The following is a 144,179-nucleotide window of genomic DNA, read 5'->3' as shown; positions in this document are numbered from 1 at the left end:
AAAGGGGAAAGTTAGCACATATCCCATCAAGGGTATGTCCTGCTTGGTGTGTGGGTTGTGTTACCCTTTGTTGTAGATCAAAGATTTCCAAAGTCTGATAGAAGTTAAGCGCCTGAGCATCTAGTTTAGATTCCAATTGTAAATTGAAATCTCCGAGTAGTGTGAAATAAGGGTAAAGGAGAAGGAGTTGGCCTAAGGAGTCGCCCAGTGAATCTAAGAACTTAATTGCACTGCCTGGTGGGCGGTAAATTAGACCTCCTGAAAAGGAGGTAGTGTCATTTAACTTAATGGAAAAACCAAGCCCTTCTATTCCTTTCAAAGGTTCTAAATTGAAGGTGTGGCATTTAATATGGTTTCTCAACACCATAGCTACTCCTCCTCCTCTCCCCTTCAGTCTATCCTGCCTAAAAATGGAATAGCCGTCTGGTAGGGCTGTGGCTAAGTCTGGATTACTACTATTGGTTAGCCATGTTTCAGTTATAAAGAGGCAGTCTAAGTCCAGTTCAAGAATAAGGTCATTCATATCTTGACTGTGGCCACACATAGAGCGGGCGTTAATCAAACCGCCTTTAAAGTTTAATGTATCAACAACAGCGGTAATGGGGGAGACTGTAGTTTCAATTGGGGTCCAGGGGGAAGTCCATTTACAGTGTTTACAGGAAAAAGGTCCCTTAATCCTAATCATATCCAAACTACACGGACATTGGTTTACCGTATTAAAATTGCGAAGGTCGCTTGCCTGATACAATAGGATGGAATGTGAGTGTCCAGGGTGTCCTGCGCCTGTCGCATCCTTGGCGCGGACAGGCGCACACGGGCTTTCCTTCGGCGCGCCGTCGTCGCGCCCGCTGCGCCCGCCCGCTGCGCGGACGGGAAGTGTTGTCCTTCATATCGTGGTGGAGGAGGGTGGGAGGCATCGCAATACTGGAGCGCTGGCCTTCTTTCTCCCCAAGATGGCGGCCGTCCCTGAGTCCAGTCGCATCAGCTGTCAATCGCTGTGCGAGGACCGGGGTTCGAGTTAGTGCGAGGGCGAGGGTGAGTGAGGGCTAAAAGGAAGTTTTATTCTTCCAACACAATACACTATATAAAATAAATAATTTTGGACGTTTCTAAAAAGTGTCAGCCTAACCCCCGGCTTTCCGCCTCAGGGGATAATTGAAATGCACAAAGATTTGTTGCGCGCGGCTTAGAGGGCCAATTATATACCTGGGAGGGCGGGAGGCGTCGCAAGACTGGAGCGCTGCCCTTCTTTCTCCCCAAGATGGTGGCCGTCCCTGAGTCCAGTCGCATCAGCTGTCAATCGCTGTGCAAGGACCAGGGTTCGAGTTAGTGCGAGGGTGAGTGAGGGCTAAAAGGAAGTTTTATTCTTCCAACACGATACACAATATAAAATAAACAATTTTGGACGTTTCTAAAGAGTGTCAGCCTAACCCCCGGCTTTCCGCCTCAGGGGATAATTGAAATGCACAAAGATTTGTTAGATGTTAGATCCGAGTAGCGATTCTCCTATTAAACTCAAAGAAGTTATTCAGACTGTTTCTGTATCCTCTGATAGTTTGCTGGAAGTGAAAATCAAAGAGAAGTTTCCTCATGTGTTCAAGAATGTGTTGGGTTGTCTCAAACGATTTAAACTTAAAATACCTTTGCGGCCAGGTTCTCAGCCATTTTCTTGCAAGGCGAGAAATGTTCCATTAGCTGTGAGGGAAGAAATGAGAAAGGAGTTGTTCAAGTTGCAAGAGGGTGGTATCATTGAGGAGGTAACGGCAACAGATTGGGTTTCTCCAGTTGTAGCCGCCCGGAAATCAGATGGCTCACTTCGGCTATGTGTGGACTTGAGACAACTGAAGAAGTGTGTTATTGTGGGTAGATTCCCTTTACCAAATATCTCAGAATTACTCACATTGTTGGATGGTGCTAAGGTGTTTAGCACCATCGATTTGACCTCGGCTTACCATCAGGTTGAATTGAATGAGGCTTCCAGGGACTTCACTTCATTCATCACCCCGTTTGGTTCTTTCAGGTTTGTTCGTATGCCTTTTGGGCTTGTCTCGGCTGCTGCTGTTTTTCAGCGCACGATGGAAAAGGTTTTGAAGGGTTGTAAAGGATGCTGTGTGTATCAAGAAGACATTTTGATTTTTGAAAAAAATCTAGTTGAGCATGAGAAGTTTCTTTTTGATGTCCTTGGTAAATTGGGTGAAGCCAATCTCACTATTAAGTCTGAGTAATGTAAGTTTGGTACGTCATCAATCCATTATCTGGGACATACAATTTTGCAGGGTGGTATTTCTCCAAAGTCCAGTCTTATTGATGCTATTACTCAAATGCCACCTCCTTCTTGCAAGGATGAGTTGGCAAAATTTTTTGGTATGGTTGAGTACTACAATAAATTTGTTGAGGGTTTTGCAATTTTAACGGCCAATATGAGGAGTTTGTTAAAGAAAGGCTGTGAGTTTAGGTGGAGTTTTGAGTGTGATGAGGAGTTTAATCTTATTAAGGATAAATTAAAATCTCCACCGGTCTTGACAAGTTTTGATTCTTGTAAGACTTTGGTCGTTACTACAGATGCAAGTCTAAAGGGTCTAGGTGCAGTTCTACAACAAGAAGGTAAAGAGGGAATGTCCACTGTCATGTTTGCATCACGTGGTTTGAGAGATCCTGAGTCCAGATACTCTGTTATTGAACGTGAAGCTCTGGCAGTGTTTAGGGCTGTCAGAAAATGCAAAAAATGTTTGTGGGGCACCAAGTTCATAGTGAAGACAGATCATAAGCCTTTGTGTGAGGTTTATTCGAAAAGAGGAATTGATCTTATCTCAAGCAGAATTACTGTAGCGGTGTGGCAGGGACAGAGGCTAAGAAGGACTGGTGGACCATTGACGACAGTAACATCGCCTCAGGACCCTTGGGAAACAGAGTCCGACGCGTGGTGGAGTCAGGTACAAGCGCCCAGTGAAGACTGTGCCTTTAAGGAACCCGAGGCTGACGACGAAGGCACTTCCCCATATGACGCACTGCCAAGCCAGCGGATTGGAAGACGGATACCCGCCCTCGACTGGAGGCGGACACAAAAGACCGGAAGAAAACAGGAAGATGTGTCTCGACACCTGGAGGGAGTACGGAGGTCGGAGAGAGACTGCCGAAGACGCGGAAGAACCGTACAAGGACGTCGCGCAGGAGCAGAGACCGAGAGTTGCTGTGCCTGGAGGCCAACGTTCTCAAGCACCACCCAGCCACACCCACGGAGGAGTGTGGCTCACCCAGGTGCGTGACCGGGTATCGGGTTGGCTGGGTCGGCGTTAGCCTTGTAAATAGCCGTGTATAGTCATCACCCGTTCTTTCCATCCCTTCCTCTTCCACACCCCCTGCCCTGTCCTCAACCCTCACCCTTTTTCCCCCACAACTCGTGCACAGCCTGAGATAGAGCACAAAGGTCACCGGTGTCCGCACTTCCCGAAGGGCTTTCCCCTGGGTATGCTGCATACCAAACAGAGTGCTAACAGCCATTCTTTGTCTCCCGCATGTGGCGTTGGGACCCGGCCCGAGACTGAAGTCGAGAAGCCCTCGAGGAGGAAGGAAGACAACGGACAAGCCCCCGCCAATTCCGTGCACTAGCAGACACGTTGGATCCTGCAACTTTAGCACGAGAAAGACAATCTCAGAGAAAGAAAAATACCTTTATTAAAATAAAACCATATCTACCCAGCCCGGTTGTCGTAGTCCCTCCTTCTGATCCTCCACAATTACTAAATGGGTCATTGCTCTACAAGAATATGATTTTGAGCTTAGATATATACCTGGTGCTGATAATAGTGTAGCAGACACACTTTCTAGATTAGTGAAGGTTGGGCATGAAGAGGTGCAGTTAGATGAATGGGATAATCCTGAGATGCATGTCTGTTTTATTGATGAAGAAATTGTGAGCAGAGAGAAGTGGAGAGATCTGTTATCCTCAGATTCTATTCTTGTTGATGTGATTTCTTTATTACACAAAGGTTGGGAGAGCAAAAAAGGTTGTTCCGATGAAGCTTCAAAGTTTTGGGGTGTTAGGGACGAGTTGGCATTTTGTGATGGATTTTTATTGCGTGGTACTAAATTGGTGCCTCCCTCTGAGGTTCGAAGGAAGTTAATTGATTTTGCTCAGGAGTCACATTCAGGCATATCAAAAACAAAGGAAAGGTTACATGCTTGTTATTAGTGGCCAGGAATGGATATTGCCATTGAGAGAGTTGTCAGGGAGTGTCTGGTGTGTACTGATAGTGGTAAATCTAAGATTGTGAGAGTCCAGCCTATGCTGGCGAGGGATCTTCCCAAAAAACTGTGGAGTGAGATTGCTTTTGATATTGTTGGTCCTGTCTATCATAATGGTCAACAGATGTTTATCATGGTTCTGTTGGACATATATTCGAGATGGCCTGAAATCTACTTCTCACAGAGTATTGAAACTTCTCAAGTCATAAAGTTTTTAGATATGCTTATAGCCAGGGAAGGACTTCCGGATTCCATTCTCATGGATAATGGTGTTCAATTGGTTTTACAGCAGATGAAATGTTACTTGAGGAATAGGGGCATTCTTCATAAGAAATGCTCATTATATCATCCAGAAACGAACGGAAGGATTGAGAGATTTAACAAAGTATTGAAGGAGACCATATCTTGGGCCAAGTCCTCTGGTCTTAATTGGAAAGAAGAGGTGTTGAAGAAAGTGGAGTTATAGAGGGTGACTCCGCACTCATCAACTGGTAAATCACCATTTTTTCTGTTTAAAGGGAGGATTCCAAGTACACTTGTTGAACCATCATGGGTGAGGGATGTTGGTGAGTCTGTTAGCAAGTCCTTGCCTAAAGAACCTGATTGGCGTTTTAAAGAAAAGTATTTGTGTCAAAAAAGAAAGGAAAAGTTTGATCTTAGGAAAGCTACTAAGAATACTGGGGTTAGTGCTGGAGATTTTGTAGTAATTAAACTTCGGGGTTCGAAGGTTAAATTTTCCAGTCCTATAAAAGTCATTAAAGTGTTTAAAAATGCTGTCAGAACTTAAGATCATAGGGTGTGGAACCTCAATAGGATCTCTGTGGTTCCAAACCCTGAGACAGGTATTTCTGGTGCTCAAGATATTCCTAAAGAGTGTAATGACTCCATTCCAGATGCGTTACGTGCATCCTCTAGGAATGTAAGAAGACCAGCATATTTGAATGATTATGTTTCTTAAAAATAGTTTTTTTTTGGGGGGGGGAGATGTGTGATATTCTGTATATTATTTATATGTGTTAGTGTTTTCCTTTAAGCTCAGTGACATCATTCATGTGTGGCTGCAAGCTATTCTGTTGCCATGGTGCAGGAATGTTAGGATTCAATTGGGACAGAGCAGTTGTTTGGTTTGGATGTGGTATTGGATGGGTTCATCTTCATTTGCAATAAACTTGAAAATAACCTTCAACTTCAAACCTGCCTTCCTCCTAATTTCCATTTGGAGGATTTCACAGCTTTTTTATATTATAATATCTCATGTATAAATTGGGTAGCCTCTCACACTATCCAACTTAATTTAACACACTTTAATTGCATGTTTCCATATTCTGTCAGCTGATAGAATCGTTTAAAAAATTTCCTATAAATTGATATACTATCAGTTTCATGAGTTTCAATTTCCTTCAATTTAAAACACAAGGTATCAAAACAGAAATTATAATTTCAATAACGGTTCCTAATTGAAAGTGCCAATCTAATGAAGCTAAGCATAGCACTGCAAATAGCAGCAGTGTGTAATGATCTTAGATGCTCATAACCTTCTTTAAAGTTACAAGGTCGGATTTCCTTTAAAATGGGTTTAATACATCAGTTTCTTGGCGTTTTATAAAGAGTGCAGAAAAGTACAAAGTGCAGAGTGCATTGTTGAGCTTCATTATCACATGGGCATGGGGGTAGCCTCTCACACCAACCCCCTTGCTTCGGGAAAGCAACTAAAAAGTGCAGTGCATTTAATCGAAATCTCGTTAGATAAAAACGCCATTGCATATGTAATGTATAGGATAAGTAAAATTGGTGCTGTAATTTTGCTCCCTGATATAGTTGTTGTTCTACATTTCTTGACAATCCCAAGATGTTACGGTATGCATTCTTAATTACCATCTTTGTGTCTGAATTAATAGAATCTGGGTTATCATAAAAGTTTCCAAGGTCAATTTCATAAAGAGTTTCCCTTACATAAGACAACCATGGAATCTGCATAGCGTGATCCAACTTTACACAATCTTTTAGGATTTCTTTTGAAAGCTGCAAATCCTCAGAGGACCAGATTTTTCCCCATAGGAGTAATGGGGACACATGGATAGTATCACTCACGAATTCTATACCCAACTCAGTGTGACAAAAAATATTTGGAGAACTAGTTGGAACAGATAAAAGACATTTTAAAAACTTGTTCTCCATAACTTGGAGTTGAGCACATTTATGGTATCCCCATACCCCTGCTCCATAAGTCGCAACGAGCAAACATTTTGATTTGTACAATGTTTTTAATTTGGCAATTGGTTTTTGTCCTAATTTGTTTGTAAAACGAAAAAGGGCCTCTATTGATCTCATGGTCTTTTGTACTCGTGAAATTATTAGTGGGTCCCAAATCAGGCTTTTGTTGAAGAGATTTCCCAAGTAATTAAAATTCGGGACCTTTTCAATAGTCAAATTATCTACAACAAACCTATGAGTTTTGGTCCCTCTTGGACCACAGACCATTGCGAAGGATTTTGTAAAATTGACCTTAAGGTCTAGATCCTGCATAAACTCATTAAAAGCATTCAAACATACTTGCATACTGTTTGCAGTTAAAGTCATTAACACAGTATCGTCAGGATATGACAATAAAGGTACTTGTTTGCCATTTATTTTAGGGAAGTCTGAACATTTTCCCAATAAAAACATTTCTAAACCATTTGTATAAACTAAAAACAAGAAGGGGGCCAAAATACAGCCCTGACGGACACCTTCAGTTGATGGAATAGGCCTTGTCTTTTCACCCCCCGGGCCATATCTGATGGCCACCGAAGTAGCAGCATGTAATCTGTGCAACAGGGTGACCAAGGGTTCCCCAAACCCCAGGGCCTCCATTAGCAACCACAATTTCTCCCTACACACAGTGTCAAAGGCACTGGACAAGTCCATGAAGGCCAAGTGTATGGGAACACCCCTGGCCTTCATGTACTTGCCCATGATCAGGGGCAAGTTGAGACATTGCTCCATTGTCCCTCTGCCTATTCTAAACCCGTACTGTGAATCTACAATAAGGCCAGAAGAATCCGCCCAAGTCTCCAAACTGGCCAATATTACTCTCCCCATTAACTTACAGGAAGCATCTATTAAAGAAGTTGGCCTGTAACAGCAAGGGTCACTTTTGTCACCTTTTTTAAAAATTGGTACGACTACTGCCTTTTCCACTATGAAGGGATGCGCTCGACCACAATTGCCTTAAAAACATTAAGGAGCAATGGTGCCCATACATCAAAGTTATTTTTAAAAAGATCCAGTGGTACAGCATCGGGACCTGGTGCTTTTAGGGGGATACCTTTTCTTAGTGTCTCTTCAACTTCATCCAAAGAAAGTGAGAGGCTAAGTTGTCGTGCTGTTTCAAGATTAAAATCCCTTTCATCCTCACCTTTATTTGCCAAAGATGCATCCTCTGGGTTAAAAATTCTAGCGTAATGGGTTTCCCAAGTATCCCCGGTTATATGGGCAATCATGCTTCTTTTTTCATTACTAAGGAACGGGCGGTTTATTACCTCCCAAAACAATCAGTTTCAGTTTCAATTTCTTTTATTCGATTTGACGATTTGCAAATCATAAAAAGTACATTTGATACAAATAGAAAAAACAATAAAAAACACGAAATGATTAAATCACTATACAGAAAAAAAATTTAGAACAGTAGAAAGGTTTTTACAGATTTAGAAAGAAATTCATTTAGCTGGAAAGGTTACGACGTGTTGATACTACTGCTTTGAGGAAAGTTGCTATATGTTTGGCTTCATAAGGGGATTTCGGGGATTGTAAAAAATAGAGTGCTGGATAAGAATGTCTGAGTCCACTGGATCGGAGTATAGGGATAATCCATGTTTTCCTTGCTAGTTTGTAATATTTGCAGAAGAGGACGACATGAATCGTTGATTGTAGAGCAACTCCATCACAGGGGCATCTCGGCAAGTTGTGAGACCAGTTCTTCACTTCTGGGAATGAAACCAGACGAAAAAAAAGATCAAAACGTAGTCTAGTAAGTAAGAACCTTTCATGATTCGATAAAAAATATGTCAAATAGGGCTGGATAGCTTTTCCTGACTGTACTGAACAGATTTTTCCATTTTTCATTTTAGTAATCTCTGCCTGATTTCGGAGTTCTCTCAAATGGTCCATACATTTTTGCTTTAGTTGTTTCTTTGAGATGTCTTCGACTGAGGGTGGTTCGTGAAAATAGTGCTCGCAGTCCATGTCTTTGAAGAAGTTATGTATATAGTTAAGCCACGGGATTTTCCGCCAATTTGTTAGGCCAAGGCAGTCCATAATGAGGGAGCGAGTTAAATGACTTTCGGTATTACACCATATTCGTTGCCACAGTAAGATGGGCTGGCATCGAATGGTGTCGATGATATAATCCATGCCGAGCTCCCGGTGCGAGGCTAATATCGGGGAACTTTGGGGAAGGGCTAAAATGTATTTGATGAAAGCGTTTTCGGTAACCTGAAGTTGGTCAATACGTCCATAGCCCCAGATTCCAGCTCCGTAGGTAGCCACACTGTGACATTTTGCATAGTATATGGCTAACAGTTCGGAAGGGGCAGGTTTACCTAATTTCCTTGAAAAGGAAATTAGTGCAGATGTTGCACGTCGGAAATGTAAGTTTCTGGCTTCCACTGCCTTATGCCAGTTCATTGCGTCATCTATCAGGATGCCCAGATATGGATACACCGGTGTTCTTTCGAGACTGTTATTGTCAATCAATATGGGCTTGGAAGTTTTTGTTCTGGGGCCAATGTTCATTGTGAACGTTTTTTTGATATTGACTTTAAGGCCGAGTGAGTCCATGAATGTTACATATTTATTGAGCTGCCGTTGTAGTTGATTTAGGGTCCGAGCTAGGATTACAGAGTCGTCGGCATACAAAAGGGTAGGAATCGGGCGATGGTTTATCTGAGGCAGGTCCTGGCTCCCTTCCAGCATCTCCTGTTCAAGCCCGTTTGTGTAGAGGTTGAACAGGAAGGGGGCCAGTACACAACCCTGCCTGACTCCTTTCGTTATTTGGAAAGATCGTGACAGTTCACCACTGGTGCCAAATCGTACTCGACCTTCTGCGTTGCTGTAAAGTTCCCTTAGAAATGTTAATATCGGGGGGTCCACTCCTAGGGCTGCTAGTATTTGCCAAAGCTTTGCAAGCTGGACACAGTCAAAAGCCGCGCTTAGATCTACGTAGACGAGGAAGATGTTGCCTCCTTTTGCGCGAGCATATTTTCCTACCAGGAGAACGAGGTTAAGTGCCTGTTCCACGGTCCCGAGCCCCTTCTGGAAACCGTATTGCAGGTCAGTTATGATGTTATTCTCCCGGGCCCAGGATTGTAATCGGTCCAGGAGTAATCGACCTGCAATCTTACCCGTGGAGTCCAGAAGGGAGATCGGCCTATAGCAAGCAGGGTCGTTGCGGTCACCTTTTTTAAAGATGGGTAGTAGTATTGAGGTTGACCATGAATGAAACAGACCAGATGATACTACTGCTGACATAACCCGTATGATTATTTTTGACCAGTAGTCGACATCGTGCAAGAACAGGTCCATTGGAACCCCGTCGGGGCCAGGGGCTTTGCCAGCTTTTGAGGCCTTGATTGCCTTTATGATTTCATTAAGAGTGAACCTTAAATTAATCGGGTAGATATTATTCTTTGCCGGTACGAGGTCTTGTAGCTGGTTGTTTGGCGCAGCATCTGTTGGTGTTCCAAAAATTTTTGTGAAGTGGGAGACCCAATCCTCCTCGGTTATTGCCACGTCAAGGTGGTCAGGGTCACTGCTATTAGCCAGGAAGGGTGACCTTACTATCTGCCAAAATGCGGTGCTGTCTTTCCTGTAAGCACTGTCGTGTAGACGCTGCCACAGTTCTTGCTTGATCTGCTTTTTACGGTTTTTCCGGGTCAGATTATATGTTTTCCTCAGCTGCGAGATATTTTGGGGGTCTCTCGGTCGCTTGCATAGAGCTTCTTTGAGGGATGTAAGTGCCTTCCGGCAAGCAGTGTCAAACCATCTCGTGATGGGGAGCCTGGGCCTGTTTTTTGAATTTACAAACAGCTCGTCCTTTATTGCTTCCTGAATGTTGTGGAAGGAAGTGACAATTATTTCTGGTGGAGTCTCCAGAGTCATGCATTTAGCTAACCAGTGGTGAGTTTTTTCAAGAATCCTCTGGGACATCTCTTCCGGATCGATCTTTGCCCATTTGATTGAGTATCCGTTCATTTTGTTCATGGACATCGATTGTTGATCGAGGGAGCTAAGTTTTACAGGGAATACTCCTGGTTGTTCCAAGTGAATTACCACACTGAGTGGATAATGGTCGCTTATTGGGTTTGACCCAACTACGTATTTAGATAGTTGACCTTTATAAGAGTTTGAACCTATGATGTAATCAATAGTTGAAGAGCAACCTCGCCCATGGAAGGTTGGTAGATACTCCTGCTGCGGGTTGACTAATTCATTGGCAAAGTCGAGGTCTAAAGTGAAGAGGATTTCGTTTAACTTGCTACCACATGCCGTATGCACAAAGTGAGGTGTGGGATTCCCAAGTTCGTTTTGAAGCCCGCAGTTGCCGCTTTTGTGCTTTGGGCACAGTATGAGATTGAAATCGCCACCCCAGATGAAATAGATTTGAGATGTGTTGTTATCTTTTTGGAATGATGTTAAAAATACAGTAATTTCGTCTAGATACGAACAGCATTCCAGAGTTCCTGAGTTATTGTAGTAATTTATCAGTATATATTGGTTTCCTTTAGGTACCGCTGACTGCGTGAATAGTATGATTTGGAAGATGGGTGACTCCTTCAATAGTTTCACTCTAAGAGGGAGGGTGTTGGCTATAAAGGTCGTAAGGCCCCCCTTTGGTCTGCCCATGTTTCCAGGTACTGCTTGGGTGAAAAAGGTTTTATAACCCACTAAATGTAGTTGGGTTGTGCACCAGGTTTCTTGCAGACACAGAATTTGGTGACATTTTGCTGTGTCAAGCCACATAGAAGATGTTATTTTTGTGGTTAGGCCTGCGACGTTCCAGTATGCGATGGAGAAACTCGGGTTTGTGGGTTCCGTCAGAGTATGGGGTAGATTTATCAGGTTGTTAGGGGGCTCTGCTACTAATGGTTGTTGTGGATTAACCCGAGGGAATTCAGCTGGAACTTTTGGGGCTACAACTAGCTGGTTGCACGTTCCTGCTATCGTGTCAGCTTCAGGAAGGGAAGTGATGGGGGTAGCTTTTTCTGAGGTGTTAAAAAACACATTAGATGAATCGTGGATCGTGTGAGTAACTTTTTTGGAAATGCTGAAATGAGTAGTGGGAAGTACTTGAAATGAGTTTCCGTATTTATCAAGAGGGGACTCTGGGAGTACTGAATGCTGCATAGGGTTAACTGGATGCGGTGTAATAGCAAGTTCTGGGAATCCTAGTTCATTCCTGAGTGGTCAATCGACCATCTCTAGGCAATCGAAGCGATTTTGCGTAGAGAGGCCCTGCCATCCTTCAAAGGTATGATAGGGTCTTTCTTGCCAGTAATGCCTCGGCCGTTGTCTTGGCCTTTCTCTCGGGCCGTTCCTGCCAGGGGGGTCATAGGTATATTCCTGCTGGTTCCATGGCTCTTGGTTCCATGGCTCCTGGTTCCATGATTCTTTGGGGAACTGGTGCCATGACCAGGGTGCAGTATTACGGTGATGTTTTACAGGGGGATAGAAGAAGGAAAGATGGCACGCGTCAATCCCCCCTTTTTTTTCGAGCAAGGGCCACGCACAGATATAGTCCACTGTGGAGGGGTCTCTGCATGTCACTATGATGCAGTCTCCGCGGACTGATTTTGTTGTTTTGCCTATCCAGGCTACCCTGCGAGCTGTAGTAATTCCTCCTGATAGATGGGATTCAAGAGGTCTGTTAATACCTAACCACTGCATTACCTTGTTTTTAAGTGACCATGCAGTTTCGGATGTATCATCGGTTAACTCAGGTACACCCGTAAGGACTATCGTGTATGGAGTGGCTTCCGGGGGCAAATGAGCAGGCCGTCTGGCCGTTAGTGGTTTTTTAGCGGTGTTTTTGGGAGACAGCTGGGGGACCACTGATTTAGGTGGGAGGAATGCGGGCTTTCTTTCCAGAGAGGCTCTACTGGTGTCAATATTTATCGCTGAGCCAGGGGTATCTACTGTATCTGAAACCGGGTTTTCCATGCGTTGATTGGATACAGCCGGGGTTTTGTCCTGGTGTAATTGAGGCGTTATGGGTGGTGGCTTGAACTGAGTAATTTTTTGTTTGTGATTTGCGTGGACTGGGATAGTTGGATTAGGGTGTTGAGCTACTTTCTGTGGTTGTGCTTGTAGTTGTTTTTTGAGTGGTTGCGAGGGGTTCCGCTGACCCTTTATTTCTATACGCGTGTTAGTATCGAGAAGGGTGGCAGAGATTATGGTTAGCTGGGCTTCTAAGTTCCTGACACTAAGTTGAATGGGCTTAAGATGTTGAAATAACAGATCTTTTATTGTGGTGAGAACTTGGGAGGTGACTTTACATGTTCGGCATTGATTATCAGAGGCTTCATTTGATAGTGCCATGTGGGGTAGATTAGTCGCAGAGGGGAGTGTTATGCTTTGCGGCATTGTGGGATTTAGGTGGGTAATCACATGTTCTGAACACAAAGCCATGGTTACTGCTTTTTCGGCGGTTGTTAAGTTTCGCTTAGGAATTGCTCCTTCCCTTTCGCCTTGTTGGAGCAGATTAGCGTGTGTCTGGACGTCCTCCTGAGTTTGACGAATCGCCAAGTCGGGGGTGGCTTCCAGGTCGTCGGACATTAATGAGAGGTCAGACTCAGTCTGGGTTACAGAGAGATTAACTATCGCTGGTACTGTGTTTGTATCAGGTGCTGACAGGGTCACGGGGAGGGAACAGTTTTGCGAGGTAAGATGGATGGGAGAAGTGGCGTTTGCTATGGCGCCTAGAGAGGAACGCTTTGCATTCGCGTTCATGAGATCTAGTGAGACTCTCTTTTCCATCAGGGCGATACTCTGGTTTATTGCCTCGTGGGTCCGTGAGATAAAAAGGTCAATAGGACCTGTTATTTGCGCTACCTCCTGTGCATTTTTAGATTTAGTCTTTGTGGTGCTCCTGGTTTTAGGTCGCATGGTGATTGTCTAGCTGCGGGTTCTATAGTGAAGGGGAGGTGGCCCGGTCCGGTCTCTACCGGGCACTAACGGGCAACAACGGGCCTGCCCTTGGCCCGGGCTTTGCCCGGACTTCGCCCCGCGCGCGTCCCGCGATGCGCGTATAAGGCCTTGCTTAAGTGTCTACGAGGAGAGATGGGGCGGGGCACTGGGAGGGGGCGCGGCTCACGCGGGAAGAGGGAACAGCTGTTGTTGCTGGCGCTGTCCCTCGCAGTCCCGGGGCCGCGCCTCTCACCTCCTCTGCGGCCTCGCTTCTCCTCCCTCTCTGGCACACAGGAACGATGAAAGCTACTACTGTAGCAAGGTCTGGTCGGGATGTGGCAAACGCTAGGTAAACCTCAAATGCGAGCGGCACCCAAAACAATCTACTGTCCCTCAAATCAGAGGCTTTCTCAAAGTCGTCCCAAGCTTGCTTTTTTAGTTCCAATTTTCATTTATCAATCGCATCCTTATAAATTCTTCTTGCCTTTTTTACCATTTCCTTATCCCGAGGGACCTGGTAAAGTGTTTTCTTCAATAATGTTTGTGCCGTGGAGCATTCAACATCAAACCATTTATGCTCCCTAGTATCACCCTTCCCAGCTGGTTTAAGAAGGTATGTGACCACACTCCCGCATAGCGCCTCGAAATTCTGGACTATCAGTTCAGGCTTGCAGGTACTTGTTAGACAGGTATCTATTTGCAAAGAATTAACCCTGAAGATTGTTTGCTCCAGCTTTTTGGGATCAACCCTGTCCCATTTTACTCTAAGGCCTTGATTTTGACTGTATTTCATTGGTTGTTCAGAAGACTGCTTCTTATCTGCATCAGCATCAGCATCAGAAATCAGCATTAAAACAAGGGGATTATGATCGCTAGCAGGATTTGCAACTATTGTAAAATAATCAATAAGGTGAATATACCTACTAGAGACCAATACAAAATTGAATACACTCATTTTACCCCCAGTCCCTTGGAAGGTTGGTATCGGCACCAATGCGGTGCTAGTCTCCATATCTAACATGCAAAGGTCTCTTATCACAATAATGTTATTCAAAGCATCTCCCTGTGTGGTATGCTTAAAATTTCCCAGGGGTTGCTCATTTGTATCAAGTAAACCACAAACCTTGGTCCCACTTTGATGGCATAGGGAGCAATTAAAATCCCCTAGCCACATAATACACAGGAGTGAAAAATGTTCAGATACTTTAGCTATTTCGACCTGTAGGCTGTCAATAACAGATGTAATATGAGTGTCAAAGATGTTATAATACCAGTCAATTAGAAGCAAGGGAACTGGGAATACATTTGTGATCAGGATCAGTTGATACCATGGGGAAACCACTAGTTTGTGTGTTTTCAATGAATTATATTTTACCGATATAGAAGTCATTAGGCCACCTTTAGCCCTCCCTGCCAGAGAAGGTTCAGCATGAGCAGTAAATGATTGGTATCCATCCAGATTTTGGTCATTTCTGCTCCAAGTTTCTTGGAGACAGATGATGTCACAAGTTTTTATATATTCCATCCAAGCCTCATCCCGCAGTCTGCATGAGATTCCCGCTACATTCCACGAGATTAGGCGGAAGGCACACCTATCCAATTGTTTAATTGTTATTTCTGGATGTTTACTTTCTCCTCCCATACTAATCCCTTCCCCCATTTGGTTAGCATCTTCTATTTCCTGTTTATCATCAAGGTCCACAGTCAATGCCTGCGTGTTATTGGACAACTGTAGAACTTCATCTTCCCCCACAGGATCAATAGATAATAGGCATTCCTTTATGTCCTCGTTAATTAGTAAGGGTACACTCATGTCTTTAACATCTTGTCGCATTGGGGCCCCTACTTGAAGTCAATCAACCTCAGATAAAGAGCTCAGAGGGCCAAAGCGATTTACATGATACCATGGTGGGCACTCTGGTTGCTGTTTTGCTTTATTTTGACATTCTGCTAGATTGGATTGCCATGTAGGGGGGTGATAATAGAATACCAACGGTAAAATCATAACTTTTGATTTCTCCATAATTTCAACGGACATCCGGTCAAATATGGGTCTCACTAGCCCTAGACTCCTAAAGGTTAGAACTATGCAGTCCCCCTCGGATGATTTCTTACTTGGTCCAACCCCATCAGACCCTTAGTGCCATAATAAGTTCAGGGAACAAAACATTGCTAGCTATTTCTTGGCATTAATAAGGTGCAATGATATATTTCTGAGGGACGGACAGTCTTCACCCTCCCCTGATGGTAGTGGGCATACGTTTGCCAAAACAACGGTATAAGGTGTTGCCTGAGGTGGTAAATTTAAGATGGAATCTGATGTATCCGCATGCAACTGACGTGGGGTACCTTCAATGGCTGTAATTTTTCCCCGACTACCTTCGTTTTGGGTATTTCCTGCCCCCGGTGGTTTGCTCTTATTCGTAAGGATCCCTAGCTCCTTCGTACCTTGCCCTGAACAATCTAATGAGACAGTCCCCCCCACTTCTATTCTTACCTAATTGTTTATTTAACCCAGACCTCGGTTCAACCTGTGGAGTATTAATATTACATTTTTGAGTTTCTATACAAGATTACCGGGTTTCGATGTTAACTAATTTTGTCAAAATGGGTTCTAAATGGGCATTCATCAGTACTTCCATCTTAGTCCAAAAGTGTTCCTCCATACTCTGCTGCATAATGGGTGTAAGCTGTGTAGATGTTATATTCGTTGAAGGGGAATCATGGTTCTCAGTAATTAAATCTGATAGTGAGTCAATGTTTTCTTGTGTGCCTTTCTTAGCCCGAGGTTTAGGTATATATTGTTTGCGAGGCTTCTTTATTATCTGACCCTTTCTTTTTTTCCCCTGGGCAACAGGGCTACTTCCATTTGTCTGTATAGTTTTTTGTCCCCTTGTTATAACAGTTGCTTTATTCCTTATTAGCGGGGATGCTGGTATCTCTTGAAAATTAGGAGACCCTGGTAACAATAAGAGGGACTCATTAAGTTCTGAACCACCTTCCTCCTGACCCTCCTGTGAGTTTATGCTGATGGTACTAGGTGTAACATGAAGTTGCGAGTCTAATGACAGCCTGCGTTCTGTCAACTTAATTTCATTTATAATTGCTGATGTAGCTTTTACTAGGAAGGCATCCAAGGTGCCTACTACCCCTTTCCCTTTAACTTCCTTTGGTTTGTTCATTTTCACCTAAGTTTGTATAACACAAGATACTATCTAGGTAATTCAGCAATAATAAGGAACGCCTGCATAAGAAATGACATACACAGTGGTCATCCAAGAAACAGTGGTACCCACCCAACCCTGTCTTAGCAAAATATAAATTTCAGTCCACTACAGATAATCAGCAGCAAAGTCTTACTTCGATTTGATAGTCTAATGTTAATAGTGTGGCCCGGCCCGCCCTCTTCTGGCCCCTAATGGCCACAGATAGCCTGCCCTTTGCCCGGGCTTAGCCCGGCGACGCCCACGCACGTCCCGCCGCGCGGGGGCTCTCCTACAATCTTAGCCTCCGGGCCTGGAATGGGCGGGAGCAGCTTCCTGTTGCTGAGACTCCTGGAACGTGTAGTCCCCCCCTAACTGCGGCCGCGCTGAGATGTCAGGAGGCCTGCGGTGGCAGGGGGAGACCGGCAGCAGTAGCAGGGATCGTAGAAGCTGAAGGTAAGTTTTGCCCCCAGAACCGGAGAGACATCCAATCAACTACCTGTTGTTTCACAAACAGCCTCTGCAGTCTACGCTTTGCCGTTTTTTTTTGTCTGCATGTGTACTATAAAACCGGCTTGTGTATCTTACTTTTTACAGGTAACCCTGCAATCACTGCACCCCCTGCATTACCGAAGCAGCTTCATTTCCAAGGCCCGGAAGAGTGGTTGAGTAATTTAGTCCATGTAATAGGATAAGCACTGAGTTTACCTTCGTTTAGTCTGAAGACCCAGCTCGTCAGTTTACTTTTACAGCCAGTCTCTGCATTGAAGGAGCATTTGTCTACTCGGAGGACCCAGTTCATCAGCTTGCTCAAGGGGATTTCAGCCACACTTCGAGGCAAAAGAAACGTTTCTTTCCGTTTTTCTTAGCAGCAGCGCTCGGCGTTCAGCATACATATCGCCATTACACTCCAGCCCAGACTCAGCCAAGCAGCTTCCTGCACCATCTTAATCATCTCAAACTAAACCCAAAAAAAACTGAAATCATCCTTTTCACTCCTAAAAACAACTCCCTCCCCATTCACCTCTGGATCAAGGATATTGCAGCACTCAACAGCCCCCACTCCCCCTCGAATACTGTCAAATCCCTAGGCATCAGCATTGACCATAACATGAATCTCATCCCACACATCAAAAATGCTGCCAAGGGTGACCTCTTTACCCTCCACCACCTCAAAAAACTCAAACCTTTCATACCAGCAGACTACTTTAAAACCGTTGTCCAATCGCTTGTCCTTTCCCGTATTGACTATGGTAACGCCACACTCGCTGGCACCCCTAAAGCCCACCTAGCACCGCTCAAATCTGTCCTCAACCTTGGCGCCAGACTTATCTCCGATTGTAAAAAATTCGACCACATCTCTCTGGTCCTAAAAAACCTCAATTGGCTCCCAATAGAAGGTAGATCCACCTACAAGATTGCATGTATCACGCACAAAGCCCTTCACCTAAGCACCCCCTCCTACCTGGCTGCGAAACTGCAAAAAGCTTGATGCTCCAGGTCCCTGAGGAGCACCAACTCCTTTGTCCTAATCCCTCCCAGACTCAAGCACAAAAAAAACAATCTCGTGCTTTTTCTGGGAATGCCCCCACGATCTGGAACTCTCTCCCCAAAGATTTTCGATGCAACCCCTCCTACCCTCTCTTCAAAGAAAGACTGAAAATACTACTTCACAACAAATATTGGGGAACCTAACCTCACTGATGTCTGACTCTCTACACTCCTTGCTCCCTGATTCTCGCCTCCTCCTCAACCCCTTCCCCGCCTCTCATTCTGCCTCTCCTCTTTTCTTCACTCCCTTCTCCCTCTGAACTTCAGTACCCCCACCCCCTATTGATCTGCATCGCCCCTAAACACCCAGCACATTCTATGACCCTATTTTATGTAACTCATGTGTTAATGCACATTGTTTTACTTTATTGTAATTGTTTGCCTATCTTGTAAAATGCTCTGATACCCCCGGGTCCAGTAGCGCTATATAAAACCTTGGAAATAAATAAATAAATAAATAAATAAATAAATAAATAAATAGTTGATGCTTGAACTTGTGCAGTAATTCCTGAGACCAGTAAGAGAGGTTGAATGGACCTGGCCAACCATGCTCTGGGGGTAATCGGGAGGAATGTAATTAGGATGGCTGAGGCAGGGGGGCGGTAGCAGTGTGCAGTTGCCTCTGCCTGGGGCCTTGCCGGAGGAACTGAAGACTCTTTCATAGTGGGGTACGGCGTTAGGACTCAATGGGGTTGTGGATCGAATCCTCTCAGCACTCGGGCTCCCCCCTTAGTTTCGCTCTCTGAGTGAATCTCTGGTAGATACCAGAGGGACTGTTAGTGGATAGTTTGGATGGGTACGAGCTGTTTAGGGCCTGTTCTGGGGAGGGGTTGTTGAGAGAGTTTGAGGGATGTTTTTGGAATTGTTAGAGCTAACGGTGTGCCAATGAAGGGAGTGCAGTTGCGGATGAGAGATAGTCAACACAATGGGGACATCACCTGAGTTAAAATGCATTGCGTGGAATGTGAGGGGGATGCATACGATGTTGAGACGCCACAGGGTTCAAACCTATTTGGTGCATAGGGGAGTGCAGATTGCTTTCCTCCAAGAAAACCATGTTGACCGAGCTGAAGGCCAGGCATTACAGTGCAGGTGGAGAGGGCAGCTTTTTTATACGACATACTCAGCTTTTGGTAGGGGTGTGCTAATATGGGTTAGGGCGGGGGTTCCCTTTTAGCCAATACAGTGCCTAGTGGATCCAGAGGGGAAGTTTGTGGCTGTCATGGGGCGATTGGATGGTAAAGATGTGACGTTATGCAGGGTGTATGCCCCTAATGTGGAACAGGCGACCTATTTTGCTAGACTTTCAGGGAAATTGGTGCCCTACTTGACTGGTTCAGTGATAATGGGGGTGATTTCAACTCTATCGCATATATTGAGATGGATAGGTCTCGCCCGCCACTGTGCGAAGCGCCTACACACAGGCTCTGGAAACTCCGACGAGATTGGCACGATGAGTGGGGGTTGATAGACATATGGCTTGCGCAACATTTAGGGGAGCAGGATTATTCTTACTTCTTTGCTCTGCATGACTTGCATGTACGGTTGGACGCCATATTGTGCACCCCGGGCGTTCATGCGATGGTCAGACACAGCAAATACCTAGCGAGGACGATCTCGGATCATAATCCATTGTTGCTGGCGTTGCACTGGATGCGGGGGAGACCTGCAATTCCTACCTGACGACACCTTGGAGGACCCGGTATTCCGTGCGTAGGTGCAGGAAGGTATAGAGGACTACTTCCTCGAGAATGAGGGTACAGCTTCGACCTTGGCACTGGAGTGGGATGCTTTTAAGGTGATAGTGTGGGGCTTATGTTTAACCAAAATGGTTGGCGTGCAGAGGGCGCTGTTGCAGGATATAGAAGAGGAGGAACTGCGGCTGTGTCAGGCGGAGCAAGCCTGCCCAGAGATCCCTGGGGCACAGGCCAAGGTCTTGGCCGCGAGAGAGAGAGTAGCAACAAAAGTGGAGAGGTTGCGCTGCTTTGACCATAAAGCGTATTTTATTGAAGACGCATGCAGAGGCGGATAAGGCGGGAACACTACTGGCCTGGCTGGCCGGCCCAAGGGGTTCGCCTATCCTGGCCTTGGCCTCACCCACGGGAACACCGGAGTATACCCAGCAGGGGATTAATGGGTTATTCCTGCCATACTACGCAGATCTATACAAGAGTAAACTACAAAACATTGGAGATGGGCTGGAGGACTTCTTAGCTGAGGTACAGCTGCCGCGCCTTGAGGAGGACCAGGCGCACACATTAGGACGGGAGATCGCAGTAGGGGAAATACGTAGTGCAATAAAACATATGGCGCACAAGAAAACCCGAGGCACTCACGGGCTACCGATAGAAGTTTACTCAACGTTCGTTGATATTTTGGCCCCCAAACTGCTGGCAGTTTATCAAGAAGCCCGGGACTTGGGGAGAATGCCTGCCTCCACTCGGGAGGCCATCATTATCCCGCTGTTGAAATTGGGAAAAGACCCCTTGACTGGGTCGGCCTACCGCCCGTTATCAATGCTAACATCTGATTATAAAATATTAAGTAGGATTCTAGCAACCCGGCTCCTTCCCTACATGGAGCAGTTGGTCCATAGTGACAAGGCGGGCTTTATCCCGAAACGCAATACGGCGACTAATGTGAGACGCCTTCTCCGCATCCTGGGGGAAGATCATAGCAAGACCACCACAGCAGCGGTTCTCTCAGTAGACATTGAAAAGGCATTTGACAGCCTGGAGTGGCCATATTTGTTCTGGGTTTTTCGACAGCTCGGTCTTGGGGAATCCTTTGTGGGGTGGACAGAGAACATTTATCGCTCAGCGACGGCTCCTATACGGACAGGAGTGACGATCTCCCCATCTTGTCTCATAGGACGGGGAACATGACAGGTATGCCCGCTCTCTCCATTGCTGTTTGCTTTAGCCATTGAGCCTTTGGCTGCCCATGCCAGACTGGGGAGGCACTACCCTGGGTTAAACGTTCGTGGGGACACTCAGTTTACCTCCTTATATGCTGACGATTTACTAATATTTTTGGCAAACACGGATATAGCTTTGGAGTGTACGAGGCGGTTGCTCTATGCGTTTGGCGTGCTATCGGGGTGAAGTGAGTGAAGACTTGCTTGTTCCCGGTGGCTCCATCAGGGGTGAGCCCTTCCCAGGTGGTGGGCATTCGCTGTGAGCCCCGGTGTTTGCCTTATCTTGGCACTCACATATATCATAGCCCTGAGGATTTGCTGGAGGGTAACGTGGGTCGGGCCATACCAGGGCTTAGGAGCAGTTTTGTGTTTTGGAGTTTTGGTGGCGCTTCTGAAGATGGTGGCTCTCCCTCGATTATTGTATTATTTCTGGACACTGCCAATCTGGGTGCCGGGCTCCATATTAGATAGCTCCGCTCCATGGCCGAGGCATTTCTATGGGGGTCTAGCAGACGGCAGATGACGATGACTACAATGATGCGCCCGAGAGCCGACGGTGGTATGGCAGTGCCGGATTTTGAGTGGTACAATTTAGCGGCGCAGCTGCAGTGGCTCACTCAGGCGGTGGCTCTGGAGTTCCGGGGCCCGGACGGACCTGAGGGATGATGAGTCCCACGCTATATCTTGTCCTTTATAGTACTTCAGCAGAGGCTGCGCCTTGAGTTGCTCACTAGTGAAGTGCGGCCACTGAGATTGTGCTGGAACCGGAGCCAGCGCAAAGCTGGGATCGCTCGCCCGTATGCCCCGGAGACCCTGCTGGGTATGTGTACCACCCTCCCGCACTGGACTGCATTGGTCGAATGGGAAGTGACCTCTGACCCTCTGGGCTGGTCACCCTACGCACCGCGCTCACTCCTCCGTGTGTGAGTCCAGGCTGCCCCCGTTCCCACCGAGTGCCGCCGCTGCCCGCAGCTGTGCTCCTGGTCCCCGACCGCTGCTGCTGTTTCTGCCCTATTTGCGCTGCCTTGTATTGTACTTTTTTCCCTGTGTTAATTTTGCTCCGCTTTAGTTTGCGGTTTTGTATTTGTATTTTTGTCATTGTATTTTTACCCTGTGTTAATTTTGTTCTGCTTTAGTTCGCTGTATTGTCCCCTGTTGCCCCTTGTTGTGCCCAGCCCCTGCCGCGTTTCCCGGCACCTCCCCACTCCCCGCCGCTGCCCCCCTGCGGCGCCGCCCCCTTCCCTCCGTCACCCTTCCCATTCGCCGCCCCGCTCCCCCCTCCCAGCTGCTCCTCCCTCCCACTGGACCATATAGGACAAAGTACGCACGGTGGTGAGCAGTGACCTCTGACCCTCTGGGCCGGTCACCCCACGCACCGCGCTCACTCCTCCGTGTGTGAGTCCAGGCTGCCCCCGTTCCCGTCGAGTGCCGCCGCTGCCCGCAGCTGTGCTCCTGCTCCCCGACCGCTGCTGCTGTTTCTGCCCTGTTTGCGCTGCCTTGTATTGTACTTTTTTCCCTGTGTTAATTTTGCTCCGCTTTAGTTTGCGGTTTTGTATTTGTATTTTTGTCATTGTATTTCTACCCTGTGTTAATATTCTTCTGCTTTAGTTCGCTGTATTGTCCCCTGTTGCCCCTTGTTGTGCCCAGCCCCTGCCGCGTTTCCCGCCACCTCCCCGCTCCCCGCCGCTACCCCCCTGCGGCCCCACCTCCTTCCCTCTGTCACCCTTTCCATTCGCCACCCCGCTCCCGCCTCCCAGCTGCTCCTCCCTCGCTCCGCCCCCCCCCCCACTCTCCACATATGGCAGAGTGTCAAACGTGCAGCGGGCGCGCCGATTGTGCGCCAAAGGTGAGCCCGTCTGCGCCCGTCCGCGCCTGGCCTGGGCCCAGCGCCAGAACCCCTGGCCCCCGAAGATGCCAGGCCACCCGCCAGACCTACGACGCCGCCACCCTCAACGCACTCAACACCGGCCGAACCCCCGGCTGCTACCGAGCCACCCCGAGACGCACCCACGGACCCATCAGCTGCCACTCCTGCAAGTTCTCCTTTGTGCGGACCTGCACTGCACTCACACCCGCCGAGCCGAGAACCAGCAGCAATCACCTGAAGTGCATCCTGCTCAACACCCGCTCCGTCCACAGACACGCCGTGGAGCTCTGGAACCTGCTCGACACAACATCACCAGACGTCGCCTTCCTCACGGAAACCTGGATGAACGCCTCCTCAGCGCCCGACATCGCCATCGCCATACCGGACGGATACAAGATCACCCGGAGGGACCGTGTCAATCAGGTCGGAGGAGGCATCGCCATCATCGACAGGAACACCATCCGCATCACGACCAGCTCCGACACCACCGTCACAGCCGCCGAACACCTGCACTTCCAGATCCACACCGACCCCAAGACCACCCTCAGAGGCACCCTCATCTACAGACCCCCGGGACCACGCACACAATTCAGCGAGGACATCGCCGACTTCATCAGCTCGCACGCCCTCCCCTCCGCTGACTACATCCTCCTCGGGGACCTCAACTTCCACCTGGAGAACAACAACGACCGCAACACCACCACCCTGCTAGACAACCTCGCCAACCTCGGACACAAGCAGCTGGTGACCACCCCCACCCACTACGCCGGCCACGCGCTTGACCCCGTCTTTACCTCCAGCAAGGACATCTCCTTCAGCCACGCCACCGGACTGCACTGGACGGACCATAGCTGCGTCCACTTCACCTTCAGAAAGAACACGATCCACCACCACCAGCAACAGGTTGCACGCAGATGCTGGAACAAGATCACCGGCGACCAGCTCGCCGCATCCCTGAGCCAGGACCCTCCTGCCAGCTCAGTGAACCCCAATCAGGCCGCCAACAACCTCACGACGTGGATCAGCAACTGCGCAGACGACCTCACCCCACTGAGGACCCCGCCCAACAGACCCGGCAGTAAGAAAGCACCTTGGTTCACCGACGAACTCAAGAGATCCAAGAAGAACTGCCGAGCCCTCGAGAGAGCCTGGCGCAGAGACCCGACACCAGACAACATGACCACCCTCAAGTTCGCCACTCGAAAACACCACCAACTGATACACACCACCAAGAAAACAGCTTTCGAGGAACGACTGGACAACAACGCCCACAACAGCAAGGAACTCTTCAACATCGTCAAAGAGCTCTCCAACCCCAGCGCCGGAAACAACGACATCACCCCATCGCAAGACCTCTGCAACTCCCTCGCCCTGTACTTCCACAACAAGGTCGCAGACATACACAACAGCTTCAGCACACAGCCAACGCACCCCACGACCACACCAGCGACCCCCACCACCCCCCTCCGCGCCTGGACCCCGATCAACACCGAAGAAACCATAGGCACGATGAACTCCATCCACTCCGGATCCCCATCCGACCCCTGCCCCCACCACATCTTCAACAAGGCCGACTCCGTCATCGCTCCCCTTCTACGGGACATCATCAACGCCTCCTTCAGCACCGCAACCTTCCCGGAGAGCTGGTAGCATGCCGAACTCAGCGCCCTCCTGAAGAAACCTTCAGCGGACCCCACCGATCTCAAAAACTACCGCCCCATCTCGCTCCTCCCGTTTCCTGCCAAAGTCATCGAGAAGACCGTCAACAAGCAGCTGGCCGCCTTCCTCGAGACAAATGGATCCCTCGACCCCTCGCAGTCCGGCTTCCGGGCCAACCACAGTACCGAGACCGCCCTCATCACAGCCACGGACGACATCCGAGCCCTGCTCGACAACGGAGAAACAGCGCCCCTCATCCTCCTGGACCTCTCCGCGGCATTCGACACTGTCTGCCACCGCACCCTAGTGCAGCGCCTCAGCAACGTCGGAATCCAAGGGAAGGCACTGGAGTGGATCATCTCCTTCCTCGCCGGAAGGACACAGAGGGTCCGCCTCCCACCGTTCAGATCAGAGGCCACCGAAGTCATCTGCGGCGTTCCTCAAGGTTCCTCGCTCAGCCCCACCCTCTTCAACGTCTACATGAGCCCCCTTGCGGCCATCGCATGCCAACACAACCTCAACATCATCTCCTACGCCGACGACACCCAGCTGATCCTCTACCTCACCAACGACCCCGCCACCGCCAGAGCCAACCTACACGAAGGGATGAAAGACGTAGCCGAGTGGATGAAGAACAGCCGCCTGAAACTGAACTCAGACAAGACGGAAGTCCTCATCCTGGGATCATCGCCCTCCGCCTGGGACGACTTCTGGTGGCCCCCTGCCCTGGGCACCGCACCCAAACCAACGGACCACGCACGCAACCTGGGCTTCATCCTGGACTCCTCCCTCTCGATGACCAGACAAGTCAACGCCGTCTCGTCCTCGTGCTTCAACATCCTACGCATGCTCCGGAAGATCTTCCGGTGGATCCCCACCGAAACCAGGAAGACGGTCACCCAGGCCCTCGTCACCAGCCGACTGGACTACGGCAACTCCCTCTACGCCGGAACCACCGCAAAACTCCAGAAAAGACTCCAGCGGATCCAGAATGCCTCAGCACGACTCATCCTGGACATCACCAGACACAGCCACATCTCCGGACACCTGAGAGACCTGCACTGGCTCCCCGTCAACAAGAGAATCACGTTCCGACTCCTCGCCCACGCACACAAAGCTCTACACAACCAAGGCCCAAGATACCTCAACGACCGCCTCAACTTCTACGCTCCCACCCGCCAGCTTCGATCGACCAGCCACGCCCTTGCCGCCGTCCCCCGCATCCGAAGAGCCACTACGGGAGGAAGATCCTTCTCCTACCTGGCCGCCAAGTCGTGGAACTCCCTCCCCACCCACCTCCGCCTGACCCAAGACCACCTCGCCTTCAGGAAGCAACTCAAGACCTGGCTGTTCGAGCAGTAGCGGACCCCACCCTCCCCAAGCGCCTTGAGACCCTCCGGGTGAGTAGCGTGCTATACAAATGCATTGATTGATTGATTGATTGATTGAAGTGCTGGGAATCCAGGTGTTGGGAGATCTTTATGAAGATGGAGTCCTATTGCCATTTCAGGCTCTACAGGATAGATATGGTCTTCCGCCGTGGGATTACTTGCTGCATTCAGCACTAGTCTTGGCAATGCAATGTTACTGGAAGGCGGGATTTCGGGGAACCACACATATCAATGGCATGCCTGTACGTGGTAATGGCCGCGGGAATCTTCAAGGCCATTACGTGCCTATATAGGCGTATGCTGACTGAGGGGCTAGAGCCGTTGCGCGAACTGCAGGGGAAATGGGAGGTGGACTTAGGCAGGGAGATCCCCGAGAAGACATGGGCCCAGCTGGTTAAGAGAGCTTGGAAGGGCACGAGGAACGCCAGATTCCAATTGGTGCAGCTTCCCCTTGAGAGTGCTTCATAGCTCCATTGTTGATGAACAATTGGAGCCTACCAGTGAGGCTCTAAAGGACACTGGGTGACTTGTGCCCCTCTGGTCGGTTGTATTTTTGTGGCTACAATTCCTAAGGTTACTTTCTATGTACCCATTTGGCCGTGCAGTCATGAAGGAGGAACAGCCCCTGGTGGCCCCTCCATTACAGCAGAATAGTCCTGTGTGGTCTAGTTGGTCTACTGGGAGTATGGTAGTAGTGGTAGTGGTCCTTCTCATAGTAACGATAACACTATTTGGGGTGGTGTGGCATTTAGAAGGACAACATCCATATGCACACGTTGATAGGGACTACCCCAGCTCCACCTGAGCATTTGTTCATTACACTGGCCCCGCATAAAGAGAGACATAGACAGACCTATATCGAGAACACTTTCCTGCAGATGCTTCATCAGGTACACAGTACCTCTAATGCCACGAATTGTTGGGTGTGTGGGTTACTACCCTTCGTTATAGGCAAGAATGATTTGCTGGTGTCATTCCCCCTGTCACATTTAGGTAGCTGTGAGACCTGGTTCCAGTTGCTTTCTATGGTGTACAGGCACTATCATGCTGATGCTATGAATATGGTACAGTCTGATTATGAAGCAGTGTTGAAATATATAGTGGTACACCAAGGGTATACACCTGGGGGGAAGGGGGGGTGCATGGCAAGGGTACCCTGCATTCAGAAGCTTGTATGAATATTTTCGAAGCTAATGAGAATGTCACTTGGTTACAAAATGAAATGCTGGATTTCCAAGTGTTTAATGTCGCAGAATACTTTAAATGCTTCCAGGAACAAAATATCACTGAAGACAAAGCCATGCCCATCCCTGTGATCAATGAAACAGCGAGCTTCTGTGTGGAAGGTTCAGGGAACATAGCAAACACAATTATATGATGGACGGAGTGCTGAACATTGCAAACACTCACCCCAGTCATAGATCTGGGTTGAATCCATCATCGTTCTTTAGCTCACTTTCCCACCCGAGTTTAGGCACATTAGTCTTGACCCTGTGCCTCATGGGAACAGTCCAGACCGAACTGCCAAGCCATGTCTTCCCTGGACCGGAAACAAGCATCCTGGGATCGGTTTTGGGCTAACAGCCCTCATCAGCCAGGCTAGCTTGAATCCAGTGGCAAAGTGAGCAAGGGACCCACGTCTGGACATACCCTGCCAACTTAGGGAGAACAAAGCATTCTTTGCAGTGCTTTGCACCAGGAGGCATACAAAACGGGGGTCAAAGCTCCCGCACCGCGGGTCACGCGCGGCGTGCCGGGGCAAAGCCGGGGCCAAGGACGGGCCCGTCCGCGCCCGTCGAAGCCTGGAGGAGGCTGGGCCACCCCTCATAGACTCAAGATTTTGAAGCGAACAAGGTGAGCCTAAGCACCCTATTTACATTTTTATTTTCCTCTTGACCTAAGACATCCCTGTGCTCTGAGCCATGAGTAAACATATCAGGGGTGTTTGCCCCGCTACATGATCTGCGACGAGCATAGACAGTATGCTGGAGAAGGCTGTCAGTATAGTCGCAAACGAAATTGAACTTACTGAAAGGCGACTTTTATTGGGTTTGGTGCCTTCACAACATGTTTATTAATTGGAGAATCTGCAGAAGAGTCTACTGGCCATGTCTCGGAATCCAATTCGTTGCCCATACTCATTCACACCCAAACGTCAAATAGCTCTGATAATCATAATGAGCAACAAATATCTGGATCTGCGAATGGAATTGAGAGCGGGAGTGTCCTAACAACTAAGACTGTGACTGTGAATGGGGCAAAAAGGAAAAGGAAAGTAAATAACCCGATCGCCCCGAAAAGGAAACAACCATCCCGCACAACTAAGCCTAGTAAAATTGTATTTTATTTTTATTTATTTAAGACGTTTTATATAGCGCTGTCAAGACCCAAAGGTATCAGAGCGCTTTACAGTAGGAGCATAGCATATAATCAACAGATACACGACATGTGAGTGATATAACAATCAACGAGTGACCGAGTATAGAGCGGCGTTATTGTAATGTAAAGCTTCTTTGGCTTCAAGATTCTTAGGGGTCGCATAGCTCTGTGGTTGCCGTCTGTCCCGTGTTATCCACAACCTAGGGAACAGTTGAGGAACAGGGATTTGAGTTGACTTTTGAATTCCACAAAGGAAGGTATGGTTCTGATGTGCGGGAGGATGGAATTCCAAATTTTGGGGGCGTTTCTAGTTTTCGGTGGGATAAGTAGGAGGGAGTTAAGCTTCTCAGATTCCTGGATTGGCCTGCTTTTTTGAGTTTTTTTGCCAGGTATTCGGGTTTGCCTGTATGGAGGGCTTTGTGGGTTAGGCAGGCAGTTCTGAAGTCACTACACATTTCTACTGGAAGCCATTTGAGTTCTTTGAGTGCAGGGGAGATATGATCTGATTTTTTGATGCCCGTGATCATTCTGTCTGCTGCATGTAATGTTGTTTTGATCGGCGCCAGGTGCGATTTAGGAATTCCTGTTAGGACGGCGTTTCCATAGTCCAGTCTTGACAGTACCAGAGATTGTGTGGCCAGTTTGAGATCCTTGGTTGGAATGTAGGGTTTGATTTTGTTCAGAAGTCTAAGGTTAAGGAATGCACTTTTGTCCGAGTTCTTAATGTGTTTCATCATGTTCAGTTTTGGGTCTAAGGTGATGCCTAGAGATTTGACAGAGTCTGCTAGAGTAAGATTCCCTTTGAGCGCATCGTTAGCCTTTAACCATTCGGTGATTTGTGGGTTATCCTCCTTGTTCGAGATGAGGAGTTTCTCGGTCTTGTCTGGATTTAGTTTCAGGTGGTTGGTTGTCAGCCAGTCTTGAACATCTTTCAGGATATCATTTAGTCTTTGGATGTCTTTGAGAGAGGTGCTTTCCAGAAAGATCTGCGTATCGTCCGCGTAGAGGTGGAAGCGGATGTTGGCTTTTATGAGTAGTTTGGAGAGCGGTTCCATGTAGATGTTAAAGAGTTGTGGAGAGAACACCGATCCTTGGGGGACGCCCTTGTTGACTTGCTGGGTTTCGGAGGTGAAGTTCTTGATTTTGATTTTTTGCGTGCGATTGTGTATAAAGGAGGAAAACCATTTGAGAACTACCTCGCCGAGACCAGCTCTTTCTTGAAGAGCCCTGATGAGGAGTTTGTGGTCCACCGTATCAAATGCTGCCAAGAGGTCAAGGAGAATGAGGAGGCAGCATTTGTCAGAGTCTAGTGATCCATGGATAACATCCATGATGTTCAGAATCACGGTTTCTGTGCTGTAACCTTTTCTGAAGCCAGACTGGTGGGGTTCCAATAGGTTGATGTTGTCCCGGTGCTGTGTTAGTTGATGAAGTACACATCGTTCGAGTGTTTTTGAGAGCAAGGGGAGGTTTGATAGAGGTCTGAAATTGTTCAGATCTGTCGGATCTAGACTGGGTTTTTTCAGCAGGGGGGTGACTTGCCCCATTTTAAGGCAATCAGGAACCACTCCATTTTTTAAGGAGCTATTTATGATTTTGCCCCATAGCGGTGCAAAAGCGTGTTTCATGTTATTGATTATTAGGGGAGGAATGGGGTCTGAGACATGTGCTGATGGTTTGGAGGAGGAGATCAGCGAGATTATCTCCGTTTCCTGAACAGGGCGAAAGCTAAGCCAGGGGAGAGAGCATGAGGTACAGCCATGATGCTCTTCATGGGGTGTGATTTGTTGATGTCTAATGATAGTTCGATTTTTGCGATCTTGTCATTGAAGAAGTGGGCGAAGTTGTCACAGAGTTCTTTGGACGCCTGTACAGATGAGGACACTGGCTTGGAGGTTTGTTGTCTAATGATGCTGTAGAGCTCCCTCGGTCTATTTTTGGTACTGTCCCGTGCCTCGCGGAAGAAGCTGGTTTCTTGTTTTTGATGTGGTTGTTGTACTTCCTACGGGCTGATTTCAGTTGATCGCAAAGGATGGCGGTCAGGTTGTTTCTCCACTTTCTTTCTTTGGCTCCTAGGTTTCTCCTTTCTGAGTTGAGGTCAGAGTTGAACCATGTTCCGGATAGAATGGCTCTGCTCCTTTTGAGCTTTAGTGGAGCTAATTTGTCGAGTACGGACACTAGCTCAGAATTGTACCAGTCAGTAAGGTCATTGGTGGAGAGGTGGACCTTGTTGTCCAGGAGAAGTGTGCTTATCTGATCTTCCAGGATATCCAGGGGCACTTGGGAGAGGTTTCTCAGGCATTTGGGGGGGTCTTGAGGGGGTGGTTGGAAGAGAGTGGGGTGGTTGATATGAAAAAGGATCATGTGGTGATCTGACCAGTCGACGGGAAGTATGTGGTTGACCGTGATTGAGTTCCTTTGCGCAATGATGGCATTCAGTGTGGCTCCTTTGTAATGTGTCTCCTCTGTACAGTATTGGATGAGATTGTTATCACTGGATAGCGATTGGATTAGAGGATTGTTTGTAGATTCAGATCACCGAGAATCCAAATATTGGTATCACCGAGTGCACCTTGCGCTATCAGGTTGGATAATTGTTCTCCAAATGAGGCGTTTCTACTTGGGGGGTGATAGAGCAGGTGACACAATAGAGTACCGCTATCTTTGGTCTTGATGATGGCCAAGAGACATTCAAATGAATCGTAATCGAAAGAGTTGGTTTCCGAGATGACCAAACAATCCTTGTGGATAATAGCAACCCCTCCTCCTCGCTGATCTATCCTGTCTTTGGTGATAAGGGAGAAACCAGGGGGTACCAGCATATCTAGGCAAGGAGGAGATATCTTATTCAGCCAGGTCTCCGTGAGGAAAGCAATGTCAATGTCATGTGAAAGGATAGCCTCAGCTAGTTCCATTGCGTGAAGTGAGGCCGATCTGCAGTTGATCAGTAAGCAGTTGGTGAAAAGCTCTTGATTGCTGGCAGTTCGTTCTTTGGTCGCCCTAGGTATAGTGGTGAGGACGGGCCGTCTCAGGGGTTTTGTGCAGGGAAGGTCTTTCCAGGGGCCTGTGATCACTTAGATTTTGGATTTAGGAGAGTCCGAGGAGCGAGTGTCATATGAGGAGGCTAGCATGGCTGCTTCGTTGTCTGACATAGGTGCTTCTGTTCTAATGGGCCTTGAGGTCAGGTGTTTTATATCAGACAATGTACGGATCTTGGTCCTAGGGGAGGGGACTACGGATTTTGAGGCTTTTTGTGGGCATGATTCCATGACCCTGGTGGGGGGACTTTGATGCCCGGTACCAAGGGTTTCTGTGGGCCCGGGAGGGCTGTTTGCGTTGACGGTGTGGGGAGTCCAGGGAGGGGATTTAAGTGGTCTGCGGGCTTTACCTAGGTTGGAGAGGATTCCGCTTAAGCCCTGGGAGATTACGTCAATTTGGCTTTCAAGAGCCGCGAGACGCTGCGCCAAGGAGTCATGGGAGGAGTTGAGGGCGTCTAGGGCTTCGTCTTGCGTGGTGAGGATCAGGTTGAGAGATTGAGGTATCTTATTGGTAGAGCATGGCGGGTTGTCCTTTTTCGAGATCGTGGAAGAGGGCAAAGGAAGGGGATGGGTAGGGACAGGGGAAGGCTTTGAGTGTCTGAGAGCTGGGATGAAGCTAGTGGGGAAAGGGGTCTCTATCAGCGTGTCACGTCCGTGAGTTTGCTGAGGAGGGATCCAGTAAGAGGGCAAGGTAGTGCTTTCCGTAAAGAGCTGGGGGATAAGCTTGGTAGAGGAAGTGTGATGGGTGGAAAGGGGAAGTGAAGGTGTGGCTGGAGTTTCCTGTTGTGGCTGGTTGGCTGTAGGCGTGAGTTGAGTTGCGGCGGGGCCCAGCACGTGAAGGGGAGCGTAGCGGGCTGGAGCAGTACCGCATGAGTGTAAGAGAGGATCGTAGGCTTTGATGTTATCTGTGTTTGTTTGCGGGATTAGGATTGAGGCGGGGTGCGGAATGGGCGGGAGGGCGGATCTTAATGCGGGAAATAGGGAGTCAAAAGCTTCAAGGTTCAAATTGTTTGCCTGAACGAGGACCGTGTCATTCGTGTAGATGGTCACGGATGTGGTCCCTCTTCTGGCCGAAAGGTTAGGGAGTATGGAAGTTAGTTTGCAACTGTGGGAAGTGGATGAGATTTTGGCGATACAAAGTTGAGTTATAATCATGGAGATCCAGTCTTCCGGTCTCTCAGTGTGAAATATAAGGTCCATATTAGTTGGACCTTTGGAGCCTGAGTGATAGATGTCTGTGAATAGGGTTTCTTTGTGTTGGCGGATAAGTTTCTGTTTGAAAATATGTCTCCTTTTTGTAGAGAGGAGGGGGGAGATGATGGTGAATGAGTTCCTGCTGTGGGGTTTCAGGTGGGTGGGTAGGACTTGTGTGGGAGGGAATGGCGAATCACAAGCCATCGTGTAGGTAATGTGAACAGAAGTGTGGCTGTGTGGGGGGGATGGGTGAGTCAATCAGGATGGATATGGGGAGGGTGAATGTGTTAATATTACCCGTAGGGGGCTGATCGGTCCTGTTGATAGGTCTAGCTAGGACTCAGGCCGGATCGGGACCTAGGAGGGGTCATAGGTCCTGGTAGGCTCAGTGATCTAGTTCCCGGGATATTCTTAGGCAGGGTGTGGGATCTATTCAGATGGTAGGCTGCGGCTCGAGGAGAGCTAAGGGGTAGGCGTCCTGCGGTCAAACAGACATAGCAGGGGGCGAGGAGCTTTAGCCGGGGTATGAGTTCTATGGAAGAGAATTCATCTTACTAATGGGGTAGAGGGAGACTTGTGCCAGAGGTGTAGGCATCAGATCTTAGTATAACCATCGCGTTCAAAAGAGATCACGCGAGTCTCGATGTTGCGGTGGGCTGTGGCTCATAGGGATCTAGTGGGTAGGCGCTAATAGATGGGGGACCTATTCTTAGGAGAGAGGGTCTTGTGTGGCTGCCATTATAAGGTCAGATTGACCTTTGCGTGTCCAGACTTGCTGGTGTGGCGATGGCAGGAGCGATTTGATTTTTTCAGGGATCCCCTTTGTGCTCCCCAGGGTGTCTGTACTCCGGTAGACCGATTGGGGGCCTTAGGAGTCGGAGAGTTTCACTTGTAGACAAGGAGTTCGCGCGTGGTGGCCTTCAGAATAGTTCTTCAGGTCGCCAGGCTTGCTTACGAGGTGCAATTAATTTTATACACAGATCCCCTTTGAGCTCTCAGGGGTGTCCGTGTTCCGCTTAGTCAAATTGAGGGCATTTGACGTCGACACGCTTCATTTGGTGAGGAGGAGGTCGCGCGAGGCGGACATTTTGTAGTCAGGCAAGCTCTTCAAGTGATCGGGCTTGCTTGCGGGCCACTAATAAGAGCAATTCCTTTTTTTCTGGGGTTCCCCTTTGAGTTCCCAGGGATGTCCGTGTTCCGCTAGCCAAATTGGGGGCATTAGAAGTCGACCCGCTTCAATTGGTGATGAGGAGGTCGCAGGTGGCGGCCATTGTGAAGTCAGGCTAGCTCTTCCTGGGATCGGGCTTGTTAACGGGCCACTAATTAGAGCGGTTGATTTTTCTGGGGTTCCCCTTTGAGTTTCCAGGGGTGTCTGAGCTTCGCTAGACAAATTGGGGACATTGTGAGTTTGCGGGCTTCAAATTGACGTTGGGGAGGTCGCGCGTGGTGACCATGTTGGGATCAGCCGTCCTACCTCAAGCGCTGCTCCAGGGCAGAGTCGGACGTGAATCCTTCCGAAAATAAGATCAGCAGTCCGGGCTCATGGCTGAATGTTCAGTCGGACTACGGTCTCACATGGTGGTTTCTCGTGGGGCTGCTGAGGAGGATCCAGGCACGCTGCAGGGGATCCAGATCGGGCTGATTCATCCGAGGAGCGGCGCAGGAAGTATACGTTCGATTTTCAGCCGGTGTCACCCTTTTCTTGGGATTCTTCACCGCGGAGAGCGTTGCGTGGTAAGTTATGGCAATTGCTGATTGAGTTGATCTGGTTGCGGTTATTTGAGGGTGGGCGAACACTGTTCAAGTGAGCCCGATCCCGGGAGCCAGGTTTCAGTGCTCCCTCCTTGCCCTGGCAAATACTATTAGCACATGGATTCAAGGCTCTGGGAGTTCTACTATGACACTGTTAGTGACGCCACCTGCAAGAAAACTATAGACACAACCCCGGCTATAACCCATTCTATTAGTACACAGACTGACAACACTTTGGCCTGCTCTGAGGACAATGAACTGGGAAGTGTCTTAATTAATTCTGTTATAAATACTGTTTGCGATCGTTTTAAAGATATTTTGGAAAGAAATTATTCTACTATGTGGCGACGGTTGGACATTATGGAAAACTCTATAAATAGGGGGAACCGTCTGGTAAATATACCTGAATCCAGTATACAGATCTTTACCCTGCTGGAATAACCATTATGAGTCAGGGCCCACAGCACATCGTAACAAATGTGAATGTACGATCGGAAACTTGTAAGACCTGTTATAAGGTCAAGGAATGCTTCTTGTCCAAATATAACGCTAGTAATGACCTAGAACATGACGTGGAACATGATGCAGGCCAATTGAACCATACATCAGCTACTTCACAATCTGGCTCCCTAGCCTCGGTAAAGAGCACCGCGGCAACAGACCTAGGAAACCCAGGGAGCAGCTCGATCAGGGTAGCTGACACACAAAATGGGAGAGCGCCCAACTTCCCGATAATGAAAAATGATGGGGGAAGTAGGGACATTCTATGCCTCCCCCCAGCTGCCTGCCAATACGTGCTGGTCTTAGCGGGAGTGCCCCCGCTCAGAAATGACCAAACAGGAATCTTAGCCACAGTTGAGAAATAAATGTGCAGATCGGCTTGGGAAACACAAGGGGTGACGCACAGAAAATATTAATGACATCATCATGGCACAGAGGGTCGGGTGGGTGGGAGAGTCCCCAAAGAATATCAAGGGTGATTGTGTAGTCATCAATTTCAAGAAACCACCCCTGGTAAGGAGATTGTGATCCATCATGGAGGAAAAAGTTACCGCGCACCCGACCCACATCAGCTCACTCCCATTGAGGTATTTCTATAGGCCTGATTCAAACATGTTAATTAGGGCACCCAGGGAGGTAACTCAGATGACCACATATAACAGGTTCTCCACTTTGTCTTGTCTAGATGATAAGGACTGACTAGATGTTGGCTCCCAGCCAGATGTTATTATCACACCATTGGTAGACTTAGCATGCTCGAGCTTGGCTTGTCATACTATTCCCGAAACAGAATCTAATTGAACTATTCTGAGCTGGATCATTGCTGGCCTTGCCTCCAAAATTAACTCAGAAGAATGGGTAAGAACAGTTAAAAGATATGACATCTTACTGTTACAAGAAACATGGGCGACACAGGAAGTTTACCAAGAAGGGTTTGAATGTTTTAATAAAACCGCTACTATCCCCAAGCAAGGTCGCCCGTCAGACGGGCTATCGACATGGATCAATATCTCTGCAGGGGGTAGTGCTAACGCGATACCAACTGACAATGACAACTTTCAGGTATTGATTTATACTAGGGGTGTATCGATTTGTTTTATTAATTTTTATAATAATGATTTTTATACTGCTCCGAATGTTAATTTCAATACCTGTTTAATTTTATTGTGAACTTGCAAAAGCAAAGGCTCCAAGTAAAATTAGTTGGTATATGTGTAGGAGGTGACTTTAATGCAAAAATCGCAAATTCTGAGATGTTAGATAAGGCACCATATGCAGATAAATGCCCATGTAATAGGGGAATCGAACTTTTGGCCCATTTGCATAACTCTAAATTAGTAAATGTAATGAAAACCGCAGGGGTACCTCACAATGATGGAACAGCCATACCAACATATAGAGGGCGAGGCTGCGCCTCCATAATTGATTATGGGTTTATCTCCCCTCCATTGGTAGACCTGTTAGTAAAAGCTGAGGTATTAAATACGCTTCTAGGCGATCATAATCCCACCGCTACTACCCTAAGACTTGCTCATAGACCTAAGTTTATGAAAGAATGTGGGACTAGTAACTTAGTGCCTGCTACTAACAACTTAAGAGTGGTGTGGAGAGGCGTTAAAAGCAATGATTTATTCCTTAGAATGGTAACAACATACCCAACACTTATCGATAGATGTCTGACTGAAAGCGATTCCAGCTATGAAGTAGACGATTCATTTGTTCAACTGTGTGGGAGGGGGGGGGTTAAATCTTTGCTAACTAAATCAATAATTGAGCCCAATCAGGACCCACGTTGGTTTGACGGCTCTTGTTCTAGAGCCAATCGAGATCTTCTTAAAGCCTTGTCAATGAAGCCTAGGGATCAAATACTTATAAAATCATTAAGGCACCAATATAAGTCTATTACCAAACAAAGGCAAGATGCTGTTTTAAAGGAGAGATGGGACAACCTCGCATGCACTGCAAAATTGAATAACAGGACGGGTTTTTGGTTAGCTGTGAAGGCTATGAGATCAATGGGTCATACATTGACCTCAATAAGCTGTACAAATTCCAGTGAAGCATGGGTTTCTCACTTCTCTAAAATTTATGAAACTAAAATAGGGAATGAGGACCCACACAATTACCAAAGACCTGCTAAGATTGATATAACTGTTTCTGAAGTTGAGGAAGCCATATAGCAGAGCCTAGGCAATAAGGCCCCTGGGCCTGATGGGCTGCCAATAGAGCTCATAAATTATGAACCGAAATTTTGGGCTCCCCTTTTATTAATTGTTTTTGACAATTTAACTGCTGTTTCAATTCCTTGCACGTGGTCCACCAGTATTGTAGTCCCCATTTTTAAAAAAGGCGGTCGCTCCATCCCGAGCTGGTATAGACCAATCTTCCTGATTGATAACAACTTAAAAATTCTTGGCAGAGTCCTGTTTAACAAAATTAGGACCTGGGCCGAGGGTGAACACATTTTAAACCCCTGCCAAATAGGTTTTAGAAGCAAAGTAGGCACTGTTGAACAGTGCCTAAACCTTAATTTAATATTTGGTAAATATAGTGTGGCCTGGAAATGCCCTATTTGTTTGGCTTTTATGGACTTAACTTCCGCCTTCGATTTCGTGAACAAGTCGCACTTGTGGTCTATACTTTTAAAACACGGGTTGGACAAAGTTTTAGTACACTTTTTAGCGTATTTGCATAGGGATTTAAAGGCACGGGTGCGCATTGGTAAAAGCGGGGAGGTGACTGAGGATATAACTATTGGAAGTGTCGTAATTTGACAGCGATTGGGTTAGCATTTGCTTCAGCTACACGAACTCTTCACTGTTAACTTGACTATATTCCGGAGGCCATTTTGTATCCCTGGCTTCCATTTTGAGTAAATGCGCTGCCTCGTGGTCAGCATGCCCTTTTGTCCTTTCTCTCTCCCGATGACCATTTGATCTGCCCAGCAGCTAGCTATTTTTAGTAATGGTCAAGCCTGCACATGCGTATTCTGGCTTTCAAGGTTAATGATCGGTCACTGCTTAGGAATGTTCTCCAAAACTGACCAGTGGTACTAAACTCCTCCCACAAGTTGGCTGTGTTCCAAAAATTCCCTTATATTTACCTAAAATTGTGTAAAGTGTGTACCGCCTATTTTTCAAATTCCTGTAAGCTGTATAAAAGAAGCCACGTATTCAATGTTCGGTGTGATACTTCTTGCATTGCCGAAGGGTGCTGCAGGATTGTACCACCACCCCATGGGGTCTTAATAAACTTGTCTTTTGCATTTTCAGTTTCCGTACCAACTTCTAATCTAAGGTATCGAGAGTTTTTGAAGAGTATGTAGGTCTGTTAAAACCCAATACCACAAATTGGCGCCCGAATAGGGACTCATCGGCGACTCGGATGCTCGAAGGATTAGTCGTGACGAAGGATTGGAAACTCGCCCTGGACGCGCGGTGCCACTGAGTGACCCGAGTCTTGGCACCCACGGTGTTTTTCCTTTCCTTCCGATCTGACCTTCCAGGTGGTGCCGGTCCTCGACCGAGATCCTGATCGCTGGGTTGCCGTGCAGTGACCGTTTGGCCGATTTGAGAACTTGGCAGTTGGAATCTGGACATTTGGAATATTTGGTAAGCTTTGGATTGGTAAGGTAGTCTATTGACACTTACTGTGGCTTTTTGGATTTGTTTGAGTTACATTTGGATCTATGATTTGTACTATATGTGGAGTGCACCTCACATAGGTAGGAAATGTGGAGATATTTCTCTGATTTTGTATTTGTTTGAACAGCACATTATGTGTAAAACATTTTAAGTGCCACTTAGTGTAATATCGCGTTTTCGTGATATTTTTGACATGCCTGTTTTTAGCACGCTCCGAGGAATGTTCTGTCTTGGAAATAGTACCAGTTATCCATTAAATGAATCTCAGCCGGCTCCCCCTGTTGAGGAAGACCTGAGAGTCACTTCCGACGTTTCCTCTTGAAGCTGCAAACTCCCAACTCCCTCAAGGATCAATTAACACAATCAGGAATACAACTCTGACTGAATCAACTTTTCCCTAAGGGAAAGGGGAAGTGGACAGAGAAACTAACAACACATAAATAAACACTGGCTTCAGCTGTTGTTTCTCAAAGTAGTGTTCCAGGCCGATGACCTTTCTTAAAGATGCGCTTCACAATTTCCACGCAATTCTGTAGTTCAAAATTAACAATAATTAAATCCTCCTACAAAAACTTCTTAACTCAGAATTTGATTAAACACTTCGGTTACTGACCATAGGTTTTGGTGGCCCTTGTTCACACTCTATTAGATATCAGGAATTGCCCAGCCTTAATCTCAAGACTCTTTAAAAAAGAAAATTACACATCAGAAAATAGCATCTCCTAATTAATGAGTTAGTTTGTTAATTAGGTTTAGTGAACAGAACTGGTTTTGATCATGCAAGATTCGTACCTGGAGGCTTCAGCAATTCTTCAATTCGTTGGAATCTGCAGTTAGGAGATAGTAAAAAACAACAACCTACTCCTATTTTACAGCTGCAACTAAGTTCTGACTCAGGAAGTTTACTTGAACATTAAACCTTCTTTACAGAGTCTTTTACTGAATTCCTATATACACTTTTAAGGAAATAACATTTCTGGTTTCTTTTACAATTGTTCCTTTGCCTTAGCCAAGGCTTGTTTCCTTTCACAGATGTCAGGATTCTTCCCTCAAGAGGAACCTCGTAAATGCTAAATAACCCCTCAGTCTGTTTACGAGCAAACACTTGTCCTTGCCAAGGTTTGTTTCTTCTGACCGCTAATAATATGTAAATGTCTTCTTCTAATACAGCGTTGAACTTTAGATCCAGTAATCTTAACGTTTGTTCTCTTGAAGCTTTTAGCTCTACTGTTGTTTTCAAATGAATAAATAAATCTTACTGTCCTTTTTTCACGCTTCCATGCGAAGACTGGAGACTCGAACCGCCTTCCGACGTGGAGAAACGTAACTCAATATCTCTGCAGACGCGGAGAAAGAGACACAGGTTCTCGGCTTCAGCGAAGCCGCGAATAAATCAGGAACTGACTGCTAGGATAAGGCACGAGTAGGGACTGATAATTCAAAGTTGAATTAAGGGGTCATAGGTGTGGACTAAGGAATGGTTAAACGGTTGAAAAGACAAACCGTCATGACAGGAGCAGAAGCGCTTGTCAGGAAGCAACGAGAGACGATGCGCCGAACCGTTGGGAGAAAGGTCTATTTATAAACAAAGCACAGTCACGAGAGCAGCGCGAGCTCTCTCCTCATGAATATTCCAATCACGAGAGCCAGCGCGAGCCTCTCTCGTTATGAGCGCACAATCTAGTATGTTAAACTCAAGGACTTTACACATAGACTAAAAATCAACAAGCATTGTTTAATGCAATTTCCTGAACAGCTAATTACAATGACTAAAAATAGAAAGTTATATACATTAAACTACTCCTGTGTTTCATACTAACAAATAATTGAACTGATAGTTTAATTTAAACATGAACTGAACTTAAATCACACTGGATTAAGTAAGACGACCAGTAGCACCCCTAACAGTTCCTCCCCCCAAAGGTCGTCTTACAGGTCGAGGTTTGTCAGGATGTAAAGCATGAAAAGACCTAACAAGTCTAGGGGCAAGAACATTCTTTTCAGGTTCCCAAGATCGCTCGGAAGGATCATAACCCTTCCAATCAACCAAATAAAACAAGGTACCCCGTATACTCTTAGAATCTAAAATAGGTTTAACCTCATATTCAACATGATCACCTATTACCACTGGCGGAGGTGGATTATCAGGTCGAGTAGAAGGTTCAAAAGGTTTCAAAAGGGAAACATGAAATACAGGATGATTAGCATATTCTTCAGGTAAAACCAATTTCACAGACACAGGATTCAGAATTTTCTCAATTTGAAAAGGCCCTAAATACCTAGGTTTCAACTTCCTAGGACCCACTAACTGAATGTTTCTAGTAGATAGCCAAACTAACTGACCTTCCTTGTACAAAGGAGAAGGTTTACGATGAGAATCGGCTGTTCTTTTCATAGTCATCTTACTTTTAATCCACAGTTTTCTAGCCTTTTCCTGAATATCCATCAGTGATGTCAACCTGTCTGTAACTGCTGGCATAGACTGCTGTTCCTCAGGTAAGAGAATAGGGAGAGATCTTGGATGTTGACCAGTGAGAAAATAAAAGGGAGAACTGTGGAAAATTGGTACGGTTTGGTAAACATTATCTGCGCCATCTTGCCTTTTTCCCCGGATGCCACACTTTTTGTCGTGCGCACCCGCCATTTTAGGTGCCTCGATCAGAACCACCCTCTGCACGCCACTGGCCCCAGCATAGCCCTTCGCCCTCGCAAAGCCTGCACGCTGACAACCCCCACACTCGCATGCCTTGGGTCATAAACCCCCCTTCAACGCAGCTCTGCCTCAGAATCCCATCCTGTTCCCAACGCGACACCTCCCCTCATTCCTTTCATGGTCCCAGGCCCTTTGATACAAACCCCCTTTCCTGTGTGCCCGTTTGTCTTCCTCTTTCCCAGGCCGACACCTAGCTCTGCCGATACTGTTTATTGCCCCTCCCCGTACAGTAGAAAGCTTCCCTCATCAAAGGACCCCCGAGTTGATCAAAGCCCCCACCCTATGAGATCCGATCAAACCCCCACATTCCATGAATCGGCGGAATGTCCAGCTGCGCGATAATCATCACCTGTTGTGACCGGGGTGGGGACTTCAACTGTAAATGTGTGTGGGAACGGGCCTGTAGGGGAGATTCAGAGGATGTCCTTTCATACTTCAAAGCATTACAAGACTGTGTAACCTGCAATAAAATTCATTTAACTGTGTATAAGAGGCCAGGCCTCAGAGATGCGGTTAGAGCACCTCGTGACGATACTGGCTGTCTGAACTGATGTGTTCTCCTCCGGAGAGAATAAACCTTGTTTCCTGCCTTCCAGTCTCCAGCGCCTGCCTCTTCATTGATTAATATTTCGTGGGTTAAAGAGGCGATATCGCCGGGCAAATATTGATTGTCCGTTGACCTTAGTTTTAACAATTGGCGTCCCAAGCGTGGGGCCCATCAGTGACTCGTGGATCCAGTGGGAGAGGTCCTGACGACAGAGTGAACGACTGCAACGATCAGGAGAGCTCTTGCCCAATAGACCCTCGTCTGGCAGCCGATCATCCGAACTTCACTGGCTCCGAACAGACCTCTCTCGAGTGATCTACGGTCCTGACTGGGAACCATCAGGAGTGCCGCGAGGAATACGAGGAAAGGAGGACGATTGGGCGCTGGATTCGGAAGATAAGAAACTGTCCATACGGTCCGGGTAAGGTCGTGTAGACACGACGAATTGCGAAATAGTTGTTTAATTGTTCAGAAAATACTAGTATTACTCTTTGTTGACCTATTTGGAGATTCACTGTCTGCAAACGGAGAAACAGTAGGCTCTTTCTCTTTGCAAACAGTGAAGGATAAGTAACGCAGCCAGCGTGCCTATCTTTCTCCCCCACTGATTGATTATTTATTTTGTTTTCGGGAGATTCCCTCTCCCACACTGATTAACTGTTTTTTTGACCCCGAGCTACTGTTCGCGGATTGTTTTCTGGAGATTCTCTGTCTACAAACAGGAAAGAACAGGTTCCCCTTTGCAGATAGGGAAAGGGTAGAGGACGCAGACCTTTGCGGATCTACTTATTCTCCCCACTGGTCGTTTATTTATTGTTTTGATATTGGTTCATGAGGTATTCACTGCCTGCAAACAACGTAGAATAGAAATATTCTGTCTAGTCTTTGCACGCAGTGATAAGATAGGCAGTGCTGACTTTTTGTCCTCTTCGTGAGCCGTCATGTCTGTCTTCTCCCCACTGGTCGATAGTTGGTTCAGCCCGGACCGTTTATTAGAGGTGGATCATCTAGCTCCGCTGGAAGGCACCCCTAATAAAGACATGTTCATAAACTATGGATTAGTTACCATAGCCTATAGTAAACTGTGGCACAGGTACACCGAAGAAAATCAAGAGAAACAGTGGCCACTGATAGGATCCTTCGATCTTGATAAAATAGAAACGTTAGAAATAGCCCTTCGTAATAATAAGACAACGCCTATTATGCTCGACAGTCTCGGTATGTGGCGCAAAGAAGCAATGCAACGAAAGAAAAGAGACGAGGACAGAGTAGGTAAAGGAATATATCGACAGGACAACCCCAGGACACAACGACCCGAAAGTAATCCCCCGACACTGCGCACAGGACGACCAGACTTAGGGCAAAACCAATGTGCTTTTTGTAAATATGCCGGGCACTGGAAAGCCCAATGTCCGACTCTACTGAACGAGAGTAGGAGCAGAGGGCCGACAGGAATAACAGGCCGGCAGAAAGGGAAAAGGCGCGAGACAAAGATGAATCAGACTGACATGGACAGGCCAGATAGAACCACCACGTTCGATTATGCCCGATGGCACAGATTTCGCCAGGCCGATTTCAGCGACATGTTCGAGTCCTCATAGATCAAACAACGCTAAGACGGGAAACCCAGTCTAGCTCTAAATTAACAGACGACAAACCCCGAATAAAGCAAAAAGAATAATGTACACACGTGATCAAGCATTCTTACGTTTAGCCAAGTAGGGAAAAGTTTAGGGTATTTCGAGGTAAGGGTTACATAAGTATCCTCCGCCGGGAGGACTAGGGATATTGCCAATGTTTGAAAACCTACTACCTCCTTTTTCCGCATCCTTATAGGCATATAACTAAAAGCTGCCCCATTGCTCTCCAATTGACACCAATGGTTTGTCTCAGCCTGGAAACGTACTTGCTAAAGTGACTCGAAAAAAAAAAAACCTCTGTGAACATTAGCCCGACTAGGTTAGTTCATGACCAGTTGCCAAAGGCGTAAGTGCGTACAATCAAAGCCACCAGAAAAAGGCAGCCAACGAATAAAAAGATAAGAAACAGGTAAAAAGAACTCAGAACAATAAGTATGCGCAGCATACAGAAAAAGATAATTATGGCCAATAACTGTTTTATGTTTGTCTTGGGTCTTTGTATATAATACTTGTACTGTCTCCCCGTCTGAGTTTGTGTGTACGTGATGCATGAATCTACGTCATCCCTCTGCCTGTGTTTCCGTGTTACTTAACTTCTGTTAACAGAAGCTTTAGCATGAAACAACCTGGAAAGAAAGGAATGGGAAAACGAAATCAGTAGGCCACTGATGAACATGAACTTTTATTTAACATAACGAGCAAGAAACAATAACAATACGTAATAATAACACCTATTAATGCCCTAACAACAGGAAACGTTAGAAACAAGAACGGTAAACTGTAGAAAATGAAAGTCAGCAGAACATCCGCCCCCCCCACTCTGGAAACTTCCAAGGTGGGGCAGGGTTGCGGCTACGCCCAGCCGGCAGCCACCCATATAAGGCGGGTCCTGCTGCCAACAGTCGGCCAGGAAATCGTAACATAGGGTGGAGCCGGAGGAGAGACAGGGGCCAGCGGGACCCAGCCAGGGGATCGCCTTGACCACACTGGAGAGTTGTAGGGGGGGGAATGTCTATGTCCTCGACCCTCCCCTCTCTCTCCCAGTCCGGCCGCGGTGGCACGTGATAGTTGCAGATAGTCCCGCCACATGCTCTCCCAGTCCGGCCACCAATGGCCGGGGACTGGGGCCAACTGGATCCGGCTGCAGCCGATGAGCCAAGGAACCCGTTCATGGGGCCAGAGCAAGGGGCGTCCGGCCGACATCCACCGGAAGCCCGGCCCAGAGACGGACGGGACACTTCTTTCTTTTCTCCTCCGTAATGGCAGCAGCAACACGCCAGGCGCCACTTCTTTCTTGAATAATGGCTGCGACAACTCTGGGGGGGGGAATGTCTTGTACATACCTCCGCGAAAATTAGTCCAGGTCGGGCTGGGAGGGAGAGGCGACGCGGACGAGCCTCTCCCACCTCCACAGGTAGGAGGCTTCCCAGCCCCAGTCCGGCCATCACAAATACCTCTGCAGAAATTTGTCCCGGTTGGGCTGGGAGGGAGAGGCGACGCGGACGAGCCTCTCCCACCTCCACGGATAGGAGGCTTCCCAGCCCCCGGCCCGGCGCCGAAATCCTCCAGCCAGGCGGCGCCAATACTAGCGCAGCACTGAACATGCAATGGTGCCCATACTTGCGCAGCACCGAACACACAACGGCTGCGCCAATACTTGCACAGCACCGAACATGCACCGCAGGTGGCCATACTTCCGCAGCACTGGACATGGGACTTGAGGAACACGGGATGTGGAGTTGCCATCATGCATGCCCATGAAAGAGAGCAGCGTGGGGTGCACCGGGAGAGGGAGACGGCGCGAACGAGTCTCCCTCGCCCCCCCAGGTGGGGGCGCCACAGCTGCACCCTAGCCGAATGTCCTGCTCCTACGACACAGAGTTCCTTTTCTTTCACTCCAAAAGGTCTCCTCCACTCTTGCAGACTCGACGAAGGGCGGCTGCTGCAGGGCCTCAAAATGGCGTCTGGGCCCCCTGGAAGGCGGGTCTAGGCCGCTAGAGTAACTTTGACCAGCAATGTAGCTCGGACGCTTGTCCACCGGGGCACGAGCCCCCACCTCCGACAGCATCCCCACAGCCTTGAAGATTCTACAAAAGTCCCAGGAGCCCTCGACCCCTGCCGGCTCCCGGCGAGGAACGACTGCCTTGGTCGCTAACGAAAATAACCACGACATAGCCACCCCTTCTGTTAGCACGAGTTTTTGAACTGCCGAAGAGGACTCTGGTCCAACCGCCGGTTATGGGAAACATTTTGTCTCTGATGCTACTTCCGGACTAACCCGGCCCCGCCCAAAATGGCGCCGGAATCAATGAGAACTTGCGAATGCCTCGTGGTGTTTTTAGCTAAAAAGACTCGATGTTCTGAAATATGTATATGATCCTTTGTACACTTGACGAAAAAGAGGGAAGGTTCACTCGACGAACATGTAAAAGGGCCCCGTGAAAAATGTTTTTTTCAAATGTACAATTTATTATGATGTTTATTGTAGCCGATACATAACCTTGCTTACGACACACGACCACGGTATACATATAGGAAAGTTGATTGCAACTAGTCCAACTGTACTGCCAACTATGAAATAAATGCCCCTTGATCCCTCAACTATCGATAGACATTTTAGTTCCCTGCAAATGAATGAATAAGTCTTTTTAATATTCTTAATATTCCCAATACTGCAAAATAACCCCCCTACTGTACGCACTTTAGCCATTGCCATGCCCGGCCAAATACGATTGCACTGTCATATCTACATGCTGAACGATTGTGCAAATAAAGGTTTTCCGAACTATGAAATGGGTATTGCATGCTTTTTTTTTTGTTGAAAAATGTGGGGTCAGCGGGAGAGTTTTTCTGTGCACCCTGCTTTGTTCTCTTTTTAAGGTTATTAGAAGATGGTTGCTCAGCTCCAGAGGGAGGATCGAATCTAAGACACGATACTCTGCCTCCAAGTATGCGACTGGCTTTGGAACTAACGCATGGAGAAGGACCTCGACTTCTGAGGACGGGTAACGTGAAGCGGTGTAAATGATAGAACGTTATGAAGGTACGACACTCAAAGGTACTAGGGAACAGAGTTGGCCGAAGAGCTGGTATGCCTTAGACCATCACAGCATTGGAAAAGATTTAAGGGCCCCGATAGCTAGATACATCTACCAACTAGATACCCCACACTAAGAGCCCCTGATTTTTTAACGTTTCCCTACACGCGACCTATAAGGACACACTGCCCCTTCCCCCCCCCTGGCTTCAGAAACCAAGACCCCAGGGATTCTATCCCGAGGAGACAAGACGAGTATGAGGTAAGTAAAGAACTTTCGTGCCTATGCATTTGAAATGCGCGAATGTTGTCCCCCTCCCTTCCCCTCTTTTCCTCCCCCTACAGGTTACACTGGTGATCACGACCGAGGTATGGTGAAGATCTGAAGCCCCGCCATGTCTGATACACGAAGCGGACTAACGTTGCCAGATGGCACCTAAGCACACCCACAAACTGCTCTTGCAACGAAAGAGCTAATAAGTTGTATAATATGATAAAACACGGTCACCCCTAATCCGTGTTGCGTGAATGGGCACGTGTCACGTATGTCTGAACCTATGCCGTGTTGCGTGAATGGGCACGTGTCACGTATGTCTGAATCTATGAGAAAATGTTTTTGTGCGACTGAGGCGCTGACTTGACTGGTCGGCGGACCGAGAGTGCGAGAAGTGCGATACAATGGTGTCTTTTACTCAATGCATGCCCCCTCTACCCTGCCTAATGCTCGTCCGTCCCAAACTGCATGCTTTCGAAATTCTAACACGGACCCATAATGTCTTATGTTGTGTAGTGCGCTGAATAGCCTATCTTAATACACGGCCACCCCCCATGTCGCACGTGTACTATTTAGCCTATTGTTGCACATCTCTCTCCCTCTCTCTCTCTCTCTCTCTCTCTCTCTCTCTCTCTCTTTCTCTCTCTCTCTCTCTCTCTCTCCCCTCCACACTCTCACTCTTCCGAACGACTAGCACCAAAATTGGCAAACCGCCACCCCTAGTGCACCCCCCCATTGGCTCCAAATACCGCAAGTATTTGCGCAAAATTTGTCTTAAATATAATCACCCTGATGCCGTGTCACTACCTCTCCTTTCTGCTAAATATTGATGAAACCTAGAATTGGCCAAACGGGAAAGGACAGGTAAGACGACTAAGGTTCCCTAATCTGGCCCGTAATAAGGGAACTACATGTCAGTGGCTTCTATAAAAAAATTGCCTCAGATAACGCGACCTTCCCCATCCCGAATTGTCGCAATCCCCAAACAGTAAAAAGTGATCGAAACATCCCCGTCTTCCCAGAACCCCCTCAGCTTTGTATCAGCTGCCCCGGACGAGAGTTTTAAAAATGTCCCTCACCCCCTGTTGTAAGAAACAAGTCGACTTACAACTAACACGGGCTAGCCGTTGTTCCTAGAAATGATCTGTTGGTGAGCAAGCTACGGAGTTTTAGAATTCGAGAAATGTCACTGAACGCTTACCAACTGAACTGTGACCTTCTGCTAAATAATGCCCTTATGACACAAAGCAAGATGATAGTCCCTAACCACAGTTTGCTATGTCCCTAGTTGTTTCCATAAGACCCCGGTTTTAAATAAAGTAACCAGGTTGTAAGAGGCTATGTAGGAACTAGAATGATGTTTGCGAAGTTAAGATTAGGCCGAAATGAAGGAATCGTTGCAATGAACCCTGTTGAAAGTAAAATGTTTAGCTGAAAGGTAGGATGCATTTATAGAATGGAAAATTATTTAGCCTATGTTCGTCCCTCAGAAAGATACCCATCAGACCATGGTGATAGCACGTTGCACTTTTTTCGAAAAATATAAAGCCCTGGAGAACGGTATAGCTTTGTAAGGCTCGTACTAGGAAGGTGGGTCTCTGTCAGAAGAACTGACGTAACTATAATACACAAAATCACCAAAGAAATAGTTACGAAGGAAAGTTATAGGAAATCCAACAAGCCCAACATCAATTATTTATATGATGGTTGTGAACCCCAATGTAACGGATGTTTCTTATTTGCTTGGAGCTGGGAGAGAAATAGACTTATGTGATTACCTTCCTCTGCCAATTCTCTAAAGACTGTCTTTTCAAACTCATTTAAGGGTACCGCTGTCGGAGGAAAGAGAGACCGGATGTGGGAGCACGTGGCCTGACTACAGATCGTGGAACATCTGCGACATTGGCCAAGGCGAGACCGCGACAGAAAGGAGTTGCAGGACGAGGCACTGTTTCCGACAAAATGAGAGGAAAGGGCTGACCTGATGCCCCTGCTCAATGTTCAACGTGTGCCGAAAAGTCCCCGCTCTCTGAATTCGGTCATGAGCCCGCCTACCTGAAATTTTCCGCCCCCCCTGGTCTGTTCCCGATTTGGCCCTGCTCCATCCCCCCTTTTTCTCCGACCTACCCTATGGACTACTTACACACACTCTTCTTCCACCTGAACTTTTTGACAATCGACTCCAAAGGACACAGGGCGAAAAGGACCTTTTTGACCAGGAAAGCGAGGAAAAGGTCATGCCCTGCAACGCGGAGCTCAGAAGAGAGCTGGACTCATCGCTCCACCGTGCCAACAGAAGACGACAAAGAATGCTGAGAACTCACTAATAACGGTCCATGACAATAGGACCTCCCCTTCGAACAATGGCGCCTCTGATTATTGTTTTTACTACGTCTCATTTCTCTCCCAGCCACCATTGTATTGATTATGCTCCAACCAAATATGAACAGAATTTACATACTTAATAACCTATCAGTTCACATTCCAAATGAATATAAGTATCTATGAAATGTACTCGATGCTCTCACTACAGAATTTTTACCCGATATTGCATTACTATGACTTTCCTGCAAACGAGTTTATCGATAGACCCGCCTCCTAAGACGAAAAGATTTTAAATGTAATGTTTATAGCTCCTTCACCTGGGTTCCTACTTCTTTGCTTATGATCACCACAGTAGACATGGATAGGAAATAGGCCAGCAAGATGTCTTGGATATGTTAAAGGGAGGACTGTGAAAAATTGGTACGGTTTGGTAAACATTATCTGCGCCATCTTGCCTTTTTCCCCGGATGCCACACTTTTTGTCGTGCGCACCCGCCATTTTAGGTGCCTCGATCAGAACCACCCTCTGCACGCCACTGGCCCCCAGCATAGCCCTTCGCCCTCGCAAAGCCCGCACGCTGACAACCCCCACACTCGCATGCCTTGGGTCATAAACCCCCCTTCAACGCAGCTCTGCCTCAGAATCCCATCCTGTTCCCAACGCGACACCTCCCCTCATTCCTTTCATGGTCCCAGGCCCTTTGATACAAACCCCCTTTCCTGTGTGCCCGTTTGTCTTCCTCTTTCCCAGGCCGACACCTAGCTCTGCCGATACTGTTTATTGCCCCTCCCCGTACAGTAGAAAGCTTCCCTCATCAAAGGACCCCCGAGTTGATCAAAGCCCCCACCCTATGAGATCCGATCAAACCCCCACATTCCATGAATCGGCGGAATGTCCAGCTGCGCGATAATCATCACCTGTTGTGACCGGGGTGGGGACTTCAACTGTAAATGTGTGTGGGAACGGGCCTGTAGGGGAGATTCAGAGGATGTCCTTTCATACTTCAAAGCATTACAAGACTGTGTAACCTGCAATAAAATTCTTTTAACTGTGTATAAGAGGCCAGGCCTCAGAGATGCGGTTAGAGCACCTCGTGACGATACTGGCTGTCTGAACTGATGTGTTCTCCTCCGGAGAGAATAAACCTTGTTTCCTGCCTTCCAGTCTACAGCGCCTGCCTCTTCATTGATTAATATTTCGTGGGTTAAAGAGGCGATATCGCCGGGCAAATATTGATTGTCCGTTGACCTTAGTTTTAACAGAACAACCGAAAGCAGAATGAGTGGTGTTATTATAAGAAAATTCCGCCCAAGGCAAAACTTCATCCCAAGGACTAGAAGAAGTTGTTAACAAACATCTTAAACCCTGTTCTACATGCTGATTAACTTTTTCAGTTTGTCCATCAGTCTGTGGATAAAAAGAGGAGGACAGAGCTAACTCAATTCCTAGCTGTTTACTGAGTTGCGACCAAAATTTTGATATGAATTGAGGACCTCTATCTGAAATAATCTTTGAGGGAAGACCATGAAGTTTTACAATATTAGATAAAAACACAGTACTAAATTCTGCTGCAGATGGAATCTTGTGTAAAGGAATAAAATGTCCCATCTTAGATAACAAATCTACTACTACAAGAACCGTAGTATAACCATTAGATTTAGGAAGATCAGTAATAAAATCTAGACTGATTGTGTGCCAAGGTTGAGGAGGTATAGTCATCGGACGAAGTAAACCCATAGGAGCTGCATGTAAGGCCTTTTGTCGTGAACAAACTGGGCAAGCTTTCACAAATTGCTGAATTGCAGGAATCATCTTTTCCCACCAAAAATGACGCTGACATAAATCCAAGGTTTTATTAATACCAGGATGTGCAGCAATTGCCAAATCATGATTCCATTGCATAATCTTATCTTGTAAATCTTTTGTGGGAATAAATAATTTATTGTTGTGATAGAAAAGACCCTCTCTGATAGAATTCCCTTTCTTTGATAACCATTCATGAAAATTAAAAGTTTTTAATTCTTTCTTTATAGAGTCTTAAAAACTTTCAGAATGGATCTCTGCAGCTATTTTTTCCATGGGCAGAATACTTGGCGGTTCTTTAACAGAATTAAAATTTCTTTCACAAACTAATCGTGAAAGTGTGTCTGATAACAACTGCTTATGTCCAGGCCGATACATAATTAAGAAGTCAAATTCGCAAAAAAATTGTAGCCATCTCATCTGTCTGGGAGTAAAAGCCTTTACAGTGGAATAAAATTGTGAATTTTTATGGTCAGAATATACGGTGATAGTATGTTTAGCCCCCAAGAGATGATGTCTCCATTCCTGAAACACATCTTTAATAGCTAACAGTTCTCGTTCCGCAATCGTATAATTCTGCTCAGCTAATAATAACTTCCTAGAAAAGAAAGCGATGGGGTGTGAATGACCAGTATTTGAATCCTTTTGAAGCAACACTCCACCAATAGCTGTCTGCGAAGCATCCGCTTCCACAAACAATGGCCTATCAGGATCAGGATCAACCAAGATAGGAGCAGAGGTAAAAGCCCTTTTCAACAAAGAAAAAGCTTGATCAGCTTCCTCAGTCCAAGAGAAGGCTTTCCCCTTTTTCAATAACTGAGTAATGGGAGTAACAATTTCTGAAAATTTGGAAATGAATCGCCTATAAAAATTGGCAAATCCAAGAATTCTTTGTGTGTCTTTTATTGAAACAGGAATTGGCCTGGTTAAAATTGCTTCTACTTTCTTAGGATCCATATGAATCCCCTCAGGTGACAAGCAATAGCCAAGAAATTCCACTTTGGAGGCATTAAAGACACATTTTTCCAATTTAGCAAATAATGAGTGATCCCTCAGTCTCTGTAAAACAGACTGAACATGCTGCACATGCTCTTCTGAATTCTTAGAATAAATTAAGATGTCGTCAATATAAACTATGCAACAGACATCCAACAGATCATGCAGGACCTCATTGATAAAATATTGAAAGGCTGCCGGAGCGTTGCAAAGACCAAACGGCATAACAGTATACTCAAAAAGACCAAATTTCGTACGAAAAGCGGTCTTCCACTCATCACCTTCTTTGACTCTAATCAAATGATATGATCCTCTAAGATCCAGTTTGGTATAAATACTGGAACCTTTAATTTGATTAAGAAGCACAGGAATCAGAGGTAACGGATATCTATTTTTAATTGTCGCTTTGTTTACAGCTCTATAATCAATACAAGCCCTCAAATCACCAGTCTTCTTCGCAACGAAGAAAAGCGGAGACGAGACTGGAGAAGTAGAATGACGGATAAAACCTAATTCCAAAAGTTCATCCAGATACTTTCTTAGATAATCATTTTCTGGTTCAGTTAAGGCGTAAATTCTACTGCAAGGTAGAACAGCACCAGGTACTAAGTCAATCCTGCAATCAAAAATTCTGTGCGGTGGTAATTTAGTTGCTTCAACAGGATCAAAAACCTTTGAAAAACTCCATACTCAACTGGAAGCCTATTAATTTCAGGATTTAAAGTAGCACAAAAAAGAGGCATTACTGGATCTCTGGTCTCTTGATAACAATGCAACTTACAAAAAGAAGACTCTAAGGTAACAGTTCTTTTAATCCAATCAATTTTTGGATTATGTAATTCCAACCAAGGAATGCCCAAGATCACTCCAAAGGTTGGTGCATCGATAAGATCAAAGACCACCTTTTCAGTATGCCCATTGTCTGCAACTAAGGTCAATGGTTCTGTGTTAAATCGAATCATCCCAGAAGACAAAACCGAACCATCAACAGCCCTCACAGGCTCCAGTTCCTCCTTGGCAACAAATTTTAAATTTAATTTATGGGCAAACTCAATATCGAAAAAATTTCCTGTGGCCCCAGAGTCCAAAAGTACAGGAATACTATGTCTTTGAAGAGTAGTTAAAATAAAAACCATCCGAATAGTAAAATGTTTTGGAATATGTGTAGTTACATTTGTGACAAATTGGGAGATCTTAGAAGAAGATTTACTCGAAGAAACAATCTCGGCTTTCCTCGAGAATTCTAGTTTTCCGACGGATTTGTCGAAGGGGTTTCAATCACTAGGACTTTCTTTTTAGCAGGTTTAACAGTACAATCCTTAGCAAAATGCCCAGGCTTGCCACAGTACAAACACAAGTTACCCTTACCTCTTCGTTATTTTTCCTCAGGGGTTAAAGGTCCTTTAAAACCTCCCGATAGAATTGGTTCAACTAAAGTATTCTTAACTTCTGACTCTTTTTTTTCTACCCTAAATTGTGAACTTCTAAAATCACTCCTAGTTTTCTCATTTTTACGCTCACCTAACCTGTGATCAAGCTTAACCACTAGATCCTGAAATTCCTTAAACTCCCCAGGCAAATTAACTATGTGTGCAAGAGAATATTTCAAATCGTCCCTAAGACCTCTATAAAACAAAGAAATTCTTTTCTCTTCAGGCCAATGAGTTTCAGTCAAAAGTCTATTGAAAGTAGTAATGTAAGAAATGAGATCCTTGGTCCCTTGACGAAGACTCAATAACTCATTATCTGAAGACTGAACAAAGGTATGCTTAGCAAATAAATTGGACATAGATATTTTAAAATCTTGCAGATTATGAAGCAAGGGGTCATCATTATCAACCAAAGGCATAGCCCAATTCGCAGCCACCCCTCCAAGATAATAAATAATAAATGCTACCTTAGCTGTGTCAGAAGAAAAAATCTGAGGTTTACACATGAAATGCAATTGACATTGACTAAGGAAAGTAGCAAATCTACTATTATCTCCGGAAAATCTTTCTGGGTTTGCCAAAGGGACAGGTGTTGGGGTAACTACCGTGACTTGGACTGGTTGACTTTCAGACTGATCACCTGAGGTATGTGACTGACGAACCTCAGTTCCAAATCTAATTGGCGTTACAACTGGTTTTTTCTCCTTAGTGGGATCCCTCCAAACAGAAAACCCTGCTCTAGTTTCATCTAACTCTTGACAAATCGATTGATTCTATAATCGTAAATTCTCCATTTCCACAGTCATTTTCTGCACTAACTGTGACAACTGCGAGACATCCATGAGGGTGAGTTTACTAACTCAAGAGGAAACGATTTTTTTTTTTTTTTAAAAGATAGGCTTCGTCTACTGTTGAGGAAGACCTGAGAGTCACTTCCGACGTTTCCTCTTGAAGCTGCAAACTCCCAACTCCCTCAAGGATCAATTAACACAATCAGGAATACAACTCTGACTGAATCAACTTTTCCTTAAGGGAAAGGGGAAGTGGACAGAGAAACTAACAACACATAAATAAACACTGGCTTCAGCTGTTGTTTCTCAAAGTAGTGTTCCAGGCCGATGACCTTTCTTAAAGATGCGCTTCACAATTTCCACGCAATTCTGTAGTTCAAAATTAACAATAATTAAATCCTCCTACAAAAACTTCTTAACATTAAACCTTCTTTACAGAGTCTTTTACTGAATTCCTATACACACTTTTAAGGAAATAAAATTTCTGGTTTCTTTTACAATTGTTCCTTTGCCTTAGCCAAGGCTGGTTTCCTTTCACAGATGTCAGGATTCTTCCCTCAAGAGGAACCTCATGAACGCTAAATAACCCCTCAGTCTGTTTACGAGCAAACCCTTGTCCTTGCCAAGGTTTGTTTCTTCTGACCGCTAATAATATGTAAATGTCTTCTTCTAATACAGCGTTGAACTTTAGATCCAGTAATCTTAGCGTTTGATCTCTTGAAGCTTTTAGCACTACTGTTATTTTCAAATGAATAAATAAATCTTACTGTCCTATTTTCACGCTTCCATGCGAAGACTGGAGACTCGACATGCCTTCCGACGTGGAGAAACGTAACTCGATATCTCTGCAGACGCGAAGAAAGAGACACGGGTTCTCGGCTTCAGCGAAGCCGCGAATAAATCAGGAACTGACCGCTAGGATAAGGCACGAGTAGGGACTGATAATTCAAATTTGAATTAAGGGGTCATAGGTGTGGACTAAGGAATGGTTAAACGGTCGAAAAGACGAACCGTCATGACAGGAGCAGAAGCGCTCGTCAGGAAGCAACGAGAGACGAAGCGCCGAACCGTTGGGAGAAAGGTCTATTTATAAACAAAGCACAGTCACGAGAGCAGCGCGAGCTCTCTCCTCATGAAGATTCCAATCACGAGAGCCAGCACGAGCCTCTCTCGTTATGAGCGCACAATCTAGTATATTAAACTCAAGGACTTTACACATAGACTAAAAATCAAGAAGCATTGTTTAATGCAATTTCCTGAACAGCTAATTACAATGACTAAAAATAGAAAGTTATATACATTAAACTACTCCTGTGTTTCATACTAACAAATAATTGAACTGATAGTTTAATTTAAACATGAACTGAACTTAAATCACACTGGATTAAGTAAGACGACCAGTAGCACCCCTAACACCCCCAGAGGGAACACCTAATCGTGAAATGTACATAAAATTTGGCCTCCCCCCTATTATGTATAGTACACTATGGAATAAGTATACTAAGGCCGATCTTGAATTGCAATGGCCACTACATGGGTCGTTTGATTTACGAAAGGTTCAGTATGTGGAGCAGTGTTTGTTTCAGCGCAGGTCTAGACAGGATATGTTTGATTGTGTGCGTATGTGTGAGAAAGCGGTGCATGAACGAATGATGCATGAACAAGCCTTGGCGGACAAGGAGCAGCGAAAGGCTGCCCATGTTAAAGCTTTACAGTTACAGGATAAGGAACTTCAGGACCAGAAAGATAGGGAGATACAAGAGCGTAATTTACAAACTAATGGGCAGTTTCCTATTCGACGCCCTCTATATCCTGTCCTTAATAATGAATCTGATGATTTTTCATTGTTAGACCGTTGCCCGCCTCCGTATATTCTGCCTACCGCTCCAGAAGTGGATCCTGATTCATCTGAGGAGCAGGATAAAAAGAGGGACACTCGTTCTAAGCTTACTACTGCTCGATCTGCGGAATTATGCGTGATGGTTCATAAACTTAATGTTGATGTTCTTTCTATTTCAGAGATTGACGATTGTATGCATACGTGGTCTGAAAAAGAGCAATTGTATTTTTTGGAACATTTTGGGCAAGAAGCTGTTGAACGGTTTAGAAAGTATTCATCTGAGTTGGAATCTAATGATATAGCAGTTGGTTGTGAAAATTTACGTAAAGGTATTTTTGTTCTCGCAGACGCAGATGGTCTCTTCCAGCGTTTGATTCAGCTACGGGACAAGACGTTACGACTACGGGCGTTGAAAAAGACATTGGGTTCGACTGCGTCTGGATCGACGGTTGAGTCCAGGGAGTGCCCTATTTTTGGAACAGATAAGAGTGATACAGTTCATGTTATGCCTATGCGAGAAGCTGCGCCTTTGTATGTCCCTCCCAAAGGTCAAGGTACAGATGATAATAAGTTGTCTGCGGATTCGAAGGGCTATTTCATATATAATTGGGTTTATACTCCTTGGAATAGAGCGGATGTTATGGCGCTTAAAACAGCTTTACCTGATCCGCGCAAAAATCCGGCAGCTTTCTATGAGGGAGTAGACGGAGCTATTTCTTCATGTGTCATGACATTAGTTGACATTGATCTTTTCTTTGGGTTAATATTGCCTCCCGGTATGTGGAGGGCAATTCGTAAGTTTGATGATCGACAGATTTTGGGTGCAGATTGGAGGGATCTAGCACAGGCCGATTTGGATAGAGAACCCGCGTGTAAGCCATGCAAATTATTTTTAGACCTCCCGGCGGCTATTTTGAATAAATTAAAAATGCTCATTCCCCCTAAAAAGATTAATTGGACGATGTTGGCCTCTTGTAAACAGAAGCCAGATGAATCAGTCTCTGATTTCTTTACACGCTTCGAGGAAGCGTTTCATGATTACAGTGGTCAATTATTAACAGAGGACACGGGCAGGCATTTGTTTGTTGATAAGTATGTAGCTAATCTCCTACCGGAGATTGCAAAGCGTTTAATGGCTAGTGAAAGTTCATGGACCACTGTAACTCCCGCTTCTCTCCTAACTATGGCTCAGTATTATGAACGACAGGAATTGGAGGCTAAGGAAAGTAGTGATAAAAAGCCGAAAGATTTGAAGACAAAGGTGATGTTGGCTCAGGTTTACGCTACGCAGCCGAGGGGAAATGATAGGGGTAGACGTGGGTCTTATGGCCCGCCTTCTTCCCGCTCTGATTTCTCTGCAGATCAGTGCGCATACTGTAAACAGTTTGTACATTGGCTTTCAGATTGTCCGGTGCTTCGAGAACAGCGTATTCAGCGTGGTCGAGGAAATAATAGGTTTCGGAATAGTTATTCAGGACAGGAGGGGTGGAGCGAATGATCGTGGTAGGTTTGAAGCTAGGGGTCGTGGTCAGGCTGACTATAATACTTTTGATCGACAGAATCAGTATCAGATAGCTGAGGGTGAGTCTTCTGAGTTTCAGGATAATACGTATGCATAGAATTGCGTAGGATGGGGTATAGAATCGGTTGAAGTACCAGTAGATCAAAGGCGTCCATATATTTCAGCGCATGTTTTGGGTTCTACTGATCAGTTTCTGGTCGATATAGGAGCTACTCGTAGCGCTCTGTCCAAACAATTGGTTTCCAAGGGCTCCCCTGTCTGGTGAAACGATTACATCAATAGGGTTCGATGGAACACCTTCCCTTAGCCCATTGTCTCAGCCCCTTCCATTTCACATTGATAAGTTTACTGCCCCATGTCCATTTTTGTTGTCTCCAAATACACCAGATAATATTGTAGGACTTGATAGTTCCAACCCGGTCCAACTCCCCTCTTTTTACTTGGACTTACGAAGATTATCCTCCTGTAAAACGGCCATCTCGGTCTGTTTTATTATTTAACCCGACTTGGACCAGGTTGGAAGTATCACCAGTCCCCCGATATCATTTTTTCTCACAAGAGATCAGCCCTGAAGAGTCACGGTTAAATATCCGTTGACGAAACACGTGTCGGTTGGCCATTTACCCTGGTGGATCTCCTTCTGATGGGAGCACCAGCAGTGAATAGAAATAAAAATCTTTGAGAAAACGTTCTGTTTACGATCTTATCCTTTTTGTTTGAAAACATGTGGTAACCTTCACAATATCTTACCCTTATTTGTGTGCTCTGGACTTGGCTTGATCAAATCGGAAGAGGGGGTCTCCCCCCACTCTTTCCTTCTCAGAGGTTGTGGTTTTCCTTTGACCAAGATGCACCAAAACTAAAAACATTTCCAAACCAACATATGTCTCTCCTCCACATTACCGTAAATTGTTAAGCGCCATCAATTTCTGAAAACTTTAAAAACCTCTCGCTGAAGCGCTCCCAGATAACTCTATCGGAGGGGCTCATGATGTCCGACCCGGGGACCACGTGATGGTCCGAGCATTCGAGAGGTCCAGCAGCCTAGAGCCAAGATGGCGTGGTCCTGAGCAAGTGTTACTTGCAACCCGAACGGCAGTGAGAGTTACGAACAGGAAGCGGTGGGTGCATTCCACTCATTGTCGCCGTGTCTCTCCGGATCTGGTGAATCCTGCTGTGCTGTCTGATTATCGGGATATTTTGGATGCAGAGAAGAGCCCAGCCACTACGCTCAGCGAATTGAGGAAGCCTTCCCGGACCACACTGTTTCTGGTGCAGCGAAGTTCAACCTGCGATCGAGAAAGCCAGTTGTTTTGTGCGAGACTGGTTGAGTTACCGCCCTGACGTTTGTGAAAACGGAAGCCGAGAATATCAAGGGGGGTGATCAGTTCTGCCCAGTGTACCGACACCCGTCTTGAATCTCGGAGAAGAAACCAGCAGCTACCTCGGGGCTCAGCACTCATTTTTATTTTTTTATTTTTATTTTTTGATTATTTTGTTTTGAGACTATGGCGCCTAATACGATGAGAAATAAGAAAATTCTTGGTGCTGTAATTTTTGTTTCTACAATAGTGGTAATAGCAGTAATCGCTTGGATCGTAGAGCGAATGGTTCCGGCGGAAAAATATTTGCTGCCTACCACTCCAGTTCCATCTGAGCATTTTCATTTTACCTTGCCTTATCATGAAGAAAGACATAGGCAAACTTATTTGAATAACAGTTTCATTCAAATTCTACACCACACCCACAATATGACTAATACCACAAACTGTTGGGTATGTGGAATGTTGCCTGGACATCAAAAGAAAGGAGGAACTCCACTTATTCCTCCTCCGTTTTCTCATAATGGTTCCTGCAATGCCTGGTACACTCTCCTCTTCACCTTGAGATGGCCAACAAAAGGTGAACTTCTTTTCCGACTTAATAAAGTTTGTCATAATGATAAAGATGGTTACCCACAAGCAGAAGGAACTAAATTTGAGTGGGAAGAATATCGACCGGACAATGTATCTTCACTCCGTATTTTTACTAATCAAAGAACTGTAAACATGTCCAATTTATTTGTGATTACAGTTATCGAAGCAAAAGCTGATCTTTGTGTAAGAAATAAAGGTACTATTCCGGTAGGGACAAGTGAATGTATTACTACTCTAGCATTTGACACACCAAATAATATTGCTTTTGTAGCATCACGTAACACTTATTTTATTTGTGGAAATAAGGGCTACCACCGCTTTCCGATTGGGTGGTTAGGAACCTGTTACATATCTTTTGTATTACCCCCTGTGTTTATTGCCCCACCAATGTACTATAATGATTTTGTGCTATACCATGATTTTATATTGAATAGAGTTAAAAGGACATTAGATATTGATGACGTTGATCAAATGGATACTTTTCTGCAGCAATATGTTGACTTCAATTTAGGCCTGTTTTTATTTGTAGGTGCAGCCCTAAACAGTAGAAAAATAAGACGGCTAACACGTGTTGTGGAAGCTGTTGCTAATCGAACTGCCTCCGCTTTAGGGAACTTAACTGAGGAGCTTCAAATTACCAGAATTGTGACACTTCAGAACCAAATGGTAGTATTGGCTGATCGTGGGGGTGCATGTCGCATTATCGGTAGTAGTTGTTGTGTATATGTTCCAGATAACTCGCCTGCTGCTGCTGCTGAAATCTATCCCGAAAATGGTACATGGACATTTTCAAATTGGTTGTGGACTTTGCTTAGTACCTGGGGTTGGAAACTATTGACTATTCTTTGTATTTTTATTGGAATACTCTTCTTCCTTTGCCTATGTATCCAATGTGGCCCTACACTATGCTCCGTATGTATCACTGCTTGAATTCCGTTCAAACGAGCTATTGCCAAAAATGAGCAAATGATCAGCAACGAAATAACGAACATAATGTTAATTAATATTGATGATGAGTACCCTGATTACTTCAGATATGAGGTAGCTTCAGCTAAATGCTAAAAGTGCCGTCTGTCGTAATTTGACAGCGATTGGGTTAGCATTTGCTTCAGCTACACAAACTCTTCACTGTTAGCTTGACTATATTCCGGAGGCCATTTTGTATTCCTGGCTTCCATTTTGAGTAAATGCGCTGCCTCGTGGTCAGCATGCCCTTTTGTCCTTTCTCTCTCCCGATGACCATTTGATCTCCCCAGCAACTAGCTATTTTTAGTAATGGTCAAGCCTGCACATGTGTATTCGGGCTTTCAAGGTTAATGATCGGTCACTGCTTAGGAATGTTCTCCAAAACTGACCAGTGGTACCAAACTCCTCCCACAAGTTGGCTGTGTTCCAAAAATGCCCTTATATGAACCTAAAATTGTGTAAAGTGTGTACTGCCTATTTTTCAAATTCCTGTAAGCTGTATAAAAGAAGCCACGTATTCAATGTTCGGTGTGATACTTCTTGCATTGCCGAAGGGTGCTGCAGGATTGTACCACCACCCCATGGGGTCTCAATAAACTTGTCTTTTGCATTTTCAGTTTCAGTGCCAACTTCTAATCTAAGGTATCGAGAGTTTTTGCAGAGTATGTAGGTCTGTTGAAACCCAATACCACAGAAGGGGAGTCCGGCAGGGGTGCGTATTAGCCCCACTGCTGTTTATTTTATATATTAATGAATTGCACAACTCCTTGACCATACTAACAAATGATGTCCCTAAGATTAACGGCAGCACTCTCCACGCACTCTTATATGCAGATGACGTGGTCTTAATGGGCCGTACTCCAAATGCACTATGCACTTTAATAAAGGGTTTTGTGGATTTTATGGCTGTTTTAGATCTTCGTACTATTTTTTTTTAAAAACATTTTATTAAGTAGAAGAAAAAAAACCAGTATGTAAAACATACACTGTAGCAGGCATGTCAATTAGGCAAAGTACTAGTGTGACCAATCCGGTACCGCAAATTATATGTAACAAGGCAGACTTCCAATTAGTAACAAATTTGGCAGAAAACATACACTTTAGCAATCATGACAATCAGAGTATAGTACTGGTTTTAGTCAAACAGGCTACGCATAATATATTTAATCGAACAGAATTCAAACTTTCTCTAGTTTTGGTTCGGAGCTTCAAACCTATCCCCTCAATCCACCCGTCATCACTCCTCGACATCTTCCTCCTCTGAATCTGACATTTCGTCTTCCTGCAGTGGTTCACATATCTCCCCTCTAAACACATTCCATTTTGTCCAGATCTTGTTCCACCTGCGTGGGCTCGCCCTCACTGCATAGACCGCTCTCTCTGTAATCATCACCACATCCATATTCTTACACCACTGAGCTAACGTGGGAAGTTCTGCTGCGCCCCATTTCTGCGTTAATTCCCTCTTCGCTACCATCATGCCTACTGTGGCCCAGGTCTGACCGTGTCTAGTAAGGTCGTTCGGTTCCCATATGTTCAACAGGCATTTTCGCGGCTCAGGTATAAGGGACACCTCCAGCGCATGGGAAATGGTACGCATTACTTGTCTCCAATACTCGGTTATATGGGGGCAGTCCCACATAGTATGCAGAAATGTACCGTCGTCCCCACATCCGCGAAGACAATAGGGGTGTTGGGCCCGTTGCATTTTGTGTAGGGTAGTTCTTGTGTAATACACCCGGTGCAAGATTTTGAGTTGCACAAGACGGAACTTAGCCGAGATGCCCACCTCTTTTAGAGATGCCAGCACCTCGTTCCATTCCGAATCGTCCATCTCTCCTATCTCCGCTCCCCATTTCTCTCTCAGTTTTAATGTAGGGTCCGGTAGGGTGTTAATCAATTTTCGGTATGTAAGGGATGTGGCGCGCTGTTGCATGTAATCCGTAAGAAGGCGGTCTTCCAGAGGGGAGGCCTCCGGAACGTCTGTGTCCACTGGTATTGCTGTCAGCGGGGCATGCCTGATCTATATGTATCTGTAGGATTCAGTCGCCCCTAACTCATATTGATGTTGTAGCTGGGTAAAGGGAACCACTGTCCCCTTGTCCCATAAATCTCCTACCATTGATATACCGATATTGACCCACTGTGTGAAGCCCTTACTAAGTCTCAGTCGACCTAAGACTTTTGTGTCCCACAGTGGGGTGAGTCTGGTGATTCTACCTTTCCACCCTAATTTAGCCTGCGCTGTATGCCATAGAGTGGTCGAGTGTTTTGTGGGACCCACCATCTTCATTGCCAGTCGTTTGTCATAAAGGGCTGCGAGCATACTGTTAGTGCCCAGCTGCGCCCTATCAGCCCTATGCGCAGGGTCATCCTGGGGTGCGTGTATCCGTTGATTGATTGGCTTTAACTGTGCCGCCCAGTAGTACAATTGTAGGTTCGCCAATGCTATCACCCCCTGCATACCAACTCCTATACATCTTAGCGTGTGCAATGCGTGCAGGGCGATTGCTCCATAGCAAGCTGGACACCAAAGCTGAGACCTGCTTGAAATATTTCGGTGATACCGTGTATGGTGCAATATCGAGAGCATAGAGGAATCTTGGCAGCGCCATCATTTTATATACCGCCGCTCTTACCAGCAGCATCAACGGTAATGTCGCCCAGTGTTTCACGTCATGTTTCAAACGTTCTAGATGTGGTCTCAAGTTCTTCTTGTAGAAGACCGTCGGGTCCCCGGTGACGTGAATACCAAGATACTTAAAAGAAGACCCAGCTAGTCATAAAGGGCAGTCAGTACCAAGAACAGGAGCCGGTCCCTGTAACACATACAGCACCGATTTTGCCCAGTTAATGGTGTAACCTGAGGTCTTCCCCTGCGTGTCACAGAGTGCCAGGAGTTCCGGTATGCCGTGTTCCGGGTCCATCAGGTACACCAGCATATCGTCTGCGTGTAGTGATAGACGATCTTCCCAGCCCTCCGCCCAGGTGATCACTTTCAACAAGGGGGTGGTACGTATCAACGTCGCCAGGGGTTCTACCACTATAGCAAAGAGTAATGGCGACAGGGGACAGCCCTGACGTGTACCCCGTGCTAGCGGAATCGTGTGGGAGATGTGTCCGTTCGCTGCAACCTGAGCAGTGGGGTTGGTGTACAGCAGTCGAACCCATGCTATAAATTTAGGACCAAACCCCATATGGGACAGGGTCTCAAAGATATACTGCCATACCACCATATCGAAGTCCATTTTCGCATCAAGCGACAATATGACCGCTGGCTCCGACTGTGAGGGTACTCTGGCCAGCACACTGTGTACTCGTCGTAGGTTGAGGGCAGTGCTCCTGTGGGGCATAAAGCCCGACTGATCTGGATGGATTAGGTGCAGGAGGTGAGAAATTAGCCTATTGGCTAAGAGTTTGGCCAAAATTTTGGCTTCTGCATTAAGAAGAGAGATCGGGCGATAAGATGCACAGTCCGCCGGCGGTTTTCCAGGTTTCAGGATCGCCACAATTTTCGCGGTCCGTTGGTCTAGTGGGAGTCAGTCTTTGTCAGTCTTTCGGTATACATTACCAATAGGGGCCCACTAAGCGTCTCAGACATAATTTTATACCATTCTATTGGGATGCCGTTGGGTCCCAGTGCTTTCCCTGATTGCACCGCATGTATGGCTAGCTGGACCTCCTCAGCAATGATATCGACATCTAGTTCTGTGGCCGCCTCCGGTGTCAGCGTTCGTGTCTCTATGTGGCTAAGGGAAGCCTTTGCTGCCTCTGCCGTCACTTCCCTATCTGGAGTGTATACTGCCTCAAAATGTTCTGCCAAGGCTTGCACTATTTCCTCCGGGCGTGTTTGGAGTATTCCCTCCCTATTGTACAACTGCTGTATTCCCTTGGTGCTACCCCCTCTCTTGTCCAACCAGGCCAACATTTTCCCCGTCTTATCCCCTATATCGTATATCCTATGTGTGGTCGCTGCAATGTTGTCAACTGTCCGTTATTTTAGGTGCTCTCTGTACAGCTGTTGACGTGTGTTTGGGGTGTGGGACGTGTCCGGTGTAGGGTCCGCCATATGGGCGATTTTTGCTGCGTGTAGTGCTAGTTTCAAGTCATGCAACTCCCGTTGTCGCTCGTGCTTGTAGCCTGTAATGGACGTTATGGCCTGTCCCCGGAGCACCGTCTTGTACGCCTCCCAGAGAATAGCAGGGGAGGTTACCGATGCTGTGTTTTCGTCGAAGTAGTGCTTAGTCATTTTTTTAGTTCTTTTTTAACTTTAGGGACCCTGAGGTACGTGGCATAGACAGGATATATCCTCCTACATGATTTTTCCTGAGTGGAGAGAGTCAGTATTAATGGGGAGTGGTCAGATATCCCCCTGGGTTGGATTTCTATGTTATCGACTTGCTGTATACTGTTCCCCAATGCCAGGAAACAGTCTATCCGCGATGGACTGTTGTGTACCCTGGAATGGTAAGTATACTGCTTTGTGGTGGGGTGTGCGTGTCTCCATATATCAATATGACATGGAGGACCCGGACTCGGGCCCTCCTGGCCTACCTATTAATGTCTCCCCTTTGTACACACAGCATACAGACGCCTGGAAGACGCCAGCGGACGCTGCCTTTGACCCAGGTATGCAGAAGTCCGACCCATGTTTCTTTAATTGGGCAGAGTTGGAATCGGAGACCGCCCTCCCACTGCCGATAACTCCCAGCCCAAACACAGCACAGGTGTGTCTTACACCCGGAGGAAGAGAGGGAGAGAGTCGGAGCGAGGACGGAGAGGAAGCAGAGGACTGGAGACGGAGTCGAGAGGACGACTGGTGGAAGCCGGAGCAGGGTCGGGAAGACCGAACGGAAGAGGAGGCAAGAGGAGAGCCGAGTACGGAGAGGAGGACGGAGACCTACAGAGAAGGAGAGCGGAGCCCGGGAAGAGGACGAGACGGAGACCGAGACTCCAACAACAAGCCGGGAGGCCAACGGGACGGCGCAGCGCCCAGCCACACTTCCCGAGAAGTGTGGCTAGAACAGGTACGGGCTCGCTTCACGGGCTGGGCGGGACGGAGGTGGAGCAAGCCACCTTGAGGCACCCTCGGCACCCCTATCTTAAGAACATACCCCCCCCCTCTCACTCACCGGCACTGAGATAGGGTTGTTTCGTAATTTGCACGCGTGCTTCCTCACTACCCCTTCCTTTACTATCCTCAAGAGGGTCGCGCCCTAACGCAGGTGTCTTTTCTTTCTCGGGGCCTGCTGAACCAACGCGGACCACGGCGGGAGTTCGGCCTACGACTCCCAGGAGACACCGGGAGCGGAGACTGAGTGCAGCGAGGAGCACGGCTGAGGAGAACAACGACCCCCTTCCCTTCTACCGCCTACCAGTGCAGAAAAGACGCCTTTGTAAAGCAATAAAACCCTCATTGCCAAGCACCCCAGTGTCCGTGAGCCTCTTTGAGAACCCAGGGGCAGTCCCACAAGTGGTGGAGAATGCGGGCATAGAGGAAGCCATCCAGGACACAAGGATGGAGGAAATGATACAGGCGCTCATAAAAGGACAGGATCAATTGGGATGGGCTGTGGAGCAACAGCTCGCCTCCGCCCAGCTGGACAGAGATACGTTTAGAAACACAGTGGTGACCAGGCTAGATGGGCTACCGCAGACAGGCGCTCCTGTCCTCACCCAGCCCAGAGAGACCCGTCCACATCCCACCCCCTCGGGGATCTCCCTGCAAAAATATGTAACAGGGGAAGACCCGGACTCGTTCCTGACGAACTTTGAGAGGGTGGCTCTAGCATGCGGATGGCCCTTGGAAAAATGGCCGTTTTTTCTCGCCCCCCTGTTAACAGGAGAGGCCCAGGCGGCTTACCAGGTCGCTAACAGCACCGGACAGACGCCGTATGGACAGATCAAAGAGATCATCCTTGATCATTTAGGTTTGGACGCAGAGGCATACCGGGTGCGCTTTCGCAAAGAACGAGGGCTCCCCGGTGACAATCCTAAAACGCTGTTTTATAGGTTGAAGTCCGCCGCCGACAAGTGGCTCAATCCCTTGACCAGCACCAAAGAAGAGATAATGGACAGAATATATCTCGAGCAATTCCTCGAGGCCCTTCCTTACGGGACACAGAGGTGGCTGAGACAACATTCCAACTTGTCCACCAAACAGGCGATGGAAATGGCCACTACTTTCTTTAGAGCACAACCCCGACTGCATAACACCGAACCAGAGAAGGCTGTCAAACCATCCCTCTGGCCGGAACGTCGGCCTCGAGGCCCACCCGGTCTCCCTCCTCCACGTTCCGCTCCCCCGGAGGTACCATCGTTTCGGGGTCCTCAATGCTTTGAGTGCGGGGCGTGGGGTCACATCGCCCGCCTGTGCCCCCAAAAACGGCCTCAGGAAGAACCAATGGACGTCGGGTACATACCAAAGGCAGTCATGTACACAGCCGAACTCGGAGGATCCTACCACGTAAGTGTCAAGGTCAACGGAACGTTAGTCAGTGCGCTCCTTGATTCGGGGTGTAAGCAATCCGTTATACAGGGATGTTTCGTGAGACCCCTCCAGATAATGCCAGATGCGACGGTGTTTATCAAGTGTGTACACGGGGACGTAAAAGGGTACCCTGTGGCCTATGTACCCATAGACATAGAAGGACAATCCCCTCTCGTAGCGAAGGTTGGGGTGTTGAATGCCCTTCCAGAACGTCTCATTTTAGGAACCGACAACCCTCATTTCCTGGATGTGTTCAGGGGCCGGTTGTTAGAGGAGAAGAGTCCCATAACCCCTCCCGTTCCGGCTCTGCTCTCCCCTGACCCTTGGGAAGGCGACAGGAGCTTCAGATTCGCCCAAGCCAACGACACCAACCTCTTCAACGCTTGGGAACAAGCGCATGCAGACCAAACCAACCCCCATCCTAGTTATCCTCGCTTCCTGATCAAAGACGACCTTCTATATCGACAAGCGAAACAGGAAGACCCTCTTCAGCTTCTCGTCCCTACTTGTTTCAGGGACCAAATAATGTTCTACGCACACACGCACTTGTTGGCAGGACACACAGGCAGCGAGAAAACCACCCAGAATGTGCTGCGCAGCTTTTATTGGCCAGACGTGTACCAGGACGTAAAAACCCACTGTCAAACGTGCGACATTTGCCAGCGCAAGAACATACAAAGGCCACCGGCGGTACCCTTACAACCTCTTCCTATCATCGGAACACCCTTCGAGAGAGTAGGCATGGACCTCATAGGACCTCTACCAAAAACAAGGAGGGGGCACCAATACGCGCTAGTGATAGTCGATTACGCAACCCGCTTCCCAGAAGCCTTTCCCCTGAAAGACCCCACCTCGAGGAACATAGCAGAGAAGTTCATGGAGCTATTTTCAAGGGTGGGTTTCCCTAAAGAGGTCCTAACGGATCAAGGGACTCCGTTCATGTCTCGAGTCATGAAAGAGGTATGCCAACTCCTAGGCCTCCACCGGATCCGGACGTCGGTTTATCATCCACAAACCGACGGACTGGTGGAGCGCTATAATGGGACCTTAAAATCGGTGCTGAAGAAAATGCTCGCAGTGAATGGAAGCGACTGGGACTTGTTGTTACCTTTGGCCCTCTACGTCATCAGAGGTCAGAAACAAAGCAGTTTGGGATGTTCTTCCTTCGAGATGCTGTACGGCAGACAACCCAGGAGTCTTCTGGACATGACGAAAGAGGTGTGGGAGGCAGAATCCTCGGGAGAAACCCGGACCTTGCTAGAATATAGCCAAAACCTCAAAAATAAACTGGGGAAGATACGAGAACTGGCCTTTACCCAGCTGGAAGACAAACAAAAGCAACAACAAAGACAGTACGACAAGGGCAAGAAATGGAGGAGTCTGGCCGTCGGTGATTGGGCTCTGGTGTTGCTTCCGTCACCCACCAAGAAGTTCCAGAACGAATGGCAAGGACCCTACAAGGTGTTGAAGACGATAGGGAAAACAACATACCGGCTACAGCTACGGGGTAGGAAAACGCAGATATTCCACATAAACAACATGAAGAAGTGGTTAGGCTTGCCACCCGGGACCTCCCACCTCTCAGCCCTTTCAGCCCCCGTCTCAGCGACTACGGTGGGAGAGATAGTGATCAACGACGATCTGCTCCAAAAAGAAAACGAGGAACTACAACAAGTCCTACGTCCCTTCGAGAACATATTTTCCGATCTTCCAGGGACGACCCGATTGACAGAACACCGAATAGAGACTCAGGAGGGCGTCACGGTGAAGCAACAGCCCTACAGAATCCCAGCAGCAAAAAGGGCGGCGATAAGTAAAGAAGTGAAGGAGATGCTAAGACTAGGGGTGATCCGCCCGTCAAGAAGCGAATGGTCGTCGCCCATAGTGATGGTGCCCAAACCGGATGGCAGTAGCCGGTTTTGCATGGATTTCAGGGCATTGAACGCTGTGTCGTCCTGCGATTCCTACCCAATACCCCGGATCGATGAGCTCATCGAAAAACTAGGAGACGCAAAGTATATCAGCACCCTAGACCTAACGAAAGGGTACTGGCAGGTCCCCCTAAGGGAAAAAGACCGAAAGAAAACAGCTTTCGCCACGCCTGATGGCCTTTACGAATTTAATGTACTTCCCTTCGGCCTTCATGGGGCACCTGCCACCTTCCAAAGACTGATGAACGAGGTATTGAGAGACCACCAGGGGTATAGTTCAGCCTACCTGGACGACATCATTATATTCAGTCCGTCCTGGGATGAACATCTACGCCATCTACGGATCATTCTTCAACAACTCAGTAAGGCAGGGCTGCACATCAACTCGAGGAAATCCAGACTCGGATTTCAAAAGGTCAAGTATTTGGGGTACGTACTAGGGCATGGAGTCATAGAACCCCAGCACGAAAAAGTCAGGGCCATAGCCGATACGCCCTATCCCAGGAGCCAGAAGGAGATGAGAGCCTTTCTTGGTCTAGTGGGCTATTACCGGCGGTTCATCCCTTCCTTTTCCGGCATAGCAGCTCCTTTGACAGACACCCTAAAAAAACAAACCCCAAGCCCGGATTTCCGGAACCCCACTCCGGCTATGTGGAATGCCTTTCAGACCTTGAAGAGGATCATCACGACGACTCCAGTCCTTGCCTCCCCCGATTTCTCAAAGACTTTTGTGTTACACACGGATGCTTCCGACTACGGTATAGGCGCCGTGCTGTCTCAGGAGACAGGGGCCGGAGGGGAACAGCCCTTACTCTATATCAGCCGAAAACTGTTCCCCAGGGAGGTGAGGTACCCCACGATCGAAAAGGAGTGTCTCGCAGTTAGATGGGCTGTCGAGAAACTGAGGTATTACCTGGAGGGGCATCACTTCATTCTATATACCGACCATGCGCCACTATTGTGGATGAGTCGTAACAAGTCGAACAATCCTAGGGTCATGAGGTGGTTCCTGGCCCTTCAACCTTTTCGTTTCCAGGTCCGACACAGAAAGGGGAAGGACAACACCACCGCGGACTATCTGTCCCGTTATCCTCTCCCCGAACGGGAGAATCCTAGGGGGGAGGTGTGTGACATGGAGGACCCGGACTCGGGCCCTCCTGGCCTACCTATTAATGTCTCCCCTTTGTACACACAGCATACAGATGCCTGGAAGACGCCAGCGGACGCTGCCTTTGACCCAGGTATGCAGAAGTCCGACCCATGTTTCTTTAATTGGGCGGAGTTGGAGTCGGAGACCGCCCTCCCACTGCCGATAACTCCCAGCCCAAACACAGCACAGGTGTGTCTTACACCCGGAGGAAGAGAGGGAGAGAGTCGGAGCGAGGACGGAGAGGAAGCAGAGGACTGGAGACGGAGTCGAGAGGACGACTGGTGGAAGCCGGAGCAGGGTCGGGAAGACCGAACGGAAGAGGAGGCAAGAGGAGAGCCGAGTACGGAGAGGAGGACGGAGACCTACAGAGAAGGAGAGCGGAGCCCGGGAAGAGGACGAGACGGAGACCGAGACTCCAACGACAAGCCGGGAGGCCAACGGGATGGCGCAGCGCCCAGCCACACTTCCTGAGAAGTGTGGCTAGAACAGGTACGGGCTCGCTTCACGGGCTGGGCGGGACGGAGGTGGAGCAAGCCACCTTGAGGCACCCTCGGCACCCCTATCTTAAGAACATACCCCCCCCTCTCACTCACCGGCACTGAGATAGGGTTGTTTCGTAATTTGCACGCGTGCTTCCTCACTACCCCTTCCTTTACTATCCTCAAGAGGGTCGCGCCCTAACGCAGGTGTCTTTTCTTTCTCGGGGCCTGCTGAACCAACGCGGACCACGGCGGGAGTTCGGCCTACGACTCCCAGGAGACACCGGGAGCGGAGACTGAGTGCAGCGAGGAGCACGGCTGAGGAGAACGCCGACCCCCTTCCCTTCTACCGCCTACCAGTACAGAAAAGACGCCTTTGTAAAACAATAAAACGCTCATTGCCAAGCACCCCAGTGTCTGTGAGCCTCTTTGAGAACCCAGGGGCAGTCCCACAATCAATTAGCCCTAAAGCCTCCATGAAGCTCTGGAAGCGGGAGGGTCCGGGTGCTTGGGCCCGAGCCGGAAATCTGTCTGCTAATGCGTCTACTGTTGCGTTGAAGTCACCCCCAATAATTACATCTCCCGCTGGCAGAGTCAGAAGAAATTCACCCAATGCTGGCAACGTAACCGAGTGGAGTGACGGCGGAATGTAGACAGACGTCACGTTCAAGAGTCTCCCCTCCCACTGTCCCTGAAGCGCTGCAAAACAACCCTGCTCATCAACTTTAGTGTGCAGTACAATAAACGGGGAAGACTTCCTAATCAGGATACCCATCCCCCTTGAGCCCCATGTGAATTCAGAGTGCACTGCCATCTTATAGCCCCTCCTGTCTAGTGCCTTACATGCCCCTCCCGTGAGGTGTGTTTCCTGCAAGAGAACCAGTGCAGGTCCCTGTCTTTTCACACCCGTAGTACCAATCCCCTCTTGATTTTGTCCCCCAACCCTCTCACATTCCAGGTCATCAATCGGAGGGGTGTTACAGGTGCCATCAGCGCCCCACCCTCAGGTGCGGTAGATTGGGAGTCATACATCACCATACGTGTACCCACATCTGCTCCAGGCATCTCCCTCCATCAGTGTATTCTGTTGGCCACGAAAGCCTGCATAGCATGTGTGCCCATTTACGCGCCTTGCTACTACGTGTGTAACCTGAAAAGCAAGAACTACCCCCCTTACCCCCCCTCCCTGCTTCCCTGCTGAACGGACATTGAACCGCCGGCCCGCCCAACTTAGCAGAGTGCTTTACCCGTCCCCAAACCAGAGTACTTGCTTGTTTGGGTGAAAGGCCTCCCCAAGTAGGCGGCCCCTCATGCCCTCATTGGAGTCCCTCAGTCCAGTGTCCATTAGCATTCCGACCATCAGTGTCCTTAACAACTAATACCCTTACGGACACCGGGTGTTCATGATCCGTCTTCGAGGTTAGCACCTAACTCCTCCTGTGCTGGTGACCGGTCCGCATTATCTAGCCCTGATGCCTGCGATCCCGCATGATTGTCGTCTCGCTGACCCCGGTTATTCCTATTCGTACGGCGAGGCAGTCCGACCTGTCTCCATCCCTCCAGCTAGTCTTGGGCCGCCTCCGGCATGTCAAAGAACCATGTTTTGTTGTCCGCAACTACCCGCAGCCTGGCCGGAAACAACATTGAGTAAGATAGTTCCTTCGCCCTTAACGCCTTTTTAACATCCAGGAAAGTTCTTCGCCGGCGGGAAACTTCGGCCGTGTAATCCGGAAAGCAGGCGACCGTGGAGTTCTGAATCTGGATTGATGGCGAGATCCTCGCTGCCTGTAGGATGGCGTCCTGGTCGCAGAAATTGAAGAGCCTTGCCAGAATTTGTCTCGGAGCTGCACCCAGCTTTGGCCTTCCACCAGGGACTCTGTGCGCCTTTTCTACCGAAGTGTGAAAGCCCCTTGGGTTGGAGCTTCGTCTTAATCAGTTCTTCCACATAGAGGTCCATTGCTCGGGTGCCCTCAGATTCCGGAACCCCAAGAATTCTGACGTTGTTTCTCCTCGAGCGTCCCTCCTGGTCGTCCAGCTTCTCCTTGAGTGATTTGTTCTCGGCCTCCATACGTTCCACCGCTATCAGCAGTTCCGACACGTCCTCCATCAAGGATTTTGTGACCACTTCGACCTCCTTCACACGTTCAGTCATTTTGTGGAAGTCTGCGCACAATAGGGTGACATCCGTGGAAATCGACCCCACTGTAGCTTGCACCTGCGTTAACTCCTTCATGACATCGTCTAGCGTAACTTTTTTGGATCCTTCCCCTTCTGATGTTTTCCCAGTGGACGTTCGTGGTTCTGCGTGGGGAGGGTTTTGCTTGTCGTAGGAGAACTTCTCCAGTCTTGCCTGCGTCGAGTTGCTCTTCGTGCCTTTGCCCGCCATTGTTCTCACCTTCAAGGCCCCGCTGCAGCCGGACCACCACACAGTCTCCTACTACTGAGTAAGATGAGTGACGTTAGGGAGGCCCCCGAAAGCTGCAGTGTGCCTTCAGTTAGTGTCCCCTCGGCATGCACGGCCGCAGCACCCTCAGCCCCCGGCGGCCGCAAGCTGTGCGCTCCAGTACTCGGGCACTTTCCTCTCCTTGTCCTGGCAGCCCCCGGCCGCAGAGCGCGCGAGCGCAGGACTATGGGCCACCGCTCCAGCTGCTCCCCTTGGGCTAGGCGTGAGCCACACTATCGCCGCCTGTGCACCTCCGTGAGATCTCAAGCCACCTCACATGCGGATTAAGTCCCAAGTGCAGACGATACGCAGGAGTCTTCCGTCACTCGTCCGCACTGGCTGTAGTATATGGATTCTGCCTGTGGTTTGCTACTGCCAAACCGTATCCCCTACTCACTGCGCACTTAATATTATGCAGACGGGCACTGTTTTGTTCCCCCTCTGGAACGGATGGATTTTCCTGTGGGTGGTCACCTCGCAGTCCGGTAGCGGCACTCGGATCACGTCACTCCCTTGCCCCGATATTTGCTCCCACGATGCTCTGGGGCCCCACTATGCCATCCGACTGCAGGATGTCCAACCGCCCCGCTGCAGCTGCTGCCGTATAGCCGTGTGGTGCGGCAGGGCGGACTTCCGGTATCACTCTCCCGGGCCGCCTCCACTTCCGCCCGGCTCTCAGGAACACCTCAGCTCGGTGCCTCCAGTCGCCTCCGACGCCGCAGCCGGATGCAGCTCGGCTTGCTCAGTTCCCGGTCCCGGTCGTGCATCGGAGTACCCAGTCCGCTCCGCCTGGTCCTGGACCTCGGGACCTTCCCTCCGAGGTTGCTATGTGCCGGATAATGCTGTGGATTGATGGAGGAGGCCGCCTCACTCACGGAGCTCCCCTTCTATGGTGCCGCCATGGTCGCAGATTTACAGCGCCTCCTGGCGCGTGCCTGACGTGCCCGGCGCTATGCCCGATGGGAAAGGTAGTCCCCCTCTCGGCGGCCGCTCGATGAAAGTAGCGGCGGCGGGGGGACTACGGGCAGGGCCAGCGGCAGCTAGGCAGGGTTTGGGCAGTTAGAAACACAGGCAGAAGGGAGGATTACAGCGGAGCTCCTGCTCCAACGCTGTAGGAATTTCAAAATCAGAACACCCGCTCTGCCGGCAATGACGCAGATTTACAGCGCCTCCTGGCGCGTGCCTGACGTGCCCGGCGCTATGCCCTATGGGAAAGGTAGTCCCCCTCTCGGCGGCCGCTCGATTGTAGTAGCGGCGGCGGGGGGACTACGGGCAGGGCCAGCGGCAGCTAGGCAGGGTTTGGGCAGTTAGAAACACAGGCAGAAGGGAGGATTACAGCGGAGCTCCTGCTCCAACGCTGTAGGAATTTCAAAAGCAGAACACCCGCTCTGCCGGCAATGACGCAGATTTACAGCGCCTCCTGGCGCGTGCCTGACGTGCCCGGCGCTATGCCCGATGGGAAAGGTAGTCCCCCTCTCGGCGGCCGCTCGATGGTAGTAGCGGCGGCGGGGGGACTACGGGCAGGGCCAGCGGCAGCTAGGCAGGGTTTGGGCAGTTAGAAACACAGGCAGAAGGGAGGATTACAGCGGAGCTCCTGCTCCAACGCTGTAGGAATTTCAAAAGCAGAACACCCGCTCTGCCGGCAATGACGCAGATTTACAGCGCCTCCTGGCGCGTGCCTGAGGTGCCCGGCGCTATGCCCGATGGGAAAGGTAGTCCCCCTCTCGGCGGCCGCTCGATGAAAGTAGCGGCGGCAGGGGGACTACGGGCAGGGCCAGCGGCAGCTAGGCAGGGTTTGGGCAGTTAGAAACACAGGCAGAAGGGAGGATTATAGCGGAGCTCCTGCTCCAACGCTGTAGGAATTTCAAAATCAGAACACCCGCTCTGCCGGCAATGACGCAGATTTACAGCGCCTCCTGGCGCGTGCCTGACGTGCCCGGCGCTATGCCCTATGGGAAAGGTAGTCCCCCTCTCGGCGGCCGCTCGATTGTAGTAGCGGCGGCGGGGGGACTACGGGCAGGGCCAGCGGCAGCTAGGCAGGGTTTGGGCAGTTAGAAACACAGGCAGAAGGGAGGATTACAGCGGAGCTCCTGCTCCAACGCTGTAGGAATTTCAAAAGCAGAACACCCGCTCTGCCGGCAATGACGCAGATTTACAGCGCCTCCTGGCGCGTGCCTGACGTGCCCGGCGCTATGCCCGATGGGAAAGGTAGTCCCCCTCTCGGCGGCCGCTCGATGGTAGTAGCGGCGGCGGGGGGACTACGGGCAGGGCCAGAGGCAGCTAGGCAGGGTTTGGGCAGTTAGAAACACAGGCAGAAGGGAGGATTACAGCGGAGCTCCTGCTCCAACGCTGTAGGAATTTCAAAAGCAGAACACCCGCTCTGCCGGCAATGACGCAGATTTACAGCGCCTCCTGGCGCGTGCCTGAGGTGCCCGGCGCTATGCCCGATGGGAAAGGTAGGCCCCTCTCGGCGGCCGCTCGATGGTAGTAGCGGCGGCGGGGGGATTACGGGCAGGGCCAGCGGCAGCTAGGCAGGGTTTGGGCAGTTAGAAACACAGGCAGAAGGGAGGATTACAGCGGAGCTCCTGCTCCAACGCTGTAGGAATTTCAAAAGCAGAAAAGACGTTTTTACAAATTAACTTAAAGTGCCCCTTACAAATTAACAACTTACCTTATTAAAAGGTGATGAAGATAAATGGAGAAAATTCTTTAAAGATGTACCTCAGGTAGTTGTAGTCAAAATGGCCGTGTTTCCCTCTCATTTTTCATTTATATTCATGTACATAACCAATCAAATGTCAGGAAAAAAAAGTAGAAAATGAAAGTAACATTTTAATTGGTTGTAAATTCTAACACTTCATATGTGTTTTTGTCATGTAATTTACCTCAGGATATTTAGACAGTGCTACAGCTCAAATGGCTCAATGGAATTCCACCAAATTTGGGAAAATGGTAGGGACTGGTATGTAGTAGGGTCTATTCTATATTTGGTGAAAGTGTCTCCAGTGGTTTTTATGTAAATTAACTTTAAAAAAAATTTGGGAGCGCTTACCGGTGCACGCCCCGGTACGCGTACCGGCAGCACAACGGGAGTCCTCCATCTTGTGTTTTGGTAGATTTGAGACACAAGATGGAGGACAAACAACATTGGGAATGGGTAAAAGGGGACACGGTAGACACCCCCTGACCCCCTATATTTTCTGAGGGGGACTTAGGAGGCCCATATAGGTAAAAAAAAAACGAATTTAAAAAAAAAAATTGCGGGGGGAGCGCCCGGTACGCGTACCTAGGAGCGTAGCGGGGAGCATACTTCGGTGAAAAACAGTGAAAAAAGTTAGAGTAAAATAATCATTTGGAGTGATCAGAGGTAGGGTAGCCCTGAAAAGAGCTTTTGGGTTCTGTGGCTGATTTAGGTACCTACAAGTAGGTTCCAATGCACAGTCTTAAATTCAGGAGGAATATTCTATTCCCCTCATCTGAGAAGTGCACACCATCTCCTCTGTAGATATCTTGCATGTTGTAACGCAAGTTATTGTTGTATATTGAACCCATTCCATAGTCTCTCATGTAAGCAGAAACAGATTTATTCACATGTTTCCGTGCTTTCTCAAATTGTGGACAAAATTGGTTGGACCACTTCCATTTCTGTCTTTGGCATATATTGGAATATACCAAGGCAGTTTGAGGAAAAAGTGCCATCAATTGCTCAAAGGTGTCCTTTAAAAGCATTTCCAGACCTACCCCAGTCAAAGTGCCTAAGTCATTTCCACCACAGTGCAGAACTATGAGGTGAGGGTATGGCAGATGCAAAAAGGTTTTCACCACTGGTATCAATAGATGACATCTCAATCCTCTTTGGCCAATCCACTTGATGTCTACATTTGGTAAATCAAGGTTGTGAACATTTCTGGTAGCTGCATACCTTTGAGCTCAGTGGATGTAGCTATGTCCAATAATCCAGACAGAATACATGGTGAGAAGAGGTTCTGGTGCAGTCAGATGAAGTGTGGGAATTAAATGGCAGTTGGAACAGTAGGAGTTTGCAAAAAAAAACTGTGGAGTTTCAGTGCTCTTGAATCACAAGCAATGATTGGTGGATTCAGAAAGTTGAAAACTGAAAGTTAGGGTGCATGGTTCTGTTGTGTGAAAGAAGTAATTTGAATGGTTAAGAAAAAGTCATTTAAAGAAACATTGCACTGGATAAGCTGGTGTATTGAGAGGTCAAACATCCATGCTAAGTTCATTTGCAACAATGTAGAATAAACTTTTAAACCTTAGAGCTCAGTGAGGAGGGAATTGCTATGGTAACAGGTAGAAAGGGCTGAGGGGGGGAAGGGTGTTGGTTTGAAAATAGAGAGGGAAGAGTTTTAATTGGTTAACATGAGGGATATGTGTGTAGAATTAGAGGTTTTCTGTGCCATTCATGGTTGCAGTGCCTGGAGTACATACCTTTTGCTCTGCTAAAGAAATATTGGTGTGTGTGTCTGACACTGTTCTCAATCTCCCAAAGCATTTGTAAAGGTGAGTAATGATTCATTTAATATAGATAGAGACTTGTATACTCTATGGAGAAGATTTGGAAGCAAATTGTTGTTTTTTAATGTTGCTTTGTGTCATGTTTTTTGATAATGCTTGGTAAAAAGTTTTTACTGCATAGAGGAATTGTATTTTGTAAAATTGTGAAGTTTCAGTAGTGACATGGAATGCTTGTACATAGGACCTGTGCTGTGTTTCTTAAATGTGATGTGAAAAACGATGTTGGGGAAAATGAATGGCTTTTACATTTTTGAGAAGGAATAAATAGTGTCTGCATGCTTAAAGAAATAAATTTGACCCTTTCACAATGATGTTACCTGTGTTTACTCAGAGTTGGAAGCACATTGAGCTTCTTTGCTGTTGGTTTGTGCCATGTTTTTTGATAATGCTTGGTATCAACATTTGCAAGATAGAGGATTTGTATTCTGTGAAATAGTGAGGTTTCAGTAGTAAAATTGAATGCTTGTCCATAGGACTTGCGCTCTGTTTCTAAAATGTTATCTGAAAAACGATTTTGGGGCAAATCAATGGCTTTTAGATTTTTGAGAAGTAATAAATAGTGTCTGCATGATTAAATAAATATATTTGAACCTTTCACAATGATGTCACCTGTGTTACCTCAGATTAGGAAGCACATTGAGTTTCTTTGCTGTTGGTTTGTGTCATGTTTTTTGATAATGCTTGGTATCAACATTTGCAAGATAGAGGATTTGTATTTTGTGAAATAGTGAGGTTTCAGTAGTGAAATTGAATGCTTGTACATAGGACTTGCGCTCTGTTTCTAAAATGTTATCTGAAAAACGATTTTGGGGCAAATCAATGGCTTTTACATTTTTGAGAAGGACTAAATAGTGTCTGCATGATTAAAAAAATATATTTGAACCTTTGACAATGATGTCACCTGTGTTACCTCAGATTAGGAATCAGATTGAGCATCTTTGCTGTTGGTTTGTGTCATGTTTTTTGATAATGCTTGGTATCAACATTTGCAAGATAGAGGATTTGTATTTTGTGAAATTGTGAAGTTTCAGTAGTGACATGGAATGCTTGTACATAGGACCTGTGCTGTGTTTCTTAAATGTGATGTGAAAAACGATTTTGGGGAAAATGAATGGCTTTTACATTTTTGAGAAGGAATACATAGTGTCTGCATGATTAAAGAAATAAATGTGAACCTTTCACAATTATGTCACCTGTGTTACCTCATACTAGGAAGCACATTGACCTTCTTTGCTGTTGGTTTGTGTCATGTTTTTTTTGATAATGCTTGGTATCAACATTTGCAAGATAGAGGGTTTGTATTTTGTGAAGTAGTGAGGTTTCAGTAGTGAAATTGAATGCTTGTAGATAGGACCTGTGCTCTGTTTCTAAAATGTTATTTGAAAAACGATTTTGGGGCAAATCAATATCTTTTACATATTTGAGAAGGAATAAATAGTGTCTGCATGATTAAATAAATATATTTGAATCTTTCACAATGATGTCACCTGTGTTACCTCAGATTAGGAAGTAGATTGTGCAGATGAGGTGAGGCATGTCCAGAGGTACAGAGGAGGTGAGGCCTGTGTTCAAGACTGTAGTGGGAGAGAGGCCTTTCCTGGGGAGCATAGGTGGTGAGGCCTGTGTCTAAGAGTGCAGTGGACTAGACTTCATGAAGCCTATCCCCCACTGCACTCTTAGACACAGGCCCCACCTCCTTTGTACCCCTAGACAGACCTCTCTTCCACTACACTCTTCAACACAGGCCTCACCTCCTCTGCACCCCTGGACAATCCTTACCTCATCTGCAACCCTGAATAGACCTCAACTCATCTGCATCCATAGACAGGCCTCAGCTTATCTACACCACTGGACACGCGTCACCTCATCTGCACCCAGTTACCATCAATTATACCCAATACATTGAGGCCTGTCCAGAGGACACAGATGAGGTAAGGCTTGTCCAAGGGTCAGAGGAGGTCAGTCCTCTCCACTGCACTCATAGACACTGAATGCTTGTACATAGGACCTGCGCTCTGTGTCTAAAATTTTATTTAAAAAACGATTTTGGGGCAAATCAATGGCTTTTACATTTTTGAGAAGGAATAAATAGTGTCTGCATGATTAAAAAAATATATTTGAACCTCTCACAATGATGTCACCTGTGTTACTTCAGATTAGGAAGCACATTGAGTTTCTTTGCTGTTGGTTTGTGTCATGTTTTTTGATAATGCTTGGTATCAACATTTGCAAGATAGAGGATGTGTTTTTTGTGAAATAGTGAGGTTTCAGTAGTGAAATTGAATGCTTGTAGATAGGACCTGCGCTCTGTTTCTAAAATGTTATTTGAAAAACGATTTTGGGGCAAATCAATGGCTTTTACATTTTTGAGAAGTAATAAATAGTGTCTGCATGATTACAAAAATATATTTGAACCTCTCACAATGATGTCACCTGTGTTACCTCATATTAGGAAGCAGATTGAGCTTCTTTGCTGTTGGTTTGTGTCATGTTTTTTGATAATGCTTGGTATCAACATTTGCAAGATAGAGGATTTGTATTTTGTGAAATTGTGAAGTTTCAGTAGTGACATGGAATGCTTGTAGATAAGACCTGTGCTCTGTTTCTAAAATGTGATGTGAAAAACTATTTTGGGGAAAATCAATGGCTTTTACATATTTGAGAAGGAATAAATAGTGTCTGCATGATTAAATAAATATATTTGAACCTTTCACAATGATGTCACATGTGTTACCTCAGATTAGGAAGCAGATTGAGATTATTTCTTGTTGGTTTGTGTCATGTTTTTGATAATGCTTGGTATCAACATTTGCAAGATAGAGGATTTGTATTTTGTGAAATAGTGAGGTTTCAGTAGTGAAATTGAATGCTTGTACATAGGACCTGTGCTCTGTTTCTAAAATGTTATTTAAAAAACGATTTGGGGGCAAATAAATGACTTTTACATTTTTTAGAAGGAATAAATAGTGCATGATTAAATAAATATTTTTGAATCTTTCACAATTATGTCACCTTTAGGCCTCTTTAAAAAACGATTTAGGGTTGCAGATGAGTTAAGGATTGTCCAGAGGTACAGAGGAGGTGACACCTGTGTTCAAGACTGTAGTGGGAGAGAGGCCTTTCCTGGGGAGCATAGGTGGTGAGGCCTGTGTTTAAGAGTGCAGTGGACTAGACTTCATGAAGCCTATCCCCCACTGCACTCTTATACACCGGCCTCACCTCCTTTGTACCTCTGGACAGACCTCCCTTCCAGTACACTCTTCAACACAGGCCTCACCTCCTCTGCACCCCTGGACAATCCTCACCTCATCTGCAACCCTGAATAGATCTCAACTCATCTGCATCCATAGACAGGCCTCAGCGTATCTACACCCCTGGACACGCCTCACCTCATCTGCACCCAGTTACTATCAATTATACCCACTACATTGAGGCCTGTCCAGAGGACACAGATGAGGTAAGGCTTGTCCAAGGGTCAGAGGAGGTCAGTCCTCTCCACTGCACTCATGGACACAGGCCTCACCTCCTTTGCACCCCTGGACAGGCCTCACCTCATCTGCACAATCTGCTTACTAATCTGAGGAAACACAGGTAACATGATTGTGAAATATGCTAATATATTTTTTTAATCATGTAGATACTATGTAATCCTTGTCAATAATGTAAAACCAATTCATGTGCCTGAAATCTTTTTTTAAATAACATTTACAAATCAGAGCAAAGGTCATATGTATAAGCATTTGATTACACTACTGAAACCTCACTCATTTCTTTACCAAGGATTATTAACAATGTATTAGTCTCTATTATATTCTCTTCCTGACTTACTCTATTTTTCCACCTGTCCCCTTCTAACACCCTCTCTCTGACTTATTCCTTTATACATCCTGACTCTGTGTTACACTCTGTTACACTCTTTCTTTGACTTACATTCTCTTACACCCTGTCTCTAATGTATTCTCTCTCTCTCTTTTTTACAGCAATTTGTAAGTCATACTTTCTCTTACATCCTCTTCCTGATTTACTCCATCTTACAACCTTTCTCTTTGTAACATTCTCTCCCAGAGTTACTCCCTATTACATAATTTGTCTGTTTTATAGCCTCTCTCCCTCTTTCTGACTTTTTTATTCTCTTCCTCTGTTTGTGTTACACCCTCTGTCTGACATACTCCTTGTTACATCCTCTCTCTGATTTACTTCCTCTTACACACTCTCTCAAACTTACGCTCTCTCTCTCCCTTTTACAGCCTCTCTCTCTTTTACTCTCTTTTACATCCTCTCACCTTCTAACACCCTCTCTCTGTCTTATATTCTCTTACACCCTCTCTCTGTCTTCCACCCTGTTACACCTTTTTTCTGACTTACTCCCTTTATCCCTTTCTTTGACTTACTCCCTCTCCCTATTACATTCTTTCTCTGTCTTACAACATATTATACACTCTCTCTGCCTTACTCCTTCTCTATGTTTTACTCCCTCAACCTGTTTCTTTGTCTAAGTCTCTCTGTCTTTTTGTGTTAGTTCCTTTAGCTCCTTTTCTCTGTCTTACTCCTAGTTACATAGTTGGTGTAATATAAACTTAGATATGTTGTAAACTAGTGTTTATATCGTTTGCTTATTGCCATTGCTTTGTTGTTTGGTAATAGTGGTCTATAATGTGTTATTTTTTTCTTTACCACAGATTGAAATCAAGATTTCAATAGTAAGGAAATATGCCCTCAAGGCAGAGGAGATGAAAAGATGCCAAGCGGAAAAAATCAAAAACAGCAACGGAATTACAGTACTCCCCTACAACAAATACTTAAAAAAACAGGAAAAAAGCTCCTGGTAAGACAACTAAGTCTTTCTTATGGAATATATGTAGATAAAAAAAAAATGTTGGTCAGAATGTGGATAAAGAGAAGGAGAGAGCAAATTTGAAAAGGAAGGAGAGGCCCCCCAAAAATGTTACTACTGGAGCAGGAGAGAATAATATATATAGGAATAGAAGGCAAAACCAATTTAGGGACATTCGTAAACGAATGTTTCGCAATAGGGTGGTTTTAAAGTTGTTAAAAAATATTAAAAAAGGTAAACAGATAGCTGCTTTTTATAAAAAAAAGAAAAGTGTAGAGAAGATTGTTGATCAGGCTTTTGAACTTAAGAAAAAATTATTTATTTTAATAATCAATAGAATTAGGACACTTAACAAGACAATTGATGTTTTCAAATCAAACAGTAGATGCAAAAGAGTAATTAATCGGACTCATTTTTGTAAAGTTTTTTCTGGAGAATGGATGCATAGTTCAAGTTGTGAGCCATTTTTTAATGAGGAGAGTTACTTCCAGGAGAATGATTTAGTGCATGCAGTTGACACCAGTGGTCGAGCATATGAGGTGAAAGACGGTTGTCCGATTGAAAAAGAGATACTTGTGCCTAGAGAAGCAGAAGAGGTGTTAACTGATGACGTTTTAGGGAGACGTACTAAGGGTCCAGTGTACACTTGGAAGTGTAGTAGTATTTGTAGTGTGCGACAGGATTCAATCGATTTGTTTCGTAATTTCTTACGTACATATAGTAAGAAAAGTCTAAAACAGAAAATGAAGATGTTGCAAGACTTAGATCCTTGCAGAGTGAGAGAAAACACAGGTTTGCAAGGGCATTCACTGGCTTGTCTTTCTAGAAAAGTCTGTCAGAGTGTTTTTCATCATTTTAGGATGTTAGCAGTGCATCATAACAAAATGAGGAAATTAGTGAGAAGGTTGTATTATGCAAAAAGTCCAGCACTTAAGCTTAAACAATTAAACAGTGCTCTTTTGCATGGAATTGAATTAGATGTGAAGAAGATATGTGAAGAAATTGAGATTTGTTATTTTGGTGGAAAAGAGGACAGTGTAGAAATTGACACAGAAATTCAAGGTAATGTGGAAGACAATGTACAGATTTCAAGTACAGAAAAGTTTGACCAGGAAATTACCAGGTTTAGGGTGAAATCAAGTGAAAGGCCTAATTTTACTTGTGTGTGTTGTCGACGAACTCATTCTAAGCATCAAACTAGAATAGTTGATTTATACGTAAAAAGTGAAAAGATAAATAATTATGAGTGGAAGGATTTTGCAACTTATTTGTGGGTGGAGAATTCTTTTGATTTGAGTTCTGATCAGCGTATTTGTAAATATTGTTATAATAAATTAAATCAAAACAGAATGCCTGCTAGAGCTGTTCATAATATTCTTGAGTTGGTAGACATTCCTCCTGAATTGATGGATTTAAATACATATGAGACTATTTTGATTCAATGTGTCCACCTTTTCAGGCAATTGTTCGCATGGAGCCTAAGATAGAGAAATTGCCTCCTTCAGATTTACAGAGAGGATTAAAGGGAAGAGTTGTTTATTTGACTCTAGATTTCAAGAAAAATATTGATACAATTGGTGTAGAGAAAGTGGAAGAGGAACCTCTGGTTATTCTAGTTAATGGGGTTCCGACAAAGAGTAAGAAAATCTGGCAAGATTTAGTGGATGTTAGGAAAGTCAAAAAGACAACGTTGTATTTGGTCAAAAACAATGAGTACTACAAACATGTATGTGTTGGAGCAGAGGAAACAGTTGCAGAAGAAGACAGTGATTGTTCAGCCAGCCAAATTGAAAAAGTTGATGTGTCTAGAAGTGAAGAAATATATGAACATTATACTGTTCATCCTTTGCATTCCAAATAAGTAATGGGGAATGCAATTGACTTGTTTCAAATGAAAGCAGCAAAAGGAGTCCCATTAGTGTATGGGAAGAAAGTTTGGAAGCTCGTTGTTTTCCACAGTTATTTTCAACAGGTCAAGGTGGACGATATGACGATCGCCCACTTCAAATTCCTGCATCTGAATACCGGACTTTAAGATTATATGCTGAAGATCCAAGGTTTCGTCAATGCATTCCCTATTTGTTTCATCTACTGTATGAAAGTGACTTGTCTGGGCTTTCTTATGCAGTGAACCATATACTGAAAAGTGAACCACATCTGCAAAATGTTTCGGCGAGGGACTTCATGGAGAAAGTCAATCTGCCAGACAGTATTTTGGAATCTCAGCTAATCAATCTCATGGCATGTCAAAGTGGAACAAACGAGTATTGGTTCCATCGTCATGGGGAATTGAAATGTATGCTAAGAAACTTAGGAACTCCTACATGGTTCCTCACTCTTAGCTGTGCTGAGTATGCATGGGACGACTTACTGCAATTTCTACAAGAGGCAAACGCAAACATACAAAATATAGAATTCAAAACTCCTGGAGAACTGTGTTCTTTGGATCCAGTGAATGTATGCAGATATTTCAATCATAGATTTGAAGCTATGATGTCTTTTATTACCAACAAAAAAATCCTCCCCTTGGAGAGGTTTTGGATTTCTTTTGGAGAAAGGAGTATCAAGTGAGAGGTGCTCCTCACATACATATGTTGTTGTGGATTAAAGATGCACCCAAATTTGGAACAGATTTGGATGAGACAGTGATAAGCTTCATTGAAGAGTATTCAACATGTGCTGTTCCGAAAACTACCGAAGAAAACAGTTTAAGGCAACAAGTTTTATGCTTTCAATCCCATCGTTGTGGAAAGTACTGTCGTCAAAAATTCAGAAACAAGGACAAGTTCTACACAAAATGTCGTTTCGGGTTACCACGACCAGTGATTTCTAAAGGAAGAGTAAATAATTTGATGTCTTCTCTGCGACATACTGTGACGAGGAAATCGCCAAAAAATACATACAATTTAAAAAGAAACGAAGAGTCCAAGTACATCAACGACTACAACCCAGTGATTTTGTCCATTTGGAATGCTAACATGGATATTCAGTTCGTTGCTGACAACTCTATTGCTGTGGCTCGATATGTGACGTCTTACATCACAAAAAAGAAAAGACAGAACTGAAGGAAATGTGGGAGGACATTTCACATGAAAAGAGTATAAGTAAAAAATTATACAGTTCAGTCTGAAGATGTTGTCGCATCGAGAAATTGGAGCATATGAATGTTCTGATCGGTTATCATCAGCAAGTCTCTACGCCAAGTCTAGAACAATTATTTGGGCAAGTCTAGGTCTTGCTACAACACGAAACCGAGTTTTGAAATCTGTACAAGAAATTGAGTATTTGGCGGAGAAAGGACCAAACAGTACAGATATTTTAAAGACAAACATGTTGGATACATACTATCCAAATAGAAGTAGTCATCTTGAGAAAAATTGAAGGTCTGCAAAACTATATTAATAAGAGGAACATCAGAGAAGATATCAATAATGGAATATATGCTGTCATTGGGTGTGAAGGATGTCTAGGGAAGCAGAGAAAAGGCCATTTGATTAATCATCGAAAATTGAGTTGCGAAAATCCAGAGAAAAGGGAATTTTACTATATAGCTCTTTTGCAACTCTTTAAGCCATGGCGTACAGAAGAGGAACTACTTGGAGATTTTCTCTGTTACGAAGATTCTTTTAATGCAACCAAGGATACCATAGAATGTCCTGTTTTTCCAAATTATCTGCAAATGTTGAATGAAGAAATAGAGCAAGAAGCCACAATTGCTGTAGAGATTGCTAGAGACAGTTCTCAAGACAGTCAGAGTTCTGCTTCATTGAGTCAGGATCCACTTGGAGGACCAATTATTCAAAATGAAGCTGCCACTGCCATGGATGAGGTGGAAAGAGGTATGGAACAAGCTCAAGATGATGTAGTTAACTTAGAAGATTTGGTGAAACAACTAAACCTTGAGCAGAAACAGATATATGACGAAGTCACAGAACAGATAGAACATGGAGTCAGTCATGAGAAAAAAGAGTGCTCATGTACATCATTTAAGCCTGTCCGACTGTACGTGAGTGGAGAAGCGGGAACTGGAAAAAGTTTTCTGATTAAAGCAATTGCAACTTATCTGCAGAATAGGACTGAATCACCGCTGCCTTGTGTTGTTACCGCTCCAACTGGGCTGGCAGCTCATAACATTAAAGGGATTACTTTACATCGTTTACTGATGCTACCAGTCGAGCATGATAACAAATTGCAATACCACAAGCTATCTGGAGATGCGTGTTCCGAAGTTTCCAGAGTCCTGAAGAAAATGAAACTTCTTATCATTGATGAAGTAAGCATGGTCTCAAATCTAATGCTTGCTTTTGTGCATTTGAGAATGCAAGAAATTCTTAGAACAGAGTATGATGTGTTATTTGGAGGGAAACACATTATTGTTTTTGGAGATCTACTGCAGTTGACTCCAGTGAAAGGACAACCAGTGTTTAAAATGGTCACGCATGAAGATACCAGGAAGTGCCTAGGAAGCATTGGAAACGTTAATATATGGTTAAATTTAAAATATGCAGAACTACTTCAAAATATGCGACAGGCAAAGGATGAAGATTATAAAAAATATTCTACAAGATGTAAGAATCGGAAAAGTAAGTGAGCATGGGAAAGAAGCTTTACATGCATGATTAATTTCAAATTTGTATCCAAATGAAAACATTCTTCCAGAGAATATTTTTAAGAAAATTAACAAGAACAAATCTGGGATATGTTTGATGCCAACTCTGAAAGAATGTTCCATCTTCAAAAACAAAATGTTAAAGTTAGAAAATGAAGAGATTGTGAAACTGGAAGCTATAGATAAAATACAGCATATGGGAGCAAACATTATTTTGTCAGAAAATTTCAAATCAAAATTGGATTCATTAGAGGAGACTATATCTAAAACTGCTGGTTTTGAAAAGACTCTGAATGTGTGTTTAAATTGTCGTATCATTTTGAGAAGGAATTTAAATGTTGAAAGAGGTCTGGTAAATGGAGCAATGGGTCATGTTGTTGATTTTGTTAATTACAAAAATAGAGATGGAATTGAAATTTTTAAAATTAAATTTGATGGCATTGACGAAATAGAACAAATTTGTCGTTGTTCAGCTAGATTTTTGCTTGTGAAAGACTTATATGTTCGCCGAAAACAGTTTCCTGTTTGTTTGGCATATGCGGTGACAATTCATAAATCTCAAGGTTTAAGTGTAGATAGTGCTTTGGTGAACATTGGAAGTTCTGTGTTTAAAGAGGGTATGGCATATGTGGCATTATCACGAGTCAGAACTTTATCAGGATTGTACTTGATTGAGTGTGATGAAACAAAGATTTGTGCAGATCTAGATTGTGTTAAAGAATACAATAGGTTAAGAAGAGAGTATGCTCCACATTTGCCTCAATATCCTCTGTTTGAAAAACGTGTGGTAGGCCGAAAAAGAAGAAATGAGAATAATTGCAGTGAGGTAGTAGCAAAAAGACAAAAAGTAGATGAAACTGTAATTGTAAGCAGAAAGAAAAAGGATTCTGTTGAAGATGTTGTTGGATTTCAGTTTGAAAACAGTTCTGGTGTCAACTGCTATGCTAATGTAGTGGTTTTTGTTGTTTTTTTTCTTCAAAATTTACAAGAACAGATTGTTGAAAATCGGGATCAAACATTCTGCTGTTTATTGAATTCTGTGTTTGAGAAATGTAGCAGTGATAGAGCAAAAATAGAAAGTGTTTCAGAAATTCGAAATCTTCTAGACATATGTTCTGGTCAAAATCAATTTTCACAGAATATTCAGCAGGATTGTCAGGAATTTTTAATGTATATGTTTGATGTATTGGAAGATGAAGGTGTAGATATAAAAAATCGTTTTAGCCTTTCTTACCAATGGCAGCATGACTGCGACAACTGTAGTTTATCAAGTAGTACTACAATAGACACTGAAAGATTTATATATTTGACTTTACCAGACTGCAAATCAGTGTCTTTTAATAATCTAGTTAAAGCAGCTGATCACAATATGGTGTGTACCCAATGTAAGTCTGCAATGCTGTCCACATTATTTTTACAAACTTATGGTAAATATGTCATTTTAATGTTCCAACGATGTAGACCTGATGGAAGTAAATTGTCAACTTCTATTAAAAATTTCGTGGCTTCTCAGTTATCAATATCAGGAAGAACGTTTGCAACTGTAGCTATTATTTATCATGACGGTCCTTCAACAACATCAGGGCATTACACATGCTATTTAAAATGTTGAAAAGGTTGGACTAACTGTAATGACACTCATTTGACTTTCAAACAACGTTTGCCTTTTGACTTAAAAAAATTCATACCTAGTGTTTTTAGAACCAAAATTTAAGTGAAGGTAATTGCCCTATGAAGACGGGAGCAGTTAATAAAAGTTAGTTTGCTGTTTAAAATTATATTATGAGTAAAAGTGATGAAGATAATATAAAAATTATAGTTCTCATAAAGGTATGGTAAGTGGATCGCATAGTAAGTGATATCAGTATTATAGGAAATGTTCAACATGAGAGAGCCAGAGATGGAATTATGAATATTTAAATATTGTGAAAATGTTGTTTGAGCCTTTCTTTCAGAACGTCGGGAAACCGGTAATTTTAGAGTTTGTTTTAAGTAATTTGAAAATATACTGATACATCTGACACTATTTGGCCTTAAGGAAAGGTGAAGGAATGAGCAAAGAGTCATGACTGAACAGAAGGAGTATATGAAAACATTGAAACATATTTCAGATGTTCTTGGAGCTTTTTTTCTAGAGAGTCGATGAAATGGAATTTTTAGAGAACAGCAGAGTACCTTCCAACGTAAAGGACCTTCATGATGAACTATTTGGCCTAAAGGAAAAGTAAGTGAATCAAAGATTAGTGTACATATGTGATTTGTAAGTTTATATGTGTTTTTTTTCCCGCTGTCATATGATGAATAGTTTGAACTCACTGTTTTTAGTGAAATTCAATATGTTCTGAGAACAGCAAAAATAAACTATCTAACATGTTGTATAAATTATTCTATAGTTTGTATTGTGTAATTTATATTGTATTCCCATTGTCTCACACTCACTTTCCTTTTTCCTCTCTCTTTCAGCTCTCTTTACTCACTCACACTGCCTTTCTCTCACTCCGTTTCACACCCATTCATTTACTGCACTTCTTTCACAACCCCTCATTTCCATTTCAACTGTCTGCATCCCCTCTCTCCCTTGCACCACTTGTCAGCTTTCAGTCTCTCTGTTTTACTTCCCTTTTCCGTCTTTTCCTCCTTTGCTCTTTTAGTAATTCCTCTTTACTCACTCACCAGTATTTTTGCACTTTATCACTATAACTCACCCACTCTCCCTCGCTTATCTTTGTTTGCTCCTTTTTTTGACCTCTTCTCTCTATTTTCCGTTCACTACCTCTATATCCTCAGTCCCTCACTCTCCTTGTGTTATGTTCACTTGTGTTTATCTACCTTCTATCATTTCTCTTACAACAACTTCACTCCTCCTCTCTCATCGTTCTTCACCCCATTTCTTTTAGTCCGGTTCCATTACTACCCCTCATTTCCTATCTTTTAATGTTCTTCTCTTTACTTTCATCACCGAATCACTTCCTCTCAGTACCACTGTTTTAGTCCTCTTCTCCTCTCTTTCCTTCTTTCGCTCCCTTACTCATTTTCCTTTCCTCACTCATTGTACTCCACTTCACTCAGTCCTTCCCTTAGTTTCTTTGTTTACTAACTTCCTCACTCCTTTTCCCTCAATCCTTCTATATTATCCTCTCTCCCTTCATCCCTTCACTCTATGACTCTCCTTCACTTACTCTCAGTTACCTTCCATTCCTCATTCTTCTAAATGCATCCTTAATTAGACTCCTTTCCCTCTCAGTCATTATCTGTTTACTTACTCCTGTTTCCTGATTTAGTTTTGCTAACTCACATTCTTTTAGTATCTTTTTTACCTTCAGTTCATTTCTCTCTTCTTCTCTTCCTCTCTGTCAGTGAATCTATATGCCTTACTCTTAGTAATTTGCTCTCCTTCTATTTCTTTTTCCCTCTTTTTGTCCTTCTACATTACTTTATTTCTCTTTCTGTGTCCTTCACTCTTACTTTATTTCTTAATACACTGTTATGATTTTTAACCTCTTCATTTGTATCTTTTATTTGTATCTTTTATATATTTGACTAATTATAACCTATTTTTTCTTCTCTCTTTCAAAGATACAAAGTGTAGTAAAAAAATGTAATCAAAGTTACATTAATTATATGGTAAGTGTGACTAAAAAAATGTAGTTTGTCATCACCCTTTGCTTTAACCTCACTATTATTCTCTCACCCTACCTCACTCCTGTTTCCTTACTCTGCTTCCCTCACTTAATCTTAGCCTCCATGTTTACTCCCCTTTCACTAACTCCCCTCCCACATTCAACTTCTTTCAGTCTCCCTGCTTTACTTCCCTTGCCCTCTGTTCCCTTCCTTTGCTCCCTCACTCATTCCGTTTCCCTTAATCATTTACTTCACTCCTGTCACTCCTTCTCTCAGTCCGTCTGTCCTCACAGTTCCTTACTTCCGTTCCCTTACTCTGTGTCTCTTATCGTCGCTGTCTCTCTCCCCTCATTCTGTCAATACTCTTTCCTCATGCTCACTCCCTACAACTCACCCACACTCCCTCACTTACCTTTCTTTGCTGCTTCACTCACTACCTTTCAGTCACTCCTTCCTTTACTCTCTCTCTCCTTTCTCTCTGTCACTCCCCATGTCTTACCTTTATTCATTTTTATCCACCCTCTTTCACCCCTCTTTACTTACAGTCACTGCTCTTTTCTAATCCTCCCTCACTGTTTTACTATCTAATACACAGTCCCTCTGTGTTGCTCCCTCTAGCTCTCTTTCTCTTAACATCACTCTCTCTGTCCCTTTCCCTCATGCTCACTCCTTCATTCTTTTTTTTTCGAGCGCGCATCGGTGCGCGCCCCGGTGCAAGTAGTGGTACGCGTACCCTGGAGAAAAAAGAATGACAGAGTTTTTTAAAAATGTTAGTTTTTTTCCATAAATTAGAGGTAGTTCTAAAAAGAACTGTTTTTTTTAATTCTTTTTGTTGTTTTATATTTTTTTTTGTTTTTTTGAAAATGTTTTACTTTTTTTGGCTTTTCTGAACAGTTTTATATTTTTTTTGTATTTTTTATGGGGAGAAACAAAAAACAGGGAATTGAAAATGGCTCAACTGGAGCACACAAAAAATCAGGGAAAATTATGGTTTCCTCGGGCATTTGTGGTTATCCATAGCAACATTGATTAGTGTACTGCTTTGCTGACCATAACTAATTGTTTTGTTACAATATATACAAACAATTTTGTATCCCCCAAACTTTGTTTGTATATTTGGAATCACCTCACTTGCCTCTGGACCCGATGGAGTGGGTTCTTTGGTTGTTAAGGTTCTGGATGATGATTGGGGTAGGTTTTTGCAGAGTTCCCTCACCTCTGCTGCAGAATAGTTATTAGGGTGTAAACGCTGCATGTGCCGAATCATAGTATGATTCCCAAAGGAATATTTTTTTGCAGGGTCCCCCTGGATAGCACAGCACCACAGATTAGACAAGTCACCTTTGCAGTGTTTACTTTTTTGAAACCCCTTGGGATTTTGTAAAACTCCCATATGAAGTGCTCTCTTGGTTTGTATGGGGAATTGTCTTCAGGCAGGAACTGCCTTGTCTCTTCCTCCTCTTCCTCCTCCTCCTCCTCTTCTTCTTGACCACCAATGTGATATTCTGGTGGTCCTTGTGGTGGTGGTGGTGGTGGTGATGGGGCAGATGCTCCAGCTGCTGATAGTACTGTAGCCATATCTGTAAGAAAAAAGCAGGTCTTCCTCACTCAAAGAACAAAGTGAGAATGAAGAAAAAAGGTGGGGGCTTTCATCATTTGGAAAACAAAACTGTTCTGGACCAATGGAAAGTGATATTTTCAGATCACATGACCCGACGCGCTTACGCTACGCGCCCCGGTGCGTGCCCGGGGGCGCGCCCGGCGGCGCTTACGTTGCACGATCGTATGGGCTCGGGTGCTTCCGGGTGCGCTTACGCCGTGCGTCATATGACACATCACTCGGCTAGGCGATACCTCACGATGTTGTTTTCGTTCGCGGCAATAGCGCTAACGGGACGCTCACTTTTACGCGCCCCGGGGCGTGCCGTAACAATGCGCTCACCGGTGAGCGCATCGGTACGCGCCCCGGGAGCGCTCCGGGGCAAAAAAAATAAAAAATAAAATAAACATAAAAAAAATAGTATTACATAATTATACAATATACAATTCATTATAAAAAATATTACATTTCATACCTATAGAGATTTGCTATTAAAAAACCTATGAAATTCACTGAAAAAACCATAGGTTTCACACCAGTTATAGTTAGGAATTAGCATTTAAAAAACCTATGAAATTCACTGAAAAAACCATAGGTTTCACATCAGTTATAGTTAGGAATTAGCATTTAAAAAACCTATAAAATTCACTGAAAAAACCATAGGTTTGACACCAGTTATAGTTAGCTGGAAATTTTACTCGCATAAAACCAATGAAATTCCCACGTTATAGTTAGTTGGACTCACTATAACTTGCGCGTGCAATGCACTGCTGATGACGTCACATATTACATCACTCATGATGGTCAGTGACATCACTCATGACATCACTGATGACACCATCCTTGTTACAGAGTGACAGACCTCTTTTCACTGTAATGTAACCCTTGAAACACATATTCAAAAATAGAATCTTAAATTTTCAAAAAAATGGAGATACCCATACCAGTTACAACAACCAATTCAATAATTTCACCATCTATATACACATCCACTCATTGACCAACAGTTCTATATAGTCACTCATACATATACTCACTCATCATATATAGTGATACACCTATACATCCTGTTACACACCGACAGTCATCCAAAAGATACTCTCACACATACTCACACATGCAAATAAACTATTGAACATCCATTTATTTGCATATACAGCTATACACACACAACCACCTTACTTCTAAGGAAACTTACACATACTTACTCTCTTAAACAATCACTTATAGAAACATATACTCTTACAATTTCTTACTCTCACATATACTCACTTATATACATCAATCTTCACATATATTATATTAAAACATATGTAGTTACTGATAAAGATACTAGTGAGACAGTCATTCAGTCACTAACACACACATATATACACTCATCCACACACACAGTCCTGCACATATGCTGTCTTCAAAACACATACAAACAGAGAGTCAGTCACTCATGCATCTATGTGCTAAGTAATACCCCCACCAAACCATACAAACACTCATACTGATACTAAGAAAAACATCTAATAACCCATATACCTACACATGTAGCTACTCACCAACCCATGCAGCCACTTATACACAAAGTGAAACACTAATCCATATATTTAAATATTTAAACATTACTCACTAATATATGTATTCACTAAGATACACTTAATAAGCGAGTTAAACAATCAATTAAAAAAACAAAACATCCATGTAAACACTTATTTAAACATTTATTCTTCTATCAACTTTTACATATACATATATAACACATAATATTTTTTTAAAAATACACACATTCACTGTGATGTCATGATTGATGTCACTGACCATGTCATGAGTGATGTAATATGTGACGTCATCAGCAGTGCATTGCACGCGCAAGTTATAGTGAGTCCAACTAACTATAACGTGGGAATTTCATTGGTTTTATGTGAGTAAAATTTCCAGCTAACTATAACTGGTGTCAAACCTATGGTTTTTTCTGTGAATTTTATAGGTTTTTTAAATGCTAATTCCTAACTATAACTGATGTGAAACCTATGGTTTTTTCAGTGAATTTCATAGGTTTTTTAAATGCTAATTCCTAACTATAACTGGTGTGAAACCTATGGTTTTTTCAGTGAATATATATATATATATATATATATATATATATATATATATATATATATATATATATATATATATATATATTCTAGTAACTTAAAAAAAGGTAACAAAAAGAATACAAAAATTGGATAGAGGCTTATGGTACTTCTATATGCTTATTTCTTGGAAATGCCAGAAATAAGCGACTGATTCCTTACTGGCTTTTGACTTCCAGATCAAAACACCAAGTGAGCACAACAGCAAGTTTTGGAAGGCAAAGGAATATTTACGATAAATTAACACACGTGATGGTTATTATGTCATAGTCGCAGCACGCGTTACCACCAAATATCTGAAAGACGTAGATTATTTCAATGTTCCTCTTTTCATTTTTTGTAACTGTCAGAGCTGGGTATGGTTGCAGGAATTGTAGGAAACTGTGGAACAGAAGTGAAAGGTGACAAACATCAGCACAGCCGAGCACGTCAGAATGCGGTGCTCAGGTGACACTTAGGTGGAAGGAAAGTGACCCTTCTGCAGAGAAATCTAAGCAGTCTTCCGGCGTGGATCGATGGCTTTAAAGCCTGATGCCCTCAAGCTTCTACCGCATCCAAACCCGGGAGAGCAGCAGGCACGACACATTTGCATTCAAATATATAACAAGTTTTTACATTTTCAATAATTCTTCTTTATTTGTATTTACTTTATTCATTTTAATGTATTCGTTTTAATAGTATTTAATTATGTAAGACAGTTGCAGACCCCCTTATTAGGCCTCACCGACCACCAGGCATCCTTGGACCACTGGTTAAGTCTAAAGTTAAAGTATTCCGGTTCAATATTTTAAGTCAAGTCAATATAAAGTGCATCTGTACTCCCTTTTGTGTTTAAACAAACCCTTCCCACAAAGAGCGGGCTCGCTGCATTCATGAAAGTGAGGTAGTCAGTTTGATTCCACTGTATGTAGTCTGTAAACAGTGGCACATTTGCTCAGATATAGCTCTCCCATTATACAACTGGGATTTTTTACCAACAGGAAAAGGAAGTATTTGTACAGCTGGCATATCCCATTCCAATAACTATTTCTGTGTTTGCTAAAAAAAGGAATTTCCCTCACATAAATTTCATTCCTCCTAATCCCTCCTCCTATTTATAACAAGCCCTTACTGGATGGTGGATGAAAGAATGACAGATGCAGTGCAGGGTTGTAAGTACTGGAAGAGTAAAATACAATTGGAGTAATAAAATTTGCTGTTAAGTATTCCAGAGATTATTGCCTCTTCTGCTTACAAGTCCCATTCCTTAGTTTTGAGAATTATCCAAGAAACAAACCACTTCATCAGTCGAAAAGAAAAATGAGACCAACCAGATTGTAAAGTCTTTGGGGAACAAAAACCTTTATTCATTTATTTATCTTGTCTCCTATCTGCCGCTTTCACTTTACCTTTTATGCAGAATAAGGAAAAGAACAAATAGATCTCTTAATCACAGAAAAGAAAACAGTAAAACAAACTGTCATTTAAATTAACATACGTTTCTAATAGAGTGCTAAATGTGGAAGGGGAGTCCCATGTGGCAGCACCACAAATATCTGCTATAGAGACCCCTGCCCACTCAGTAAGCTGCCATTCCCCTAGTTGAATGAACTTTTACTGCTCTTGAATTCTCCTTACCACTGTCCTCATAGTCTGAGGAGACTACCATCTGAATCCATCTTCCCAGAGTGGAAGAAGAGGGCTTCTAATCTTGCTCAACTAAGGCAAAGTGAATAAAGAGGCTATCAGATCTCCTGTAGGCTGATGAGCTTTTCAGATAAATTCTTACAGCTCTTACCACATCTAAGAGATGAATTGAAGGATCTGTATTTGTGTAATCTAACTGTAGGGAAGGGAGCATGATCCCCTGACTTCCATGAAAAGCAGAGTATACTTTTGGGGAGACATTTTAGACAAAGGCAAAGAATGACCCTTCCTCAAACATTTGTTAGATTGGGGGGAGGCACACCAGCACATCCATTTCCTCAATTTATCTTGCAATAATTATTGGAATTAATATGAAAACACTTGAAGTTAAGAAACTTCTCACCAACTGTCTCCAAAGGCCCAAATTGAGTCCCTTGTAAGTGTGAAAGAACAGAGGTAGATCACAGGATAGGAAAGAATTCCTAACTCTTAGTTGTAAGAGATTAAATCATTTAAACCTCGCCGAAACGTGTGGCTCAACAGAAGAGAGAGCATCACTGTGTTGTGCCATAGGAACCACCTGGGCTCTCCCATTTAGCTGCTTTGCAGCTAATTGAATAGCCCTCCAGATAGCCATTAATTCACTCCTTCGTTGGATGACCTGCCCCTTTCTGATGACCCCATATGCCTTGAGTGGCGAAGGTGCCTTAGACTGCCCCATACCAAATTGTTCACATCAGTGGTCAGAACTAGGGGTGTGGCTTGGAGGCCAATGAGGGAAGCCACGTGAGCGCCGAGCTCCGCTACCGAGCCCAACATAGTCCTGATTCACCATTGCACGCAACCCCCAGCTGTCACCAACGATCGGCTCAGTGGGGCGCACCTGCATTGGTGAGATTTCTCTACAGTTTGGAGCGTAAATTGTGGAGCTTTCGGCGGTCTCCCGACTTGGGATGGTGATCGGAGACAACGGCAAAATGGTGGCGAGCCAGTGCCGGGAGACCTGGAGACGACACTGACTGAGGCTGCAGCTTGCTGGAGGGGGAGCCGAGCGCTTGACAGTCCTAAAAAGAGGAGCGGCTGAGACCCCCCTGTTCTCAAAGTAAGTGCTGCGGAGGCAACTGTGCGGGCGGATACGACCTGCGAGGGAAGCGCCCAGATGGTCAGAGACCAGCGTCGGCAGAGTGCGGCAGACGGCAGTGGGGACACGGAGTGTTCTGCGCCTCCAGGGGACTATTGGGAGAGGCGGTCCATCGGTGCAGCTAATGAAGGCGATTTGGAAGCACAAGCGAAACCCGACCTCGGACTGGTGAGTTGGGCGTGGTGCGACCCGGGACTGCAAACCGCGGAGGTGGCCGCGGGGTCCCGGGGACGCTGCGGCCTGCGAGTCGGGGTGGGGGAGGGGACGCTAGTCTGAGAGGTCTGCAGATCCGCTGGGGGACTCCTGGCCAGGACCGGAGACTGACGGAGGACAGCCAGCGCCAGGGGTGGCCTGCTGAGAAACTGCGGCTCACACTGCACCCTAAGCCAAGGTAAAGAATATACATCCCCCTGACTGTTAAAGCCTGCACCAACCTGGCAGGTCTATTCATGGGTACATTACCCTGGAATTCTCACTTGTCTTTACAGTTCTGATTCCTTTGTGATACTCTACACCGTCTAGTTCCTCTTTTTTACCCTCTCTCTCCACGTTCTTTTTTGACCCTGTTGTAAATAACGAAGTCCTTGAGCCAGGTATATATAACAAGCAGGATTTAATAAAGCTTAGTTCCAAGTTAGGTTTCAAGTAAATAAGTAAAGATGACAAAAGCCCCACCAGGAGCAGCCTCCCTGCTGCTCAGCCTGCATCCACCAACTGCCACTCCTCACAGCTCCAGACCCCAAGCATCCCGTGACATCCCACACATCCAACATTCCAAAGATCATCCAGTACACCAGCACTCACTCTGGCTGAGCAGTAGGGAAGAGACAAGTAAGTTATAACACAACCCCCTTCCTTAGGGAAACTAAAAGCAGAAATGATGCACATAAATTGAAACATCATTAAATACATTACGTAAGAAGGAATGGAAGCAATCCACAATATACATGCATAAAATAACAATGATGCAGAGAAATGGAAAACATCAATAAATATAAAACATCAGAAAGAATGGAATTATTCCACCAATACATGCATGAAAATTATGGAATTTACCAAATACGAAAAATAAAACACTGATAGAGATAAACCCCCATCTCCCAATAAATACACTAATGGAGATTAACCCCATCCCCCTCCCTTAGGGGAACAAACACAAACACACCTCACCAAACATACAGAGCGGTGAAACAAAACTGGGGCACACACCACCCCATAACTGGGACATATTACCAACCCACAAACTAACCAAACTCACCAATGTAGGACACTCACCAACCTAAATAAACATCACTGGGGCACTCACCACCCCACAAACGCACCACCGTAGAGCACTATCCACTCTAAAAAATAATTAGCACTGGGGTACTCACCACCCCACAAACTCACAAACTCACCACCGTAGGGCACTCACCACCCTAAAATAAACAGCACTGGGGCACTGACCACCCACAAACTCACCACCGTAGGGCACTCACCACCCTAAAAATAACAAGCACTGGGGTACTCACCTCCCCCAACTTCACAAACGAATAGAACACTCACCACCCAAACTAAACAGCACTTAGGCACTAAACACCCCAAGAAGTATCAAATCACCTCAGGACAGAATACACCACACCATGACCTCCCCTAAGATGGCTGCACAGTGCAATATACACTGATACAGACCTTAGACACAAACCATGACCTTGAACCCACACACACACACAACGAGACAAACATTATAGTGATCAGCAATATAATGAAAGGGAAAGTCCCGTGCTCCGGTGAGCGGTCTCTCACCCGAGGTCTCCAACCAAAGAGAAATCTCTGTCCCTAAGCTGCCAGTAGCTGTATTGACAGTTTCTTTTATCCTCACTGTAAATTAAACAAATTACGTGGCAAACACAAATTCACCTTCTCACTCAGACGACCTTCACCTGAGGCAGGCAGCGATGCAAGAGAATCCCCCAAATCGCTCTCAGCCATGTCCCGTTATCGCTGAGACAAACTTGTGGGGAGCGCGAAATTCACGCTCCACACCCAGACGCACTGCATTTTCAGGATACTAGATCCAACAGTTAATAATCCATTTGTCCTGTGTTCATATTAATCCAACTTTCAATATTCTATTTATCATGCTCTCTCTTCTTCTTTTATTTCATCCACATTTTAAACGTAATGTATTTTGGGAAACTTCACGTATTCACGTGTGCCCATCCAGGCTTCCTCGAAAATATGATCCCAAGACATAAGATAGTTCAGAGCAGCATTGTGCAATTCCTGGGAACGTGAGACATTTAAAATAATGTGCAAGTAAATCTTCGGTTTGTTGCGATGTTATGAACGGGCACTCACTGTCTTTGGTGGTCATTAAACATTGCCTCCCCCTTGCTATCTACCCTCCAGCCAGTGGAGTAGTGGCGAAGGACAGACAGTGCGTGTGCATCTCATTTGCACCTGCACAGTTATTATGTGCTCGTCGGGGGGGAGGGGTAATGAGAAAGTTCCAGATCTCCTTTCCCAGTTCAAGATGTCCTCATAGCCCCGCCCTGCATCATTCTCTTTAGAACTGTCTCTTCAGAACCAGTTTCAGTTTCAGTTTCTGTTTGTTTTGTAAACGGCAGCAAGAGCCTCGAATCTGACAACCTGGTTTATACATGTCGCAGCTACGACCCTCAAGTACAGAAAAGCGTGTACCTGAAGACAGTGTTTACGTGCATAATAATTCCAGAAATACTGAGGCCTGTGATTTGAGGTGGTAAACGTAACGGGGCAACCCAGTGTCCCTCAGAACCTGGGTATATGTATTTTAAAGAAAATAATTGGTTCTGTCGGGGTAATTTAAAGAAAAATATTGGTTTGACAGAAGCAATTTATTTCTTTAAAATGTGATTTGAGGTGGAGCGCACAAAAATATAGACTGGCGGGGCCCTGCTGGGCCCACACCTGGCTATGACCAGGGTCTTATGGTGTCTGGCAGGCTATGTCTACTCACCTTTGGCAATCGGGAAATCTATTTCATGAACCCAATGCCTAAGAACTGAAAATAAGTTTGCAAATGATTATCCTGCTGTTATCACATTGTTTCATTTCTTGTGAACCTATGAGTTTAAGGCGTATTCTGCTGCCCTGGAACAGCTGGATGAATCTTGCTAAGGATCATACTGCTTATCATTACATATTTCAGAAAGTTGTACCACTGCTTCCATTTTTAGGTAACCATGCGATTAAGTGGACATTCAATATTGTATTAACACAATGTATTTTGTGCAAGATTCTCAATCTGATTGGTTTCCTGTTCTTTATAAAATGCATTGAAAATAAAGATAAAACATGGATAAACATAATGCCTGCTAGTTTGAGGGACTAGACGCATAGGGGCATATATTCAAGCCTCAGCCCCACCAGAGAGTCACTTGTTTTTGCTGCTCCAGTGGTGCAATGCAATTTTACATATTTACAAGGTGGTACTAAGCCACTTTGCCTGTAAATATGCCCCTTTCTGCTGCAATCTTTTGAGGCAAAGGGGCATGCAATGGGTGTTGCTGTGGGCGTTCCACCGCAACACGCATTGCTCTTTGACGCTGCCCCTGATTTACAAGCCTGAGGCAGCGCCAAAAACACCATGAAATACTAGGCATTAGAATGGCGCAACAAGAAGAAATTATGAATTTCTCTTCATTTTTTGCTCTTTCCATTTGTGCTGCATTCTGAAGCATGCAGCACACATAGAAGGTGCAAACCGCCATTATTGATTTTTCATGTGCAGGAAGGTGTTCCTTCCTGCACATAAAGAAATGTCCCTGTGCTGATGCTAGGCAAAATTTTTTTTGCAATAGCACTAGGGGAAACGTTTTGAAAATGTCAGAGCGCGGAGCTGCCGTATTTGCCACACCTCCGCGCTCCGACATTTTCTTATGAATATGCCCCTTATTGTTTGTAGTGTACCGCATGTATTGGCCAAAACTGCCCGTACACTGAAAAATGTAATTATTAGATCATGACCATAAACAACACTTGCCCTTTGATCTGAATAATGAATACCACTCTAGAGAGCTTGCAATTTGACAGAAAAACATCTGAGTACTCACACCTTGTTATTGTTATTGTTATTTGTATAGCGCATGGCTAACCGGAAGCATCCCAGCGCTATGTGGATACGAGTGGGAGGAGGAAGGACTCTAGATGAACATCCAGGTCTTCGGTTGTTTACGGAATTTCAGGTAGTTAGGTTCACTCCGTAGATGCAGTGAGAGGACATTCCATTGTGAGCCTATATTAAGTGGCACCACATTAAATAAAATAAAAAATTGCATATATTTTGCCATCCTCTTTCTGTAGTGATTTACATTTATAAAGTTCTGAATTCAAATGTAATGATTTTAACTTTTTCATAAATACATTTCCACATACACATGGAACAACTAATGTAATTATGATTTCTGCTTTTTGTCCACCCTTGCGTATGGAACATTCAATCAGAGCTAGGCCTCAAAGTGCTAAAATGGTGCTTATAACTTATACTCCAGCTTCACAAGATGTGGACACTTCGTGACCATGTACCGTTTTTTCCCAAAAAAGTAACAACACCATCCTAAAAATCATCTCACCTTTCAAAGAGGGCCAACTTGTATACTTAGTTACAATTCAGACAACAGGTGTACCTCAGTACAGTCCTTATATCCATCAGGGAGGCTTAATTTGCATATCTATACCAGTTGTTCTGTGCCGGAATAGACCACAGCCTTACTTGTTAGAGCAAAATGCATGACTATAAGAGCCTAAAACACCCACAACATACAGACTGCCATCTAGATGTTGCATCCCTCCAGTTTCAAGACATTCTTTTGTTTATCATTTATGAGCCTTAAAAGTGAGTCAGGAGCAGAGTGTGAGACTGGATTTTGCCAAATTTCCAGGAGCTGTGCCGCCTTCAGTGCCAAATCAATTATAACAGTCTCTGTTAGCACAAATGTCCTCCTTCCAAGCACACAGCCCCAGTTGTTGGCCTCTATTTGAGCCAGATCCTAGAAACTCTGTAGAAAAGAAATATTAGGGAGAAAACTCCCTATCAAGCATCATGATAGGGAGCATATAAGCCAATATCGCTTCCTAGTGGGCAGTAAAAAACAGTCACTATGATTCCTATTCAGCTGATGGATTTTTTAGCTTCCATCACCATTTCCTAGCTCAGCCATTTTAAGTATGTAGAATTTATACAGTACAATTGTTAGACTTGGCCCTTTTTGCAGGGTCATCCCAAACTTTTTGCGTTCCTCCTGTTTTTGTTGGTTTTATGACTCTGGGCACTTTACCACTGCTGATCAGTTTTTAAAGTGCATATGCGCTCCCTATTGTAAATTGATGTGTGGATTAGTGACTCCATGATTGGCCTATTTGATTTACTGTCAGACCCTAGTACAGTGCACTGCGGTTGCCCAGGGCTGGTAAATCAATTGCTGCTGGTGGGCTTGCAGCACTGGTTGTGCCAACCACAGAAGCAGCCTGTAAAGTGTGTCTCAGGTCTGCCATTGCAGAGTCTGTGTGCAGTCTGGTACTGCCATGTTGACTGGGCAAGTGCACCCACTCGCCAGTCCCTAAACCTTCCCTTTTCTGCATATTAGTCACCCCAATGGTAGGCCCAAGGGCAGGGTGCATTGTATGTAAAAGGTAGGACATGCCCTGGTGTGCGTGGCATTTCTTAATAGTGAATTACAGCCATTTTTGTTTTTCACTACTACAAGGCTACCTGTTCCCCAGAGGCCAGAATGGGCAGTTTGATTATACCATCTTGCAATCCTAACTGACTCAGGGAACTAAGTAGAAATTTGATATGAACAACAGTGCCCCTGCACTAACACAAAATCATATGGTAACAATTCTTGTATGCAATTGTAAAACACGAAAATGACATATAGTGCATCAATCTAAACAGTTCGTGTAGGTACGTGATTCAAAGAAAGTTCATCTATTGCGACGGGTAAGTCAGTCAATAGTCTGTGTTGGGGGTGTCCATTTCCAGTTTATTGTTCCATTTCAACAAAAGCCAACACGTGTTTCATCGCACGGAACAAGTGCGAATCTTCAGGGCTATATGAAAAATACAAAGTCTGTTGAAACTCTACATAATTTTGGTTACATCTTTCTTCAAAAGACCGGGTGACTCTCGGTGTCACCCTAGTGGACACGAACTGTTTAGATTGATGCACTATATGTCATTTTCGTGTTTTACAATTGCATACAAGAATTGTTACCATATGATTTTGTGTTAGTGCAGGGGCACTGTTGTTCATATTTATTGCTGACCAGTTTCTGGTCATCCCGAGTGGTTGTGAGGTATTACCACTCGCCCTATTGCCTACACCTTTCTCACTAGTGCCTGTCACCACTCAGCGGCTTACAAGTTGTGCGCCCTGAACATCTGGTATTTCTAAAAAGACCTCAGTAGGTGCTTAGTCATATCAGTTCACCAGATTGGGCTGCCCTCCGCAAGGACTTTCAAACTCGCATTCCCTTACTCCAGTACAATCTAAACCTTTTCCTTACACCATGGATCGAGATAAAGTAGCCGCAGACCTGTTTGAAAATTTAGCCAAAGGCATGCCGACACACTCAGCAGCAGCTATTTCTGGTCCCCCCCGGGTGGAGGGCCTTAAAGAAAAATTTAAAAGACTTGAGAAATTAAAAATGCAGGAGAACTCACGATGGTGGGATGCCACTACCTTAAAGCAATATATGCGCCTCAAACAAATCCCCAGGGGCCTACGTTCTCAGATCTTTCCGACCTATGACAATCTGGATGTAGATCTCATGAAAAAATGGGAAGACTCTGTGAACAATAATTCTTTTGTCCTCATGGACATCCTTATAGAAAGTGCTGACCGCAAAACTCTGAAACTTCAGGGAGAAATTGCTCTTCTGGAGCAAGAGATAAAAGACCTCAACCTGCCAGAACCTACTGTCAAAAATTACACCATCTTGGATGAGGTTTTACTTAAACATCAGGAAGAAATCAAGAACAGAAAGGCCAGACAGATTAAAAGAGATGATGGTGACTACCGCAACGGTAGAGTGTTCACCTTCGACCGTAAATATGACGCTCTGATTCCCTCCAACAAATCCAAGAAACCAGAGGGCATCACATCTGCCCCAGGCTCCATTTCATCCAGTACCACATCCTTAAATACCGTGGGTACCAGCGAACCAGAAACAGAAAGTGAAGATAATCTAGACGCTAACAGCAATCCTTTTTTAGTAGAAATGGAACGTATACGCAAGGGGAACAGGGCGCCATCCCGAAGAGGTCCCGCACCTCCAAAACTCACAGGGGGTCCAGGGGCAGCAAACGACGAATATCGCAAAAAACTCAGGTCAGGGAGAGCTCAGAACTAGAGAACATGAACACTGAAGTACAGGTGATCAACCTATCCTCCTTCCCCCTTACCTCAGATATGACCAATTTACTCTCGAAAGGTCTTAGTTTTAACCCTTACTCCACAGGGGATTTATGTCAAACAAAAATAGATCTCTTTAAATTTGTCCGTAACCTAAAAATCAAAAAATACTTTGCAGGCAAAGTTGCCAATAACAAGAATATCAAAAACATTCCTGATGTATTGAGTGACAATGTTGTACTTACAATAAAAGACATACAAGCAGTCCATGTACTTTTGTCTATTACTGAACGAGAGGACAGTCCCATGGAAATGGGGCAACTCTTAGAAGAACTAAACATTGATATGGATTTGGGGGTAGCCAGTGGTCTTAAATCTAAGTCCACATGGACTCCTACCCTTCCAGGCGGTAACAGCATTGACAATTTTCATAGAAATGTTTTAGAAGACCTAAATAAGATTAACACCACGAAATTGCAAGAAAAATTCAAGTTCAAAGACAACCTAACTAAAGGTGAACGCAACGCCTTATCTGTACTGACACGTAATCCCTCCATCATTATTCGTGAGGCAGACAAAGGAGGAAACATTGTGGTAATGAACGCAGAAGACTATAACAATGAAATACTGACCCAACTAGCAGACCTCTCATGCTATGAATCTATTGCCTCCAACCCCATGGGGGTGCTCACAAAGAAGATCAACGACCATCTACTCAAATGGAAAGAGGATGGGCTCCTCAATGATGAAGAATACATGTACCTGAAAGTATTCAAGCCAACGTTTCCATGGCTTTACACGCTACCGAAGATTCACAAGGATCTCCCATTTCCCCCTGGGAGACCAATAGTATCAGGTATTGGGGGTCCAACCGAGAGATTAGCGGAGTATGTGGATATTTTTCTGGGCCCACTCGTCAGAAATCTCCCTTCATATATTCAAGACTCCAAACATATTCTCAGCCTTTTAGGAGATTTAGAATGGCAACCAGGCACCACATTAGTTACCATGGATGTGGTTGCTCTCTATACCAGTATCAACCCACAACTGGATATTGAAGCAATCACTAAAGTCTTGTCCAAACGGCCCGCTTCTCTCTGGTCGCACACTCAAATGCTCATCTCGATGATGGGTTTGATTTTGGAGAATAACTTCTTTTTGTTCCAGAAGAAATGGTACCAACAAAAACGAGGAGTAGCCATGGGCTCTAAATTCTCGCCCTCCTTCGCGAATCTCTTCATGGGAGCTTTTGAAGCAGACCACCTTTGGGGCACCTCTAGCAGTCAATTCACAGATTCCATTCTGTTCTGGGGTCGCTACATAGACGACTGTATCCTACTATGGACCGGAACGGATGTTCTACTACAAAGCTTTTTCGACTTTTTGAACAATAATCTTTGGGAAATCAGCTTCACTATGAAACACAGCAGTTCACATATTGAATTTCTAGACTTAGAATTTTATGTAATCAACAACACCCTACAAAGTAAACTATACAGGAAACCCACATCCTGCAATGCAATCCTAAGAGCAGACAGTTTTCATCCCTCACACCAAATCAGATCTATACCCTTTGGCGAGTTTTCTTCGTGCTAGACGGAACTGTAGCGACGATGAGGAACTGGAGAAAACAATTAAAGACATGAATCAGAGATTCACCAAAAGGGGTTACCCAAAAGCAATTTTGTCAAAAGCAAAATCTAAATTAAACAAAACAAAGAGAGAGGAAACGTTAAAACCCAAAGACCCTCAGCAGAAGAAAGAGAACACAGTAAGAATGATTACCGAATACAATGACTTACACAACTCAATCAGAACCAGTCTAACCAAGCACTGGCAGTTGCTAAGAGATGATTCTACATTGAAGGAAGTAATCCCGACCACGCCTCAAATCACATTCCGTAAAGGGAGAACACTGAGGAACAGACTCAGCCCCACAGTGCCACAAGTAGACAGACACCCTACATGGCTTACCCAACGAGGCAATGGTTTTTTCAAGTGTGGATTATGCTCGATGTGCAAATGGGCCAAGCACAAGACCAAACACTACACGGGCCCCTCAGGGGAATTGTATGAGATCAGAACCAACATAAATTGCACCACCAAATATGTAATCTACATCATTGAATGCCAGTGTGGTAAGAAATATGTTGGGAGCACAATACGAGCGCTGAAAGAAAGAATCGCAGAACATATGAGGGCAATCTGGAAACATGATCCCAAATACCCTGTGGCCCTCCATGTAGCACAGTGTCAACCCAACGTAGAGGATTTTCAAGTTTCTTTCTATGGGATAGAAACCGTACCCATCCACGTGAGAGGTGGCAATCGTGAACTGCTCCTAAGACGCAAGGAAGCAACTTGGATTATGCGTCTTCGGAGCATTGAGTGCGGTTTGAATTATGACCCTGAATTACAATTCTTCCTGGGTGACTAAATATCAACTACATGTCTCCAACTGTACCCATGCCGCTGTTTTTCCTCTCTCCACGTCAAAGAACCATAATGTGCATATTGATTGTTATTTCCCACTGTATCTCACCAATATAATGTTGTTGTTCTCATTTTGCGTTCGGAACCAGTCTTTATACTGACCTATATGTAGGAGCATCCGGTTGCGTCATCCTACTACAATTGCATAGGTAAATACCTAATCCGGATCCTCTGTATAATGGGATGGTTCGTAAATCATAAACCTATTCCCGCATAGGCCCTTACCCCTACCCAGGTAAGAATATGCCAAGCAACTTGTTGACGTCCCAACACTGGGACGCTCAGGCAATATTGACATTTATTTCTTATTTTTTATTTTAACTCGTGCCGTTTGGTGGACACACCCACTTATCATGGCATATCATCACCCTGCTGGGTGTTCTGTCCAAATATTCTGTATTATCCTATCACAAGCCTGGTGGCTCTGAAGGAGGTCAGAGTCTAGGCCTGACAGCAATTGTACACGTCACCTCCCCTGAGGGATTGACACTGTGCAAGAAATCGGGGTGCAAACACGTCACATGACACAACGCGTGGGCACCAAAGTGTTAAGGTTAAAGAGAAATTATATCTTTTTCCCACAGGTTAAAAACATTTTTTTCAACCTGTAACACCTTGCGAGATACATGCGCGCGAGTCAGATAATTACACAGATTTTTAGTCTCATTTTTTAATTTTTCATTCTACCTTCGAACTCATGGCAGTAACTCTTCTCTTTATGGCCACACATAGTGGGTTTAGATCACGAGGGCTACGTTCTAGTCGCTGCAACTCACCGACTACCAATCACTACTTAAAGGAGCCACACTTCCGGGCACGTGTCCGTTTACGAAACACGGCGCCGGGAAACCCGCAGAGGGAGACACACGTCCGTAAGGTAAGCGCATCAAGGACCTTCAACTTTTGTGCCCCCCATAGAGGGAAACGCTCGTATACTTATGGGCTGCGGTTTCTCCGTTGCAGGGAGAGTATCTTACCCGCCTTCCTAATTTTTAAAAAAATATTTTTTTTCCAGGGACTAGGCACATTGTGGTAAAAGAGCGCACCCGCCCTACAACCACTTTGACCCCGCTCCTCCCGGTTTCCGCCTTACCTGCAGGAGACTAAGGTAGGATTTCTTCACTACCATACGTTATGCCTTTTTGGGTGGCTTTATATTTGATCTAAAACGGAATTCAATAAAGGAAATGCATATCTTGCTGTCTTCACAGATGTGTTTATCCACACATCGGATACTGCGGCCCTAATAAACGTCACACGAGGTCTTTTGCCGTTACCGTGGCAGTCACCTCCCCTACTTTGTAGCCAAATAGATCTTATATTTGGCGGGCCGGGTGAGTTCCGTGTTTTATATACATCATCAACTTCGCACTTTCCAAAGCGTCTAAACAAGTATAAGTATAACGCCCACTCACGAAATTTTAATTACAATTGGCTCCCTTAGGTTTCTTCTTACGGGTAATATGTTTGTGCTGGTGAAATTGTAGTTCTCGTGGTCACTAGATTCAAAGATGACATAACCATAGCCTCGCATTTCTCCGACTAAAACTCTGTTTGAAGGACTCTACCCTCCCTTTGTTTTATAGTTCTAATCAGACGCCCAGTTCTAGTCTTCTCTTGTCTCACCATACAGACAAGTATTCCATATTTTTACTTTGTAATTGTTTCCTCCCTTTCTTTTCCATTTTTTTCTCCCCTTTGTTTACATCCGTATTTTGATGATCAACATAGTTCAAGCCCTGACTGATCGCTTCGCGCCCTTTCATATGTCCACTTTTGACCAGCATATCCGGTCCATAAAGCCTTTTTTCAGGTATGTCTGGTTTTTCTGAAACGGTAGTCCCCCATCACAGACCAATAACGATTCCAAGTGTACACTCTAGTAGAAAAAACAATCTTGGATACCACACTCCATTCGCACCAAGTAACAGTCTACCCAAATGTTTTAACAATGTCATGTCGTAAGCAATGTGAAACAACCCTCACTTATGTCACTCATGAGAAAACTTGGGACACCGTTCTTTCTATACCACACCCCACTTTGCCTAATCACGTCACTCGCATAACCGGCCAGGATGTTTACAAAACGTAGCACTAGAAGTCACATCAGTAACTTTGTGCTTGACGTATTTTATAAATATTTTGCCACTAGACACAACACCATGTCACCTATGTCACCTTAGCTATGACTTTTTCCCATATACACAAAAAGTCACTTTACCACTTTTCGCGCATGCCTTTGTCCACTAGGGTGACACCGAGAGTCACCCGGTCTTTTGAAGAAAGATGTAACCAAAATTATGTAGAGTTTCAACAGACTTTGTATTTTTCATATAGCCCTGAAGATTCGCACTTGTTCCGTGCGATGAAACACGTGTTGGCTTTTGTTGAAATGGAACAATAAACTGGAAATGGACACCCCCAACACAGACTATTGACTGACTTACCCGTCGCAATAGATGAACTTTCTTTGAATCACGTACCTACACGAACTGTTTAGATTGATGCACTATATGTCATTTTCGTGTTTTACAATTGCATACAAGAATTGTTACCATATGATTTTGTGTTAGTGCAGGGGCACTGTTGTTCATATTTATTGCTGACCAGTTTCTGGTCATCCCGAGTGGTTGTGAGGTATTACCACTCGCCCTATTGCCTACACCTTTCTCACTAGTGCCTGTCACCACTCAGCGGCTTACAAGTTGTGCGCCCTGAACATCTGGTATTTCTAAAAAGACCTCAGTAGGTGCTTAGTCGTTTAAGTAGAAATTTGAGTTTAGTATGCCTGAAGTCAGAATGATAAAATACACCTCGTCCTCAAACACCTCGGCACTACACCCACCCACGCTGTCAGACACACACTGGACCCCATCTTCTCCACTAGCACCCACCTCACCTACCACCATACCACCGAGATCCATTGGACTGACCACTGCTGCATCCACTTTACCATCAAGAAACAAACCATGCACCACCGCACCCCACCGCTGCCCCACCGCCGCTGGAGCAAAGTCACCAAAGACCAGCTGACCTCCACCCTCGCCCAAAACCCACCTACCGTCCCCACCGACCCAGACGCCGCAGCCCGCAACCTCAGACAGTGGATCAACGACTCCGCTAACACCCTTGCACCACTCAAGAAACCCTTCAGCAAGCAAGCCACCTGGTTCACCGACAAGCTCCAGCCCTCCAAACGCGAATGTCAGACAATGGAAAAGAAATGGCTCCACAAACTCACACAGGACAGCCACGCAGCCCACAAGTACGCCACCCGCAGACATCACCACCTCATCAGACTAGCCAAGAGATCCTCCTTCTAAGATCGCCTGGAGAACAACACACATGACAGCAAAGAGCTCTTCAGCATCGTGAAGGAACTCTCCAACCCCAGCACCAACACCAATGACATCCCGCCCTCACAAGAACTGTGCGACTCACTGGCCACCTTCTTCCACCGCAAGATTGCTGACATCCACGACAGCTTCAACACCACGACCGCCCGACTACGCAAGACTCCACCCCCCTGCGAACACCACCCACACCAGCCATCTGACCTCCTGGGCCAACGTCAACGATGACGAGACACGCAAGGTCATGAACTCCATCCACTCAGGATCCCCGTCAGACCCGTGCCCTCACCACCTATTCAACAAAGCAGACGCAGCCATCGCACCCCAACTACGAAAGGTCATCAACATCTCCTTCGAAACAGCCAGATTCCCAGAAAGCCGGAAGCACGCCGAAATCAACACCCTCCTCAAGAAGCCCGAAGCGGACCCCAAGGACCTCAAGAACTTCCGGACCATCTCCCTACTCCTGTTCCCAGTGAAGGTCATCGAAAAAATAGTCAACATGCAACTGGCCCGCCACCTCGAAGACAACAACATCTTAGACCCCACCCAGTCCGGATTCAGATGAAACCACAGCACCGAGACAGCCCTCATCGCCGCCACAGATGACATCAGGCGCCAACTAGACAACGGCAAAACATCAGCCCTCATTCTCCTGGACCTGTCAGCCGCCTTTGACACGGTCTGCCACCTCACTCTAAAGACATGCCTCCAAGAAGCCGGAATCCAAGAGAAGGTCCTCAACTGTACAACGTCCTTCCTCTCTGGCAGAAACCAGAGCTTCTGCCTCCCACCCTTCTAATCCGAAGCCACCGACATCATCTGCGGTGTCCCCCAGGGCTCATCCCTCAGCCCAACTCTGTTTAACGTCTACTTGGCCCCCCTCGCACAAATGGCCCGCCAACACGACCTCAACATCATCTCCTACGCCGACGACACCCAGCTCATCCTCTCCCTCACCAAGGACCCACACACCTCCAAAACCAACCTCTACAAGGGATTGAAAACCGTCGCCGACTGGATGAGGAACAGCCGTCTGAAGCTGAACTCGGACAAGACGGAGGTCCTCATCCTCGGACCCACCCCCTCGGCCTGGAACGACACCTGATGGCTGACCACGCTGGGAACAGCACCAACACCCACCGACCACGCACGCAACCTAGGTTTCGTCCTCGACTCCACCCTCTCCATGTCAAAGCTGGTCAGCGCTGTCTCCTCCTCCTGTTACAACACCCTCCGCATGCTCCACAGGATCTACAAGTGGATCCCGACCGAAACAAGAAGAACAGTGACACCGGCCCTCATCAGCAGCAGGCTGGGCTACGGCAAAGCTCTCTACGCAGGAATCTGAGCCAAACACCTGCATCGACCACAACGCATCCAAAACGCCTCCGCCTGACTGATCCTCAACGTCCCCTCAACACATCCTGACATTTACAAACTAGCAGCAGCTGCATGGACAGCTTCATCAACAGCTGCAAGCTCAACTGAGCATGTGCGAAGGTGGAAGATGCTAAATATAGTTTGTCTCTAGGCAGATTTCAAGAGCAGTTAACAGAAAGGTAGGACAGAGCACATGGCAAGCACATGGTAGCACAAGGCAAACAAAATGGCTGACAGAAATACAAAATGGATTCCACGAAACGGACAAGATAGTCTCTAAATGCAGGATGGCTTCCGCTAATGCTAACCTATATGCTGTCAAATTACAACAGATGACCCTTTAAGCATTAGCTGAAGACATTCGTTTATCTGGGGTAATCTAGATATGCATCCTGTACATTGATGCACATAATCTCAGCAATTTCTTTATTTAACATTTGTTCTTTTATTTCTGCAATATTTCTTTGGCAGGTGTACAAGCAGGGATACACATGGAGCAAAGCATAGGACCACATTGTATACAAGTACAGCATGTAAATAGTATCACCCGTACTATACATAGAATAGTCAGTAGCTTTCAGCCCCAAGTAACAAAGAGTGTCCATATCCAGTTCGAAAATGTCCATGTACCAGTCTCTGGGCGAATTTCTGCAGCAATCTTATGCAGTTTAGAGATTGCATCATATACTGAAGGCGAGTGATCCGGAATAAAAACACATCAGATGCTGCCAATGATGCGGCATGCACCACCTCGATCAGCCAGAATCACATCTAATACCATGCGATTTTGGAGTGCTACAATCCTCCCAACTTGCAGCTCCTATGTAATGTTCCCAATGGCCATAAGTGTTTGATTGGGGACAGCTTCCACAACACTAGTCAATCGCCTGATCTGCTATTCAATGCAGCACCCACAAAGAAGAACAAACCCAAACTGAAATCGACATATTGTTGAAAAGTGGTATCAGTCTGATCAACCTCATCAGAACTTATTGTTGGTTTGTATCTATTCTTGGAAATGCCGTTATATAACTTTAAATCCTGGTGATATGATGGGGGGGCCAAGAACACAGGTGGTAGTAAAAATGATATGTGACACACCCTGGACCACCAAACAGGTAATTGATAGTATCCTTTATTATTTATTTATAGCATTTGTAGAGCGCTCTGTAACCCTACGGGCATCCTGGCGCTTAGGTACATAGCTACAAGCTTTGTGGGGACAGGAGCATGGACGAGATGCTGAACCGGGTAGATTTATTTATTGTGATGGGTTTTAGAAGGATTTTTTGGGAAAAGCCAAGTTTTCACCTTTTTCCGAAAGGTCAGAAGATCATTAGTTTTTCTGATGTCGATGGGGAGGTTGTTCCATAGGTGGGCTGCAGCTATACTGAAAGCTCGTCCTCCACAGGTGGCCTTCTTGATCCTAGGGATGCTGATGAAGTTTAGGGATGAGGATCGAAGAGATCGGGTGGGCTCATACCACTTAATTTTGTTCTGGAGTGGTCGGGGGCCTAGCCCGTGAACTGCCCTGAAAACAATACACAGGGATTTAAAGCAAATCCTTTGGTGTATGGGCAGCCAATGTAGGTCGGCCAGGGCAAGAGTGGTAGAAGATCTGCGCTCACAGGAAAGTGCCAGTTTGGTTGCAGCTGCCTGGACACTCTGGAGTCTGGAGATGAGATAGGCAGGGGATTCCAGCAAGAGAGCATTGCAGTAATCCAGGCGGCTGAGGATGGTGCTCCTGACTATGTCGGCTCTGGTCTGCGGGGGCAGGAGAGGTAGCAGTCTTCGGAGTCCTCTTAATAGGGCAAAACAGCAACTAACCTGCTTATTAACGTTGGTCTCTAAGCTTAGTTTGTTATTGATAGTGACTCCAAGATTTTTTACAGAGCTCACTGGGGTGGGTGAGTCCCCTAGCGACTGAGGCCAGAAATCTGGCGGTAGATTTTTGGGGATTTTTCCTACTGTGCAGTGCAGTATTTCAGTTTTCTCACTGTTGAATTTTAGTGCGTTCTGACTGAGCCAGAGAGACATGTCCAGCATACAGGTGTGGAAAGTTTCCATTGAGCTTGCTCAAGCTCCATCCAGCGAGATTATCAGCTGGGTGTCATCTGCGTAGTTTGTTACGCTGATGCCATGGCTTTTGATGATCCGCATCAGGGGTTGCATATAAATATTAAAAAGTATAGGGCTAATAGCAGACCCCTGTGGGACTCCGTGCGGGACTTTCATGAACTCGGATTGATAGGGAGGGATAGAAACTGCCTGCCACCTGTCCGTCAAGTAAGAGCGGAACCAGTCGAGCGCGATCCCTTTAACTCCGATGTTCCTTAGTCTTTCTATTAGGATGCCGTGGTTCACCGTATCGAACGCGGCAGACAGGTCAAGCAGAATCAGAGTTGCTGCTTCTCCCCTGTCCGCCCTCATTCGTAGGTCATCCATAACTGTCAGCAGGGCTGACTCCGTTCCATGAACTGGTCTGAAGCCAAACTGCTCCTCTTCCAGGATGTTATTGGTTTCTAGGAAGAGGGCTAGAGATCTGCTGACCCATCTCTCTATGATCTTTATAGGATATGGTAAAAGGGATATGGGTCGGTAGTTCTTTTGGCAGTTTGGGTCCAGATTAGGTTTTTTTAATAGCGGGGTGACGATCGCTATTTTCCAGTCTTTGGGAACGGAGCCCGTGTGCAGAGATTGGTTACATAATTGATGCAGAGCTGGTAAAATATCCTCCTCGAATTTCTTGGCTATTCTATGGGGATGAGGTTCTAGAGGAGAGCCTGAAGCTGTATTGAGGGCTGTTGTGAAGAATTCCTGTTCCGACGGAATCATAAAATTTTCCAGGGTGGCATTTGAAGGGTACGTATCGGGTTCCACCTTCTCGTCTTTGTTCGCTTGGATGCTGTTGTCTTGCATTGGGTAGATAGGATTGCTATTCATTCCCTCTACAATTTTGCTGATTTTGTCTTGGAAGAACACTGCTAGGTCGTCACAGAGTTCTTGTGAGGGCTTGATTTGGCTATTAGCACAGGCGGGGTGGGAGAGGTCTTTGATGAGCCTGAATGTATCCCGGGATTTATTCGAGCTTTTGAGGATTACTTCGGAAAAATAGTTGGATTTGGCTGTGATTATTTCCTTCTTTTATTGTGAGATAGTGAGCCTCCATCGTACTTTCTCCTGGTCTGAGTAGTATTTCCTCCAGAGCTTCTCTGCCTTTTTACAGGTGTTTTTTAGTTCTCTCAGTTTCTCCGTGTACCAGGGGGCGGAGGGTTTTCCCCTCTTTGTGATTGTTTTCATCGGGATGACGGCGTCGAGTTTTTTTATAGTTTCGTGACAAAAGGAAAGATAGTTTGCGGTGATATCATTCTCTATTTTGAACGAGGCCCCAACCTGGCGTAGGTCAAACTTTCCCTCCTCTTTTCTCTTCAACAGGTTCTTCCAGTCCCGACCTAAGAAGGTTTTGACTTGCGATCTCGTGGCTCCTGTATGGGACGGGATGTGGGATTTGAACCTGATGAGGTAGTGATCTGACCAATCTACTGGAAGGATAGTGTCTAGGGTCAGTAGGTCTTCTGCCGCAAAAATTAAATGTGTTTCCTAGTATATGTGTGGGGGTGTTTATCCACTGTTTCAGCCCTAGATTGTTGCAGGATTGAGTAATATTGTGCAAGGCTGCACGTAGTTGGTCATTGTCCCATATATTAAAATCGCCCAGTATCAGCAGCCTGCACACAAAATAGGTATTATGTGAAGATATAAAACTGCTGTTATTAGCACCTTCAATAGTCAGTGTCAAAACACATTCACTCCATCCTACTGGAATTCTTCCAGCACTACTAATACATAAATCTGCTTTAGCTCTGGTCACAGAAATTACAAAAGGTCCAGTGTTTTTAATATTCCTCCTATCCGTGAAGACATATGGTGTTGAAATGTTATCAGGTTGATACTCTTCCCATTCCCATTTAGTCCCTTTAGCTTGAGGATAACCATCTTTATCTTGATAGCATACTTTATTCAGACGAAAGTTAATTCCACCTACTGAAGGCTTTCCGGAAGCAAACAAAAGTGCATACCAAGCTTGACATGAACCATTATGGGAAAACGGTAGAGGAATAAAAGGTGTTCCTCCTTTCTTTTGGTGCACAGGTATCATCCCACACACCCAACAGTTGGTAGTATTCGTGGCATTGTGTGTATGATGCAACATCTGGATGAATGTGTTATTTAGGTAGGATTGTCAATACTTCTGCTCATGGTAGGGAAGCGTGAAGTAATGATGTTCCACTGGCACTGTAGTAGTGGCAACAAAAAGCTGTCGAGCAGGAGCCACTTTCTCAACAAACCAGGTGATTATTGCCATAACCAACAGAGCAACAACAAACCCTACAGCACAAATTATTCTTTTGTTATGCATCTTAGCAAAAGCGATAATTGATCTTTCTAAAAACTCGTTGAAACAATTGTTGGAGCTCTCATCCCTGGGCAGCAGTTGATTTCTTCACCACGGGCCAAGACGGGTGTTCCTACACTACACAGGACTGATCCCCCCCTTTGCCACATCGGCTCTCCGTTTCAATAACCCAGGGCGGTAGCTCATCCAGTCTTTATTAGCACTGCAGATTATTTCCTCGGTCTCAAGTGGTATCGCGATGCACAAAGGGGTTGTGTGGTCCGGGAAGACTTCCCCAGATTTGTCAGGTGAGATAGCTTGACCTTTCTCCGTCTCCAGAATCTCTCTATGGTCGGTCAACACAGAAGGTTCCACCAAGGAAGGCGACACACGCTTGCAGTGTGTGCTATGGACCCAGTTCTTCTTGTTCGTCACTAGAACTGCTGTCCTTGTAGCCAGGAGCACCTGCTCTGGACCTCTCCGCCTCAGCTCCAAGCTGTTCGATCTGTCGAAGACCTTGCCCATCAAGTGGTCACTGGGACAGAGTTCATGGGCCTCACCTGTAGATCTGTCAGGAAGCGCTTTTCGAGCCTGTTGATGAATAGAGATTAAACTGTAGGTTAACTGTGCCAAATAATCATTCATCAAAACACAAGGAACATCATGTATGGGGCGTGGCTTAGGAATTCCCCATATGTTCATTGGCCTTCCAAAGACCACTTGATATGGGGTAAGGCCAGATCGTGAATGTGGCACCGATCTTATGGATAGCAATGCCAAGGGTAATACATCTGGCCACTTTAAAGACATAGAAGCCAGTATTTTCGCCAACTTCAATGTTAAAGTAGCGTTGTACCTTTCCACTAATCCTGCTGATTGTGGGTGGAAGACTGTATGGAATTTCTGTTTGATCCCTAATCCTTTCAGGACATGCTCAACAACTTGCCCAATAAAATGAGGTCCGTTGTCACTCCATAAATGCTTACAAACACCATATCTAGGGAAAAACTCCTTTAGAAGCACCTTCGCTGTGCTGAGAGCAGTATTATCCTTTGTAGGGTATGCCTCTATCCATTTGCTTAAGGCACATACCACCACTAGGACATATTTCAGATTATTGCAGCGTTCAAGTTGTATGTAATCCATCTGCAAAACTTCAAAAGGTGCGGTTGGTGCAGCAAACCCTCCTGTAGGAGTCCGTGTCCCTTTTCCAGGATTATACTGCCAACAGATCAAACAGGACTGTACTACTCTTTTAGCTGTGCTGGCAATTTCAGGATGCTCCCAAACTTGCGTAATCAATTTAGTTATTGTTAGAGCTCCAACATGTGCCAGCCCATGTGCCATTTGAACCATAGGTTGTAAATAGGCTGCAGGCAATTTCCATTTATCCATGTCTTTGTTGTGCCAACAACCCTCATCGTCCAATATTCCTACTTTAGACCATTGCTCAAGTTCTTTCACAGAGGCAGATCTCTGTATATCCAATACTTCCTCTCTAGCAGCATGCCAACGCTTAGCTTGTGATTTCACTACGTACATGGATGTAGTGCTTTGCTGCATCGCAGTCTCACGGGCTACGCGATCTGCAAGGGCATTGCCTTGTCCTGTTTTGTCAATGATTTTCTTGTGTGCGCTACACTTCATAATAGCAACTCTCTTTGGGAATGTAAGTGCAGTCAAGAGATTAGGCACAAATTTTCCGTGCATTATCTGCATCCCGTGGGATGTAAGAAAGCCTCTTTCCTTCCAGGCCAAAATCATGAACCACTCTGAAAGCATAGCGGCTATCCATGTAGATGTTCACACACAAGTCAGTTCTTAGGTCATACGCTCGTGTCAAAGCTATTAATTCAGCTGGTTGATCCGACTTCTGTGGTATGCGAGCTGTTTCCACTACTGTCTCATGTGTCGTAATTGCATATGCAGCTGAAGTCGTGCCATCTGGTAACTTCAAACAGGATCCATCAACCCACAGTTCCCCATCTACATCTGGAAGGGGCGTATCTTGCAAATCGATGCAACCCTTTGTCTGTTCCTCAGTAAGGAATATACAATCATGAGGCTCCTTTTACTGAGACTGAGTCACAGGATATGGCAACAAGGTGGCTGGATTCAGTGTCGCGCACCTCTTCAAGGTAATATGAGGTGCTAACAGTGTCAATTCATATCCTGTCAGGCGAGCACTAGTTAAGTGTTGTGTCAAAAAGGCATCTACTGCATTGGGTACTAGCACCAACAGTTTGTGTGACAAAACTATCCCTTCACTCTGACATATGGACACAGCTGTCGCTGCAACTGAACGGAAGCACCCAGGCCACGCACGAGCAACAGGACCAAGAACTGCAGAACAATATGCACAGGGGCGCTGCTTATCACCGTGTGTCTGTACTAAAATTGACAATGCACACTCATCTTTCTCGTGTACATAGAGTGTAAAAGCCTTCGTGTAATCTGGTGTGCCTAACACTGGTGCAGGTCAAAGAGCTTGTCTTAACTGACGAAAATCATTTTGGCATTCATCTGTCCATGGAAGGGGAATCGGATTGTTTTTAGTCAAAAGCGCTAGCAGTGGTTTAACAGTGTGTGAAAAACCCAATATCCATTGCCTACAAAATGAAGTCAAACCAATGAATGCATGGACATCTTTCTGTGTGGAAGGTACTGGGGTGTCTAAAATTGCTTGAATGCGATCTGGTGTCAGTGCACGGCCCTCCTTAGACAGAAGGTGACCTAAGTAGGTTACCTTCGGTCTACAATATTGCAATTTCTTCCGTGATTCGGTCTACAATATTGCAATTTCTTCCGTGATACTTTATGATGGTGTGTAGCAAGAAAAGAAAGCAAAGACCAAGTAAATTTTTCACACTGCCCAGGCGTATCAGCTGCCAACAAGATGTCATTGACATATTGTATGAGAGCCACTCCTTCAAACAAAGTAAAGTAATCAAGTTGTCGTTTTAAGGCTTGACTATAAATACTCCGACTTTCAGTGTACCCTTAAGGAACTCTACAAAATCTGTATGATCGATTATTCAAAGTGAAACAGAAAAAATATCGGCTATCAGGATGAATAGGAATCGAGAAGAAAGCATACTTCAAATCAATTACAGAAAATGTAGTTGCTGTTTGAGGGACCAGGGTAAGCAATGTCATTATGTCAGAAACCACAGGTTACTGCGGTACTAAAATCCTGTTAAATTCTCTCAAATCAATGATGAATCTGTAAATCCTAGTGTCAGTATCTTTTTTCAAAATGGGAAGAATCGGACTATTGCAAACATTGTAAGGAACTTCTTCCACAACCCCCACTTTAATCAAATCATGTACAATGTGTGTGAGTGCTTCTTCTCCTTCTCAAGAAATTGTATACTGAGGCAGTCTTGGCAATGAAGCACCCTCCTTGACACTAATATGCACTGGCGGAATAACCATTTGCCCTACATCACTGTCTGAAGTAACCCACAAAGTACAAGGGAGTGAAGCTAATGGAATGTCCTCTTTAATAATACAGGATCTCTCAAACACAGGGTAGTTGTCATTCAAAATAACCCGTACTCCTTCCGGAGAACATTGTATCGTAGCCCTGAAATATTTGAGCATATCAAGACCCACAATATTATCTGGTGTGTTTAGAGAGAGCAAAAACGGACATGGAGCGGTAAACTTATCAACATGGAATGCAAGTGGTTGTGACAGTGGGCTAAGGGAAGGCGTTCCATCGAAACCTATCGATGTAATAGTTGAGCCAGATAGGGGAGCCCTAGGAACCAAGGCCTAGATGTAGGTAATAGCAAATTACCGAATGGTAAATACTGAATTGTACCGATTCGGTATTTACTAATCGGTAATTGCGATGTAGGTAAAAAATTCAGTAAAAATACCGAATCGGTAAAATTCGGTAATTACCGATTCGGTAATTACCGAATCAGTATTTTCCATTGATTCCTATGGGCCTTGAAGCCCATAACAATCAATAGCAAATACCGATTCGGTAATTACCGAATCGGTAAAATTACCGATGTTACAAGGGGGACAGGGTGTCACTTTGACACCCTGTTGCACCCCTGTTTCTGGCTTGTGTTCCATGTGACACACATACATGCCCTTAGGGTATGTCTGTGTGCCACATGGCACAGGTCTACATGCACAGATGTGCATGTACACTGGAATTCGTTATTTACCATGGAATAGTATTCCATGGTAAATAACGATTCAGTAAGGGCCTGTGGCACTGATTACAGTGCCACCTACATATTGATTTACAGAATCGGTAAATTTACCGATTCGGTATTTTACCGATTCTGTAAATTTACCGAATCGGTAAATATACCAATTCTGTAACATTAAGGCCACCTACATGTCAAATCCCAAATACCGGTCGGTAACGGCCGAAATTGGCCGTTACCGACCGGTATTTGGCGACCTACATCTGGCCCCAAGTGTTTAGACAAGGCGCTACGAGTAGCTCCTGTATCAACCAGAAACTGATCAGTAGAACACAAAGCATGTGATGTAACATAGGGACCCCTCTGATCTACTGGAACTTCAACTGATTCCTTACCCCATACTAGGCAATCCTATGCATAAGCAGAATCTTGAAAATCAGACGGCACATAGTCGGACATTTGATATTGGTTCCGTGTATCAAAAGTGTTAAACCCATCCTGTCCACGTGCATTAGCATCAAACCTAGCATGATCATTTGTGCTTCCTTTAGGCCCTGAATATCCTGAACGATTTCTCATGTGTCCCCGACCATGTGGACACTGCTGAGCACGCAATACGGGACAATCAGAAAGCCAAAGTCCAAATTTCTTGCAATACGCACACTGGTCAACAGACAAATTCGAACGAGTATAGGAAGGAAAGGACGAACCATAAGATCCACGTCCACCTCCATTGTTACCTCTAGAAGGCGGACCATAAGCCTGAACCAACATAACCTTTATTTTCAACTCTTTAGACTCTTTATTCTCATTACTTTTAGCTTCTAATTCTTGTCGTTCATAATACTGAGCCATAGTTAGGAGAGAAACCGGAGAAGGGGTAGTCCATGAACTTTCACTCGCCTTTAGGCGACTAGATATTCCTGGTAAAAGATTTGCAACATATTTATCAACAAACAGATCCCTACCTGTGTCATCTGTCAATGACTGGCCACTAAAATCGCGGAATGGTGTGTGAAGTCAGAAACTGATTCATCTACCTTTTGCTTGCAAGACGCTAACACTGTCCAATCTATCTGTTTAGGGGGAATAATCATCTTTAACTTAACTAATATAGCTGCCGGAAGATTTAATATTAACAGACGCAGTTTCTGTGCAGGTTGTATGTCTTCATCTAACTGCTCTAAATCTTTCCATAATGCTCCAAATATCGCACGATCATCAACGTTACGCACAGTTCTCCACTTATCAGGCAGTAATATTAGTCCAAAAAACAGATCAATATCAGGCAAAGTCATAGTACAAGAGCTAATAGCACCCTTAACGCCCTCATAAAAGGCTGCTGTATTCTTTTGCGGATCAGGCAATGCAGTTTAAGAGCCATGACATCTGCTCTATTCCAAGGAGTGTAAACCCACATATAAATAAAATTTCCCTTTGCATTTGTAGAAGACTTATCATCACTTGTACCCGTTCCTTTAGGAGGAACATATAAAGGCGCGGCTTCCCGCATGGGTTTCACATTAATTACAACATTCTTCTCTGTTTCAGGAGTACAAGTTTGTGCCATGCTAATTTGGGATGTTGGTGCAGCTGCCTCTGCTGCCTTTTTCTCCTCTCGCAAACATGCTGCTTCAACTCGCAGTTTAACCAAGCGTCTGATTGTGTCAGCCACCTGGGAGAAGACAAAAAGACTTTCACGTAGTTGTTTACAATCAACTGCTACATCATCGGGCTCCATTTCTACCGAATATTTCCTGTACCGTTCAATAACCTCTGCGGCAAATGTATTAGTAAAATATATTTGCTCCCTTTCCTGCCAATCTTTTATACTATCTAAAAGTTTGGAAGTAGTTTTAGTACTACGAACGGCTTTACGCGCAACAGATCTAATGTCAGACGTACGCCCAGCAAACCACATTGAGCGAGTTTCTCGAGCTTTGTCCTGCTCTGTAGGGGAGTCCTCATCTGACTCATAAGGAGCAGAAGGAAGAGTATACGGAGGTGGACAACGATCTAATAAGAGAGAATCATCTTTGGGTTTATTAAGAATAGGATAAAGAGTTCTATGAACAGCGTATTGGCCATTTACCTCTAAATGATGCTCCCTATCTTCCATCTGTTTAATTTCTTTCATTTCCCTATTTTTCATTTCCAATGCTTTCGCATGAATGCTCTTACTTTGTTCCTTTTCAATCTAGGCTTGCTCACGCTTCATTCGCTCATGCACTTCTTTCTCCCACATTCGCACACAGTCAAACATATCTTGCCTAGCCTTTCGCTTAAACATTTGTTGTTCCACATAGTGAATCTTTTGCAAATCAAATGACCTATGCATAGGCCAACGCAACACAGGATCTTTACGAGTATATTTATTCCATAACGTGCTGTACATTATGGAAGAAATACCATACTTAATATACATGTCCCTATTAGGCGTCCCCTCCGGGGGGTGAGGGGGGCAGTTGTGCTTCATCGAGTCTCAAACCGGTACCTCTACAAAAGCAACACATCCTACTAAGTGTGCTGGAAACAGGCATGCCAAAAATAGTGCCGAATATGCAGTATTATAGTCAAAGTAGCGCTTAAGGTACTCTTCGTACGTTGCGCCGTTCAAACAAATTCAAATAGAGAAAAATCTCCTCATTACCTGCCTATATAAACTGCAATTCTTATATACCCTTCAAACAAATACTAATATTGGCCAATCCTTCAAACAAAAGCAGCGGTAAGTGTTACTAAACTACCTTACCAATCCAAGGCATCAAAACAAACAGCAAGTGCCGCAGAACGACTCTTACCAATCAAATGGTGTCCAGGTTCCAACTGCCAAGTTCTCAAATCGACCAAATTGTCACTGCATGGCGAATCAACAGAAGAGATTTCAGTCGAGGACCGGCACCACCTGGATGGTCAGATCAGAAAGAAAAGAAAAACGCCGTGGTTGCCAAGACTCGGGACTCCTCAGGCAGTGATCGCGTCCAAAGCGAAATTCCAATTCTTCGTCTCGACAACACTCCTTCGGGCATCCGAGTCGCCGATGAGCCCCGCGTTGGAAGCGCCAAATTGTGGTGGTGAGCCTCAGCAAGGCCTACCAGTGCAAGGGATTCGCCCTTCTCTGCTGAGAGTCCTCAGACCAATAGGAAGAAGTTGGCACAGAAACTGGAATAGAAAATACAGAGTTTATTAAACCTCATGAGGTGGAACTGCATTCACACAACACCCTTCGGTAGTGTATGAAGTAGCACACTGAATGCTTGGTCCTTTTATACCCACACAGGGGCTCAAATTAAGGCGGTACAAGGAAAAATGCTGGTTTTAGGTATATATAAGGTCATACCGAAAATGCACAGTCAACAAGTGGGAGGCTCTAACAGTTGCTAATTCTGGTGAACACATCTTGACATTTACAAACTAGCAGTAGCTGCATGGACAGCTTCAAGCTCAACTGAGCATGTGCGAAGGTGGAAGATGCTAAATATAGTTCGTCTCTAGGCAGATTTCAAGAGCAGTTAACAGAAAGGTAGGACAGAGCACATGGCGAGCACATGGTAGCACATGGCAAACAAAATGCCTGACAGAAATACAAAATGGATTCCACGAAACGGACAAGATAGTCTCCAAATGCAGGATAGCTTTCGCTAATGCTAACCTAATCGCTGCCAAATTACAACATAACTTCTACACCCCCACCCACCAACGCTGTCCCCCGCATCCAACGAAAGACCTTCGGCGGCAGATCTTTCTCCTACCTCGCAGCCAAGACCTGGAACACCCTCCCGACCCACCTACTGCAGATCCATGACCTACTCACCTTCAGAAGGTTCCCCAAGACCGGGCTCTACGAGCAGTAGCAGACCCCCCTCCCCTCAGCGCCTTGAGATCCTCTCGGGTAAGTAGTGCGCTTTACAAGTACTTTGATTGATTGATTGATTGATTAGTGAAGTTGGATTTAACAATCTGCATTAGAAAATACCACTTTTAGAAAGTAGGTATTTTCTTGCCTAACAATCCAAGCCTGCCTCTGCTAGGTTGTGTATTCCTCGTCTGGAGCTTAAGTGACAGGGGCTGGGGGATTCCAGGAGACTGGGTGAGTCAGCAAAGGGCTGAATAGAGCTATCTGCATGTAGATGGGTGGGAGGAGTTGCACCTGAGACCTGAATAGGGTTTCTTGCTTTCCACAAGGCTGGTACCACTTCCTGTGGTATGTCTGATGTCCCTGGCCCACACTGTCAAAGGAAAGAAGGAGTCTTGTCAACAAAGTGCACCAGGACTGCACAGAACTGGTTTGGACCCTCTGCCTTCTGAGGACAAAGGATTTGCTAGTATAAATATGGGGACTCAGACCCCAGAGAATTAGATCACTTTTGGGAAACAAGAAGAACCTTTGCTGAGGAGAGGAAACAGAGAAACTGAGGAGGAGACTATCCGTAAGCTGAGTGCTGTTTGGGCGATTCGCCTGCAGTGGTTGCCTGACTGCCAAAGAAAGGAGAAAGGACTTTGTGCTACTTTAAAATCAACTAGTAAAGGATCTCCAAGGGCTTGAGATAGAACTTGCTTCCTGCTGAAGTCTCAGGGACAACAGACTTCACCAACAAGCTCCCCTGCCTTCCCTTGCTGGAAATTGAATTGCCTACCTTTGAGCTGGGCCTTCTGAGATACTACGTGTTGCTGGGAGCTGGAAGCACGACTCAAGACGAAGAAGCGTGTCTCTGCCACAGGCGTTTTTGTTGCATCACCGGAGAAGAGTGTCGCCATCGCAGCAGACACAGTCGCATCACCGTAGAAGCGCGCCTCCGCTGTCGCCATCCCATCACCCAAAGCGGCTCGCATCACCGGAGAATAGTGTGGTCGTCGCAGCAGTTTCCGTTGTATCACAAGAGAAGATTGTCGCAGGGCCTATTGCGGCTCAGAGGAATAGTTGAGTTGCCACACAGCCAGCGGGCATGCACACATCGTTGTGGCATCAAGAAGAAGATGCCATCTTGTTTCATTGCACCGGATCTTCATCGCATCACGGCGCTGCTGGTCACATCGCCACTGAAGCACAGTAAGAAACTGACGCATCACCTCCCCATGTGGAGAAGAACCAACAAATCCCCTACACAACAGTAAGGACCCGACGCATCACTGTTCTTGCGTGTAAGCAAACGGTGCATCACCTTCCCTGCAACACTTTCGTTGTATAGCATTAGGCATCCAATGGTACATTGAACTCAAAGTGTCACATTTTACATCTAAAGAGAACTAAGCTAGTTCTACCATTTTTAAAGTACAGTATTTTGGATCTTTGTTGTTTGTGGTCTTGTGTTGAGTCTATATAAAAATACTTATTTTTATACTACAGCTTGTGTGGTGTCCATCTGTAGTGTTGTCACTGGGTTACTGTATGTGTTCACAAATGCTTTACACACTGCCTCTGAGATAAGCCTGTCTGCTCGTGCCAAGCTACCAATGGGGTAAGCAGGGGTTATTTTAGGAGTATACACCCTTACCCTGACAGGGGTCCCTATTTGGGGGTCTCTGCCAACTAGAGACCCCCAAATCTAACATTGGTGGTCAGCGTTGAGGATTTTGGACTTGCATTTGTGATTCATATACAGTGATTGGTGAACACTACTAGTGACTGAAAACCAAACGCAACCACATACATTTTGGTAGATTTTGTTTCCTGGGATTTTCTTTTTTTGCCAAGAACTGCCAAGTTTAACCACCTTGGATAAGTAGCATCCATAGCATCTGTTGAAACAGCTAAAGCACTTCTACAGGAGATTTAAAATTGCTATGACCGGTCTATCCAAGAAGGAGGAGTTCCAAAAGTCGCTGAGGGCCTCGGTCTAAGCAAGGAATACCCCTAAGAATGAGGAAGTGGATGAAAATGCAGAGGAACAGCTGGTGAGCCATTAGGTCCAGGGGGGAGGAGAGCACCTTCCCCAGCAGGTAGGGCCTGTCCCCAGAAGAGCTGGAGGACAGGGAGAAGAGTACAATGCATGAGATGGAGCTGACCAAGCTCAAGTTGGGTGGGCAGTTAGAATTAGAGTTGCAAACTAGGACATTGGCCCTAGAGGAAAAGAGTATGCAGTATGAGCATGAGTTGAGAATGAGGGAGCATTGTAAGGAGAATTCGTAATTAGTGATGGTCGAGCCCCATGGATGCCGTGGGGGGGCTCTTTTGAGCGTTTCGTCAAAAAGCGTCTGCCCACTGGAGACCTATCCTTACTGCACGGCATCCCGAGGACCATCACTAATTACGAATTCTCCTTACACAGAATGCTGTAAGAAAGCTAAACCGTAAGTAGACGGTCTAGCACACAGGCGGGTCAGGGAAGGGTGCACCTTAGCGTGTGCAGACCTCCCGGCTCACCCCTCATGGTCCAGAAGAAAACCTAAAATCATACACGTTGAAACATGTTGACCATAGTTTTATGCACATTTTGATACTATCTGGTCAATTAAACCAATAGAAGTATCACACTTGTTTTTAGTAGTGTTATACTGACTCCAGAATAAAGTCTATAGGGAGTACATGTAGTACACTTTTTAACCTCACAATTTCTCCACACCCCCGAAAAAACCCAGCTCCACTGCAGGTGCAGGCGTCGCAGCACACCTGAGTGGCACCCAGTCACTTAGGTGGACCCCGATGATGAAGCATGTCGCCGACCAGGTCGGTGAGTGAGGGGTTTCTTAAAAAGAAAGATCTCTCTTTCTTCCCACAATTCTCTATCTCCGGGCTAAATTACTCGGACTCTGAATCCTGGGGAAACTCCTTTCTTTTGTTTTGCTATAATTGACTTCTAGGAGACCAAGGAGTAGGAACCCACTGAATACCCTGACTCTCTCTTTGTTGATTATAAATAAGGTCATAGCCAAGGGATAGAACCACAATTAAATACAACAGGAGATTTACAAGGAGTAAGCACATGTTAACCTGTTTATGTTAGAGAGTACTGGAGCACCAAGCTCAGAAACCCTGTTACATGGTGGGAAATACAGTTTTAAGGTGATTACATGAATACATAATTACATAGTTACATAGTGCCCTGCAACCTGATCCTTCTTATGGCCCACGTCCAGCTCCAAAATGTTGCCATAGCCACCACTACGACTTTGCTGGTGTCAGATTTCATAATATGCAAAGCCATTTGGGAGGATCTTGTTCCCATTTTGGCGCAAACTGGCTTGAGACATTTTTTATGAGGCTCCTTGTATGCGGGGCAGACGAAGAGGATATGCGACAGAGTCTCTTCCTCACATAAACAGGAGTGCCAGTGTGCGTCTTGATCAGACCCCCTGTTTTTAGTAAACGATTTTATAGGGAGGCTTCCCACTCTAAATTGGTGGTTAAGCTTCCTGTCTCCAAAACTGGTAATGGTGTCCCAATAGGCCTCCAGACTATGATCAATTTTATGGCACAGGAAGAGGCCTGTTAAGGAATCTCCGTTCCCTTGAGAAAAGGATTTCTGCCAAATCCTCTCCCTGTATAGGGAGGAAGAGGTGTGGTGCCGCGGCTAGGGCGACTGACTCCGGAATCTGGGGATCACGGTTCAATCCCTGGCACCGGCGGCAGATTAATCCAGCACCATGTGACTCTGGGCAATAGCTTGCTTAATCTTCCCGACGGCCCCCAGCGCCTAGAGACCCTAACAGGTGATTGTGCACTTTACAAATGTGGGTTATTAATATTATTATTATAAAGATTTAAATTCCGTTTTTGGGGTAAACAAGTTCCCTTCTGGGTCCCGCCATTGGTGGGTAAGGCCCAAACTTAAGAGAGCCCCCTTAATCTTGTGTAACCATGTAATCTTATTAGATTCATCAGCTGCCAACTCCGGGGTGGTCCAAAGCCATCACGAATAGGCAAGAAGTCTAAAACCTGCTTCCTCTTCAAAAGAAATACACCCAATGTCCATCAATAACGGCCTTAGAGGTGTAGACATCAGGAGACCAGTCAATGCCCTCAGGAACTTATTCTGTGCTTGGACTAAAGAAGATACCTTTTAGAACCCCCAGAGTTCTGCTCCATAGATTATTGAGGCTCTAAACGTTCCTTGATAAATAGCCGTAGCCGGAGCCACTGATTTAGTTAAGGATAAACGATGTTCTTTCAGGGGGGCCCCTGCTAGTTGATTGTGCTTTACAACCAGGAGATCCATCTGTGGCTTCCAATTCAATCTTTTGCCCATAGTGACCCCTAAATAGGTAAAAGATTCTGTTTGTTCGAGGGGCACATTATTCATTACTACTCTGGCTTTCACTGATTTACTTTTATGCATAACCATGAGTTTGGTCTTGGCAACATTAACTATGAGTTCATGGTCATGGCAAAACAAGATAAATCAGTCGAGAGCTCTTTGCGGACCAACTTGAGTTTTTGAAAAAATTAAAAGTATCGTCTGCAAACTTTAACAAAGGAACCCTCGAGCCAGCGAGAGTCGGAGCGTCTGTGGGATAGTCAGAGTAATATGATACCACATTATTGATAAACAGGGAGAAGAGGGTAGGGGCTAGAACACACCCCTGTCGCACTCCCTTGTTAACCAACTGGTGTCTCCCCTTGTTGTCCCCATCCAACTCAGGCATAGGTTGAGTCATGTAGTTTAATGATGAATGAGAGGAGCTCTGCGGGCATCCCAGCCTTGTTAAGAGTGTTCCAGAGTTTTTCACGGGGCACTAAGTCAAATGCAGACTTAAGATCTATAAATGCTGCATAGAGGGTGCCCCCGGCTAAGATCACAGTGTTCCAATATATCATCATAAATCTAAAGACTTGATCTATAGTGCTGACATGGGAGCGAAATCCTGCTTGGTAGGTGGATAGTATCTCGTTATCAACAATACACCTATTTACCCTGCTTAGCACTAATCTAGCCACCAACTTTTGCATGGTATCAATAAGACTGATGGGCCAGTAGTAGAATGGGGAGGCTCGATCCCCCTTTTTTGGTATATGGGGATAATCTCCTCCCCGTGCCATGATTCTGGGATGGGGACGCCTCTAGCTAAGCCATTGGCAAGAATGAAGATGTATTTCAGCCAATTCTCCCGGTCAGATTTAAATATATCTGCCAGGATGCCATCCGGCCCTGGGGCTCTACCTGCAGCCAGCTCATCAAGTGCACATTCTATTTGTAGCGGGGTAAATGATAATACCTCCTCTGAAGCAATACACTTAAACTGTTCTGAGTCCTTTATATGAGAGGAGAATTGGGACTGAAAGTATGTAATCCAAGCTTCTATGTCAAATGTTATTAGCAGGTACCGGACCCGCTTGGTCACCTCCTCACTTAATTAAGTGCCAGAAGCTACACCAGTTTTTACCGTTACATGCTGCTAACAAGTCCTTCCATCGATTCTCATCATGGGCCTTTTTGCCCGTTGTTGGAAAGTCTTATATTCAAACCTCCTAATCCTTACCTCCTGGACAGGGCCTGCCCTGATTGCACTGGACAGAGCCCTGTAAAGCTTCCTGCAAGCCCCATCGTACCATTTCGCTGCCTTATTCCCTTGGCCTCTATTGCTTTACGCTCTAGGTTTTACCAGATAGGATGTACTGTAAGGGCTAATAAGGTGTCCTCATTGAGATCTAGTTGGAAAAGGACTGCCAGAGAGTCTGCTAGCGTTAGCTTGATTTGAATTACGGTGGCCTCATCCGCGGCGACCAGCACCCATTTTGACCTGCACGAGTCATTGGACATAATCACATTTATTTATTTATTCATTTTAGGAGTTTTGTATAGCGCTGGCTAGACCCGAGGGTATCAGAGCGCTTCACAGCAGATTTTAGAGCAGAAGACACATATATATAAAAAAACAAGGCAAAGGTATGTGTAAAAGTTCGACGGGCTCATTGAGTCTTGCGTCCTTGAGGTAGGGAGGTCTTGAAATCGCCTTGATGAGTGCACAATGTCCTGGGTTCAACCTCTTTCCATGGGGAGGGAACGAGGAGGGGGTAGGGGTAGGGGAGAGGGGATGAGGTAGAACAAGTGGGAGCATTGTCAAGGGGTTTTAAAGTGCAGTAAGAGGAAGGCCATGTTTAATTAGATTAAACATGGCCGCGGACAGTGAGCTATCAAACTGAGCTCCCGGGCACTGGATCACCGCGACTAGGTTAAACCAGGCTGCCCCCACGCCATCTATGCCACGATCGAACGAGGACTTATGGAGCACAGACCGCTGATGAGCTCCGCTCTGCCTGACCCCAAAATGGCCGCACAAGGTACGGAATCAATATAAAGTTAACTAAGCTGGTCAAACTTGCAGCAAATAAGCCCCAGTTTCCCAGGTGTACTCCAGTGAATTCCGAACTGCAGTCGACCACCAAACGGTCTCTGGGGGTTCTCAACCATCCGACTTTGTTTGTGAAGCCCCCGCAGCACCTGTCCTCAAAATGGCTACCAATTTTTGAAGCAACCAAAAGTAACCCTATTCGACACCCCACAGTTGTCACAAGCGTCACTAAACACCCCACAGTGGCCACAAATGAGCACTAGCAACCAAGGCCTGAAAACTGAAGAACGGGGAAAACGGAGCGTGAACCACTGCTGAGACCCGCAACGCCTGACCTAATATTGGCTGCATGAAAATCGAATAACAAATCATGAAAACAAGTCTCACCAGCAGACTGCAAGTGAACTCTAATTGGTACAATTGAGAGCGCCTACCTGCAAGGGTCACAAAAAGGATATCAAGGTGTCTTCAGCTAGCGCACTTCAAGCTACTGCTGAGCCTCGCAGCGCCTGGACCCAAAATGGCCACCTCGATGTGGATCTGTCAATGTTAATCCCCCCAGGATCACTAGACTGCACGCAATCTCAAGTCACCACACAAAGCTCCACAAGATAGCTGCCTAAGCCAACACAAGTACCCATTGCTTATGAGTCCTCCACAGAAACCTCCACCTTGAAGAGCTTCTCAATATTGAAGCTCATGACAAACACCCCCAGGAAAAGCACACTAATCCACTGGTTCCTCAAGGATATTTCTCTATTCTACTCACTAATCTCCTGGGCCATCAATTTACAAGCAGACAGGATACCAGCACGGACACAGCCACCTTGCAGAGCACTCCAACATTGAAGCTCAAGACAAACAACCCCAGGAAAGCACCACTCCACTGAGCATTAAACTTTGCGAGCAAGCACGATTTCTACAACACCTGTTCCCAAGCAGGCATCTCAGAAGGAGTTCCCCTCACAGAGGATCGGACTACTCTGGTGAGTACCCTTTCACATCAAACACGCCTTTACACCTTGTTCCTGCCAGCCTCGTCCAGAATAAGCTACCACTACAGCTTAGAGCCTACCACCTCCCCACCAGCGCAGGCCACCTCCCAACCCACATGACCCCAATGCTAGTGTAACTCTCCAATCCCTATAGGAACCAACCCCCTCCACCCGCCTATTCAAAACGTCCTCTATCAAACCTACCTACGCCAACCCCCTCACGTCGCGCTCCGTCAAACCGCACAGCCCGAACTCCTTCTCGATTGATCTCCCCCTAACCTCCCACATAAATCGAGAAAAAACATCAAACATAAACTGATCAGGCAATTTCCCAAATCACTATTTGCAGACATCTATCATTGCTCCTATAAAGGCCAAGTAAAAATGGACCTCATCTTTCACACGGAAAGTCCCGAAAAGTGGATCTCCACCCTCAGATCACAACTCCTCATTACCAAAACTACGAGTACACCCCATAGCTGCAAACTCTCTTTCGCTATTCCTAATCGCTCAACAAGTAGGGGGAACACCTCGGTAACCATCAATTCTAATGGCACAGTCTTGATCGAAGCCAGTAACGACACCCTTAAGACATTTGATTCCCTCTTCCCCTCACTTAGGACTGCCTTCGCTCATACTCATCTCGCCCACCCCACCCACCCGCTCTACCCCGACATCCAAACTCCCCAGAGGAACTCCCACCACACTCCGGCACCCGCCATCAGAAACCCCCTTCCTCCTACTACTCGTGTCACCACCAGCACCTCTGGCACCAAGCTTGCTGAATCCATTCTCACCCATGACATAGACATAGCCTTCATCACAGAGACATGGTTTAATGACTGCTCGCCTCCTAATCTGGACACCCTCGTACCCCCAAGCTTCTCAATCATCAACAAGGACCAAAAAGACGAAAGCGGCGGAGGCGTAGCAATCATTCACAACAACAACCTGTCTGTGACCCAAATAGACACCTTCAACTACACCACCTTTGAATGTCTAACCCCCAACCTCAACACCAGTAAGTAACAACAATGTATTGCGATGCCATCTCCTATACCATCCCCAGGCAACACCCACACTTTCACTGAACACCTGTCAGACCTGATTGCACACTGCGCACTCCGAGGCATTAACAACCTAATTCTGGGTGACCTCAACTTGCATTGGAAAGACAAAAACAGCCCACCTATAAAAAACCTGAACGAGCTACTACAAACCAACAACCTTACCCAACACTACTCTGAAGGTGCACACAACAAAGGGGCTATCCTTGATGCCATCATCGCCCAACACGACGCAATCACAATTGATCACATTCTATCAGTTGACTAGTCAGATCATCACTTAATCCTATTCCATATCACGCAACCGATCATGCATCAACCTCCCTTCCAAAATCCTCCCACGTGGACAAGAAACGTATCACAGATCAACAAGAGCAACCTAGAAAAAAAAAACACGTTCCCGCCCATCTTCCCTGACGGTCGCTCCACAACAGAACTCACATCACACTACAACACAACCATGGCGTCCATTCTAGACCTAGTTGCCCTCTTGAAACTGAAAAAAGCTAGGAATATTCCTTCAAGATCGTGGTTTAAAAAGTACATCAATGCTGAAAGGAGACAACTTAGAGCTTCTGAACGTTTATGGAGGGACAATCCTTCTTCAAGCCTCTACGAGCATCTCAAAACAACTCGAAGGAACTACAAAAAAATATATCAGCAAGGAAAAAAGCAACTTTTTCTGCACCGCCCTTAACAATGCGAAAAACAGGCCTAAAGAACTCTTTAACATCATCAGGCAACAGACCTCCAAGACCTCTGCAACCCCAGTCCAGGCCTCCAAAGATCGGTGCAACAACTTCGCCAACTTTTTCAATGACAAAATCACCAAAATGTAACTATCTCTTGATACAAGCCTCTACCCCGCCTGCAAAAACCCAACCCCAACAACCGAAACCTACACGAAAAAGCCCCCCTCAAAAGCCTGGAAATCCCTCGACCCTGAACCCGAAGTAGAGATTCTTAAACTAATCTCCTCCTCTAAGCCTGCATCCCACATCCTCGACCCTCTACCCACCCAATTATCCTAAAATGTGAAATTCTCACTCGCCCCACTCTGGAGCGAAATCATAAACAGCTCCTTGAAAACATGCAGCATTCCAGAATGCCGTAAAGTATGCCAAGTCACGCCTCTACTGAAAAAGCCAGGCCTAGACCACACCGACCTGAACAACTTCAGACCTGTTTCCAACCTCCCTCTCCTATTGAAAATCCTGGAGTGGGACTCTGGACACGGCACATCTGATGGTACCGTGTCCAGAGTCCCACTCCGGTTCTGGGTGCAGATCACATCTAGTGTCAGAAAAAGAGGTTTATGGTCGCTCTCTGGTCTATTCACGACCTCCATATCCCTCACCCTGTACCAGAATTCTAGATTAATGAGAAAACAATCAATCCTACTTTTCCTTGCCCCATTGCTGAAGGTAAAGTTGCCTTTCATGTCTGATTTGGATCTACCATTTACTGCACGGAGCCCACACTCCAATGTAAGACTTTTGAGCTGAAGCTCAGCTTCAGTCCATTTCTTAACTGGGGCGAGCGATAATAACGGGACGCCCCAGACCGCATCTTCGTCACTGGTTAGATTCCCGTCCTCATAACCAAGAGGCTCGAACGTGCAATTAAAATCCCCTGCAATGATCTTATTACAGGGCGTCTTTAAGGTTTTCAGGAGAGAATCCAAACTAGAAAAGATCAGGGAGGCCTTTTCACCTGCCTGCCCTCTGGTATAGATATTTATAAGTATACACTCAGACTCATGCATGGAAGTTATTCTGATAGCCTGAATATCTGGGTTATCAATCACTAACTCTTCAATCTGAAAACCAGCTTATTGTCTCGCCCATATCAGTAACCCACCAGATGGGCGCCCTTTACTACTAGGGGTTGCTGGCTTGCTGAATGCCAGAAATCCTGTCCGAAAGATCGTGTCCAAAGCCCAGGTTTCTTGGAATGCAACCATATCATATGTCTCAATAAATTAGATCAGTCCTCGGATCTGATCTTCTTGAGTAACCCCGCAATGTTCCAGGATATTATATTAAATGGTCACTTGGCTAAGCCAATCCTTTGTCCAAGCATGGACATATTCTCAGTACCCTAGACCCCATTGGGATTTATTGGATGAGGATGTGAATCCAGCTGATGGAGGGTGTCAAAAGGGTTAGGGGTCTTTTTGTTCATACGTGTGACAGCAAGTGACAGTCAATCACATCCATCTAGACCAGACAATGGAGCAAATCTATTTGCTAAATTAAGTCAAGGCGGCTATGCCATAGCCCCATACTGGTTACTACGATTGTCACTATTATAGTATTTAATATCAAAACATTCCTCAATGGGCATGCTCTCCTGGTTCAGCTAAGAGATAATACTATGATATTCACTGCACTCTAGAATCTCGCTCCATAATGCTTTGCTGGGCCTTTGGTTGGTATTGTAATTTTGCCCATAACTTTGCTTAGGGTGGTCCTAGGAGGATTGAACCACCACCGAATTGTTCAGCATGATATGCTCTTTGTGTTTAGGTCATCTGCTTGGTCCTCCCCTTAGGTTAGAGGTGACCCCAAAATCATCACCTTTCTCATTGCCTAATATTTTTCAAAGTTCACTTTTGTGAATTGGTTATATATATTTTTTTGCATGTAAATGTTAATTTGTTTTATCAAAGAAATGTGGGTGCAGTAGCTAATTACGCAACCTCCGCTAGCAGAGTGGAGATCAATGCCTAAGATTACATATAGGACCATCACATTAGAGCAGCCCATTCACTTCTTTAATCTAGCAATGTGCTGCCAGTACCTTATGCAATGGAAGAGTCTAGGAACTACTATGAGCAAATATAAATGGGATTTGCATCAGAAGTGTTTATTGGTGGTTTTCAATACTATTTCACAGCTGAGAGCCTTCAGAACAATGCAGAACTGAAAGTTACAGGTCAGGCTAACTTTGGTGCGCAAAGAGCCTCAACGCAAAGGCACCTGTTGCTGTTGCCTGTTTGATTATACTTTCAAGATTCGGTTGCATGCATATATATTTTAAAAAGAAACATAACCCAACCCTATGTTAACAAAAGGTCTTTTGTGGAACATCAAATACTAAAAGACTCAGATGCTTTATTTTTAATAATAATTAACAACAAGGGGTGGTGATGGACAGAGTCTCTGAATTAAGCAGAAAACTCTCACCCAGTCAAGAGATCAGGGCTAGATCCAACACCGTTTTTTAGCTCACTGCATCATCCCAGTTTCAGAACCTGGCTGTATGCAAATTAGTCTGTTCCTGTCCCAGTGCATTATGGGAACAGGGCAAACCAAACTACAAAGCCAATTCTTACACTGGAAAGGAAACAAGCTACCGGGGACCGGTTTCTGGCATTTCAGCCTCTTCGGCCCGGCTTGCTTGAATCCTGATGGTGCAGTGAGCAAGGGACTCATGTCTGAGCATACCCTTCCACGCTTAGGGTGGACAAAATAATTAACAACAAGGGGTGGTGATGGACAGAGTCTCTGAATTAAGCAGAAAACTCTCACCCAGTCAAGAGATCAGGGCTAGATCCAACACCGTTTTTTAGCTCACTGCATCATCCCAGTTTCAGAACCTGGCTGTATGCAAATTAGTCTGTTCCTGTCCCAGTGCATGATGGGAACAGGGCAAACCAAACTACAAAGCCAATTCTTACACTGGAAAGGAAACAAGCTACCGGGGACCGGTTTCTGGCATTTCAGCCTCTTCGGCCCGGCTTGCTTGAATCCTGATGATGCAGTGAGCAAGGGACTCATGTCTGAGCATACCCTTCCACGCTTAGGGTGGACAAAATAATTAACAACAAGGGGTGGTGATGGACAGAGTCTCTGAATTAAGCAGAAAAGTCCCTTGCTCATTGCACCATCAGGATTCAAGCAAGCCGGGCCGAAGACGCCTGAAATGGCAGAAACCGGTCCCCGGAAGCTTGTTTCCTTCCCAGTGTAAGAATTGGCTTTTGTAGTCTGGTCTGCCCTGTTCCCATGATGCACTGGGCCAGGGACAGACTAATTTGCTTACAGCCAGGTTCTGAAACTGGGATGGTGCAATGAGCTAAAAAACGGTGTTGGATCCAGCCCTGATCCCTTGACTGGGTGAGAGTACTCTGCTTAATTCAGAGACTCTGTCCATCACCACCCCTTGTTGTAAATAATTTTGTCCACCCCAAGCGTGGAAGGGTATACTCAGATGTGAGTCCCTTGCTCATTGCACCATCAGGATTCAAGCAAGCCGGGCCGAAGACGCCTGAAATGGCAGAAACCGGTCCCCGGAAGCTTGTTTCCTTCCCAGTGTAAGAATTGGCTTTTGTAGTCTGGTCTGCCCTGTTCCCATGATGCACTGGGCCAGGGACAGACTAATTTGCTTACAGCCAGGTTCTGAAACTGGGATGGTGCAATGAGCTAAAAAACGGTGTTGGATCCAGCCCTGATCCCTTGACTGGGTGAGAGTACTCTGCTTAATTCAGAGACTCTGTCCATCACCACCCCTTGTTGTAAATAATTTTGTCCACCCTAAGCGTGGAAGGGTATACTCAGATGTGAGTCCCTTGCTCATTGCACCATCAGGATTCAAGCAAGCCGGGCCGAAGACGCCTGAAATGGCAGAAACCGGTCCCCGGAAGCTTGTTTCCTTCCCAGTGTAAGAATTGGCTTTTGTAGTCTGGTCTGCCCTGTTCCCATGATGCACTGGGCCAGGGACAGACTAATTTGCTTACAGCCAGGTTCTGAAACTGGGATGGTGCAATGAGCTAAAAAACGGTGTTGGATCCAGCCCTGATTCCTTGACTGGGTGAGAGTACTCTGCTTAATTCAGAGACTCTGTCCATCACCACCCCTTGTTGTAAATAATTTTGTCCACCCTAAGCGTGGAAAGGTATACTCAGATGTGAGTCCCTTGCTCATTGCACCATCAGGATTCAAGCAAGCCGGGCCGAAGACGCCTGAAATGGCAGAAACCGGTCCCCGGTAGCTTGTTTCCTTCCCAGTGTAAGAATTGGCTTTTGTAGTCTGGTCTGCCCTGTTCCCATGATGCACTGGGCCAGGGACAGACTAATTTGCTTACAGCCAGGTTCTGAAACTGGGATGGTGAAATGAGCTAAAAAACGGTGTTGGATCCTGCCCTGATCCCTTGACTGGGTGAGAGTACTCTGCTTAATTCAGAGACTCTGTCCATCACCACCCCTTTTTGTTGTAAATAATTTTGTCCACCCTAAGCGTGGAATGGTATACTCAGATGTGAGTCCCTTGCTCATTGCACCATCAGGATTCAAGCAAGCCGGGCCGAAGACGCCTGAAATGGCTGAAACCGGTCCCCGGAAGCTTGTTTCCTTCCCAGTGTAAGAATTGGCTTTTGTAGTCTGGTCTGCCCTGTTCCCATGATGCACTGGGCCAGGGACAGACTAATTTGCTTACAGCCAGGTTCTGAAACTGGGATGGTGCAATGAGCTAAAAAACGGTGTTGGATCCAGCCCTGATCCCTTGACTGGGTGAGAGTACTCTGCTTAATTCAGAGACTCTGTCCATCACCACCCCTTGTTGTAAATCATTTTGTCCACCCTAAGCGTGGAAGGGTATACTCAGATGTGAGTCCCTTGCTCATTGCACCATCAGGATTCAAGCAAGCCGGGCCGAAGACGCCTGAAATGGCAGAAACCGGTCCCCGGAAGCTTGTTTCCTTCCCAGTGTAAGAATTGGCTTTTGTAGTCTGGTCTGCCCTGTTCCCATGATGCACTGGGCCAGGGACAGACTAATTTGCTTACAGCCAGGTTCTGAAACTGGGATGGTGCAATGAGCTAAAAAACGGTGTTGGATCCAGCCCTGATCCCTTGACTGGGTGAGAGTACTCTGCTTAATTCAGAGACTCTGTCCATCACCACCCCTTGTTGTAAATAATTTTGTCCACCCCAAGCGTGGAAGGGTATACTCAGATGTGAGTCCCTTGCTCATTGCACCATCAGGATTCAAGCAAGCCGGGCCGAAGACGCCTGAAGTGGCAGAAACCGGTCCCCGGAAGCTTGTTTCCTTCCCAGTGTAAGAATTGGCTTTTGTAGTCTGGTCTGCCCTGTTCCCATGATGCACTGGGCCAGGGACAGACTAATTTGCTTACAGCCAGGTTCTGAAACTAGGATGGTGCAATGAGCTAAAAAACGGTGTTGGATCCAGCCCTGATCCCTTGACTGGGTGAGAGTACTCTGCTTAATTCAGAGACTCTGTCTATCACCACCCCTTGTTGTAAATAATTTTGTCCACCCTAAGCGTGGAAGGGTATACTCAGATGTGAGTCCCTTGCTCATTGCACCATCAGGATTCAAGCAAGCCGGGCCAAAGACGCCTGAAATGGCAAAAACCGGTCCCCGGAAGCTTGTTTCCTTCCCAGTGTAAGAATTGGCTTTTGTAGTCTGGTCTGCCCTGTTCCCATGATGCACTGGGCCAGGGACAGACTAATTTGCTTACAGCCAGGTTCTGATACTGGGATGGTGCAATGAGCTAAAAAACGGTGTTGGATCCAGCCCTGATCCCTTGACTGGGTGAGAGTACTCTGCTTAATTCAGAGACTCTGTCCATCACCACCCCTTGTTGTAAATAATTTTGTCCACCCTAAGCGTGGAAGGGTATACTCAGATGTGAGTCCCTTGCTCATTGCACCATCAGGATTCAAGCAAGCCGGGCCGAAGGCGCCTGAAATGGCAGAAACCGGTCCCCGGAAGCTTGTTTCCTTCCCAGTGTAAGAATTGGCTTTTGTAGTCTGGTCTGCCCTGTTCCCATGATGCACTGGGCCAGGGACAGACTAATTTGCTTACAGCCAGGTTCTGAAACTGGGATGGTGCAATGAGCTAAAAAACGGTGTTGGATCCAGCCCTGATCCCTTGACTGGGTGAGAGTACTCTGCTTAATTCAGAGACTCTGTCCATCACCACCCCTTGTTGTAAATAATTTTGTCCACCCTAAGCGTGGAAGGGTATACTCAGATGTGAGTCCCTTGCTCATTGCACCATCAGGATTCAAGCAAGCCGGGCCGAAGACGCCTGAAATGGCAGAAACCGGTCCCCGGAAGCTTGTTTCCTTCCCAGTGTAAGAATTGGCTTTTGTAGTCTGGTCTGCCCTGTTCCCATGATGCACTGGGCCAGGGACAGACTAATTTGCTTACAGCCAGGTTCTGAAACTGGGATGGTGCAATGAGCTAAAAAACGGTGTTGGATCCAGCCCTGATCGCTTGACTGGATGAGAGTACTCTGCTTAATTCAGAGACTCTGTCCATCACCTCCCCTTGTTGTAAATAATTTTGTCCACCCTAAGCGTGGAAGGGTATACTCAGATGTGAGTCCCTTGCTCATTGCACCATCAGGATTCAAGCAAGCCGGGCCGAAGACGCCTGAAATGGCAGAAACCGGTCCCCGGAAGCTTGTTTCCTTCCCAGTGTAAGAATTGGCTTTTGTAGTCTGGTCTGCCCTGTTCCCATGATGCACTGGGCCAGGGACAGACTAATTTGCTTACAGCCAGGTTCTGAAACTGGGATGGTGCAATGAGCTAAAAAACGGTGTTGGATCCAGCCCTGATCCCTTGACTGGGTGAGAGTACTCTGCTTAATTCAGAGACTCTGTCCATCACCACCCCTTGTTGTAAATAATTTTGTCCACCCTAAGCGTGGAAGGGTATACTCAGATGTGAGTCCCTTGCTCATTGCACCATCAGGATTCAAGCAAGCCGGGCCGAAGACGCCTGAAATGGCAGAAACCGGTCCCCGGAAGCTTGTTTCCTTCCCAGTGTAAGAATTGGCTTTTGTAGTCTGGTCTGCCCTGTTCCCATGATGCACTGGGCCAGGGACAGACTAATTTGCTTACAGCCAGGTTCTGAAACTGGGATGGTGCAATGAGCTAAAAAACGGTGTTGGATCCAGCCCTGATCCCTTGACTGGGTGAGAGTACTCTGCTTAATTCAGAGACTCTGTCCATCACCACCCCTTGTTGTAAATCATTTTGTCCACCCTAAGCGTGGAAGGGTATACTCAGATGTGAGTCCCTTGCTCATTGCACCATCAGGATTCAAGCAAGCCGGGCCGAAGACGCCTGAAATGGCAGAAACCGGTCCCCGGAAGCTTGTTTCCTTCCCAGTGTAAGAATTGGCTTTTGTAGTCTGGTCTGCCCTGTTCCCATGATGCACTGGGCCAGGGACAGACTAATTTGCTTACAGCCAGGTTCTGAAACTGGGATGGTGCAATGAGCTAAAAAACGGTGTTGGATCCAGCCCTGATCCCTTGACTGGGTGAGAGTACTCTGCTTAATTCAGAGACTCTGTCCATCACCACCCCTTGTTGTAAATTATTTTTAATAATATCATATCAGTTCGGAAAAGAAGCTCAGCTGTTGGAATGTAGTTTCTTAGATATGTTTTTTTAGAATCACCAAACTAATTGTGAGACCTTTTCTCTGAGCTTTGGGGGAATGGTGATTAATGGGAAGTTTCCAAGGTGGGTGCCGCTGGTGGTTTAAGTGTACAAAGTGAATAACATTAGCTGGGTCTCAGTTAAGTTTACTCCATTTGTGCACTTAAAGATGGAAGGGCAGCACCGTGGAGTAATGAAAAGATACTACAGTAGGTGATAAATCATTTGCATCTCAAACACTGGATGGCTCAAGCCAATATCTATTTTTCCAGTCAATGACCAATGTTTTAAAGCTCTTCTTTCAAAATACCAAATATAAAAATCCCAAACTGAATTAGAAAACTGTTGTAAATCTTGACAAACAAAATGACACTGAAGTCAGATAAGTTTTGCAGGACAGCTCAGACCCAGGGCCACGGTTTTGTTAACCGAATACTTTTTCAACTTTTCTCGATCAAAATTTCTACCCTGGGTCTTAGTATGGGGCCTGGATTTTTCCAGCGAGAATGGTGGCAGGCTGTATCTGAACAGGGCGGCACAAATCGGATACCTTATTGTCGAGGGTCAGCGGAACAATTTCCTGCAGCGGAGAAGCTCCTAGTGGGATAAACCTTTTATTCAGCTGTAATGGTTGGTCATGGTACTCTGGTGGTTGAAAGCCTGAAGTTCCAAAATTGTGCAGTGGCAAGTCCCTTTTTCCCTTAGCTCTTCACTTAAGGTTTACTGGCTTTGGAGGCGGTATGGGCAGGGGTAATCTCTTAGAACTTTAAGACCTGGTTCAGCAAAATAAAAAAGAAAAGTGGGTCTAAAGCTTGTTGTGTCCCTGTAGACATAGGAGGTAAGCCACTGACACTTGGAGTCCACTTCTTTGTCCTGGGTATAGGAGAGCAGTTCTAGTCTTTCAGAACTCCTCTAGGGTTACAGAAAGTAGGGTTTGATTCTCTACTGTAGGTCTAGAAATTGCTCTGAGGATGGTGTCTTAGCATGCCACAATTATGGTTGGCAATAGGAGGCGTGGCAGTGACTCCTGTCTCCTCCTCACCCAATTGGATCAATGTTCTCCAGGACAACTCTACTCTCTTTTTCAGCAGTTCCCATTTGTCCTCCTGCAAACAATCCCACAGTGCACCACACTCCTAAATCCAAGATGAGGAAACCATTTCTTCCTCTTGCAGAGCCTGTATGCTTGCCCGTAGTTGTGCCCAAGAAAATGAGTAGTCCCTTAATTTGTGGTCACTAAAAACTGGTTCTGATAGTAGCTTGCCTCCCACAAGGTTCGAAGCTAACCTGGATGGTGGAACAAAGATATGCTATTCCCAGGTCACACATTACATTTACTTGTGAAAGGTAAGGCATTTACAAGTTATGGGTTCATTCTAACTAGTCTTTCTGCAAGAGGAAAAAACACACTTCCTGCACCGAGGCAATTCTTTCTGCTCTAGGAGCAGTTTTCACGTATCAATAAGGTCAAGCACTGGCATACTAGCTGTTTGTGGAATAATGGTAATTTGCTCAGTGGAGCTTCAGACATGTACAAAGTACCTTCCTAAAAGTTACTTTTTCTAATTATGTATTAACAAACTGACTTTACCAATAAATTAGATTTTTTATAAATATTAAAAATACTTTTCGAATACTTTTGTAGTCCTTTTCTGTCAATAGTTACAGATTAAAGTGTATAAGCTGTGTTTTTAAATTTTCTATGATTCTGCTGCAACCTGTCCAGTTAAAATACGTTTTGAGGGCTAGTCACTGGAGGAACATTCCAATTTTAATTTCACATATGTTCCACTTTTAAATATCAGGCACCATACCCTATTAGTAACTTATGGGTGAATTATTAATATTTAAAAGCAGGGTCTCCCACCTGTCAGAAAGAGTTATCTTGACAGATTGAGTAGCATGTTTTTAGGCTACGGTCAGGCTATACTTGGTAGGGCTGAAGCCACGTTTTACAGACCCTCTCATTGGTTGGCACAATAGGTGCTGCAGTCCACTGGTGCCATTGAACTTTCAGGATCTGAGTGCATTTTCTACACCATATAGTTGGGACTTATAGGCAACTTAAATATGTCAATCTGGGATGGGCCAATTTAATCTTGTTTAAAGGGGTCATACAGGCACTTTATCCCTGTTTAGCAGGGGTTAAGTGCACACAGTAACTCCAGCAAAAGAGATGAATCAACCATTGTGGGGAAATTCTGAAATAGAAGGTGATTTCATACACTCACTCAATAGATTATTAATTCAAAAAATGCTCTGCTTTCATCAAAGGGAAAGAGTGAAAAAAAAGCATCACATCTAATAAGGTCCAGCACATCTTTTTCTCTTTCCCTATGCACTTGCACATTTCCGGCTGCCATTCACAAACAAACACACCCTTGCACCATGGGACAAGGGTGCATGCATTCTCTAATGCTTAGGTTAAAAACATGTCTCCTTGTTACCCTTGTCTCAAGGCACACATCCCTGTCTATGAATGTAGGACATAGGGATGTGCATTAAAAAACATTGCTAGTTCCATAGGAAGCCCATATACAGGCCATGGAATGCCCCCTTGAATCAAAGTGGCTAACAAAATAGCGCAGACTGTGAATTTCCATTCCTTTGGGGAGACTTTCCAATGCAAATCCTACCTTTGCGTTGGATATCAAATCCCACCTCAACACTTTGCGCTGAGTTTGCATCTTCTATGGGATTTAGAAATCTAAGCTCAAAATATTGCCTGAAATAAAAAGCCAAAGTAGAGATAAATAATGGAATTAACTCAGTCCTCCAACTCCAGATTTTGTTTTTAATTATTCAGAAAAAAACACATAAAACAACACATCCACAATTAAAAAATAGAAGTTCAACATAGAAAAAACACTTGTAAAACAAAAGACAGGAAAATCAAACAGACCCCTACATATACATTAACATACGTCAAAATTCCTAAAAGTAGTTGAACATACAAGATATATTCTTGCAATGAAAATGCATATAAAAATAAAACAATTAGGCCTTCCGCTCACACTTTGAGCAAATAAGACAAGGTCCTTCACTAAATTTGGCCTAAAAATCACATTAAGATGCAGTTACTATTCTTACTAATACTACCATTAGAAACTAGATAAAAGTTGGACATACTTTTATCGGAGAACAGCAGCATGGTATTACTAACATGTAGAGTCGCCGGCATACAATAAAACAAAAGTAAACTACAAAATAATGTAAGCTGTAAAAAAAAATGGCAGAATAATGACATTGTATTTTAGACAAACAATGCAGCTAATTAATGCAAGTACTGAATATATTTTGTAAGAGAATGTACAAATTCTCTAAAAATTGTAAATGTATGCAAATAATGTTTTGAAAATGTCTCATGCAGAAATTTAATATATGTACAAATACCGGAAAGCATACATTAACAATGTCA

This window comes from Lissotriton helveticus, chromosome 6 (assembly GCF_964261635.1).
Source record: "Lissotriton helveticus chromosome 6, aLisHel1.1, whole genome shotgun sequence".
Lineage (NCBI taxonomy): Eukaryota > Metazoa > Chordata > Amphibia > Caudata > Salamandridae > Lissotriton > Lissotriton helveticus.
The sequence above is the reverse complement of the archived record's forward strand: the minus strand, read 5'-3'. Positions refer to the sequence as shown.